This window comes from Euprymna scolopes, chromosome 18 (genome assembly GCF_053919585.1).
Source record: "Euprymna scolopes isolate OS-2025 chromosome 18, ASM5391958v1, whole genome shotgun sequence".
Classification (NCBI taxonomy): Eukaryota; Metazoa; Mollusca; class Cephalopoda; order Sepiida; family Sepiolidae; genus Euprymna; species Euprymna scolopes.
This window is the reverse complement of record NC_136499.1, coordinates 64,542,059-64,664,908: the sequence shown is the minus strand read 5'-3', so window position 1 is coordinate 64,664,908 and position 122,850 is coordinate 64,542,059. Positions and strand designations below refer to the sequence as shown.

General features: G+C 34.5%; 2 protein-coding genes across 9 annotated transcripts; both read left to right on the top strand.

The window, feature by feature from the left end:
• Nucleotides 1–5,073: 5,073 nt before the first annotated feature.
• LOC145297644 (uncharacterized) lies at nt 5,074–53,836 on the top strand. Of its 5 annotated transcripts, none has more exons than XM_080143758.1 (8): nt 5,074–5,218; nt 28,832–29,018; nt 35,999–36,048; nt 39,471–39,511; nt 45,123–45,362; nt 48,048–48,209; nt 50,661–50,751; nt 53,443–53,836. In XM_080143758.1, the coding sequence occupies exons 2-8, from the start codon at nt 28,846–28,848 to the stop codon at nt 53,817–53,819; spliced, it is 1,134 nt and encodes a 377-aa protein (XP_079999884.1). In that variant the 5' UTR covers nt 5,074–5,218; nt 28,832–28,845; the 3' UTR covers nt 53,820–53,836. The 5 variants fall into 5 exon arrangements, with proteins under 5 accessions (XP_079999884.1, XP_079999885.1, XP_079999882.1 ...); XM_080143756.1 differs by having other exon boundaries at nt 5,093–5,464; XM_080143755.1 differs by lacking the exon at nt 5,074–5,218 and adding an exon at nt 24,426–24,529.
• A 4,273-nt stretch (nt 53,837–58,109) lies between these two features.
• On the top strand, nt 58,110–97,474 carry LOC145297643 (uncharacterized). 4 transcript variants are annotated; one of them, XM_080143753.1, is made up of 5 exons: nt 58,110–58,317; nt 67,756–68,233; nt 76,724–76,825; nt 92,182–92,354; nt 96,993–97,474. In XM_080143753.1, exons 2-5 carry the CDS (start codon nt 67,806–67,808, stop codon nt 97,253–97,255), a joined length of 966 nt encoding a protein of 321 aa, XP_079999879.1. In that variant the 5' UTR covers nt 58,110–58,317; nt 67,756–67,805; the 3' UTR covers nt 97,256–97,474. The 4 variants fall into 4 exon arrangements, with proteins under 4 accessions (XP_079999879.1, XP_079999877.1, XP_079999880.1 ...); XM_080143751.1 differs by lacking the exon at nt 58,110–58,317 and adding an exon at nt 58,517–58,674; XM_080143754.1 differs by lacking the exons at nt 58,110–58,317; nt 76,724–76,825 and adding an exon at nt 58,517–58,674.
• The last annotated feature ends 25,376 nt before the right edge of the window (nt 97,475–122,850 follow it).

Genomic DNA, 122,850 nt, shown 5'->3' with positions numbered 1-122,850 from the left:
TTCCTACATACAGTTTTTTATACACATTATTACTAATGTTCTTTTTTTTACCTCGAGCTTGGATTCAATTCACTTGGCCTGTAACATTAGTGACAGTACACAGACACTTCGTTACCTGTTATATCAGTAACATTTATTTAACAAAACAGCGTTAATCAAAGATCACATACGTGTTTCCACTTCCGGTAGTGGATTATTTGTTTTGCTTGATAGTATTCTAATTATTATTGAATATTGAGTCTAATCTAAAATGAAACGTGCTCACGAATTCAGCGGATCCCAGAAAAGAAAGTTGAAAATACAGAGAGTTGCAAATGCTATTGAAAAGACTCACAAGATATCTGAATTTTTCTCTTCAAACATCTCGCAGTTACAGATACATAATAACACTGGCGTTGACACACAATCCGTTTCTGATTTTGAGTCTAAAAGTGGAATGCCAGATGAGCAATAGCCCACCCATTCAACGTTCGAGCATACTGATCCAAGTTATGTGCCTTGTCGTGTCTCTAATGATCCTGCTGATTGGAAAGAATTAAATGAAACACAGCGTATTAATTTGGTTTCGAAGGGTCCCGTCCAGCTGACAGATTATGATTTCCCATTAAACCAGGAAAACCCATCACGGAAGTTTTCCGAAAAGAACTATTATTTGACACTAAAAAATAATGAAACTGTTAGACGTTCTTGGATTGTTTACTCGAAGTCTACAGATCGAGTTTTCTGTTTTGACTGCCGTTTGTTCAGTAGTGAAAGCAAAAGTCGTGGGGGCCTGTCTTCGGCCCAAGGATTTGGTAACCTGTGGAGCCGTCTGTCAAAAACTCTGAAGACACATGAACAATCAACTCATCATAAGGAATGCATGATGTTGTGGCATGATAAACGGTCAGGCAACTCTATTGACTTACAATCCAGTAAACTGATTCAGGAAGAGCAGACATATTGGAGAGCAGTTTTATTTCGTTTACTCAATATAATTCAATTTTTGGCCTGGAAGTAAATAAAAAAGCTGCATACATGCCATGATGCGCCAGTCATCGACTTAATCTAGTAATTGCTGATGCTGCAAGGTCGTCAATTACATCCATTTCTTTCTTTGGCTATCTGCAACGTATCTATAATTTGTTTGCCGCGTCAACGAAGCGATGGGTTATTCTGAAGAAAAACGTGACCCACTTTACAGTTAAAAGCCTTCCTGACACAAGATGGGAAGCAAAGGTAGAAGCTGTAAAATCATTACGTTTTCAGACAACAGAAATTTTGGAAGCGATTGAAGAGTTAGAAAGAGTGTCTTTAGATAATCGAGATGGATTTATTAGCACGGAATGTCGAGCTTTAGCCATTGAAGTCAGGAGCTGGCGTTTCTTGGTTTGTTTGATTACATGGTATGACTTGCTTTTTCAAATAAACATAATAAGCAAAGCGCTACAGAGTCCTTCAATATGCATCAATGACCAAATTTCTCACATCGAGGCTGGCATGTCATTTGTTTCACAGTACAGACATGGAGGAGTGGCAATAGCTGAAGGGAAAGCAAAAGAATTAGCTGATGAACTTGAAGTAGATCGTGTCTATCCGGAACCAAGGAGAAGAAAAAAAATATGTCTTTTCAGCTATGAATCGTCAGATGAGTCAGATCATCAGACTGGTGAAGAAGTGTTTCGCCAAGAATTTTTCTATCCACTTGTAGATACAATTTCACAAAGTCTCCAGGAACGTTTTAAAAATATGAACGATTTCAAAACAAAGTAAGGGTTTTTGTGTAGCGCATGAAATCGGCAATAACATCAGACATGTTGCCGTCCAGTTGTGCTGCTTTGGCAAAAGGTATTGGAGAAGGTGATATTGATTGTGAGAAACTTGAGAGAGAAATTATCAATTTCGTCAATCTTATGGACAATAAAAAGTGCATTACATTTTCCGCCATTGAATGAATAAATTATATAATGAAACACACACTTGTCGATTTATATCCCAACCTAGCTGTTGCACTCAGAATTGTAACTATATTGCCAGTTACAGTGGCATCCTGTGAACGTAGTTTCTCTAAACTGAAACTAATTAAAAACTTTCTTCGGAACTCAATGTCTCAGGAAAGACTGGCTGGCTTATCTGTTATAAGCATTGCACATGAACTAAGCCGAGAAATTGACACAGAGAATTTAGTACAGCAGTTCGCCACAGTGAAAGCCAGAAAAGTGAAATTTTACACATAAAGATGGTAGGTAAATAAATTTTCTTCGATTCCATTTTCAATTTTGGTTAAAACAGTTTACTGTTAATTTTTTGGACACTGGCCAAAGTTTTCTTTCGATTTGAATCTGTTGCTTTAGTATGCACAAAAAGAAATGCTCAATGAGAAAATGAAAGAAATTTACTTGAGTAAATGAACCAATGAACATCTTTGGCACATACGTAGCCGGGAGCTCTTGTTCTTTAAAAAAATATGCATGTGTGAGTATGCACATTAGTCCCCCCGGAGAAAGAAAATAAACATCATGACACCTCATGTTTAACTTGATATTTACTACGTATAATTACGGCTTGGTAAGTAAATAATTACTACAGTCTCTCTTATTAGTGATTGATGTAACTATTTTAAAAAAATATCATTTATCGACGGTTATTCAAAATTATTAACTTTTCTCTGCTTGTTTACGAAAAAAAAATGCAAAATGGCGACAAATTTGAATTTGTAATATTTACGTTTGTAATTTAAATTTTAAAATACTTAATGGTGATTTGGGGGGGGGGCTTTTCTTTGTTTTAAAGTTTAATCTCTTTTCTTTAAATTGAATTGGTTATAAAGTAGTATTTTTCAATTTTAATATTTTTTTCTAAACGTTTAAACTTGAGGGGGGGGGGATAAAAATGCTATTTTTTGGACACGCCTAATGCAGCAATAGCGCATTTATTAATTATCTTTTAAGTGAAATACTTTAACCAGATAACACGCTAAAAGTATGAGATAAATTACCAACAACAAAATTAATGCATGTTTTAATAAGTTATTAAGTTTGTATCTATCTCGGGACTGGGGATGTAGAGGCTTTTTAGTGTTTAATGACTTTCTCCTAGATTGAGACATTTCAAAATGACTTGGTTACTTTTAATGTTGTTTTGATTTAATTCGCCCCCCCCTCCACCATACCAACACTTTTCGAAATAAACTCCTAAACTCTAATTTTGGACAGTATATCTAACTTTCTGTAGCAAAATAGTTTTGAAATTTGGGTTGACATTTTTTGAAAATCCCTTAAAAAAACTGGTAGGAGATTGAGAGCCCAAACGCCCCTAAATGACTATAAAAATAGCTGCGAACTACTAAAAAGTAACTAATGGTTTTAAAAAGGTTAGCTGCAAAACACCAATTCTTCGATTTCTTCGTTTTTTTTTCATGATTACGGAATATCTGCGTTCTTTCAAGAGCATGTTATTCTGTTTAAAGTACCATTCATTGTGGGTTCAGTACGTTGAAGGGGGGGGGCGGGTGCGAAAGATGAATTGTGTCGGTAGGGACGGTAGGGGCCACAGAGCGCATTTTGCGGGGGGGGGGGCGCAATGTTCCTAAGCACGGCAACGGCACTGCATACGAGCTACCCGAATTACCAGAAATTCGAGATACGAGATGGCTTCAGAGCAAAAATCCTCCCCTATATGCGAATGAAAATCTAAGTTACGAGTTTCCAGATGCAACCGCTAGGTGGTCGAGTGTGTCGTGTTTCACTACGTCTCCTTAATGGTGCCATTTTAATTCGAGATACGAGTTTCATCCGGGAACGAATTAATCTCGTATGTAGGAGGTCCACTGTATCTCATAATCTTATTCATACACGTAATTGCTACCGTTGGTAATACTTACTTAATTTTCTACCTTATCAGTTTTCGTAATTTTTGGATATACTGTGACGTGAAAATTAAGTGGATACCATTAGTTTTACTTTAAATTCAATATTTCGATTTTTGAATTTTGCTCTTATAGCAAAGAAGCGCCCCCCCCCCAAAAAAAGCCCGGTGCCTACAATCGACAGATATTTTTTAATTCGTGGTTTTAAGCAAAAACAACATGACCACGGATTACTGTCATGTCGAAAATAGTAATATATCCAAAATCTACGAAAATTCATCGAATGCTATTGTGTTTTTAGTAAAAAAAAAAAAATGGTCTATCGCTATGGTCTAAAACAGTACGTCAGCCATTACAGTGGTGAAAAGAGAGATAAATATGCCCCCTTGTATTCGCAATCTTCAAGGTGTTCACATCTAGGAAAAATGTCACTTCCTCCAATTTTCCGTAAAAATTATTTTTAATTGTAAACAATTTTCTACTGGATGAATTTTCGTATTTTTTGCAAGTATAAAATTCAGTTGGAAGGAGCCGTTTTTATTTCAAAAGATCCTTGATTGGTATTTCGGTGCTTAGAGTCGACAAATCGATTTTAATATGTTGATTTTTGCCAAAATCAACAGTACTTACTTGTCATGTCGAAAATAGTAATATACTATATTACTATTTTCGACATGACAAGTAAGTACTGTTGTTTTTGCTAAAAACAACATATTAAAATCGATTTGTCGACTCTAAGCACTGAAATACCAATCAGGGATCTTTTGAAATAAAAACGGCTCCTTCCAAATACTTCATCAACCGAAAAAACAAAGTCAGACAGAATGCTTGTTGTAATAAAAACCAAGAAAACATGAAATATGTATGAATTATTAATTGCAAAATATGGTTAATAGAACAATTAAAACATTTTCATATACGTAATTCAATCCCAGAACTAAAATATATTTTAACATATATTTTGAAAAAATCTTAAGAAAAAAAAAATAGGGAAACAAACTTTGATTAACTCACATAATTAACTCCAATAATAGATAAATAATCCGATAAAAGCGAAATATGTTTTGTTTAATGCAGCGTAAAGTTATATCACGAGTGCTGTTAATAATGTTATAGAAAAAGCCTAATTTCGCTTATCGAGTTGCCGAGCAGGTGGTAATTGGCGTCATAAATCTGTCTCGATCAGCCAATAATCGGCGCGTATAGGCGGCCCAAGAAAAGTAAGTACACACATAAATATTTGGCGACGCCATCTCCGTGACGACAAACACACCGGGTCTCCACGATCAACCTCGTCGCGTGTTTTCGTCAACAACAATATGGAGGAGACAGTCACGTTATGAGAAAAAGTTTCGACACAAGACAGTTACTGTAATACCTTTTTTTTTAAATTAATTTTAAAGGACACATTTAAAGCGGTGTTTCAAAAACAGTTTTATTTAATGGTGGTGGCCTTATAAGGTTCTTCTACAGAATTTGAACCGAACTGTTTTTTTTTTTTTTTAATCTTGTTCTCTAAACTGATCATAAGTTTAGTTCGGTAAAAGTCAGTCCAGTTAGGTTCAAATTCTGTAGAAGCATCCCTTTTCCAATCAACAAAATTTTTTAACGAGACAGGTAAGTTGGGTTCTGTTTTCTTTTTAAATTCCAACCAACATTTACAAATTTCACTTAACGGCAAAAGTAGAATATGTACTTCAGACGAAACTACAGCACATGAATACAAAACTGTGCCTCGTGTTCACTATTGTTGTATGGTATTTATTTGCTTCACTGCAAAAGCAAATTAGACACAAGATCGTTTTTAATGGGGGGGGAGCAGCTCCCCCAAAAAGGGGGCACTCTGGCAGTGTCCAAATAAATAGTAATTGCCTCGATATGAAGGATTTCACCTACATAGATCAAGAACCAATTACTTAAGTGAAGCACTAGAACAGACACTTTGATATATTAAATGTTTTATTCACAAGAAAAAAAAATACAAATGGGAAAAATGAACAAAACATTTAGACACACGTTGACATATTAAATGTTTTATTCAGGCTAAAAAGTTCAACATTAACAAAAAAAACTCAAAAGGGGGGAAAGTGTGGGTCGTTGGTCATCCTTGTCACTCCGGTATCCTCTTCCACCATAATACCGCATTCACTCTTTCGTACTGGGGGACGTCCTACTTAGCACCCAATTGTTTAAAACATTTTTTATTATCGTGTAAAAACAGAAAAGATAACAATAATGATACACTTTGAGATATTAAATCTTTTATTCACAGGAAAAAAAAAATACAATTGGGAAAATGAACAAAAATTTAGGCACAAGGCCAACTGAAAAAGAAGTGGGATGGTGAGGTTGGTCGATCCATCTCGTCTCTATTGGAAATTTTAAAAGATTTCTCTCTCGGCCAGCATGGTTACCCTTTTAAATTTGTATTTTGTGTGTGTGTGTGTGTGTGTGTGTGTGTGTGTGTGTGTGTGTGTGTGTGTGTGTGTGTGTGTGGTAGGAGGTGGGGGGGGGGGGCTATTTAAACCCAATTTTAAAACATTTTTTATGCCGGCCGGAAAGCCAAGATATGACCGGGGCTCAGAAATCCACTTTTATTGAACTTATGTTCAATAAGTTAAGTGTGACAGTTTACAAAAAACTTCATTGATTTGGTTGGTTGTTTTGTTTTACGGCATATCAACCCTTTTCCGGTTATTTAATGCCGAATCCAAAGATTTTGAAGAAAAATATTTTAATAGAATATATTTGTTGTTTTCAAGTCAGTTTCTATTTAACCCATAGTTGGGATCCGAGTGGATCTGGGAGCAACGACAATTAAAAGGTGGCTCCACACTCCCCAAAGCCTGCAAGCTGGGGCCTCACCATTGGATATAGTTTAAGGTCATATCCAGGACTCCAAAAAACTTCATTGAATATATACATTATATGTATATACTTTTTACAAGCGCGTGTGTATATATATATATATATATATATATATATATATATATATATATATATATATATATATATACTAGCAAAGATACCCGTGCTTCGCACGGAACTTTGTTGCGCACTCGGGTACCAAAATCTGTGGGCACCTTTCCAGTAAGTTGATGTTGTAAGAGCAACGATTGCATAAGGTGATTAACATTTTAACTACCTCTTGTAGTGACTGAAATTCAATCAGGAACTTCACAAAACATTTTCATCAAAAAGGAAGGTTACTTGATGTTACATAGTAAATTTTTCATTGAAGTCATTTTCAACTCTTGCTTAAATTTTATCTTGCACATTCAATACTAAAAACTTACCACAATCAGATCATGTCAGTTTTTCCTCATATCCATTTCTCGAACTTTTCACTAAAGAGCCTCAGGGTAAACTACATTTCTGCTGCTTTGATTTGGAGCCAGAATGTAGAGTTTTTCTGAACTTCCTGTCCGGCTGATGGAGACGTAGAACATACCGTGACTGAAGCAGTCTGATGTCAAGTCTACGCCAATGGTGTTAAATGTCTGACCTTGACTTTTGTTTATGCTCATTGCAAAACACACCTTCACAGGAAATTGGAGTCTCCGGAATTTAAATGGAAGTACTGAGTCCGATGGAACTAAGGGGATCCTTGGCAGTAGAACGGTTTCGCCTTTGTAGGGACCACAGGAAATGGTGGCCTCAAGTACATTGGTGTGCAATCTGGTGATAACACATCTGGTTCCGTTTGTTATTTTTGGCGGTTCCAAGGATCAAAGAATCATGATTGGCGATCCAATTTTGAGATTTAAAATGTGTGGAGGCATTCCAGATATCTCCAAAGAGTTTAAAAACTCCACAGGGTAGTGAACAGCTTCATATTCATTAGTAGCTGAATCAACTGACTTGTATTGCTTTGTGTCTCCTGGAAATTCATCCATTATTGAATTGTTCAAATGATTCACATTGCTGTTTAATGGCGAAATAATAGCCCTCTCAGCAAGCCAATCCGGTGATTTTCCATTGTTTTGCAGGTCTGGGTACACTTTGTCTTTCAGTTGCTTCTGATTACCGACACATTTACCAAGCGCAGTTGGAATCTTAATTGTGTCAGGTGAAGAAGGGATAGGAAACTGACCATTACCGATTTGGAGAAGCAATTTTGAGAAGTCTGCTGCAGCTGTGTTATCAGAGATATAGGCTCTCATATTAGTAGTCAGTCTCTTCACTATAACGTGCCTCCAGAGATAGGATTGTTTCAAACTTGCATTGACAATGTTAGCCCTTGTGCCATTTTTAACCACTGGGAGGATTTGACGGAAATCACTGCAAAATAAGGTTGGAATGCCACCCATGGGATTCTTGTTTCCTGTGATGTCTTGCAGTGTTCGGTCAATTGCTTCATAAGCACTCTTGTGCGTCATTGGGGCTTCGTCTACAATGATTGCAGAGGTGTCTCTAATTACATTTGCCAAGGCTGAGTTACCAGTAATTTTGCAAACTGGCTGATCCATTCGATGAGTATCCAAGGGTACTTTAAAAGTGCTGTGAAGAGTGCGGCCACCTTGTAGTAGAGTAGCAGCAATGCCACTGAATGCTGTTGCAAGCACAATCTTTCTCATGGATCTAATCTTTGCAAGGATCAAATTGATTACAAAAGTCTTGCCCGTACCACCTGGAGCATCAAGAAACATCATGTTTTTGTTCATTTCACCTTGTGCTTCCAACATTGCCATGAATGAATTGTAAACTTCTCTTTGAGAATCGGTCAGTTTTTCTTGCATATTTTCTGCTTGTAGGGAAGTTCTTCAAGATTATAAGTAACTTCACGTTGATACTCTCTCGCGAGTCTTTCATCTCTCCCTTGCATTGGTGCAGGTAATCCATAGCTTGCCAATGGTTGACCGCACATAAGGAGAACTTTTTCTTCAATTAGACAAAGAGTTTTATTGTAGATGTCCTCATTAAAATCTGCTTCTGAATTGTTAACTTCTTGCCTGTATCTGTGAAGAATGTCTTCAGATATTACATCACGAAAAGCCATCCAGATCTCAAGAGGATTTCTTGGCTCACAGGCTGTTAAAATTATCACAAATAGGCTTCGCAAATTTGAAGGTGATTGAGTGGCACTTGCCTCTCCTACTGCTTGATGCAAGTGATGGTCATTTTCTAGAAGGCCTCGAGCAAGGCACGCTGCTCTGTATGTTTCAAACACCTGACCATTGTATGCTCGCAAATTTTGAAATGAAGTTGGACCAGCAACCTCATTGAGCAACAGGCGTAAGAAATAACACTCCCCTGCTTTTGGACTAATCGTGTAGATTCTCCCAATGCATGGAGCCTTCCATACATCATCATTTTCAGTACCTTCAACTTGTACCCCACGCATTCTTCTCATCCATTTCTTTGTCGATTTGTTCCAAGTGTAAAACTCAGGGACTTCTACGTATTTGAGACCCCTTGCAAAGTCATCCTCATGGCAGAGTTGAAAAAATGCTGTCAAAGTTGTGGCAGGCGGTGGACCTTGGGCTCGTTCCAGAGCAGTATCAGCTGAGAACATGACACGCTGCCCATTTTCAAGATGAACAGAAAGTTGTACAATTGGGGGGAAATGTTCATGGATGGGATGTTCCAATATCCTCCAGGCTGCCTCTGAACTGCCGACATACCTTGCATTCTGGAACTGCTGGATCTCATCCACAATGTGACTTTGTACTTGGCCTTGTTGGTTAGCTGCTCCATCAGTTCTTTGTAGTTCAAACACTGCTTGATCACATCCTTTATTCACGTATTTGAGGACATATTTGATGCTTTGGATCGAGCTGCAAATTTCTACGTTAATGTGAGCGTTGAACTGCTGAAGGAGGACCTTGTTGTACGGAACAATCCACTGGTTTGTTATTTCTTGATTAACATACCGACCATTTCTCTTCATCCTTATTGTACCAGTCTGGCCTCCATCTTCTGGTTTTCTTCGCCTGTACTTGGGGTAAGAGTCTTGGCCTTGCTTGGTACACTGAAGAAATTCTTTTGGGTATTTTTTGGAACATTTGTTGTCAATCATACATGGACAATTTGGATTAAATGGTCCACAAGGTCCATGCCCCATATGTGCCATCACTTTAGCATGAAGATCAGGATCTTCCTCTTTGTCAGGGATCTCTGCAGATATGCAGAGATCCATTTTTTCTGGTAGAAGTTTGTCCTCTGGGGCCTGCCAGGTGAGGATGTGTGCATGCGGCAGCCCTCTTTTTTGATATTCAATACTGTACAGGAAAGCCCTCAACCTGCCAAATCCTCCCTTTTTAATAAATTCAAGTAACTTTTTTAGCTTCTGCCTGAAAACCCTGGCAACAATATCTGGACGATCCTGAGGGTCTTGCCCTTGAAGACAATTTTCTGTAATTTCTGTCCACTTTGGATTTGTTGTGAACGTGATGAAGAGGTCGGCTCGGCCCATTCGCCGAACATATGCCATGGCATCACTTTGACGCTCAAACATGTATCGAGGGCCTCCTGTATAAGTTGCCGGAAGTACAACTCGTTGACCAAACTGTTCTGGATTCCCATCCTCCCTAAGAATTGAATCTCTCAAGTTGCTATAATTGTCAGCTCTCAGGGTCTGTTGCTCACGCCTAAGGAACTGTAAACATTCTGTTTCAATCTTGCAGTACACATCCACCAGCCATTGTTGAAATAGCCTTCGGTACCAGAGAAAATAGTTTCCAGGCCGAGTCATTAAATGGTACGAATAAAATTGCTGTTGGGTAACTTTTCGCCCATTGGATGCCTTCATGTAGATGTTGTAAGATGGAGAACCATAGGGGTACATTAACGGGTACATTAAAGTATCATAGAGGGGATGTAGTTCGGAGATCCATTTTAATGTATCATTTCTAAAACGCAAGACAATATCCCGGTTAGCTGTTGGTTCATTCTCCATTAATATTCCAATCTCATACGTTGTTGTTGGAGCATTGAATCGCCGTGGATGCTCTTCTTGCGGCCTTTGGTCTTCCCTTATGACAACTTTATGTTCTACCAAGTGTTCTTCTTCAATCCTCTCCTTTGTTGTTTTCAGCTGACAAATAAAGCTGTTGTTCTCATGTAAAAATTCAGTCAGACTTTGGAGAATGTCTCTATTGAGTCTACTGTCACGTCCCCGATTATGTAGTTCCTCTTCCAGACTATCCAAGAAGTAGACTTGAATAAACTTTGCTGTTTCATCTTCAGGTGGTAAAAGACTCCCAATCTGGTGGCAAACCTGGCCTCGAATTCTAAAAGAAGGATTCCACCCAGCTACTGCCGCAATTTTGTGACCAAATGATGCCATTGCAAAACAATTGTTATAACAGCGTAGATTTTGCAGAAAATCTTTAGAGATGGGACCATTGCCGGAGAGCAAATCTTGAAGCAACTGAGGCAGTGGTGGAAAGCTATCAAGCACAACTTTGCCAGAAGAACAACAACAACCAGGGGTTTCTCCTTTAAATTTTACAGCTGAGCAATGTTGATATACTTTGTCCATTTTTCCTATATCAGCTGTAGTGAGAGAGTCATTTTTGTTGTAGAGCAATCCTTTTCTATTGCAGTGTTCTATTTCATGGTGTCTCAAAGCAGTCATTCGTTGTCTAGCTGCCTCGTTTTCTGTCAATTGCTGGGGCAAAGTCATACTCTCTCTCCATGCAGCCTCTCGTTGTTGCCCTTGGTATAGGCGAAAGCTTCGTTGGGTTTCCGATTCATTCTGATGTCGTTGAGCCACTCTCAACTGACCTTGTGTACGTCTACTTACCTCATATAATTCATTCGATCGTAATATTGCTTCTCTTTCCAGTGCATATCTTTGCCTTTCTTGAATTTCATCTTGTGATGAATTTAACCGCCTTACAGCATGTCTAGTTCTGTCAGCTTCACGTTGGGTTTCTCTTTCCAAATCTGACAGTCTTGCTCTCCTTTCTCTTTGACGTATCCTGTTAAGTTCTAGACGTCTTTCTCTATCTGAATTGTTTTCATTGGAGCGAATTGCAGCAACTCTTAGTCTATTAGCTTCCAATCTTTCCATTCTTTCTTCCTCACTTTCGTTTCTACTTCGTTTGGGTGGCATAATTTCGGTTTTAAACGGAATTGTTTAACGATATTAATGATTGTAAATTAATTAAGCGTAAAGGAAATGTATACTAACTGAAATGGACGAACTATAAATAATATTTCTGAATAGTACAATTATAAACAATTATATTGTACCTATTTACTATGCCTCCCCACGGGACAGAGTTAGACACCAGGGTCGTTTTTTAACGTGGAGAAAAGGTACAAAAATAAAAATTGTCTCAGTCGTGAAGGATTTCTCCTCCACCGAAAGAGAACAAGAAAATGAAGTGCAGCATCTGAAGAACAGATACTACACTTTGATCTTGACCAAAAGGAATGAATAAAAGCGACCTACGTGTGACTCATTACGGGTGTAAACGTCACAGTCTAAAAGTAATAATTAAAAAAAAAAGTAAATGTAAAATAAATGTAATACCAACTTAGGTTAACTAAGTAAACAGTACAATTAAAACAGTTCTATTAAAACAAATAATTACTAAGATCTAGGTAATTGTTAGTCTCATTGTTATGGTTTTAAAGAAAAAAATGTGTAAAAAAAAGTTCTGCTTTTGTGAGTACGTGTATTTCTTTTAAATTACACAACCTTTTTATTTTATTATTTATATCTCTTTTAAATTTATATATTTTGTTAGTAAACTGGAAGAAATTCAGTTGAATAAAACCTTGTTCGTGTTCTTTGCGTTAAACTCATATTTTTATAAAAGGTTCATCCGGTTTAAAGAAAGCACTAAGTTTAAATAAGACTGGAAATAACTAATTCAATATATAAATAGAAAAATGAAATAAATATAAGCTTTAAGTCTTAAGATAGTAATAATCAAAATGTAATAAATTATTTGTAGTTCAAATCTATGATAAACAGGCTTTCGAAATAGGTTCGACCAGAAAGATTAAATTGGAACGAAATTATAATCTCCGTGCCATTTTCAAAACAACCCCACAAAAGTAACGATATCCTGCAGTTGGTTAAATGACAATGGTTGTAAGAAAAATGTAAAAGAAAATGCGCTTATCTGTTTATTTTGACCTGTTTTATTTAATTAAAAAAACATTGGCTATAACTGGAAGAGAGCGTTATGTTTTGGGGGTTGTTTAAAAAATAGAATGGAAATAAAGTTAGTTCCGTTTTAATTGTGTTTAATTGCGGCAAGCGCTAACAAAATCGAAAAATCACTGTTTACATTCGAAATGTTAACTTTTATAGGTTTACAGGTTTGCTGACAAGGCTGGGGGTGTTTAATACAATTATTTTACTAAATTGATTTTTTTCATTTAAAAATAAAATTATTTATTTTTTAATAAAGTTTTATTTTAAAATATTTGTTTTTGTTTATTTATATAAAATTACGATAGTTGAAACGGAACGAAATTGAAATTTCCATTACATTTTCAATACAATCTCAAAACATAAAGCTTTGCTCGCCAATGAATTGTTTTGATAATATACGTAAAGTGAAATAAATCGAATATAAAATTAAATGAAAATATATTAAATAATTAAATGTTAAATAGATTTTGTAAATAGTACAGTTGAAATGATTAGAATATTTCCAATATGTAATAAGGTCGAGGTAATTAGTTAAAGAGATTTAATATAATGTGATATGCAAATGAGCATAAGTCATTCGATATGGGGGTGATTTGTAGACTAGTATATAAAGAAATTAGGCATAGATTCTTATGTCTCCTATAACAGAAACATCCTAAAATGGGTTCTAATGTTTCTCTACAAGGAGAGATCTACCCTCTTACCTCCTTTATATTTCGTTGATGATGGAGAGCTGTACACACAGACAGAAACACACGAACCCTATTACTTTATAAAAATAAAGATATATTAACTTTCTTGAAGTTATACATTTGGATTTTACCGTCACTGGATTATTTATCTTCCACCGACTATCCATTCACGTGTAATCACCTTTTTCTTCACCGTATTCCCTCTGCTTCACTTTTTTTGTTTTCAAGTAAGATCTTTGACTTACTTGTTGTTTCATCAAATACTTCTGCATGCAAAATCCGATCTCGCATTTTGCTAATTCCTACCCTCTGATAAGAAGGAAAGTATTTCTTCGAAACTCCGCGGATTAAGGACTATCCACTTATCTAGTGTTTCCTTTTCAGATTAAATATGTTTTTAACTCATTTCAAAGTGTTTTTAACATGTTTTATTAACTGTTTGCTCGTGTGTATATATATATATATATATATATATATATATATATATATATATATGTGTGTATATATATATATATATATATATATATATATATATATATACGAGCAAACAGTTAATAAAACATGTTAAAACACTTTGAAAAAGAGTTAAAAACATATTTCATCTGAAAAGGAAACACTTTTATTTTATATATATAGATATATATATGTGTGTGTGTGTGTGTGTGTGTGTGTGTGTGTGTGTGTGTGTGTGTGTGAGTTTATATATATATAATTTACAGAAGGTCAGCAAAACATCGATACCGTCGGTTTCAAATAAGATATAAAGTTTATGGTCGAAAATGTTGGATTCTATTCAGCCTCTGTTTATATCTGTTATTTCCAGGAATGAACAAATATAAACAGGCTGAAGAGAATCTAATATTCTTCGATCATAAACTGGCCCACCTTATATTGGACTTGAAACCGACGTTATCAATGTTTTTCTGACTTTCCGTGTTTTTTTTTTAAATAGTACGCTCTTATATCGAATTTTTTTCTTCATAATCGAGCACTTTGCTGTTATTCATAATTCATATATATAAATATATAATATATATATATATATATGTATATATAAATATATAATATATATAAATATATAATATATATATAATATATATACAATATATAATATAATATAATATAATATATATATATAATATATATATAATATATAATATATATATACAAATTAAAATATATAATATAATATAATATATATATATATATATATATATATATATATATATATATAATATAATATATAGATTTTGTTATTGTTGTTTTTTCATGCGATACATATGGTTAATATTGGCTCTGCCTCGAAGCTCATTTTTTTTTTATTATTTTACTTAGAAAGTCGCCCTTTTTAATTTGTTTGGACGTATATAACATTTTTATTTATTTATTATTTTTAAAACAGTAATCTACGTACACGCTTGTTTCGAGGTCGTTACCTCTCGTCAGCGTAGTTCATAGTTATATAATATGTGTGTATATATATATACAGTAGCGTCCAAAACTAAGGGACAAAATTTTAAAACCTAAATTTTGTTAGAAATAACAGCTGTGAAAAGCTGAAATTTTGACAACTGGTAGTCGTTATCATCCTAAAATTTGAATCATTTGTAAAGGATAGAAAAAAAATTATAACAATTATTTGTTTATTTTCAAAATAGGAACGTCCAAAAGTAAGGGACAAGATTAAGAAAAAAACAATGTAAATAGTATGTTATATTCAATTATTTTTATTATTTCCTCGAAAGAATAAGTCTTACTTAGTCATTTGTAAACGTTGCATCAACCGTCAAAAACTTGATTACTCTGTGAGACAAGCTATTGTGAAGCTAGACAAGGAAAAGCACACAATTAAAGAGATTTCAGAGAAATTGAAACGTTCCAAGAGTGCTGTTAAATCCTACAATGACACTGGCAAAATAGTTAGTGCTTTTAAAACCGGCAGACCCTGGAAAACTTCGGCAAGAGAAGATCGAATAATGCAGCGTATGTCATTAAACGACCGTTTTAAGTCTTGCACAAAAATTAAAAGGGTTATGAATAGCACCTCATGTGTTAATTTGTCAAGACAGGCTGTTTCTAGACGACTGCAAAAAATATGACTGTTTAATCGATTTCCAGGAAAGAAACCACTTGTTAGTTCGAAGAATAAGAAGAAAAGATTAGAGTTTGCAAGCAGGTATTTAATTTGGACATATGAAAATTGGGCAAAAGTATTTTTCAGTGATGAAAGCGAGTTTAATTTATTTGGAAATGATGGGAAAAAACCAATGTAAAGAGACCTATTGGTGAAAGATTAAGTGCAAAGTGTACAAGTTTGGGGGCAGAAGCATCATGGTATTTGGAATGTTTTCTAGCCAAAGTACAACGCCTCTTGTCCGGTTACAAACTCGTGTAAACGCGCAGATCTATAGAAACATTGTTCAAGATCATGTTGTGCCAATCATACAGAATTCAGGTTTCGATACGGCTACTTTATGCAAGATAATGCCCCATGTCACACAGCAAAGGTAGTAATGAGTTACCTTAGCGAACAAGATTTCGAAATTATAGATTGGCCATCGCAAAATCCTGACTTAAATTCAATAGAAAATCTTTGGAAGACCTTAGGAGTGAAAGTTATGGAAAGGAATCCTACTAACACGGAGGATTTGTGGGTGAAGCATCAAGAAGAATGGTCTAAAATAAGTATCGAGGATTGCCCAGAACTGATTCGTTTTTGTAATCGAAGATGTGCAGCTGTCAAGGGCTCATTTACTAAACATTGATTGTATTTTTATTGGGTTTTTTTTGGCTGTTTACATTGTTTTCCTCAATTTTGTCCCTTACTTTTGGACATTTCTATTAGAAAAATAAATGAATAATTGTTATAATTCTTTTTCTATCCTTTGCAAATTATTCAAATTTTAATATATTAATATGGATGATAACGTCTACCAGTTGTTAACATTTCAGCTTTTCACAGTTGTTATTTCTAACAGATATTAGGTTTTAAAATATTGTCCCTTAGTTTTGGACGCTACTTATAATCTCTAACTATATAAGAGCAAGGTACGTCCAAGTATGGAGTACTGTTGCCACATCTGGGCAGGAGCTGCTAGAAAGGACTGCATTGATAGAGTTCAAAATAGACTTTGTAGCCTAGTAGGGGATGCCTTTTTCTTTTCCCTGCAACCTCTTTCTTACAGAAGAGATGTTGTGAGTCTGTTTCCGCTTAATCGTTATTTTCATAGCAAGTCTGAGCTTAAATCTATGGTCCCCCCTCTCGCCAAACTTTCACGAGAAACACTTGTCTAACTGAAAATACTATCAATAATTTCCCTCACTCTTTATCTGTGCCTAAACCTAAACGTAGATTCCATGAACAAAGTTTCTTTCTTAGAACCACGCCTGTTGAACTGTCTTCCGTTTGCCTGCTTTCTAGCTGGCTACAATATGGTTGTTTTCAAGTCAAACGTAAACGAGTTATTTATGAGCCGTTCCACTAAAGTGAACAAATTTACTGAATTTCATTTACTGACGATTAATATATTGTCCAATTGACTACTGTACACTCTTTAACCCTTATCCTCGAGTGGTCTCTGGTTCTTGATAAGTGGTGATATATATATATATATATATATATATATATATATATATATATATATATATATATATATATCACCACTTATATATATATATATTGGATAATTTACCTTTCACCAGACTATCCATTCACGTGAAATCACCTTTTTTTCCACCATATTCCCTTTGCTTCACTTTTTGTTATCAAATAAGATCTTTGACTTACTTTGAGAAGAAAGTATTTCTTCGAAACTCAGTGGATTAAGGGTTATCCACTTATCAAGTGTTTCCTTTTCAGATTAAATATGTTTTTAACTCTTTTCAAAGTGTTTTTAACATGTTTTATTAACTATTTGCTCTTATATCTATAATATAAAGCTGAATGTGTGTGTGTGTGTGTGTGTGTGTGTGTGTGTGTGTGTGTGTGTGTGTGTGTGTGTGTGTGTGATCACGAATACGCTCCTATATGGTTGACTATTAACTGATTAAAAACTGATTACATATAATGATAGAAGATGTATCGAGACACAGGAATGGGCATGTTTGATCTGGCAGAATCGTGGTTCATTAAAATTGTGGGGTCTGCGTTCGCGCCTGGTCCACAAAGTATGGAAATAAAAAATTTAAAAATTAAAAAAAAAAAAACGTTTGCAAGTGTTTTTGATATAGATGTACATAAGAATACTTTGATAAGTATGTTTTAACTTAAATAGGGATGGTATAATAAAATTGTGCTGTTTGCATTCGCGCCTGGCCTCCATAGAATGGAAATAGGCACAAACTTTAATAAAGACTTTTCATATCTATCTGCGTAAGTATACTTTGATAATTATGTTTCAGTTTGAAGAAATATGCTATAATAAAATTATAGGGTGTTCGTTCGTGCCTGACCTCCATAGAATGGAAATATGTCACAAAGTTTAACAAGGTTTTTTATATATATTGTGATAAGTGTTTCAGTGTAAACAGGTATGATATAATAAATTATGGGGTTTATCTATTTTATTTTTACTTTTATCATATTTTGCTTTGGTTTTGATACCCCCAAATTCGAAGTTATCTCTTTACAACCCTTCCTTTTCATAACCTATCATACTTTAATAAAACAGAGTCCATTTTCTGTAGGCTGTTTTTGAACCCAGTCAACGACGGGTACTTTTGCTAGTATATATATATATACATACATATATATATATATATATATATATATATATATATATATATATATATATATATATATATATCGATTTTTTTGTCTTGCATCTACAGTTTCTATAGAAAAATAAAATCAAACACTTTCTAAATAAGTTTAATATTCACGAAACACAAAAAATACTTATCACAACATTTACATAAACACGCAAACGTTATGCTATACTTCATTTCAGGGAATAAAGTTTTAAAACGATTTAATTAAAAACATATTAGTTCCTACTTTTCAGTCAACAAATAACTAAACATATTTACAGCATAAAAACAATAAACACATTATTCAAAATTAAACAGTCTTACATTACGAAACCCTGGAATAAGTGAACCATTGAGGTGAAATGGGTTACTAATCGATATACCGCCATCTTCTTAAGTGCCTTTCTCCACAGTTTTATATGTCTATGACTATCAACAACTCATTAAACTAAAACAAACAGAAAAAATTTAATAACTTTTTGCTGATGTTTTCTTATCTTCCCGACTATTATGTAAATGGAACTTTATTTGTGCAGTGGAAGTGTGCTGGGCCCATAACCTGTTAAGTTTTGAGGCATTGTGTTGACCAAAGATGGTGGCGTAGTTGAGATCAGTAACCAAGATGGCGACCAAGAATCAAATGCGGTCCGTGGCGTAGTTAACCTCTTAAGTTCTGAGATATTATGTTGAACAAAGATGGCAGCGTAGTTCAGATCAGTAACCAAGATGGCGGCGAAGAATTAAATGCGGTCCGTGACGTAGCAAACAGCGAACTGATTGAATCCAAAATTCGACAATTTTTATAATAATTTTGCGACGTTTTCATTGGTTGTTTAGCACAGCCGTTGGTTATAAAAATGATTGGCGAATCCATTCGTCTCATACCCCCATCACAAGTCAAAAACTTTTTACAGTGTGACTTCGTTCCCTATGGATGCCAAAACGGTTGGGCCGATTTTTTTTTTTTTTTTAATTTTGCCCAAACGTGCTTTATATGCCTGGCAGTGTTCTTGGATAGGTTTTGTGTTGGAATAAGAATTCGACAAGAATCGATAATTGAAAAAAAAATCCAATGAAAAAAAAAGGAACAAGCGATTTTTACTAAAGTTAACACCTTATACAGCTTAACTTCATAAGTGCATTTTAGATGTTTTATTACCACACAAGCAGAAAGGCCCGGCATATAAAATCAACAATATGCTCTTTGATATGACAGGGAGCGTTCGAAATGAATGTTTCTGTTTAGGGCACAACTGAACCATGTTATTTGACTTTTGCAATTTAAACCTTTATTCAAGCAATTATCGCTGCACAAATAGAGAGACACGGCGTATAAAGTCATAAAATCAGCAGTAGGGTTTTTTTTATATGACGGAGGCACGTTCGAAATGAATGTTTCTGTTTAAAGCACAATTGAACCATGATACTTGACTTTTGCATTCTAAATTTTAATTCAAGCCATTATATATAAAAAAAGAATTTTATAAAATCAACAGTAGGTTCTCTACAATGCAGACTACAATGTATTAAGGACTAAGTCACTGTGAGAGGTATGTAAAACTTCCTCCCGGTGCATCGCGATGAGAGCCTAATTAGAGCAGGCAAGTAATCGATTTCATTGAAAAATGGGCGATTTCGATGACAATAAAATATGGGAAGGTGAAACCTTCGTTGATCCTCATTCAATCGCTGACAACATCGGGTCTCCCTGCTAGTCTCTTAATAAGTTTTAAAAACTTGTTATTAAACTACACTGCGTATCAAATTATTAACGAGTTTACATTTTTTTTTTAATATTTAAGGAACGAGTGCATAAAAATCCATGAAACTTTGGGAAAGTGCTTACGATACTATTCAGCTACTACAGTCCGAAAATAAAAATTGTTATAGTGAAACTATGGCAGAATATAGAAATATCTGTCGATTTCAGTGTGTCAAGTTATTAACGAGGTTGAGAAAAAAAAAACACAATATACCCATAACTTGTTTATTGAAATAATATTCAAACATTACATAAACTAGGAAAAATCCTTAGAACACAATAACTACATAGCAATTTCTACATTGACATAATTAGTAGGGCATATGCGATCCTTTTTATGAATGACTTATAAAAGATGTTGGTCTACAGAATTGGTCAAATTTGTGATTTCGTCAACAGTTATTCTTCGCGATACCTCTTGGAGAGTATCCCACAACTCATCTTTGCTCTTAAATTGGCGTCCACTTGCATAAAGACGTCGCTTCATGATACTCCAAAGCTTCTCAATTGGGTTAAAATCTGGTGAATTTGCAGGCCACTCCATCTTACGTCGCCCAGAGAACCCTAGTTGTTGCAAATACTCTTTGTTTTTGTTTGCTGCATACAAGGGAGCATTATCCTGCATACAAATAATGGTTCTTCTGAATGTAAACCTTGGCTTCTTCAGACATGGTTCCAAGTGCTCCTTCAGAAAAGCTATATAAGCATTTGACGTCATTTGTACGCCTTCTGAGACTCTCCATGGGCCAACTAAAGTACATCCAGTAATCGCAGACCAAATTATAATTTTGTTGGCGCCTTATACGCTGATGACGATGTCGTCCATCTAGAACTCATCCCTTGCTCCAGCCATCTGGGATATCAAGTGAGCAAAGCTTTGGAAAAATCCGTTTTCATGTTGTCCTCTGTCCATTTCAATCGGTTTTTATGTGATGTTGCTTTGATGGAGGCTTTGTCACAGGCTTAACAGACTTTGCCACTTCTTTCAGAAGGCGACATTGAGTACTTTTTTAGAGATTCTTCAATCCGACTTGGTCAAAGACTTCTCAACTTGTCTGCCCAGAGTTCTTAACAACTTTAATTTGGAGTAGAGAACGGCGGGAAACACCTCTAGATTTACCTTTATTAGCTCTCTTACGTACCTTTGTAGGGTGCTTGACAAAGTTCTTCAAAGTTCAATGGTATCTTCCTATCATTTTCGATATTTCGAAGGTAGTTTTACCTTTTGTTAGCTATTCTGTAATAGCACTCTTTTCAGAACTACTCAAACTACCTTTACGACCCACTTTATTGACGAAACAAACTGCCTTGTTAATAATTTGACACGTCAAATACTGTGGATTCAGCAATTACGATGTCAAGTTGTTTACATTACGCAGAACAGTACAAAAATTTCACAGTAGGCGCAGCTCAGCATTACCAACGTTTCCGAAGCTTTTGATACGAAAGTTCCGGTAAGTTTCTGAAACTGGTAAAAAAAATGTTATCTCGTTAATAATTTGACACGCGGTGAAAAGGCAGGAAAAAGTTCAGTACCTTTTTTACTTAAAAAAAAAAATTAAAACACGCACACACACACACACACACACACACACACACACACACACACACACACACACACACACACACACACACACACACACACACATACTAACTTGGTACTTCTTCAGTTTACGTCTGTTTGCTTTTCGTTGATTTAGTATATTATATGTGGAAAGTGCCCCATTAAAGAAGGATTGCTCATTAGTATTAGTAGCGCATTTCTTCTGAATTGTTATGATTTCAAATTTTCAGCGGTCAACATCATATGTTTTATTTACATACAAATACAAGGGGCCTTGCGAGAAACACCTTCTACTCTTAGGGTTTTCTCTTATCTATATATCTATAAAAGTGAGGATGTGTGTGTGTGTGTGTGTGTGTGTGTGTGTGTGTGTGTGTGTGTGTGTGTGTGTGAACACTTCTCAACCTATATACTCAACGATTTTTTTTTATCTAGAGACTTGAAATTTCGTACACAAATAATAAAAAAAAAGACTAGTAGAAATTTCAGACACGAATAAATAAAAGACTAGTAGAAATTGGAATCAAAGGGAAGAGTCAGACTCTGCAGCGAATGACAATGATAAAAACAACTGAAATTTTAAAGAAAATCCTCAAATGCGGCAGCCAACCCACATAAGCTATGAACACTAACCTGCCACAACAAAACTGCAACAGAAATAAAACGAGCAAAGAGAACTGAGACTGCAATTATAATCATTATATGAGTATTGTTGTGAGCAAGAAACTCGTAGTAATGTCAATATGAAGCGAAATCGGCGAAACATTAAATATAAAAGGACCATTCAAAAGAAACAGGGAAAAAACATTTCTGCCAGGTAATATTGTGACATATAGTTCAATACAAATAATAAAACCACGTTTTAAGAGACACTCTTTAACTTATTCTTTCAGTCCAGCATCGCTTTGCAGAAAATGTAATTTTATTATTTGTATTGAACTATGTAGCATAATATTACTTTCTGAGCATTTATTAGTACTTATTATTATTTTCATTTGTGTCAATTCTATATTTAAAATACAATGGACATTATTATATAGAAATGTTAATTAACTTATATTTGCTGCATCTTACTGTTTTTGCTTTTTCTGTTCAAAAAACTAAATTTTCCCGCTAGAAATATATCAACTTTATCAAAACATTATTTTTTTTATTTATTTATTGATTTATTTATTTACATTTTTAATCTTTTGAGATGAAGCTTCATCATTTGTGCATTTATTTATTTGCATTTTTAATCTTTTGAGATGAAGCTTCATCATTTGTGCATTTATTTATTTACATTTTTAATCTTTTGAGATGAAGCTTCATCATTTGTGCATTTATTTATTTACATTTTTAATCTTTTGAGATGAAGCTTCATCATTTGTGCATTTATTTATTTACATTTTTAATCTTTTGAGATGAAGCTTCATCATTTGTGCATTTATTTATTTACATTTTTAATCTTTTGAGATGAAGCTTCATCATTTGTGCATTTATTTATTTAACGGACTGTTATCATCATCTTCATAGTTGTTTCATCACATTTCGCCCGACTCTGACCTTCTTCAGAATAGAAATGTTGAATTTTGTAACTTATACCCAGTAATTTCTGCCTGCCATAGTTGCTGCCTAACCAATTTCTGGCCAACTAATTCTCTGGCCGGATTTGGGTAAGATTGAAACTGCTATCATCAGACAATGCTCATCTGGAACCATAGAGATTCAACGTCCCTATCCGCTGCCCCGCATTGAAGGTATTATTACCATAAATAGTAATATTCAGTACAGACCCAACAATGAAAGACCTGATAAGAACACAAAATTGGATTTATAAGACCATAAAATTCAACACTGATTGCCCTTCTGGGTTGTGGTGCAATGGATAAAGGCGTTGAATCTCCACATGAGCATTGTCTGAAGACAGCGGTGTCAATCCTACCCAAACAGACGAGAGGATTAGTTGGCCAAAAAATGGTAAAATAACAACTATGGAAGGTAGTAAATAATGGGTATGAGTTACAAGACCCAACATTCCTGTCCCGTCGTAATTAATCACCTTAAGAAGGCCAGAGGATGAGTTGGCCGAAACGTGGTGAAACAACAACAACTATGAAAATGAAGATAACAGTCTACAAAAAAAATGGATGTACAAATTATCAAAACATATTTGTTGATTAAATATTTTTATTTCATGGAATTTCCACCGGTCCGGTTAATCATAATAATAATAATAATAATAATAATAATAATAATGATAATAATAATAATGATAATGATAATAATGATGATGATGATGATGATGATGATGATGATGATGATGATGATAATAATAAAAGGCTTAAGGAAAATGAAAAATCAATAAGAGTGGTCATCAGACCATATTGTGATCCTCTTCATCACAACCACCTCCCTAAACAGTATCAAAATATATTAATAAATAAAAATGTCTTTTTCAAACAACAGATTTTGATTTGGTCTTAAATCCAAGTGAGTATTTTCACCTGTTCAAAGACATCCTAAAAAGTGTTTGTTTGCCTGTTCTGTGCTGTTCTAACAAGCAGTATTTACCTCAAAATGTACCTCTACTCTCATATGTAGCAATGGCAGCAGGTGCGTCCGTGTGTTTTTATTGTTGCAGATCGTATTATAAATTAATCAAAAGCAATGAATTAAAGATGCAAATGTTTGGCCCGAGCACATTAATCGATGAGTCATCGTTGTTCGCGGCCATTGTGATCTTGCCCATCTCTTTGTGAGATTGAACCACATCCTGTTCTGACGGAAGTTTTAGTTTTCTTCTCTCGCATCTGTTGTGGTAAGTAGATAATTCCTTAAAAAAAAAAAAAAATTAACGATTCTTAATATTTTCTGTATTTTATTCACTAGGAGTTTTCACATATATTATTATCAGTGATTGCTCACAAATAATAACAAGTGTTGTTTCCCTAGAGTCCGAGTGACAACAAGTCTCTTCAAATTTTCAGCATTCTTCACCCCTGCATATCATTCTGTATTAACACAACTAGCCGTTTACCATTTATATCTTGCAACATACGTTTTTCTCCTCTGGAATTTGAGTGAAAATAAGTTTTCCAAAGGTTCCAATATTCTCTGCACCATTTCAGTGGAGATCTACTTGGTACTCTCACTCCTCAGCCTTTCCATACATCATGACAATTATTATTATTATTATTATTATTATTATTATTACTATTATTATTATTATTATTATTATTACTATCATTATTATTATTATTATTATTATTACTATTACTATTATTATTATTATTATTATTATTATTGTTATTATTATTATTATTATATTATTATTATTATTATTATTATCATCATCTGAAGTTAGAGTGACTAAAAGCTAAATAGCTGGTTATAGTTGACGGCAACCTGAAGACTCCATTTTCATTAGTTGCTAGGGGAAGGACCCACTTCATTCCCAGGATTACTCCACTTGCCCTTGATCCTCTCATTATAAGTACCATTTTTTTAAGTCTTTGGTACAACTCAGTTGCGGATTGAACCCAAATCTCCTGACCCAAACAGCAAGCACTTTTCCCATTATGCCAACTCGTCAAGTTAACTAAATCTCGAATATTCTCCATTCCATTATTATTGTAACTTTTTGGTGTTTTCGCATCAGCCGTTTACCAATGGTTTTCAACTAATAAAGTCCAGTGATATTCCCTGGAAGTTGAATAAGAGTTAGTCTCCTAAAAAATCCTGTACTTTCTGTTATGTTGTTCAGTTGACGTCTATATAACGCTACCTGGGCTCACTCAGTCTTTCCATCTTTTCAAACATTGGATGGTCACTTCCTGTCGTACTAAGTAGTGTTGGTGCCACTACAGGACGTGGGGGTGGAGTTAGGTTATCATATTGATGTTATATATCTCGTCCTTACCAGAGTAGTATCAGCTCCATTGAAGTCCTCTTAATATGCTCCACCTCTCATCTTAGTTATGTTTGACTTCATTGGCATTTTAGTTACACTTTCTTGTGTTCAACCTATAGTATACAAAACAATTACCGTAACTAATAGGTATTGATTTGGTCCATCAACAGTTGATATACTGTAAAACAATCAAATCAATAAGTTTTCCTTAAGGAATGAGTAATGCAGCCATTTGTGGTTTGGATAGGATATAACCTTGTCACTCTCACTTCTCTTATTTTGTCCTTTAGTTCTCACATTCCATGAATAATGTTTCTGTTAAAGGAGGAAGAATTGCTGTTTTCACTTATAGTTGGCTAGTTTTTGACCTTGAAGTAATATGTTTTAGCTACCATCAAGTGGCTTCATACGTTGTCTGGAGTGATTTCCATAAAAAACATTTAAAAAATAATAAAAAAACAAAACAATAGTCTGATCTTCGTAATGTACCTACTAGCATTGGGACGATTAATCGGAATCGAAACTTTTTTATCTATCAGAATTGGAAAAATATGTGCTCATTTTCTGATGCCAAAAACGTTTTATTTTAAGGAAATGATAATTATTAATTGATTTAAAATTATTAATTGATTTAAAACTATTGATTGATTTAAAACTATTAATTGATTTAAAATTATTAATTGATTTAAAATTATAATTGATTTAAAACTATTAATTGATTTAAAATTATTAAGTGATTTAAAATTATTAATTGATTTATAATTATTAATTGATTTAAAATTATTAATTGATTTAAAATTATTAATTGATTTAAAACTATTAATTGATTTAAAACTATTAATTGATTTATAATTATTAATTGATTTAAAATTATTAATTTATTTAAAACTATCAGTACAACAAAAACTTATAGACCAATCTCCATAAGTGTATTTTTACGTTTGTGAAAAGATACGCCCATATTACATTACTTTTTACAGTAATCCGACCTTCAAAATTTCAAAAGAATCGGAATTGGCAATTTACTAGAGAATCAGTAATTGTATCGGAATCAGAAAAAATATTGGAATCGTCCTATCACTAGTACCTACACCCATACTGACAATTAAAAACATCACAATTAATGGTGAATGTGAAAAATGAACAAAAATTGCATGTTATGAATTAAAGGGAATAGGTCACCATTTAGCAAGTGCTAACTATGCCAAAGCAAACAGCACATGGTTAATGAATAAAAACGTATTTGTATATTTACAAATTTACAGCAATGTGAAAGATATTTTGAGTGATTAAATTGTTTATTAGAAAATTTCCAAAGTTCCTTTGTTTATTGAATGCTCACAGGGTGAAAGCAGGAACGAGTGTTATGTCCATACGTTTCTTTTCTATCAATGTGAACATGTGTGCGCAAATTCAGAAGATATTGTGCGTATACGACCTTTGTTAGTGTGTAGCACTCAAGGGCATAGCCAGCCATGCATTTAGTGCTTTTGGACTACCTCGCCCTTGGAGAAGTCAACCAAAATGTTTTCCCTAATTTAAAGCGCCAGTAGGGCAATCAGAGATAGACAGGCAAGCATTTGTCTTGTCATGAATAATTTGTCCTCTAATAGGGGAATTATTTACTGCTTGCTAATCGATATTTGCCTGCCATTTCACAATTACACCTCAAAGTGTACCTATTCATAGGGAAATTTTGCAAGATTGGATTTTTTTCATTTCGTTCCGTTTCATTCAAAATATTTACTAATTTATTTTCATTTTTTGTACGAAAATGAAACAAAATTTCGTTTTATTCATTTTTCGTTTTGCTTCATACATCTATAAATATTTAATTACAGCCAGAATATGGCTTAACAAAAAATATTAAACATGAAAAATTATAATTAGAGTAAACCAAAAATTGCATTTATTAATCAGGTTGAGTAATTTGACAAAGTAATTTGACAAATATAATTTGACAAAGTAATTTGACAAATATAATTTGACAAAGTAATTTGACAAATATAACAAAAATTTCATAAATCTATCAAAATATTTAAATTTCATGTTATAAGAACATTTAATGAGCATTAATTGCAATTTTAAGTTGCCCTAATTATAAGAAAAAAAAACGAAATGTAAATTTATTAAAACGAAATAAAACATATTTTGTAAAAATTTTACTATGGAAGTTTGGACCCCTACTATTAGTCCTTTCTAGCCATGCCCTTGTTAGCACAATAATAACAGCTATTTTGAAGCTACATTTAAAGTCTTATGCTAGACTTTTCTCTGTACTTACGGAAAAGTGAGTTAAATTTTTAAAAAAGGTGTTATTAAAATATGGTGAATTCAGATTTTGTCATTAATCAAATTTGATCCAAATATGGTTTAACAGATATTTTTAGAATTTAGTTTGATGGTTGCATTGCATGAGACAAAAGGTAAAACCTATTTGGCCGACATCAGGAATCTAAAAACAATTTTTAAAAAGTGGGAATTTTGATCTTGTTCGACACTGCCAAAAAGTCTAATCTATTTAGCCAACACCATGAATCTAAAAACAATATTTCTCTTTTTCTTGTTGATACATATTATGTCACTCTCTCTCTCTCTCTCTCTCTCTCGCTCTCTCTCTCTCTCTCATATATATATATATATATATATATATATATATATATATATATATATATATATATATATATATATATATATCACCATGAGAGATTTATTTTCACAGTTAGAATTCTGATCTTGTTTAACACTGTCCAAGAACTAGCTTATCTGATTTTCGAATTATGTGCTTCTTTGAACGCTAAAATATAAAAATAGAATTATACTTTTATAAAAAAAAAATTGTTTTGTTCGATCCTCTTTACAAGCAGCCCAGATAAATAATTCTCTGGAAAGAATTAATAACACTGAAAATTATGCCAGTTAATAATATCATAAAACTGTCAAACAATCGAAATATCCTAATAAAGCCACCAGTCAAAACTGAAGACAGAATCACCTCCTTGACTTAAGAGGATGTGTGCATTGTTTACAACAGGGGAACTGATGATGCTATGCCTATGAGGAAACAGCCCTTCAAGAAACGTCCTCATGTCACAGACAGACCAAGTTGAATTCCTTGGCAAATTATCAAGTCATAATTATATGAATATTAATGTGCCATGAAATAGATGCACCAGAACTAATTAATCATTTTGTCATTTGAATCTCCAGGTTAAAGATAATGAATGATGCAGACAGAAGACAGGACCAAAGAATCCCAAATACTTAATGGAGATACAGAGTCAGTGGACAATCTTTCCAAGACGGTCGACCAACTACAAAAGAAACTGAAGAAGAGTGAAGCCGAAAAGCAGCAAATATTTGAAAAACTAGAATGTCTATTGTTCCTCATAAAACGGTACGTTTTGTCTTTATATTAATAGCTCTGTTAGTTAGATTAGCTAATGCTTTAAAAGTAAGAGAAGAGTCGGAATTCAATTTTCTAAATTCACTTGTGAGTTGAATTTTCTATTTTTTTTTCAAAAGTAGAAGAATGCATTCTCCCATTGCTCAGTATGATTTAGGAAGTTCAAAGATACCTCTGCTAGGATTTTTATCTTCGACCTCCCCCCCCCACCACCACCAAATCAACAGAGATTAGAGAATTCCTGTAATGATTCGGACCCTGTTGATTTTTTGGAGGGAGTTTAGTTCTGTGCAGTTCCCAGACTTTGCCTTCTCTCTTTGAAAAGAGGTTAGTTTATTGCTAATCACCTGAAACGCCCTTATCGGGGAATGCCAACGCAGGTCAGATTTCCCCTCTTCAGGGACGCTGACTTCTCAGCCCCAGTTTCCAACCCTGGTCTCTAAGTTCTTGTAGTGGGAGAGAACTAAAAAGCCGTCCAAAGATACTTATATTGAAGAAAATAGAAAAATCTTTTTCTTTGGCAGTCGAGCTGAAAAGAGTTTAATGTCTATTTCAAAGCTCTGTTAAAAATCAGCACAAAAAAAAAGAAATAAAGAGACGTCACAATTCATTGAGCTGACTATCTACAACATGTCAGCAAAACTCCAACTGTTTCTGTTAATAATGTAACCGGTCACCTGTTTGGAATGGCCAAAAGAATCAATCAACTGTAACTTTACACCATTTCATGTAACCATAAATGTCAATACTATTCAATGATTCTGTTTAACACTCCTTTAAGTCATTCGATGCTTAAATGTTGCTTGTGGCTTACAAGACTGCACTGTGGAGACTAGGCTGTCTGAAACAGGTGGAAGCATTTACAGATAATTTGTATAGTCTTTAAAACACATTTTTTACCTTTTGAATTGTAAGCCATGTTTAATTTCAGAAGAGTTTCTGATGGTAACTATTCTGTTTCAAGTCCTGGAAATGAAGAATTTTCTGTGGGTAGCTGTTCTGTATATGTTTTGGATTTTAATATTTTGCAGGCAAAGAGCAAAAGATCTTTCTCATGTTGACATGGAAAAATTATGTGCCGGAATACGAAACAATTCAATATTTTATGGAGTAATTCTAGTTTCTGATTGGTTCCTAGCAGAACGTGGTTCCATTTAATTGGTCAGTTTCTATTGCGAGTGTCAATAAGTAGAACCTTCCAACTTTCAGTGATCATACTCTCTTATATCCAAAATATCGCAACAGGATTAGATTAGAATTAAAGTTATGTGTTAGGATATGACGTTATGGACAAGAAGTCCTAAGTGACACATAACGAAAAAGAAAGCAACATTTTTTTCTTTGGCTGGCGATCTGATTGGATTCAGACGTGATTTTGAAACCTTTATATCCATGCCTCTGAGGAGAAGCTTACAGAATGTATAACTGTCAATTATGTGTTGAAATCAAGCCACAAAAGAACACGATGCCATAGATTAAGAAAAAAAAAGTTGCTAGTGTTTCTTTTTAATTGTTAGTCTACTAAAGATTCAAAAGAAATACAAAGAAACTTCTACTACAACACTGCCACTGCTACTACTACTACTACAGAGAGACGTCACTATCCATTCAGGTTCGAAAAGCACATCCGAATCCATTCAGATCGCCAACCAAAGAGAAATATGTTGGTTTCTTCTTCAATAGGTGTCACTTTAGACTTCCTGTTCATGACGTCATATCCTGTAATGTGTACAATATGACTCCAGCTGTTTCTGTCAATAATACAGCGGTGGGCAATCTGGTGAGTTAAAAAAAAAAGGAACACTGATTGTTAATAGCAGCTTATTAATGCCACATAACATTACAACCTCCTTAAGTGCAACTTGTCAGCTTTAATACACAGAGAGTATAAATTTTGCCTCCATGCAACAAAAATACTACAATGTTGGTACTATGAAAATATTTAATGACATTAGAATGGAAATCATGTCTTTTTTATGGCAGTGGTTTTATATCTCAAAATCTAATACCTAGAAGTCCAATACACCAAACTGTTTTCTGGATTAAAAAAACATAATCAATTGAAGGTTGTTTACTTATGAAATACACACACATAAAAGAAATTCAGGCGAGTAAAAAATGAATCTTAGGTTTAAACTTTAACTTCCCATACTTATCCTTTAATCCTCATATTCCACGAGTGATGCTTCTGAAAAGGGGGAAAGAATTGCTGCTTTCTGAGTCGGAATCTATATATCAAAAACTTATTGTTGGCTAGTTTTGACCTTGAGGTATTTTTTATCTCCTTACATCAGGTGGTTTAATGCTTTATCTGGAGCAATTTCCATTATAAAAAAAAAAATTGATTTGTGAATATATACAAGACCAAATCTGTTAAATGTTTAAAATTATTATTGACGTCAACCTAAAAAGGTTGATATGCCATAAAACAAGATAAACAACAAACAACATACCTATTGGTAATACAGTCTCCAAGAGTTTTAGCGTGCATTTACCTCGATTAAGCAACAATGGAATCTACACAAAGGAAAGTCAATGAAAAAGATACTTGATCCAACATGGCTGATCTGAAAAGAACTCATAGATCTGAAAAAGATCTGCGATCATAAAATAGCAAATGTAGAAACAAAGAGTCTCCACCCACAATTAAGAGGTGCCAAAATAATCAGCAATTAATTGGCATACTCACATTAATGCACTGGTTTCTATTACATCACTAAAGTTAAGCAATGTTGAACGTGGCCACTACCAAATGGGTGACTATTTGGAAATATTAGGCGCTGTATATATTTAGGTATGCGAGTATGTGTAATACCTTAGGGAACTTACGCTCTGCCTTGTTCAAGATCACCTTTGCACGAGGTGTGACACCTGTTAGCCTCCTTTTGATATTCTGAAGGGTTACCATGCAGGGGGGTAGATGGATTTCCTCAATCGGGATGAAGACAATATATCTAGGAAGGAGGGGTACTCTGGTGAAAAAACTGGATAAAGTGAGTCCGTTGACGCTGTATTGGTAATCTTCTAGTGATGGTGGCACAAACAAAACCTCTCCTTCCAATTTGTCATGAGCCATCACGGAAGTAATAAGGTTCAGAAAACTGTCATAAAAATGCTCATATCAGTGCGCAATCTGATCTAACTGGAGATAGCGAAATGTATAAAAGAATAGCGGTCAATAAATATCAGCAAATAACGTAATTGCTGTTTTTTTTTTTGTTTTTTCTTTTTACTCTAATGGTTTAAGATTAACCCAAAGCAATGCAAAACAACATTTTTAGCTTTCAACTTTCTCGAGCAAATTTCTTGACAACTGATTGTTTTTGTTAGGTTACAAACGAACATAATTGAATTTAGAAAAGGTGTTTATTTCATATTAGCTTCTGGAAGCTTATACACATTTTTGAATAGTGATTATAAAAAAATGTTTTCGTCGTAGAATTAAAAAACAATTACATGCTTTAAATATATTATTATTAATCTTAAATACATTTAAAACATTGGTTAACAAATTTTTTGTAAAAAAAAAAGCCATGTCGTTTTACTGAATTAAATTATTTTTTTTTAATGAATAGAAATATTTTACTATTAACCTTGTTGTCTTTGACTTATCTCTTTAGATTATATCTAAGTTATCTCCCCTGAATTAACATGTAACATTTCAGATAGGTTTTTAAAGTTAAATTACACTTTTATGGTACCTTTTTTTTTTATTAAATTATTAGGTGAAACTAAACAGAATAGTTACCAAGCCCCCTCCCAATGTTAAGAATATCTTTCTAAATAATGTGATTATTTCAGCATAGTTCGTACATTGTACAGGTATCAAAAATTCTTACCTTTCCGAATTTGTGCGTTTTCTTTTATTTTTAATAAAGTACTAAGAATTTCAGACGTTGTTTTTCCTTTATTTACACAGGCATAAGAATTTTGGACGTTAACTCAAATATACAAATACATATCTATATATTTTCTTTATTCTTTAATCGATTAGATAAGGGCATATTCATTTCATACAAAAATTCTAACGTTTCCGAATGCGTGCAATTTATTTATTCATTTATTTATTTCATAAATAAGAATTTCGGGCATTACATTACATATACGAAAACACACATATGTGTGTGTGTGTGTGTGTGTGTGTGTGTGTGTGTGTGTGTGTGTGTGTGTGTGTGTGTGTGTTATTCATTTATCGATTAGATGAACAAAGATTAAATTCAAACAAAAAATGTAAATCTTTCCAATGCTTGCGTTTTTATTATTTTGTATTTATCTGATAAAATTTCCTTGCAAATTTTAGCATTCGCGTTCGTGATTCTGTTTTTTATTTATTTTTTTTTTTTTAGAAAATTTTCCTGAAACATTTACTGCGTTCAAATAATTATACGACAATTATAACTGATTAGACGTTCATTTTCATAAAAATAGAATTTTTCGTAACTAATCTATATAAATAAAATAGTAGACATATGTGTGTGTGTGTGTGTGTGTGTGTGTGTGTGTGTGTGTGTGTGTGTGTGTGTGTAAATATTTAACAGGCAAGCTCTTAAACTACTGGTCACATAGCACTGCAATTAATAGGAAATAGTACTTATGCACCAAGGATGGTTTATAACGCATAAAATCTTTGTTTGGATTGAGGAATAACGCGTACATATCGGCATGTTGAAATGCGGAATGTTCTACTGGCTGACATGCTTATAGTTCTTTCTGCGCATGCGCGCATAAATTAATTTCTTCAAGACTTCAACAGTTCTTCTTTGGATTTAATTATCTTTGTCTCGATACCAACATAGGTTGAGAACACAGCTGGAACGCAAAATGCTTTGGTTTCGATTCTAGCTGATGGTAGTAAGGCATTTTTTAAAACTTTTGTCATCATGTCTTTGTATTAATAAATGCAAATATCTGCATTGTTTTAAATATAATTCGACGTATTTGAGGACAGGTGGAATCAAAATATTTTTTTACAGGCTTAGAAAATAAAACTTTTCTTTTTTAATTTCTTACAGATATTTTTTGACAATTATTTTTTTGCCGGAAATCACGTACTTATCTATGAGGACAGAATATTCAACTATATCAAATACAACCTGGCAACGCCGGGTACTTCAGCTAGTTATGAATAAGAATATTCAAGACAAACGCCGGGTACTTCAAGATAGTTATGAATAAGAATATTCAAGACAAGACTCTAGAGTCTTGTCTTGAATATTCTTATTCATAATTAGCTGAAGTACCCGGCGTTGCCAGGTTATTAAGAGTTAATTATTAGTGCATTAATTACATCAAGTAAAGAAATCATTTTTCGTTTGTATTTGTTTTGTCGTTACTGGCTTATGTTTGGTGGAAAGTTGGCACCATAACCATAGTTTATTTAGTTATAGGCGTCTCTTATTTTAATCAATAATCCGATAGACTTTTAAATGTCCAACAAAATGCTGGGCAGAAGCTAATAAGCTGCAGTCCAAGCTGTTACCATTTTGGCACAAGCCCGGTTGCAGTTATCTTCATAGCCCTCTTTTTGGCTGCACACGTAGGCTCTCGGAACATTTCCAACAAAATGTAAGTTGCAATTATTTATACAATACAGATACATGTCTCACTTTATTTGTTAACCTTGGAACACGTCTATTTCGATTATATTGGAACATTAACGTAGTCTTACTTTTAATAATTGAAGGAAAGTAAGATTAAAAATAAAAAAAAAATAAAAATGAATAATAATATATATTCTTGCCAACTCCTGACTTCAATTTTAATCATCACCGTCCGTTCTCTCCTTAGCTGTCTCAGCTGCCCCCCCCCGCCAAAAAAACTCACCTGTTTTCCCATTTGTCCTTTTCAAAGTTGTCACTGTCCTTACGTGCAAATTAATACCATACAGTAGAACCACGGGATACAGTGGCCTTAGGATACGCTTTTTCAGGTTACGATATGGAATACGATGTTTTCCGGACCCTGGTTGCGGTATTTCCCCCGCCTTACGGTGTTATTAATGTTATTTGATTATGTACCTGTGTATTATATTCTGTACTTTATTCCGTTACTAATTTTTAGTGCCGTATCCCGGCGTTTTACTGTGTGTATTTTGATAAGCCGAACTTTTTTTTTTCCTTTTCCTTCTTTGATTACATGTGTGATTTTCACTCCCATTATCTATGATGTTTGTCTTCTATGTGACGAGGAGTCGACCCCTTGGGTTAATACCATCAACAAAATAGAAAAAATAAAAAATAACTAAGTTCTTTCCTCAGAATAAGTTGTTTTAACAAAAAATGATTTTAATCATTCGATATCGAATTATATAATATTATTTAGTTTTCTAAAGTTTCAAATTAAACTTGTGAAATAATCTTTTCAAAGATATAACAAAGTTTCTCGATTCAGTATTTGCACTGACCATGCAACCCACATTCATTCCGACTTTACAGCAATCATCAACAACATCGAATATATACCTTTCTCTCTCTCTCTACGAGGGGGGGTCAAATGCTTGGATTAATACCATTAACAAAATGAAAAAAAAAACACTAAGTCTTTTTCTATGAATGATTTTAAAGAAATGAATTTAATCATTTAATAAGAAAGTATATAACATAATTTGGTTTGCTAAATTGTCAAATCAAACTTGTGAAATGTTTTCAAAGATGTTACCCAGTTTCTCTACTCAAAGTATATGCATGTTAATCCAACTATTCCACTCCGCCCCTTTTATTGCGAGCTTTGTGTGTGCATATAACTAACAAAAAAAAGTTGCGACTCCTCGTGTTGGAGAAGATACCCCAACACGTGCGTCACTAAAAAAATATATTGTTCCATCTTCATCTCCGCTTTACATCCATAATTTATTCTTTTTTAAATTCCACATTCAGCTTTCGAACTAAATGCATCTTTTATTAGTGTTGACCTCCTTTGTAATCGCGTCTACTTCGTATATAATAGTTTTCTTCTTTTTTCTTTTTGTGAAGGTCTTGGAATGGAGATAGTTCTGCAACGGTTTATCTTGCCAGAATTTTGGGTAAGTTTTGTTTCCGGAACATACGCAGTTTACAATCCAATTCCAGGCAACCTTGCATTTGCATCTTCCGGCAGGTTATGTAAAAAGCAGCCAGAAGATGTCAAGGCAAAGACTGTCAGACGATTAATCCAAAATGCGACGTCCTTCCTCCTTCTACTTGTTAAGAATGGCTTTTTATTTAGAAAGAATTTAATGTTGACTTAGCTTGTTGAAAGTCCTTTTCTAGTTAAATTTTTTCCTAGTGGTTTATTGAATTTCATGCTTTCATTAAAACTTGTCTTCTGACAGCTGATTGAATAATCGCTTCGGCGACTTTCGGCTGCTTACATAACCTGAGACAAGACGTCTCTATCAACTGCGCGACGGGCCCTTTGAGCATTGTCTGACGATAGCGGTTTCAATCCTACCCAAAGCCGGTCAGAGGCTTACTTGGCCAAAACGTGGTGAGACGACAACAGGTACGGATGACAGTGATTGCTGAGAATACAGTTAGGAGATTCGAAGTTCCTATCCGTCACGGTTACCACCTGACGAAGGCCAGAGGAATAGTTGGCCGAAACGTTGTGATAACTAATAATTGTTGGGCGAAACGTCATGATTACTAATAAAGATGAGAATAATAGTCCGCAATAAATAAATTAATATAAATAATACTCATCTCAATAATGAATTCCAATTAAAATAATCTATATAGTTTGATTCATATCGTCTAGATTAGGTGTCTCTAAACTATGACTCGTGGGCCAGATCCAGCCTGCCTAATCTTTAATTCAGCACATGGAAAATATTCAGGAAAAAATTTTTTTCAATGGAAATGTGTGAAAATAATGTGGTAGTTTTTTGGGTTTTTTGTTTTTTTTTTGTTCAGAAAATGATTAAAAGAATGATTTTGAAGAACCAGTTTCACTAAAAAGCAAAACTGATTAACAAAACAGTATAAAACATATCAAGGTCAGTTTTTTTTTTTTTATTATTATTATTTTATTTTTATTATTATTATTTTATTTTTATTATTATTATTTTTATTATTATTTTATTTTTATTATTATTTTATTATTATTATTATTATTATTAATATTTTATTATTATTATTATTATTATTATTATTAATATTTTATTATTATTATTTTATTTTTATTTTTATTATTTTATTTTTATTATTATTATTTTATTTTTATTATTATTATTATTATTATTATTATTATTATTAATATTTTATTATTATTATTATTATTATTAATATTTTATTATTATTATTATTATTATTTTATTTTATTATTATTATTTATTATTATTTTATATTATTATTATTATTTTATTTTGGTCCGTGTAACTCTAAAATATTAGCAATACGGCCTTCCCATTTGAAAATTTTGGAAACTCCTGGTAGATGGATCGATTATGGATTTATTTTCTTAACTATGAGTTGCTTCTGGCTATCTCCAGAGTTGTCATGAACAGTCTAAAATACACTATCAAAAATTCATATGGTGCCCATTTTCTCTTCAGTTTTAAATAAATACTCTGTAACTTTAAATTCGTCTATGTGATTAAATTTAACAAATAAGATACCTACTTTCGTACATGTGGAACATATGAAGCTAAAGTAAAAACATTGACAATAAGTAACCGTATAAATTTTAGAAATTATATCTATACTAACCTCCGAAATCAGATTATTGCTAAGTGGTTTCTACTGAAGATTTAAGTTTGTATAAAACCAGAAGTATATTAATTCCATAAGCTGATCAGTTTTGGTCCACTTTTATGCCCCCTTACGAAGATCTAGATATAATAATCTTTATTCCAATTATAATCAAAAGCTATTACATGATTTTGATTCTGGAAAATGTCTAGAATTTAAGGCTTAAGCTTAAGGAGTCAAGAAATTGAAAGTCAGAGAACCTTGCTTAATTGATGTCTAATGAATATGGATAAAATTCAATGCAAATCTGACTTATTTGACTTTTAAAATGGCTGGTCCTGTTCATATTATGTTTTCTAAAATCCCTTTAAAATACCGTAAAGAAAGTCAAATTTGAGGAATATTTATTAATTAATGTATTTATTCCCAGTGTAAAAATTTCTCAAAATCAGAGATACTTGATTTTTTATGAAGGGCTTTTTACCCTTTTTGTATAAAACTAAATCAATCGAAAGATAGTTCACATTACGACCTCTTGTGCATAGTAACTATATTCCAAACTTTATAATGCTTGGTTGGTTAGTTTAGGAGTGAATCATGTACATTCAAATATGTGTACGGCATAATCACGTTGACACACTGATTCCAACCAGATCATCAAAGTTAAGCAACGTTGAATCTGGTCAGTATTAAAATGAGCGACTATTTTGGAATTTCAGATGCTATATGTGCTCTCTTCTTATCTTGGCACTGTTTCCAGTCGTCCTGAACTCCTTGCAACTGGAATCAAGCAGTGCCGATTCAGGCAATGTGTAGTTGGAGATTGCACAACCCTTTCCTCACAAATTCACGTACAGCTTCCCTTACAGGGGGTATCCTTTGTCTTTAGAAACTGAACAGAGGCTTCCTGCATATATGTATAAATATATTTGGAAACGAAAAATGTATGTAATTTTAAACTTTAAATTTAAATTTAGATTGAAAGATTTCAAAATAGCGCCATTTCCCGTTAACAGTGAGATTAAAACGTGTACTTCATCTTTAGACAATAAACAAAGAATAGATTTTGATATCTTGATTATGTATATATGTGATCGAAATTGTGTTGTCAACTAGATTACCAGAAAGGACATATCATTAATTAAATATCCGCTTCTATTGCTTTTAATTTCAATGATTGTTTTCATTTCACGTAGTTCTATTTAAAAATGTTTTTTGCACATCATGGAAAAGGCTGGAAAATTTTTTTTTTTTTGTAAAAATAATCTTTCAATTTATTTTACTTCTGGTGCAATCCACTTATAAATTGTAAATTAAACCCAAAGATCTCGCACGCATGCACGTATGCACGCACTGCGATGAAGCAAACAAGTCAGTAAGTATTCCCCACCCAAATTAACAAATAACTGGGAAGAAAAGTTTCTTGATTTCTTCAATTTTTCTGAGCAACGCTGGGACATGAGTAGCAAAAATACTTTATAAACTTCAGCTAAGAGTTAACATTTTAAAATGAGCTAGACCAGAATTGATCCAAAATAAACTCATAACGGTAAAATATAGAAAAATATAGAACAGCTTTTATTCTGTTAGGTACAATAATAGAAATCCGTGTCGGGTTTCAACAACCGATAAGTGAGTTAAAAAGTAAATCGCTAACTGTTCGCTTTCCAACTTGCAACTTCAACTGATTTAAATCAGTTTCTCTTTAAATGTACGTGAACCATCGTCATGTGGTCAAGCGACGTCACAACATTTACAAATATATCTTTTCGTTAAGGTCTGGATTTGGAAAAAGGGACGAATGGCGTTACAGAAAAGGTAAGCACAAACATTATTCACTTATATTTCTTTATAGAAAAACTTATTGGTGTATTCATTTTTTTGTGGACTGTTAATCTCATCTTCATAGTTGTTGTTTCACCACGTTTCCGCCAACGTATCCTCTGGTCTTCTTTAGATGATCAACCGCGACGGGATAGGAATACCAAGTCTTATAACCACCTTAAGAAGGCCAGAGTATTAGTTGGCCGAAACATGGTGAAACAACAACAACAACAACAACAACAACTATGAAGATGAGGAGAACAGTCTGCAAAAAAGTGAATACACTAATTAATAAGACTCATCTCAAAGGATTAATAAAAAAATAAAAAATAAAATAATATAAAAAAAGCGTATTATTGCATTATCTTCAATGTTCTAATCATGTTTGATTAGTCAAAATAAAAGAAATCGGTACTCCTGCAGTATTTTACCCACCGATTTCACGATCTTAGCCGAGCGTTGACGAACGCTTTCGGCGTTAACGCCGACGAAAGCCGAGAATTCGGAGCTACGGTGCAAGAACGCTAAAAGTATGTGAATAGCAACAACATTACAAGGAAAAGATATTACACACACACAACAAAATGGATAAAATTAATACAAAAAATTTGGATAAAATAAATCACAAACACTTACCGTAAGTTTTTTTAAAGTAGAATAAATTTATTTTGTTGAATATTTTTTTTTTTTTTGGTTCATTTTGTTTTCCGATAGCTTTTTTTGGGGGGGGGGGTAAGCAAAAGTAATAAACACTTCAATGTTTTTTTTTTTGTTTGTTTGTTTTTTACAAAACGTTATTAAACAGTAACAACAATGTTTTTTTGTTTTTTTTCAGTAATGTTTGTAGGGGGGGGACAACAATTACTGTTTATCTTTAGTTCCGACTGGAAGATTTTCTACTGACTGTAGAGGCAAAGTAGGGAGCAAAGGGTTTTCAGAGGATGTGGAAAGAAGCTCCTTCCCAAACCGGGTAGCCTTCCGCGATTTGATTTATTATGGAGACAAAAGGGTTGTGTCCAAATTTTTGTCTCCACATAAATTCGATACACTAAGGCTGACTGGGATAGCTTCCGTACATTTATAACTGATCTACCTCTGCATTCCATATTTAAAAAGGATGTGTCCTCTATAGTATTAGACCTGACGGAATGGTTAATTGTAGGTATTGATCATTTCATACCCTCGAAAAAGTTTCAGCAAAAACCTAACAGCCAGCCATGGTTCTCTCCTGAATGTGCTGCTGCCATTGCGCACAGAAATCACTTTTTCCACTGTTTCCAACGTAATAGATGTATGGAAACTAAAGCCGCTTTCAGGACTGCCAGCAACCATTGTAAGAAAGTAATAAAGAACGCAAGATGGTTGTATGCTCAATCTGTTAATTCCAAAGTAGCTGAGCAGCGGCTTAGTTCCCACCAGTTTTGGCAAATAGCAAACAGAATTCTGAACAGAAGTGTGCGCTCCATTCCAACTATCATCAATGGACCTGAGGTAATCTCGTCAGCATCAGACAAAGCCAAACTCTTTGTCAAGAATTTTGCAGCTAATTCTACCTTTTGCGATCAAGGCCGCCAACCCCCAATATTTCCTCCTGTATCTGAAAACACACTATGTGATATACGTATATCTGTACGTGATGTTGCCAAGCTAATCAAAAACCTTGATTCCAGTAAAGCAACTGGCCCTGACGGTATTCCAATTATAGTACTCAAAAAACTTCGACCTGAACTAGCGCCCATACTTACAAAACTATTTAAACGTTGTCTTAAGGAGAATAGTTTCCCATCTCCCTGGAAAATTTCATCTGTATGCCCTGTATTTAAGAATTCAGGTGATCGCTCATCCCCCTCTCAGTACAGGCCAATAAGTCTCCTGTGCGTCATGAGTAAGTTGCTGGAATCTGTGTTAAATACAGAAGTAATCAACCATCTCAACAAAAATAACCTTCTTAGTGACACTCAATATGGTTTCCGTTCTGCTAGATCTACAGCAGATGTGCTTACAGTTATATCTCATAGGATTAGCAAATCTCTCGACGGAGGCAACCTTTCTAGGGCAATTGCTCTTGACATATCTAAGGCCTTTGATAGGGTATGGCATAAAGGTTTACTTCATAAGATCTCTAGCTATGGTATAGCTGGAAATGTCTTCTCAATTATTAAATCATTTCTTTCTGATAGGTTCATAAGAGTAGTAGTTGAGGGGCAAAAATCAGAAGCCCACAGTATTAATGCCGGTGTCCCTCAGGGGTCCATCCTGGGCCCAACTCTTTTCCTGATCTACATTAATGATCTTCCAAATCACATCCTTACATCATTTGTAGACATTTATGCTGACGACACTACCATTTATGGTACCACATCTAAGACAGTAAACGACCAAGTTCTCTCCAATTCTCTCTCCTCTGATCTTGAGCATGTAGTACAATGGGGAAAGGAGTGGCTGGTTACTTTTAATGCATCTAAAACCAAGCTCCTCTCTTTACATCATCAACATTCTGATCCACATCTGGCATCAATTGAAATGAATGGCTCTCGTCTTCAGGAGGCCTCAAGTTTTGACAAGCTTCTGGGCTTGACCATTACTCCTGATCTTAAATGGAACACGTACATCAAATCTGTTGCCAAGGCCGCTGGAAAAATGGTGGGATCTTTCTATTGATCCAGTAGATATCTCACTGCTGATGCAATTCTCTATCTATATAAGAGCCAGGTACGTCCAAGGATGGAATACTGTTGCCACATCTGGGCAGGAGCTGCTAGAAAGGACTTGGCCTGCCTTGATAGAGTTCAAAATAGACTTCGTAGCCTCGTAGGAGATGTCCTTTTCTCTTCCTTGCAACCTCTATCTCACAGAAGAGATGTTGCGAGTTTGTCTCTGATGTATCGTTATTTTCATGGAAAGTGTTCGACTGAGCTTCGATCTATGGTCCCCCCTCGCAAAACTTTCACAAGAAACACTCGTCTAGCTGTAAACACTATCAATAATTTCCCCCACTCTTTATCTGTGCCTAAACCTAAACGTAGATTCCATGAACAAAGCTTTTTTATTAGAACTGCACGCCTGTGGAATTGTCTTCCGTTTTCCTGCTTTCCGGCTGACTACAATATGGTTGTCTTCAAGTCTAACGTAAATAAGTTCTTGATGAGCCGTTCCATATAAGTTATCAAATTTAACAAATTTTCATTACTAATGATTATTATATTGTCCAATTTCTACTGTACACTCTTTAACCCTTATCCTTGAGTTGCCTCTTTGACCTTGATAATGAGTTGATACCTATGAAAAAAAAAAAAAAAAGAAAAAGTCCAATGTGAACAAGTTCTAATTGAATCGTCCCCCTAAGTAATCCAAGTTTCAAAATTCCCACTGTTTACTATGCTAAAATCACAATGACTAATGTATACCTATTAACCCTTATCCTTGAGTGGCCTCTGGGCCTTGATAAGTGGTGACACCCTTGTAAAAAAAAAAAAAAAAAAAAAATTCGCATAAATATGTTTCCAACAACTCCCAGTTTTTTTTTTTTTATCGCTAAATTAAATAGCTGAAATGAAAGGCTGTGTATTTTTACTTTGAACAATAAAATAACTGAAATGAAACGCTATGTGTGTAATTTCAATGAAAATTATTCGTCTGCTGCGCGTTCGTTTGAAGCGCCCTGCTTGGCTGATAGAGTATCGTACCGCTCGCCATGTTCCGGCGTTTTCCGACGGATGTCGATCAACGCTCGGCTAAGATCGTGAAATCGGTGGGTAAAATACTGCAGGAGTACCAAGAAATCAATTCGTATTAAACATAATTTTCATTATTATCTTTTCATCAGCACCTTTTGGAACTTTACAAAATCTCTACAAAAAGCTTCCTAGTCATGAGTTTGAGGTTGGCCTCGATGTTTATCTTTAATCAATCAACATCTGAGATTCTTCCATATTGAATGTCTTTGAGTTCATTAAAAACATAGGAAGTAAATCCACAGAAAGTTTAGTAAGTCAATTTTGACATTTGTGGGAATAGAAAAACGGAAGTAAGAGACACGTTAATCATGTCATGTGATCAACCAACTTAGCATTTTTTTTTTTTAGCAGAACTCGTTAAGAGTAACACGTGGGGAAACCTTTGTAAAAATGTAACCACATAGGTAGCATACAGTGTGCGTCTCTCTCTCTCTCTCTCTCTCTCTCTCTCTCTCTCTCTCTCTCTCTCTCTCTCTCTCTCTGTATTCTAAAGATGTTCTCACGTTTCTAAATTTTTGAGATGAGGATTGGTTATTTATATTATTTGGATTCATCGGCCCACTGTTCTCATCTTGAGTGTGATTTTAACAACGCTTCGGTCGATATAACCTCCGTCCGACCTTCTTCAGGTGTATCTTGTCGAACTCGGGAATGTTTCTGTCGAACTTATGAATTTGGGCAGAATTTCGAGCGGAACTTCACGGGAGTAGCATGCTCTTGTTCCGTCAGTCATGACTGGATAGAGGTCCTAAGTAATTCCTCACACTGAGGATTGAACCTTGAACCTTCAGGAGAATATCACTTTTTACAATTGATTTTTCCAAGTACTCTAAAGACTGAGATTCAAGATGAGAACAGTAGTCCAATGAATCCAAATAATATGAAGATGATCACAGTTTAATTAACTGTAATTAATAACACCCACATTCGGTCTAGTTAAGAAGCATTCATTCGTCCATCTTCAAGAGGTTTCGGGAAGTACAGTTGGCATCATCACCAGCAGCAGCAACTGCAACAAAAGAATAGCACAAAGATTTGAGACCCCAAAGAATCAAGAGATTATGTTACATATTCATCTACTGATGAATATGTATAAGACATTAAGAACACCTATCCCGTCGTTGTGAATCCAGGTTCTTGTTTGTCCGTGGATTATAAGATCATTTTGGATTCATATAAAGATTCGATTAAAGAGTGAAGAACACTCACAGAAAATATCAGAGATAAATTACGTACGTACACATGATAAAGAGAAAGATACGTACATACATAGATGCATAGCTTGTATCGTTACACCCAGCTGCACTGTGCACGTGTGCTCTCCTCCATTGGGGACAGAACATCAGACACGTCTTTCCTACTTGAGCCTCGCCAACCAAAAAGACAGAAAATCTTTGCATGGAAACCCCCCGTCTTAATAAAAAGAACGGTGTAGTTTTTGTGCTTGGCTTAGCAGATGGAGAACATTTTAAGTAGCATAATAGGTTGGCAGAGGAAAGTCAATGAAAACCAAGGAACTGGTAAGGAATGGTTCGAGAAAAAGGATGGATATATAAAAACCTGACCAGAGATAGGTTAGTTTGAAGTTAAAATTTTAAAAGCCGTCCAAAACATGCCGGTATGTAAAACAAACATTGAATCACTGACGATGATGAAATTTTTAAAGATTTTAATAGTTATTTTCGCTATTGATTTTATTAAAGAAAAGCAATGTTTATCATAGTTGAGTTAATGCATAGAAGAGGATAATTTCATGATTACTTTATCTAGTAGTAATATAGATCGAATGTTACACTTGTATTGAGTTATACAATGTTCACTCGTTTTTTTTTTGTTTTTTTTTTAATACGTGATGGGGTCTGCCTCAGTCAAAAAGAGCTGTAGATAATTGGTTTCAGTTAACCACTAGTCTTTTGGACCGGCAACAGAAACAGGAAACGCTGAGACAGCATCAGAAACAAATATCTCACATCGAACAGCGTTACAGATACATGGAACACGTCCTGCATGAACACCACTGCCAAATGGCACAATTTACAGGACGGGTGGATGAAGAGCCTCATAACAGTTACCATGACAACGGGGATCAACTTCCGCAAAACAGCAAAGTAAGTTTTGCTGTTGTTGTTGCTGTTATTGTTTGTTTGTTTGTTTTCTTTTTTGTTTGATTATTGAGAATTATTTATGTTGACATTCGTTTCCTTCCTATCTTTATATTAAACATTTTTCTAGCAGTATATTGGGTACTTATGGGAGGGACCACATGAAGGTTGCCAACATCCCTAAGTGAAAATGTGTTGTTGTAGAGCACCTTTTGTTCATTTTTGTAGGAAGCAAGTGATTTTTGTTGGTATTCATTTCAGCAATATTTTCTAGTTAGAATTCTTTCGAGAAAGACATTGAGTATTTACGGGAGGGACCACATGAAGGTTGTAAAGTGAAAGTGCTTCTATGAAATGAACTGGATTCGAACTTGGTGTGCCCAAGTTGTCAGTCTGTGTCGTTAACCACTTAACCATCTTCATCTGTAGTGGTGGTGGTGGTAGTGGTGATGGAAACCCAGTAAATACTTTTACATTATTCTGTCTTTTGTCAGTCTCAGTTGTTCAGGTCTGTTTCTCATCAAGCCTATGAGATTTAAATAAAGGAAAATATGCACAATAAATTGGTCTATGTTGAAGCTAAAAATAGCTAACTCTTTTCACACTTTATGTTTGCGTGTGTATATATGTTTGTCAGATTTCCCCCTATTTTGTTGAATGGAATAGCTTTCACACCAAAAGGTAGATGAAACAATCTGTTAAATATTTTTCCATGTTCTGTAATGGAAAACAATATTTTCAATCGACTAACTGAATTTTAATATTTAATTTTTATTAGTCATGAACAGAGAAAGGACGGGATGTATTTATCCTTACAGTCATATCAACTACTTCTGCCATCCATAACATCGGAAAGAAATTGAATAAGATAACGTTTTTCCATATACACCATATTACAATATTAAGCAGATTGAGTACTAGTACTTTTATTTTTTTCTGTAACTGATATAATTTATTAGGACCTCAGGCTATGACGGTTAGCACGATTCAAACCTCTGTTCTGGGGTTCGAATTGTGCGATGGGTTCTGAACACTATCTTTACACTGACGATTCTGTAAGGGTGAAACGTATATGTATACAGATAAAAATTAAATATTTACTATATCTGGCTTATATTATTTCTCATTAAAGGGCTCGACGAAAAGGGCAACAAATAATTATTTAATAATGAATATTTAATTCCAAGTTGTCAACGCAAGTTCTTTTCTGCTGAACACTATGAGGACGGCTGAATAAAATTGCCTGGCTGAATAAAATTGCCTGGCTGAATAAAATTGCCTGGCTGAATAAAATTGCCCGGCTGAATAAAATTGCCCGCCTGCTGAACATGAAATAGGATTTATTTCTCATCTAGTCGTGTAACGGCTGGAATTGATCTCATTAGTTAGAACATCTTTTTTTTAATTTAATTTTCTTCCTTTGTAGATTGTAATGCTGGGTATGGGGCAGCCAAACCAGCTGCCAACATTGCCCTGCTTTTTATTGAAACCAACCGAGAGCTCTTTTTAGTATCCTCGCTATCCCCTTAAGTGCAATTGTCTGGATCTCTTTTGCACTTGGTACATCAGGAATATTAGTTAGGTAGGACTTCAGGTTCTTCTTCATAAGCCCTGTGGCACCTATGATAACTGGTATGATTGATATCTCCTTAAGATTCCAGTTTCTTTTCATATCATACATGAGACCTTGCTATTTGGTCTGTTTCTCCCTTTCAGCTCTGTTCAGACCGCCATCATTAGGAACACTCACTTAAATCAAGGTTGCAACTCTCTCTGACTGCCGGAATAGAGTTAAAGGTGACGTGTTTCGAATCATGTGACTGCTTTGAACAATTATTTCTACACTAATAATTCCGTAAACAGGTTAATTTTCTAGTACTTGTTAAAATAATAGGCACTTTTCAAAGAAGCATAACAAGTAAAACAAATGTTCGGATGTGCTTATCACCATATCGTATGAAATCGAAGATTCTATTGTTGCCATGAGATTCTCTGATATTTTTAATAGTCAGAATTCTTTCTGTAAAGATGTCGGGGATTACGGGAGGGACCACGTGAAGGTTGACAACATTCTATGAGAAAGTGATTTTTGTGGAACGAGCTGGATTCGAATTTGAGACACCCAGGTCGTCAGTCAATGTCGTTGACCATTAAACTACCGGCAACTCCTTCCAGACATGCTAACCAGTTTGTTTCAACTTGATCAATCTGTTTATTCATCTAAAGTCTTCTTGCCTATCAGATTCTGATCATATCTCCCTACTGTATTATGTCATCATCTAGTTACTCTGTTCTGTTGCTCATTACTTTCTCTCTATCTCTCTCTCCCTTACACACACACACACACACACACACACACACACACATGCTTTACTATAGAAATTATCGTATCAAAAATCCGTAAGTTAGAATGTTTTGGTCGCTATCAATTCTAGACTTAATTTAAAAAGAGGAATTAGCAATGAATCCAAAATCGAAACTAGTTCACAAACCAGAACATTTTTTAGTTAAAATTAATCGTTATTTAAAAAAAAAAGCAAACGAAAATGTCTGTCTGCTCAGCCGAACTCTCTCTATATATATTTCTCATCTTATTCTGTCTGTCTGTTAGTCTTGTCACTCTCAGTCCTACTCTAGCTAATATCTATCTCTCTATCCATCTGATCCCGTTAATATCTTTTTTTTTTCTAGGAGAAACGTGGACAAAGCCTGAGTACACAAAGAATCAAATCTGCCACTCCTCTAGCTACAAGAAAAGCATCTTATCCAATGGACGTGGATGTAAGCAAGTTGTGTTTTAAAGATTTACTTATTCAGCCGGCGCCGGCCGTTCCAAGGATTACACTGACGCCTGTAAGTCAAACACGTTTTTTATTATTGGCTCATTAATTGAATAAATTTGCGATTATGATGTCTTCTATTTTTATTATACATTATTGTTATAAGGGTCACATATATTAATACGCACGCAGACGCACGCACGAACACACATATATTTGTTGGCAGAACTCGAATATGAGTATACATTTTGCTCATTAGGATTGAGGCAGCCCAGCTACAAAGTGTTTTAGGTGATCCACGAGGTGCAACTTTGTGTCGCACTCACATTAAATGTCACCATTCGCTGTGGCAAACATGTGACATCTAATGTGGGTGCGGCACAGGTTCAGGAAGACATCTCGCAGCAAGTTGCCAGTACAACATTACATGGAGTACCGCCTTGTTGCCTACCCACCAAGCTTATTCGGGGGGGGTGCATCTCCCTTAGTAAATACCAACCTGCCATATCCCCAAGGAGTTTTTTGGATTTACCATTGAGTGAGTCTTCATGCACTCTGGGACGTCTCCTCCTGGTCAGTTTTTTTGTTTGTTTGTTTGTTTTTTTTTTTCATTTTCTCCCTATTTTAATTATTTTTAACTGACATGAACACATTTTTTTGCAATTTATGACTAATCATCATAAAATGCTGTTTTATTTTATGCCATAATCAGCAAATTTTAGCTCGACTATAATAATAATTTGCTAAAATCTTTCTTTCCTCTGAAGAGACGAACAGCATTATTTGAAATTCTGTGGAATAAGGAATTAAAAAGGTTTCTGTCGAACAATAAATCTACTTGTAAATTTTAATTTACAGTCCTAATTTCTTTCTTTTTTCTTTTTTTTTTGTCCTTATGACAAGCTTTACCCTCTATTGTGTTTGTATTGAGCTTTTTTATTTAGTTGGGATTAATATATCAATATATAAATATTAATATTTATATTAGGTTGAAGTTTGCACTTGCTTGTATCGGGTAAACATTTCACTCCCATTGCCTTGATATATATATATATATATATATATATATATATATATATATATATATATATATACTTATTTTATTCGAATTTTTTAATAAACTCTTTAGACCGTCGATCTTACCATCTACTGAATAAAACTAATCTAGTTTCCTCATGCCAGCTATCAATTATAAAATTAAGTACAACCATCAAAATCGCTTAAACATGCTACGATTGGTGCTTTTACGGTAATTAGGAGTAGGAGCCTAGCGTCCCCATCTCCAAGAAAAATTGTAAAAATCGACATCAAAAATTAAAAAAAAATGTTTAATACTGGGAGAGAGAACATAGCCGGATTTAAAACAAGAGGAGAAAGAACTTAACCTCCTTTCCACTAGTGTAAATGTCTATTTTAAAATATTGAGGGGAAACTTAGCCCTATAGAGGGATGAGAGCTTAGACTCACACTTCTTGAACGATTATACTTTTCTGTTTTCGAATGTTTATTTTTTCCTATTCATCCACGTTTTCCATTTTTACCTATTTATCGACTTTTGCCATTTTTATTGTTGCCATTATATATATATATATATATATATATATATATATAGAGAGAGAGAGAGAGAGAGACAGACAGACAGACAGACAGACAGACTAAACGACATTTTTACCCCGACATTTTATGAATATTATTTAAAACTAGTAAACGTGGAACGATTGCTTAGCCAATCAAATTGTATGAAGGCAAAAATCCGGGAGCAGTCATTGTCTGCATGTCTGTTGAGAATTAATAAAATCTAAATTAACCGGAATGAGAAAATGAAATAATCACGGTTGCGTTTATCAGTTAAACTATGAAATATTTGGCATCGGTGTTAACTGGAGTAGAAAGAGGAGATAACAATAAACGGGGAAGGATTATTGCTACCACCTCTAACTATTACTTGTTTGGGAGAGTGTTTCTTCTCGGATTTTTTTTAGGAATTTAGTATATTGAAGGAAGTCGGTAGATAACAGCTGGAAAACGCGCATCAGGCAGAGGCAGATAGCACGGCGATTTTAGATTAATGTGTGGCCCCAGTGTTCCCCTCCCCTCTATAGTGTCTTTTTCTAGATGGGAATAATCGTTTTCATTTTATTAATATAGATATAAAAACATAATATTTCAATAATTGCAACTTCTTTAATGATTTCTCTGGCAAACTGTTTCAATTAATACGACCTTCTACTGAGCGCAGTTTTAAATGGAGTGATTCAAATTCATGTTATTTCTTAGATAATCATTTTAATAAAGGTTTGCATTTATACTCTTTAGCATTCATTTATTTTTTTACTTCAATAGAAAAAACGCTGTCATAATTTTTCGTATGTTGGTGACGTCAAAACAATAATTTTAGTATAATTACCATACACTATTCAAAACTTAGTATTTTGGATAAAAAGGAATTAGCATTTTTTTTTTTAATTTAATTTTAACAATTTCTTTAACCCACCAATTTTTTTTTTTTTTTTTAACATTTCAGAAAAATCACAACAGTCACATTAAAAGGCCTGTGAGTGCATATAGCCACCAAAAGAAGTCGAGGAATAACACGAGTCGTCCAAAGACTGCAGGTACGAGTTATAGATCATATACATGAAGAGAGAGAAATAATAAAAAAAAAGGAACAAACCAAGTTATGTGTTCATCAACGTTTCGTCTTTATTTCGAGACTTCCTCTGGATGAATTAAATTCAGAAAACAAAACACTAGTACAAATATTTGAAAATATATTTTTGATGTAATGAAATGTTCCATTTTAGAAAGTCGTTGGAAATTAAAAAAAAAAAAAAATAAATAAATAAAAAAATAAGGCGTGGGGGGGGAGGAAGGGTGCATAGCGTTGTGAAAGAAAGTAAGACCTTTTTATTCAGCGACTTTTTCCGTTTCTAATGCTAATGTAATATTGAAATTTTTGGAATATTTATCAATTGATAATCTAATATTTGACGTTCAAATTGGTACAGATTTAAAATATTTAAATTTTCTAAGGGGTCTTAAAAATGTGTTTTCGTGTACCTTTTAGAGTATCTATTAAAATTGCCATCTTCTTTTAGACTCCTTTGCATTAAACTAACCATAACACACACTTAGTCGCCCTATACCTACAAATTATTTTTAAAGACTCATAACTGGTGCTACCAGATCAGGCTGTCTGAAGATACTGGTTTCCTAACTTAATGCACAAACTTATTGTTTTTTATTCGTTGCCTTTTGCAAAGCACAATTATGTTCCACAAAGCCCCCCCCCCAATTTTTTTTTTTTTTCGCCATAAAATAACCCAACCAAACCAAACATAATAAATTTGATTTGAGGATCTAAAGAACTTGAATCATAAAACCTTTTTCAAAATTACTGGATTCGGCATTAAATAATCCAAAAAGTTGATACGAAACAAAACAACCAAAATCCATAATGATCGGTTAATTAGTTTAGAAATTAATCCTGTGCATACAAATATATAAGCATATCTAATTTTATAAAGATAAAGATCAACCCCCCCCCCCCCCAGTATTTGTTATATAAATTGTCAAATATTAATGAAAACCTTCTGGAATTTTAAAATCATGCACATGTGTCAGTTTTTTTCCGTGTTTTTTTTTTTTTTACTTCATTTTATATGAAGGAATTTAACATTACGTTTAATACTGGGCAATGCCGAGTTATATATATATATATATATATATATATATATATATATATATATATATATATACTAGAAGATGTACCCGGCATTGCCCAGTATTAAACGTAATGTTAAATTCCTTCATATAAAATAAAGTAAAAAAAAAAAACACGGAAAAAACTGACACATGTGCATGATTTTAAAATTCCAGAAGGTTTTCATTAATATTTAATAGAAATATTGTTACGTCATTTTTCCATATATATATATATATATATATATATATATATATATATATATATATATATATATACATGGAAAAATGACGTAACAATATTTCTCATTAAATTTTCTAAAGGGCAAGAGATCTTTGGAAAAAATGAGATACATGGAATATCAGCTTTGTTACTTTCACGATGATTCGCAGAATGGCAAAGGAAGTGATGATCAGCTTCGAGGTGTTTGTGCTTGCGCTATCGAAAACACCAAAGCCAACAGATTCTACGCCATTGTTGAGATGGATGCTTCCTTGTTGGTTGAGGTATGACTTTGGTCCTCCGCAGTTCTCGGGGCAGTTCGGCTATTTTTTGCAAACCAGTGTGCTCTTCCTCTGCGCGTTGGCTTGTCAAATCCGACTTTCTGGCCCTTGTATCACATCATTCTGCTGTAGGAAGGGAGATAAATAGTGATCTTTCCATCTTCCAAATATCTATGCTCTCTTTTGACGTCATAATAGTACCATTTTCTTTTTCTTTCTTGATATCTTTCCACTCCGTCTGCTTCTGCTGCCTCTTATCCTTCTCCCTCCCTTACTCTCCCTCTCTCTCTCCACTTCTCTATTATTCTTTCTTTCTCTTTCTTTCTTCTCCCCCCTCTCTTGCTCTATTCCCTCACTCTATCCTTCCTCTCTATATCCTTCCCCCTCTCGCTTTCTTCTTTCTCTCTTTCTCCTTATTTTCCTAATTTTTTCTCCTCTTTCTCCTATATTTCTCTTTCAATTACTTATCTTATTCGTGTCCTCCAACTACCTCTCTTCATTTACATTATTTTCCTTTTCTCCCACCATCTATAACATTCTTATGCAGATGTAAAGTGTGCACGGTGACAAGCAAACAGTATTATCAGTTTTAGTAGTTTGTAGCTATAACCTCTAAATCTTATTATTATTTGGATTATTCGGACTACTATTTTCATCTTGAGTGTTATTCGTGCAATGTTTCAATCAATATAACCTCCAACCTTCTTCAGGTGTATCATGTCAAACTCTGGAATCTGCACCGAATTTCAAGCGGAATTCTTTATTTAACCTAAGAGGGTAGCATGCCTTTTTTTTCTGTCAACTATGACCAGATAGAAATCTTAAGTAATTTCCAATCGTATTCTACGTCAATAGACCACACTGAGGATTGAACCTTTAGCCTTTGGAAAAGTGTCACTTACAGCTGAATTTAAATTTAGTATTTTATTCGTTGTTGCAGTGCAATTCTAATTTGAATTTTAAGAGCCTTAAACCTATTCTGAATTTTAGATGACAACCTTACTACTTATTTCTGTGATGTTGAGATTTTACAAAAGCAACTTTCAAAATATATGTAATCCAAATATTCTAAAATAATTTTCTTTTTAATTTTTATTTAGCTTCAGTGGGTTTGAACCGAAGAACGAAAAGACAGAATGCTGCTTATCCTGTAACAAAAGAGAAACGGCATTCCATTTCGATGCCCCATTACTTGTCTGAGACTGAACAGAATGAATCCCAAAGACTAAGTGCTTCATGGCCGGACAACAATCAAGTGGCTGAAAGGACAGGCTACGTCAGCCACCCTCAGACGAGCTATGTCAGCCATCAACAAAAGGTTTTGGTCAAGAATCGAGTGACTTTTGCCCCCAAAACTGTGCAGCTTTACGAAATGGATGAATTAAAGAAACCATTGTCTGACAAGAACATCCAATTTAAGAAATCTAACTTGCAATTACAAATCCGGCTTGGAATTCCAGAGGAAAATCGAGTGTAATAAACAAATCCGTTGTTCTTTTTTGTTCGTTGGTTTCTTTCCTCTTTTTTTATATTCTACGTGTAATATATATATATATATATATATATATATTTTTCTTAATGCAAAAATACAATGGTGTACTGTTATTCACGTCCTCTGTTAGGAGAGAGAGAGAAAGAGAGAGAGAGAGAGAGAGAGAGAGAGAGAGAAAATACCTTGATCTCCTATGCTCTTTGAAGTGCTGCCATAGATATTTGTGTTGTCTTCATAGATGACTCTAGAACATGCAATCAATGACTCTAGAACATGCTTTGGAACATGATTTATGAATATCAGGAAGAAGGCTGAACCCAGAATGGGTCTGTGACTCACGCTGGCATTCATGCTGTAAACTTCAGATTTTTTTTCCTGCAAATGACTACTGTGCAAGCAAGTTAGGAGCCAAGGTTGAAAGTCCTGTACTGAAGGATAAAGCACTGAGGCCCCGACTAGTCATCGTCAAGGCTGACGGACTGCATGATGATGATGATGATGATGATGATGACTTTTAGAGACTTGTTGAAGAGAAAAGGTTGGTTGGTTGGTTGTTTTACGGCATATCAACCCTTTTCGGGTTATTTAATGCCGAATCCAAAGATTTTGAAAAAAAAAATTCTTAATAGAATATACTTGTTTTCAAGTCGGTTTCTATTTAACCCATTGTTGGAACCCTAACAGGTACTACCACTTCGGGTCAGAGTGGAGCTGGGAGCAATGGTAATTAAAGGGTGGCTCGACACTCCCCGAAGCCCACAAGCTGGGGCCTCACCACCGGATATAATTTAAGGTCATATCCAGGACCTCCATTGAGGGACTTTTACCCTCTGCAGGGGGGCAGTTGGTGTATTCTAATGCCCCACCGACAGGGCCGTGAAGAGAAAAGGAGTTGATTGTTGAAAAGATATTCATAGTTAAAAAGTTTGTAGAGCAAACCTTAATGCCAAATCGTATCGAAGATGTTTGCTATATTAAGAGCTACCATCCTAGTAAATATATTTTTTTTATCTTAGTACAAAATGAAATAAGATATGGTCACGGGTGTCTTGTGTTGGGAGAGACATAGTGTCAAAAAGACCTTGATCATTACCGCTTTTTAAAATATTGTGTAATCGGCATAGATATCTAAGAATGTGATTTGACAAATCACTTATAATGATCTGTGAGAAGAGTGGGTCCAGAATGAAACCCTAACTCTAACGCCGGCATTGATACTGTGTGCTTTTGACTTTTGCTTGTCAACAACTACTTTTATAGACCTATTTGAGAGAAAAAGATTTGATGATTGAGAAAATATTTCTAGATATTCCATAAGTAACAAGTTTGCACAGCAAACCTTTATGCCAAACCTGATCCTGTGCATCATCATAGTTAGCACGTCAGCTGTATATCTTGTAGGACGAAATCCATATTGCTTGTCACTAAGAATATTGTTTTAGCTGAGAGGCTCTCTGGTACGATAAAAAGTAATTTTGTTTGTAACAATAATTGTCATTGTCGGCTAAATAATTTTTAAATAAATAAAACGAATATGTTTATTCTAATAATTAAAGGATGCAATACAAATATTGGTAACTTTGAAAAGAGCACTTAAAAAACGAATTCCCTTTTGAGCTCTTATCTTATATATATATATGTATGTATATAATGTGTGTGTGTGTATTTTACAATAGAAAATGAGAGCATGGAAAGTAATATGGTTAAGCTTAAACATGGAAAAGTAAAGGACAAGATATTCCAGTAAAAAATATAATAAATTTAAACTTAAAACATTGCAGCATTTTTTTTTAATTCAATTTAACATTGCATAATCAATTCTCTTTCTGCAATATTTTAAGTTATAAATTTATTATATTTTTTTACTAGAATATCTTGTCCTTTTCTTTTTTATGTTTAAGCTTAACCATATTACTTTTCATGCTTGCATTTTTCTATTGTAATCCATAATTTGGTGAATTAGTAGCAACACTAGTCGCTGAAGCGACGTGGTTGCTATGGAAACCAGTCATAAAATCGTTGCTCACCTCCTTACGAATTTTTACGATTTTGAACACCAGTAAATTCATCATAACTTTTGTTTTACTGAACGAAAGTTGAAATTTTTTTTCACAATGTAGCTGAGAAGGTGATCTATAAACTGTAATAATTGTTTGAAATTTGGTCGAAAAAAGCAGTTCTAAATGACTAAAACTGCCACTTAACCATATATTCAAACACTACCGTGTTTGAATTATATATATATATATATATATATATATATATATATATATATATATATATATATATATATATATATAACTCAATGTTTCTGTGTGTGATATTTGGGTTTATAGAAAAAAGGTTACAGAAACTAGATAAAACATAAGTATATTCTTATGTAAAATTTACTTTGGAAGACAATGGAAGTGCTCCCGAAGATTTAAGTGCACCCCTAAATGGCGATATTGCGGCATAAGACCCTTAGAACTTTAAATATATTTTATTTTATAAAATTTAAATCATACATAAAACATTTGTGGTTCCAAATCTCAAAGTGGCATCCCACTAATCTAAAGAGTTAGGGGGAGGGCGAACCATCCTTAAAACTTCAAATATTAGGTTGGTGCAAAAATAATGTTCTTTATGTAAAAGTTGCAAAAATAATGTTCTTTATGTAAAAGTTGACTGTCAAAAAAATGACATTTTTGCACCAATCTAATATATCCTACTTTGATGAAATTCTTATACATATAGTATAAAATTTATCCTACTTTGATGAAATTTTATACATATAGTATAAAATTTTCTTGTAAGACAATAAAAGTGGTCCAAATCTCTAATTACTCTTTCCTCGCCTCTAAATGACCCTTAAAACTTCAAATACAAATATCATATTCAAATGAAATTTAAAAACCAAATGTGTGCCATTTATTCAGAGAGTTTTCGATACTTATGCAGAATACAGACCGTGAAATTTGACAGGATTTCCAACTTAAATTCAATTTTTAGAATATTTTTGTTTCTAAAATTGTTAGGTGAATGTATAGAATAGCTACAAAACGTTCTCCCACTATTAAGAATGGGTTTTAAATAATAACTATTTCAGTACGGTCCGTATCGTGTATAAGTACCGAGTTCTCCAACATTTAAGCTTCTGATTATATAAAAGGATGAAACGGAAGAATGGGGACAGTAAAAAAACAAAAACGTAATATAAGGTTATGAGTACAAGTATATAGTAGTAATTCTCATTCAATCCCGAGCAATGTCGGATCTTCCCACTAGTATTGTTTTATAAATACAAGTTATCAAAGCGATTTTCGATAATGACGATTTTGCTGGATTTAAGCTTTGGACAGATTGATGTAGCACTTAAAAAAAATCAAATATTTTCGTATTCCAATAAGTGACTGTAGAAAATATTTTCTCACAAGGAAAGGATCACAAAATAAAACCCGGAACAGATAAAACGTCCTGCTAAACGGAAGTATATAACCCCGGTTCTGGCTGGAAGTATTAATTGAATACAGACGACCAATCGGTTCGACGAGACATTTTAATATTACTGAAACCTATTATCATTAAGGCTGTTATTTACTTCTTTTCAACCATCGGAAGATGTGGCACAAGGTTGGAAGGTGGAGGAGAGTCAAGCCAGCGTTCCTAAAAGAGGAGCACTCTGACCTATTAAAAATTGCCTGGGCAGCCCTGTCCGCATTCCTCGATAGGGTGCGCTCCAGGTAGTAAGAAATAAGAATGGCTTAGACCAGTGATGTTCAACGGGGTCCATATGAAACACCGGGTGCCCACAGCTTGATTTAGTTATAAAATATATATATATCTTTAATTTTAAACATGTTAAGTCCAATACAAAATATCATTTTATGTGTATATATATATATATATATATATATATATATATATATATATATATATATATATATTGAAGAATTTTCCTTGTTTAAGATTTTATTTCATAACTTTTATAAAATTTTATAACTTAATTGTGCAATTTTGATTTTAAAAAATGACATTTGTAAACAACTTTTATACAATTTTTGTGTAAAATTAAAAAAAAACTGATTTGATCACAGTTAATAAATAAACGATTTTGTAAAATGTATTTTGCAGTAATTTAATGAAGTGGTCCACAGAACATTCCCCTTGGATCTGTAGTCCATGGGATAAAAAGGTTGGACATCACTGGTCTAGACTGTTGATTTTGGTACCGGAGTTTTAAAAAAAGCCGTTATGCTCTTATTTACTTCCTTCTCACCGCAGGAAGATATGACACAAGGTCGACATTCCCCGGTAGAAGAGCAGACAGTAAGCAAATAAATTTACCTCCACCCCCACTCGAAAGACGGAAGGCAAAGGCCAGGAAAAGTGGACCTTCTAGGACTGACATAAGATGTCGCAGTCTTAACATCAACCAACAAGGAAAAGGTCATTTCAAAAACGGTGTATGCCTTGTTGGCTTTGGAGCCCAAGTAAAACCGCGGTGCGTTAACTCGTTTATTATCTTCTTGTTTTTGTTTTTGTTTTTTTTGTTTTTTTTCTCAGTAAATTTTATGCAAATCAATTCGTTTTACAAATATGTTATCCAATGAAATGGTATTTTGTTCGTATGTAAATTATACCCACCCAAAACGCTTCATCGGGGCAGATCATTTGTAATGGGAAGAGGAAGGGCTAAACAAACCAAATAAATAAATTTAAAATAAAATAAGCCTTCATATTAGTTTGTATGAACCCAGTTCTCGAATTACCTGTAATCTGCCTCGTCTTACCATTTCTTGTGGTTGGTCTCTAGACATTTCATCGCCCACTTGTGTTCGAGTAACGGGTTCAAATCCAAGTAAGTGCTAACTTTTCTTACTTAAATTATTCTAAGCATTAAAAAAAACAGTTAATTGCCCCACCATCACAATCTTATTTAAGTGTATTTTGACTTCATTGACAAACGACACAAGATTTCTCATTGCATTTAATTAAATAAAACTTATATATATAATATATATATATATATATATATTGCTATGGTTTCCTAAATATTAATCCAATGAAACTCCGACACTTCTAAAATAGTGCTCAATAACAAGTAGAGCTGTATCATAGTATATCTTTCTTTATTCATACAAATATTATTGGCTACATATGTGCATACATATTCAAGCTTTGATTTCTTTAGAAGTCCAACACTAGTTTCGACTGTTTTTTTTAATGCGAATATACAATTTTTCTTTTTCCATATTTCAAAAATATTTGTAAATGAAAACTAGGAGAAGTAATAGGGGGTATGGGGGGGGGGAATCCTATTTACTAGGCACCGCCAAAAATGGCCGCAAAATCAAGTTGTTGTTGTTTTTTAAAACTAAATTACATTTATTAAAATCCATTATTTCTGAGTAACTTTTTTTTTCCAGAAAGATAAAACCCTGAATTTTATCATATAGAAAACAGAATAATGTAAAACTTTTTCTACTATTTTTAATTCAATTTTAAATGTTAAATTTTCCCAAAAAGTTAACAATTGTTATTTTTTGTCTTGCACAAAAAACGTACTTAAATATTTAAAAAAAAGGGTTTTTGAAATAATTTATTTATTCATTTATTGTCTAACTAAGATTTAGGATGATTTTCTAAGAGAATATGCAAAAATATTATAATATAAGTACCTGAATTTCAAATAATTCCACTTATTCATATATGTAACCAGATATTTCGCGTCGCCGAAGAGTTCAGATCGACTCTGTTTACGTTTTCTTTCGATGAGACGAAAACTATGGAAGACTAAACAGGCCAAAAAAACTTATTTTTCAGTGACGAAAATTTCAATGTATTATTAAGCTGAGGCTGGCCAGTACCAGATGGGTGACCATTTGTATGAGTTTGGTTTTTAATGTGTATGTGTGTGGGGGCCAGGCTCCCCACAATGGGGGGAGGGGGCAATTTAAAGCAGAATAAAAAGAAATTATTTCAGCGCGTTTGGTCCACCGTAGTCGAAAGGCGGCAAACGTTTTCAAACGAGATCGAAAAAAATGATGCTATTTTTAACACAAAGGGCACAATATTTATCGAATTTTTTTTTTTTGTATCGATTATTCAAAGCATGCTCTGTTTAATAATGGTCATGCATTATTCGGCTCGCTAAAAAAAAATTGTTAATTTATTTATCAAAAATTTTAAAATGGCTTTTTTCGTATAAATATAAAAAAAAAATTTTTTTTTGTTTTGCTTAACTTAAATTAATTATTTTACTTAACATATTCACCGAATCTCACACTTCAAAACTCAAAAGCGGGATAATTAAACACAATCGAAGTTCTGATATTCAGACGTCAAAATAAGGTATGCAAACAATTTTTTTTTTTTTTTTTTTTTTTAATCTATAATTCTGTCCCTTACAACAACACAATATGTTTTGTTCAGTTTCAGATGATTATTTTAAGCATATTTGTTCCCACTTCAAAACAAGGGGGGGTTTTGTAAGCAAAAAAATATATATATATAAATATCGTTTATGAAAAATAAGTACACTGTTATAAAGTTCATTCTTCTCCTAATAATCGCTGAAAATTTCGTATTGATCGGATAATTACCTGATTTTTGGTAGATTTTTAAAAAGACGGTCCGTCAAAAAGTACTGACCTGCCCCCCCAGTTTTGGCGGTGCCTACTATTTACTCATACACATCATGCTATCCTATTCATAACAATCATAATATAATAATACAAAATTTGTATAAATGAAGAAAATTATACAATTAGTTCAACATCGGTTCAAATAGGAATCATTTTGCAAATGGAATGACAGAGTTCAACATTTAGGATCTTAAAATCGGCCCCAAATAAATCAAATACTGAATTAAAAAATGTATTCCATATTTATTCAAATAATGTTATTGAATATTATGTAATAATAGTTTCGGAACAAGCGTTTTTGTTTTTGTGTTTACACGTTTCTAGAGGAACTGAAATGCGTAAAAGAGATGTAGATAAGCATTTACACTGCACCTCGCAAAAAAAAAAGAAAAAGAAAGAAAAATATACGTAGTAAAAACTCCTTTGTTTACATTCATTAAAAGAAAAAAATGGTATGATTTTTTAAGTGTGTGCTACAATGCTACACGAATGTACTCTTCCACATACTATCCCTGTATCAGATTTTCAATGTGGGGAAACCTGCTTGAGATTGAGATTGAGACTGTCGGTTTTTTTTTTTTTAACATTCCGAACTTCTAACCATTGCGTTATCTTTTCTATTATCATTTAAATTAAAAAAAAATATATATCCACAGCCAAAAGTGCTCGATTCGTGTATAAGAGTTTTGCAGATTAAACTTTCACATTTTTTTTCCAATATATATATATTATTTACTATAATAATCATTAAATACCTACAGGCACTAGTGTTCATCCTTTCGGGAATCATCAGTGCAGTGCAGGGTGTCACGATTAATGCCAGTCGAGAGATTCGAACCCCGCCAAGAAAAATCATGTCTAGCTTCATTAGCAACGACCCGAACCACTAGGCTACCGTAAACCACGAGGAAAACAGTTGAAATAAGACATTTATTCTTTTTAAATGATTTTAGCGTCAGTCAGAGTGATCTTATTATATGACGATCTGCGCGTATTAGCTAATTTGACCGACTTTATTACAACTGAAAGTGCTCAACAATAAGAAACAGGTTTCTTAAAGGGACTGATATTATTTTTTTTACTAGAATAATTATAAAATACCTACAGACACTAGTGTTTGATCTTTTCGGCAATCATCAGTGCGAGGTGTCACAATTAACGCCAGTCGAAAGAGTCGAAGCCGGCAACAGAAGTCATGTCTGGCTTCATTAGCAACGACCCGAACCACTGGAGAAACAGCTAAAATTATACATTTATTCTTATTAGATGCTTATATATATATATATATATATATATCGGAAGTAAACATACAAAACCAAAGATGCATTTATATCACAATCATGTTATTTTATTAGTAGTATAATTCGTCTTACACGTGTTTCATTGGATGGCGGAAATTCATAAAACACTGATCAGAGACAGATATATGTTCGGAAAAAAGACACAGTTGAAGATTTTTCCCTATATATATAGAGAGAGAGAGAGATAGCAGTAGTAGGCACTAGAGCAACAACACCAACAGCCGCATAATCTATATATCTATAAAAGTGAAATTGTCTGTGTGTACATTTCCCTACCAAACTACTCTGTCAATTTCCAGTCTACAGACTCGACATTTGGCATAAGGGGTATTGAGATTTGGGAAAATCTTTTTAATCAGTTTTCAGACAGAAACTCCTCTGCCAATTTTGTGTTTAAACACTTAAAATTGTAGATGTAGGTTACTTGGACATGGATCAAACTTTTTAATTTGATTTGAGCCAAAACAATAAATGTTAAGGGGTCAAAATTGGGGTCAAAGTTTTAAAAAAATTGACCTCTGCCGTCTCTACGAAATTACTCCGCCAATTTTTGGTCTAAATATTTAAGATTTTACATAAAATGTATTCAGACATAGGGCAAACTTTTTAATCGGTTTTTGGACGAAAATAAGGCTGCCAAGAGGTCAATGTTGAAAGAGTTGACCATTTCAGACTTTACCAAACTCCTTCGCCAATTTTGGGTATAATCACTTGGAATTTTAGATATAGGTTACCTGGACATGAGTCAAACTTTTTAATATATATATATACACACATGTGTGTGTGTGTGTGTGTGTGTGTGTGTGTGTGTGTGCACATAAAGTTATGAACAATATATAGGGCTCGAGCAAAGCCGGGCTGCACTGCTAGTAACTTTTATTTAAAAAATATGGCGATACTTCGTCACAAACTTATTCAAGAGATAATTATACACACCCTCAGAAACATTCTAAATAGTAGTATTAGTAATAATAATATAAACTCTGCCAGTCTCACGAACTAATACTACATGGATACGTACATTATCTTAGTCCATACACATGGACTCCATATAACATTATACAGCGATTTCATGAAAACAGTAGAAACTCAACCCGCAGGTTTAAAGATACAGAATACAACCGACTCTTCAAACACATATTCAATATACCGATTCTTCAGTGAACAAACACACACACACGTGTATATGTATGTATGTATGTGTATATATGTGCATATATATACAATAATAAAATAAGTTATATAGTAATAAAATAAGTTATAGTTGATTAAAGAAATAGGTTATATCTGTCTATCTATCTACTATTACATAAAAGGAACTTTGTGTCTCTCTGTGTGTTTTCTATGGACTCTGAAACGGCTGAGCCGATTTAAAAAAAAAAAATTACACAAATGTGCTTTATGCGCCTGTCAGTGTTCTTAGGTATTGTATCGGTATGTCTTCGATAATATTGATAATCGAAAAATACGATGAAAGAAGGAACGCGCGATTTTCATCAAAGTGTATTTGAGAAGTTTTATTACCACACAAGCAGAAAAGCCCGACATATAAAATCAACAGTAAGTTTGGCTTAACTATCAGCATTAAAGAGACAAAAGTGATGTTCAGTAGTGCGCTACACATTGAATCAAATATCTATGTGAGTGAAAGTAGGTTGGATGTTGTGGACACATTTGTGTACTTAGGTAACACAATCTCCAGAGATGGCTCTCTGGATGCTGAGATACTTCTTGGCATCCAGAAAACCAGTACGGCATTTGGAACACTAGAAAAGCGGCTGTGGTGTGATCGTGGCATCTCTGTCAAAACCAAGATCAGTATTTACTCGACCTGTGAACTTTCAGTTTTAATTTACTCATCTGAATGTTGGACAACACAACGTCGGCACTTGAAGCAACTCGAAAGATTCCATCAGAAATGCCGCGGGGAATTCTAAATGTGAAATGGCAGTCACTGACACCTGACACGGATAGTCTTGGGTAGGCTGAGTGTTTGAGCATCGAAACAATGGTGATAAGGAACTGGTTGCGCTGAGTAGGTCATGTTCGAATGGAGGATGTAAGGCTGCCTAAGCAGTTGTTTTGTGGCGAGTTTAAAACTGGGAAACGTCCTCAACATCGACCAAAAAAGCGCTTGAAAGATTGCATGAAAGACGATTTTAAAGCTTTCAAAATTCATGTTCATAACTGGGAGACCCTGGCAAAATGGCGGTATGAATGGAGGAAGCCAGTTAAAGGGGGATCTGAAATTTTTGCGAGGAAAAGAATCGATCATGCTGAACTCAAGAGAAACCTTCGGAAAAGCAATATGTTCGTTTTGCCCATTGAATTAAACAGTTGGAAACCTGAGGCTTGTAATGAAAAGCGGTTTACATTAACCACAGAAAGCACATGCCATGAGCAGAGGGAGAAAGAAAGAAAAAAAAAATGGACGCAGAAATGAAACAAATTTCAACACACAACTTTGTCTGCCATATGTGTGACCGACTGTGCAAGTTAAACGTTGGCCTGAAAAGTCATCTTCGGGCCCACGTAGTTTGGGTGTCGCCGACGATTAACCTGAAAACTATGATGAGGGTGGTGGGGAGCATTGGAAATGACTAACGCATGTAAAGACGAAGCAAATGCCATATATGCAAATATGGTTATTTATAATCATACACACACACACACACACACACACACACACATATATAACTCATTTGTTTAATCAACCATAACTTATTTTAAATTTTCTATTGGCGACACTATTTAAAACAAACATCAGTAACTGGTATGCAGGCTTGTCTCAATATCCATAAATCCAATTCAATTAAATTATCTACTTTTAAAGAAAGGTTGGCTAGTTGAAGGGCAATTAAAAAATAAAATAAGTTAAACTTGCTCAGCTAGGTAAAAATCGAACACTTAGAAAAATCGATTTTATTTTTTATTTTTTAAACAACAGCAAACAAGTAAAAATAGACAGACATTTCATTACAACAAAGATATATTTTCAAATATTGTACTGGTATTTTATTTTCTTAATTTCATTCATCCAGAAGAAGACTTATAATAAAGACGAAACGTTGATGAATACATAGCTTAGTTTGTTACTTTTTTGTCTCTATATCTCGTCGGAATAGTATTTCTATTATTCTCATCATATATATATCGTTTCGGAGTCCATACGGAACGAACTCGTGCACGCAATGTTCCTTTTATATAATAGTATATATATATATATATATATATATATATATATATATATATATATATATATCCTGCCTTGATAGAGTTCAAAATAGACTTCGTAGCTTCGTAGGGGATGTCCTTTTCTCTTTCCTGTAACCTCTATCTCACAGAAGAGATGTTGCGAGTTTGTCTCTGCTTTATTGTTATTTTTATGCGAAGTGTTCGACTGAGCTACAAACTATGCCCCCCCCTCGCTAAACTTTCACAAGAAACACTCGTCTAGCTGAAAACACTATCAATAATCCCCCACTCTTTATCTGTGCCTAAACCTAAGCGTAGATTCCATGAACAAAGTTTCTTCCTTAGAACTGCACGCCTGTGGAGCTGTCTTCCGTTTTCCTGCTTTCCAGCTGACTACAATATGGTTGTCTTCAAGTCCAACGTAAACAAGTTCTTGATGAGCCGTTCGACTTAAGTCAACAAATTTACCGATTTTCCATTACTAACGATTAATATATTGTCCAATTTTACTACTGTACACTCTTTAACCCTTATCCTCGAGTAACCTCTTGGCCTTGATAAGTGGTAATGTCTGTGTGTATGTATATATATATATATATATATATATATATATATAAAATCGAATGCTAATCACCTGAATAAGAAAAATCGAATAAAATCGACATAAGCATCTAACAGATAATATTTTTAAAATTAATTTCTTTGTTTTTTTTTTTTTTTGTTTTTACTGAATTTAATATTTTCAACAGCGTTTATAATTAACGCCTTTTTTTAAATTTAAAACCAAATTTTTATGCATATATCAATTGTGTGGTTTTGTTTTTTGGGGGGTTTTTTTGTTTGTTTTTTAATCGTTTTTCTTTTCCATTGAAAGAGAAAATAGATTTATGAACGGATAAATGAATTCACCAAATACAACAGTTTGGTACCAATTTTATGAAGTTTTAAATAAAAAATAGTGCCATTAAACCTTATGTCCAGAATTCTTGTTCTAATTTGGAAAATTTAAGGGTGAAGCTAGGGGATCTTCCGAAGAAATTTAAATCAAAAGAATTTACATTAATTTATGTCTAATGACCATAGATCATATTTAATGCAAATTTGAAATGTCTAGAATTTCCCCTATTATAAAAAAAAAATTATGAAAAATGTTATCTTTATGATTTATGCATTCGTGAACGGAAGAAAATATCCTATTAAAAAAATGATTCTTAAATAAATAAAATTAATTTTTTTAACCAAACGAAGAGCGACGATATCGTTACGCCATCATGAAAACAAGGAAAATAACTCCAAATAATTTAAACTTGCGAGATTTTAGAAAGCCATTTTTAATATGCTGACATCTGAAAAGCTCAAGTTCATTTAATTTTTTTTTTAATTTATTTAAATAAGATAAAACTAGATCAATTTACGTGATTTTTTTTTGGGGGGGGGATACGATATTTTTGTTTCATCTCTGGTACATGCATCATATAAATGGTTCTTTATTTTCGTTTTGTAATATTGGGACTTTTGAATAAGCATCGCGAATCTTGCAAAACTTAACTAACTTTATACCCCTTTATTTCCTATCAGTGCCTAAAACTAAACGAACATTTCATTAAATTTTTTCCTAAAACTGTCGCGATGCTGTTTCCCAACTGACTCTAACATGATTGCTTTCAAACTTAACGTAATTAAGTTCTTGTTGAGCTGCTCTTTTAAATACTCAAATCCTACCCAAGTTCCGCTATTATCGCTCATCGGGTTGTTGTTTCAGTCTACCCAAAACTCATTGATCCTTATCCTCTAATGGCTTTTCAGGATTAATAAACGGTGCGCGGTGCTCCCCTCCCAGTAAAAACAATAAATCTCGAATATTTACGCAATAAATAAACAAAACACCTGTTAGGAAATGATCCTTCCCCGAATTGCTAAAATGTGGCACCCAAACAAATTTTTCAGACAAAAAAAAAAAAGAAAAATGGTGCATTGTTTTTATCAGACAACAAACCGAAAACGTAGTCTATAAAAATATACAACGAATAAATGTTACCAAAGTCAAGATAAATTACTTTTCTACCTACCTGGATAAGTTTTAGGTGTTTTAACTTATTTTTAGCTTAAAACGCAAGTAATGCCGAGTACTTAAGTTAAAACGAGCACAAAATGGCAAACATGAAGCTGGCACCTTTTGGAGTCTTGGTATAATCAATCAAAACTTGAAAATAAATAAAATAGTATCAGTCCAGCCACTAAATATCACCGTGACATTTACTGGGTGAATTTCTATCAGTATTTTGTTTGGATTTTCGAGTTTTGAGAGATTATTGAGACTCTTAAAATCATAACGTCATGTCCACCATCTTGATTTAATTTAAGTTCTCAGCACAACTTTTGTGTCAAACTTAATAAACGCTTTAAAATAAGTTAAAACACCAAAAACTAATCCAGGGAGATTAAAGAGTAACTTATCTTGTCTTTGATAACATTTATTTGTTTTGCGCCACTTTTTCGGTCTGTTTGTTTTTGTTTTAGGCAAAAAAAAAAAAAAAAAAACTAAAATGCCCGGAAAAGGCTCGAGTTCAAAAGTTATTCAAAAATTCGTTAGTGAAACGAATAATATTTTCTTCGCACGTACTCACGCGAAACCGAAATGAAACATTTCGAATTTTATTAGCGTCAGTTTTGAATTTAAACGAGGAAAAAAAAAAAAAAAAAAAAAGTGTATACATAAATAAATACCGAGTCTCGTGTCAATAATTATTTTTGAATTTAGCTAAATACTGATGCATGCCGTGTATTTATCTTTTTCAGAGATATAGTTCAGGCCGCAGTGGACCCGCCAACATTTCAATTTCTTGACCATGACGGAAAATAATGACAATGATAAAATCGAAAGTAAAGAAAACAATAATCGTTTCTCCTTGACAAGCAAAAAAACGAAAACAAAAGAATTGATCGAACAGAATAGCAATGTCTGTCCGAAAATCGTCGAACCCATCGGAGATTTGTTGAATGTGGATCAATCAGCCGTTTTGAAACGGAGTCGCCGAATAAAGGATCGCCGGGACGCCGCCAAGACGATAATGAACATTGACAGTGATGAGGATAATTGTTTTCGATCTCAGTATTACAATAGCAAGAATTCTTTCGTTTCGCCGGAGGCGGATAGTGGCAGTGACCAGTTTTCCACTCCTAATGAAGATTCCGATGTTTCGGACTTCAATCTGACTCCGACTCCAGGTTGCAGAGCCGTCGATAGTAACTCGTACTCCCAGGATAAACAGAAACGGTAACCACCTTCTTCATCCTAAATATTCTTAAAATTATTTTATTTCATACTTATGTAGAATACCAACTGTGCTATTTTTTTAAAAAATGATTTTCAAGTTAAATTCAATTGTGCAATATCTTTTTGTTAGGTGAAAGTAAGAATAGTTTTTTTTTTGTTTTAAGAGCCCTCCCTCCTCTCCGTATATCAAATATGGGTTTATGATAGCATCATTTAAGCACTGTCCGTATTCTGCATAAGTATCACAATTTGATACTTGACAAAAAATTCCGAGTCAATTTCGGAAATGACCGAAGACGTTTATGATTTAAAAACAATTTTGTTATTTTTGTTTTAAAGCATCTTTTATACAGAGAGTAAATTCTTAAAAACTCTAACCTAGGTCTTTGTATGCTTAGTGTCGTTTGCCTTTTCACATTTTTCACGCTTCTCAAATCGTCACTTCGGTCATTTCCGAAACTGGCTAGGGATTTTCCCCAAAGTACTGAAATCCTCTGGAAACCTATTTGTTACAAATGTTTCATAGCAAGTGCTCAGCTCGACTGAAATCCAATCTATGCCCCCCCCCTTGCCAAACTTTCACAAAAAAAAACACTCGACTAGCTACAACCACTGTGCCTAAATCTAAACGCAAATTTCATGAACAATGCTTCTTTCACAGAATTGCCTGCCCGTGGAACACTGTTCTGCTGGTCTGCTTCCCGGTTGAATACAACATGCTAGCCTTCAAATATAATGTAAACAAGTTCTTGTTGAGCCGTCCCCTTAAATAATCAAATTCTACCCAATTTACATAATTAACGCCATCTTGCATTCATTAACTCTTATCCTCGAGTTGCATTCAGGCCCTGATAAGCAGCAACTCTCCACAAAATATATATTATCTTCATTTCTGATTTTATTTTTCGTAAAATAGATATTTATTTGTGACTGCTACAGTTTTGTTTTTCTGTTTTTACTGTCGAACCCTTTATGACGCCTTTCCCTGACTTTCGAACTTGGTCAAAGAAGAGAAATTTTTTCTTGACTGGAGCAATTTTATTTTTGTCCCATCTAGAGTATTTCTTCCCTTTTTGGGGGTGGGGGATGCTGAATTGGCCACCATGTAAAATGATCCTGTGTCTAATATTGCCCTTGTGGGGAGGCAAGTAAATAGAGATCTCTTTTCGTGTCATTTAATGCTGAAACTATAGCGCACGAATGCCCCCCCCCCCCAAAAAAAAAGTATACACATAACAGTTGGTTGCGTGTGTGAAAACATAATAAAGTTGATAACACCATGCATTTATTTAATAAAACATTGCTCTTATTTTGTGTTGCTTTTTTATATGTACAACAAAAGGATTTTGTTTCTCGAAAAAAAAAAAATGCGTTCCCTCCCTTTCTTTTAAATTATTATTAATTTAACGGTAGACGCAACCATTTTTTTTTTTTTTTCACTTTAAAACCAACGCCGCAAAATGAATAAATAAATAAATAAATAAAATAAACAAAAGATACAATAACACAACGAACGAGTCGATGAAGAATTAGACGCGTGTGTCGTTTGTTCAAAATCTGATTATGAGTTTTTTTATTTCATAGAGTTGCCTTTGTGAAAAATTGGATTGTCTACTACGTTCACAATTAGTTTATCTTAAGTAAAGGTCATTTTAAGTTTATTTCTCTGGAGTTTCTTTTTATATTTATTTATAATCGTGCAAAATACATGCTAAAATATCCTGTTTCAGGATTGGTTGAAAAAAGAACTTCCATCTTAATTGGCCGTAATTTGCAATTAACTCAAATTTATGTCTATCATTTTCACTCTCTCGCTGTATATCGTTTGACCTCCCTTTGCTCTTTTTTATACAACTCTCTCTCTCTCTCTCTCTCTCTCTCTCTCTCTCTCTCTCTCTCTCTCTCTCTCTCTCTCTCTGGCAGTTTATCTCCTTGTCTGCTTATTTTCAATCAAATGCACCTGCTTTTTTTTTAATCTCTACTTCTTCCTCCCATCGTTATAACCTCATCCCCTTCACCCCCTCCAAAAATACTGAGCATTATTTTTGTTTATAAAGGTAATATTTTAATTTGAAGAAATGGATATGTTTTAATGTCCATAGGCCTTCGAAATTTCAATACATTATTAAAATCTATAGACCTAAAAATATTAATTTCTTCGGGTATGTTTTACTGTTCACGGTTAGCAGTATCAGAATTTTTGTAGGAATTTTTGACACCCCTAACACGAAACTGCGAATACAATATAAAAATCTCGTAATTTCTCTGTTAAAAGTGGGTTATTTATTTTCTTTATGGATTATACTTCCAAAATAAACTATTACAGTTGTTTTAAAAGTAATAAAAATATTTTTATTTTTTTTTTAAAACAGTAATGAATTTTCCGAACTCAATATTTTTCAATTTTTAAACTCAATATTTTTAAATTTTTAAATTTTAAAAATCTATCAAAATTTTTCTATTGATTCTATTTTTACGATATTTTCAGGGTCAATGTGAAATTTTATGTTCTTTCCAATAAACCGAATATAATATTTTAGACAAACGTTTTTTTTAAATTCACGCCCCCCCCATTTTCACGCCCCCCCCATTTTCACGCCCCCCCCATTTTGAAATGTCTATTAAAAAGTAAATAATTAATTTATGTTTAATAGGTTTATATATCACAAATTGAAGAGAAAAGGTCAATAAATAATATATTCAAATTTAAAACAAAAAAAAAAATCAGTTTTTTAGAAATTTACCTGTAAATCCGAAGTTTAAAACCTTATTTTATAAGAACACATTTTTTCTTTTTGTCTTTTTTTTTTTTTTTAATGAAACCTTGGTCCTTGCTCTTTAATTGAAAAAAAAATTAGGGCTTGAATTACATTTTTCGAGGAGTTATAAGCTTAGAAAGATAGGGGGTCGAATAATTTACGCCTCTCATTTTGAAATGTCTATTAAAAAGTAAATAATTAATTTATGTTTAATAGGTTTATATATCACAAATTGAAGAGAAAAGGTCAATAAATAATATATTCAAATTTAAAACAAAAAAAAAAATCAGTTTTTTAGAAATTTACCTGTAAAGTCCGAAGTTTAAAACCTTTTTTAAAAAAAAAAAACACATTGTTTTGTTTTGTTTTTTTTTTAAATAAAACCTTGGTCCTTACTCCTTTAATTGAAAAAAAAATTAGGGCTTGAATTACATTTTTCGAGGAGTTATAAGCTTGGAAAGATGGGGTGGAATTATTCACTATTTTCACGAAATTTCTGACACTGCTAGTTCACGGTCCTTCGAAAAGAGTGGCGAAAAAAAAAATCAAATATATAATAAATAAATGTTACCAAAGGCAAGATAAGTTACTCTTCTACCTAACTTGGTAGGTTTTTAGTGTTTTACTTAATGTAAAATGTTGTTCGGCTCAAAACAAGCGTTTTCAAATGGTACGCGACCACAAGAAAAAGTGACCACAATGTATTTGTTACGCGGCCATTTTTTTCTTGTGGTCACGTACCCTTTGAAAACGTTTTTTTTGTTGTTTGTTTGTTTTTTAGCGGAATAAATAGTAAATAGTTTGCATTAAAGACACTAAAAAAAATATTCAGTTAGGTAGAAGAGTAACTTATTTTGCCTTTGGTAACATTTAATTTCTTTTTTTCTTTTTTTTTTTTTTTGCAACTTTTTCGAAGGACTGTGGACAGTAAAACATATTCATTTCTTCAAATTAAAATATTAACTGTATAAACAAAAATAACGCTCAGTATTTTTTTGGGGGGGGGTGAAGGGGTCGAGGTCAGTAGAAACAGAATTAGTTGGAAGTAGGTCGGTGTGTGCGATGGATAGATTCTGACTCAGAAAACAGCAATTCTTCCCTCTTTGTCAGAAATATAGTTCATGGAATCTAAGAAGTAAAGGGGTATAAAGGGAAGCGAGAGCTACGAGGTTGTCGAAACCCAAGGGCTACTTTCTACTCTCCTCAACGTTGCTTTTCACTGCAGTAAAATGTAGTGCCATTCCAAAGATAGGGGAAATCATCTATACTTCTTCCATTCAGCTTGCCGACATATTGCTATTACTTTTGCGCACGCGCAAGTTCATTCATAGCTTGAAGTAGTTTAATTTTAAATCTTATCTATTTGTCGATAGCTCACATGGTAGGAAACGCTAAATGTTTTGGTTTCGATTCTAGCTGATGGCATGCAAGTCATTTTTTTCTTTTAACTTTTGAATTCAGTACTATATATAATAGTCAATAGAGAATGGGCTCTGTTGTAATAATCAATACGAAACCTGCATGGATTAAAATATATTTAAGCATATTTTAGGATTGAACAAAGTATAACCGTGTGACCCCCAGGTGTAGTCCTAGGTGTCAACACTGCTGGCTACAAGTATGACAGGCAACTTGTCGCGATCACAAGTATAACCAAGTAACCCATAGTTAACAAGGCACACGACATGTAGTCCTAGGTGTTTCGGTTCGAACATTCAGTAAGGCCCTGTGATGCAGTTCTAGTCGCTTTCATGAAGACAATGTTGATATGACGTTGGATGCAACAGTTGATGATCTCTTCTTTTTCCGCTGAAAAGAAAGATCATTCAACTTGGTTGTCTCTTTTTCTTGAGTTCACTTGAAAGTAATAACAACAACAAAACGACTCTGGTTGTAGTTTTCGTATGGAATTAATTATTTGCAAAAGAGGGAAAAAAACATAAGTATGTACAGTTTTTCACAGGAGAATAAAACTTAAAAGAAATAAAATATCGACTTCAAGTTTCTTTTTCTGATAGTTACAATAGTCAATGGACGGGGACTTTGTCTAGTTTTCAACAACTGATTTCTTGCTTTCAATCGGTCAAAGGACGAGTGCTTACTCGAACGGCTGAGGTGTGGGGGCGGTGGACAGTTTTGCCCAAGTCAACCCACTCTAGACTTGCTTCAGAACTCCCTGCAAAACTGATCCTTTTTGCTCTGCAACGACTTATGCACGCAGGTTTGGTGTGAGTCGGAGCATACCTGGGTGCTCCAGCTAACCTATCATCGTCTAATCCGTCATATCTTGGTTCGTCCTGATTGGATAATAAGCTACCTTTCCCCCACATCCCAATCGGGCAACTTTCTGCAGAACAAGTGTTCTCATTGACAATTTCCTCATACACCGGGGAGCCCATCCTTGAACCCTGGGTAAAAACTCTAATCTAAACAATCCGCTAGATATCTCCAAATAATCCCCGTTACAGTTTGTTTCATAAATTTTTGACTGTTTTTTCTGTTACAAGAAAAATGCATTTCACATCGGCGACTACCCTTTCTAACTGAAAGGGTTATCTGCTGTTTTCCTGGACCTGTCATTAAAATAGAAAGGCTCCGATTCCTCTTTTGCTGGCTCCCTTTTGGTGCAATTTTCAACCATAACTCTAATTCGCTCTTTGTAACTCCTCCTTTTGGGGTAATCTCTTTCCGTCGTGGCAGGTTGGATAACAAAATCCGTGCGCTATCCTTCTGCTAATCAAAAATAAATACCTAAGATCTACTAAACGTCATAAATTAAACATTTTGTGCAAAATAGGCCTTTAAAGTATTTCAACACTAGCTGATATTTCAGTTTTGATGTATTTAGCAACCAAAATACTTGAAGAAAAGAACAAACTTAATGTGCGTTTTTTTTCCAAACAATTTGTATATTTTGATTGTTGAGGAGAGGGCGATGCTTTTTTTTTTTTTACTTGTTTTGTGGACGGAAGGAAGACTGTAAATAGAGGTGTGATTGATAAATTGTAATTTTTTATCTTTTAAAAATTATTATTTTTTTTTTTTTTTTTTTTAGGTAAGAGGGTGATCTGCTGCCACCTATACTTACGGTTAGCGTAATTTTTAGCATAGGGTTATACTTAGAATAAAATTATTTCCGTTTTCATAACAGAAACGTATGCAACATTCCATGGAAGGTGAAATAGTAAGAATTAACTCGTTTGTTCATTTCGTTCATCACTTTTAGGTGCTTGTTCAGAACTGTCTTTTTTGTAACGGCCTTATTTTTATTTCGTATAGACGAATGTATCGTTTGCATATCTCAGACAAGTTCGAAATTTGTAGTCAAACTGTAAAACTCTTTGAGGTCTATTCTGTTCAAGTACCTAAAAATAAACCCTCTTTTGATTTTCTTAATATTACAACTAATAGATGAGAAATCATTCAAACGTTGTCAAATTCGTATTAATGTCATTGGAAGCGGAATTTGCATATAGTGGGGCAGATTGCCGAAACAATCTTTCACTTGGTGATACAAGCACCAAAATTAAAATTTGTCAGGTTTGCTTCTGCAGCCATCTTGAAAACTGGCAGCCATTTTCAATTTTCTGATGGCTAACGTTCTTTTCTTAAAATGTATGTTCTGAACGCCATTTGTGCCAATTTTGGTGCTTGTATCACCAAATGAAAGATTGTTTCACGTATTGCTATTACTTTTGCGCACGCGCAAGTTCATTCATAGCTTGAAGTAGTTTAATTTTAAATCTTTCTTATCTATTTGTCGATAGCTCACATGGTAGGAAACGCCAAATGTTTTGGTTTCGATTCTAGCTGATGGCATGCAAGTCAATTTTTTCTTTTAACTTTGAATTCAGTACTATATATAATAGTCAATAGAGATTGGGCTCTTTAATAATCAGTACGAAACCTGCATGGATTAAAATATATTTAAGCGTATTTTAGGATTGAACAACAAAGTATAACCGTGTGACCCTCAGGTGTAGTTCTAGGTGTCAACACTGTCGCGGCCACAAATATAACCAAGTAACCCATAGTTAACAAGGCACACGACGTGTAGTCCTAGGTGTTTCGGCTCGAACATTCAGTAAGGCCCTGCGATTTGCAAATTCCGCTTCCGATGACATTATTTGGAAAGACTCTTATGGAATATTGAGATAACCTGCCCCACTAAGGTAAGAAAATGGTTTTATTGTCCAGAATGTTTTTAAAAGATTTAATAGTGACATCTCGATATCATTCTGTCAAACTAGGTCTCCATTCTTACTGGCTACTAGTAACGACTATCAAACCAGTGAAAAAGATTTTGCCGAGTAAAATTTCGCCTTGTAAAAATAATTTTTTTTTTCTTTTGTTTTTATTAAATCTTTATTCATAACGGTAACGACATTTGCTTTCTAGAACTTGATTCCATCTGACAAGGAGCTTGTAAATGCCTCGTTTTATAAAGTTCTCTATGTTTGGATGTGAAATATGAATCTAACTCGTGTTCTCCTCATGATGCTAACCTAAGACCATCTAAATGGTTTTGTAATCTTGAAATAAGTGATAATCTGAGGTCAGAAGAATATACAGAAAGGGACAAGATTTCACAATTCTATTTTCATACATTTTTAGTCAATAGTGCTGTGTGAGGACAAGCATTATCTTGATGGAAGCTGATTTCATTTTGTTGACAAAAGAAAGTCACTTTCGGGTCAGTATGGGTGAGATTATTGCAGAAAACATGAATGATGCTTTAATAATCTGAAAGAAAAAAGTTTAAAATTAATCATGGTTTAAAATGCCTCTGTTACAAACCGACAAAAATTTTTGCACCAACCTTATACTAGTAAACCTATAGTGGATACATTGGCAACTAAACTGGTACCCCTGAGCCTTGAATTTTCTGGTGGGGTTGATTAAGGTTCATATCTAGTAACACTACCAAAGAAAATCTGACAAAGGTGGATGAGTTCCGTGGGGGGGGGGGGCAACGACCATTGATGGAGCGTAAAAATTGAACCTCTAGTTTAATTTCAGCAGCATCGAATTTTTCATTTGTTCCCTAGTTTGGCTTTTAGTTCTTGTTTTCCATGAACATCTAAAATCCGACAGGAGAAGAAATTATATGTTTGATTCCAAGTGCCTTAAAAAGATCCGAGCGATCGAATTACCAATCAAGAAAGTCATAAATTGCATTAACCAGTAGGTATAGTCAGTAATCTGCAAACGACGTCTAGAATGGCTCGGACGTACCCTAAGATTGACCCCCAGAAAGAACCGTTTCGATGGATCCCCTGAAAAAGAGGAAGACCAGAAATGCACTGGAAACAACGGAAAAAGAAACTGGGGAACGCGGTGAATCTGGTTGCAGATCGAAAACGATGGCATATTTTTCTTGCCTCATGCATGGCAAAACGCAGCGGTTCCTACGTTTAAGTTTATGTCAGCGTTTTCTCTGACAAATGGAGAATCGCTATCGTTTCGAGTTGATGGTACGGGGATATTTTCAATCTTGTCATAATATTCGTCACCATTCAACTGTCTATCGTATTATGCTTTATTCTTGAGTGCTAATTTATTAGTAAAACAAAAACTTTACTGTCTTTTTGGCATTCCTGATGATCGGTTCTTCACATTGTTTTCAAGTTTTTTTGTTTTTTTTGTGAAGCGTTTTTGTCCTTGTTTATTTCGACGGAAATAGCTGAAGGACATGGAGTCCTAAACTGTAGTTATATTTTTTAAAATCCAGAATAAAAAGTATCAGCCCAAGATGCAGTGGGAAGAAACATGTCCGAAAACTGGATTTTTCAATTGAAATTCTAAATAGACACGCTTTTCTCTTATGGTTCAGGTGAGTAGGTTTTTCTTTCTATTTTTTTTTTCTTTTTCTATTTTTTTCCATTCCCTTCCTTTTTCTTTCTTTTCTATTTTCTTTTTCTTTCTTTTCTATTTTCTTTTTCTTTCTTTTCTATTTTCTTTCTTTTCTATTTTCTTTCTTTTCTATTTCTTTCTTTTCTATTTTCTTTTTCTTTCTTTTCTATTTTCTTTTTCTTTTCTATTTTCTTTTCTATTTTCTTTTCTATTTTCTTTTCTATTTTCTTTTCTATTTTCTTTTTCTTTTCTATTTTCTTTTCTATTTTCTTTTTCTTTTCTATTTTCTTTTTCTTTTCTATTTTCTTTTTCTTTTCTATTTTCTTTTTCTTTTCTATTTTCTTTTCTATTTTCTTTTTCTTTTCTATTTTCTTTTTCTTTTCTATTTTCTTTTTCTTTTCTATTTTCTTTTTCTTTTCTATTTTCTTTTTCTTTTCTATTTTCTTTTCTATTTTCTTTTCTATTTTCTTTTCTATTTTCTTTTCTATTTTCTTTTCTATTTTCTTTTCTATTTTCTTTTCTATTTTCTTTTCTATTTTCTTTTCTATTTTCTTTTCTATTTTCTTTTCTTTTCTATTTTCTTTTCTATTTTCTTTTCTTTTCTATTTTCTTTTCTATTTTCTATTTTCTTTTTCTTTTCTTTTTCTTTTTCTTTTCTATTTTCTTTTTCTTTTCTATTTTCTTTTTCTTTCTTTTTCTAATTTTCTCTTTTTATTTTTCATTACGTTCTATCTTTTTTCTACGGTCTCTTTCTTTACTTTTTATTATCTAGAATAAACAAATTTTTTCCGTGAATCTTTCGCGCGATGTTTTTTTGGTTGGTTTTGCATCATTCATTCGCTTTCGTATAAAATAGATGGTTGCTTCCCCGATATCATTCAAATTAGAATTATTTCTAGAAAGACATCGGGGGGGGGGGGCAACATTGCTAAGTGAAAATGTTTCTGTTGAACTAAATGGATTCGAACTTGACACGCCCCGATTATGAGTCTGTGTCTTTAAGAACTTCGCCACTGTCACCTCCCGGTATTGTGTTCTCAGCAGATTTCATTCTATCATCTTATTTGGATTCATCTTTTCGATGTCTTCTCATTCATGAAAAATAGGTTTATGTTGGAAGGGGTAAAGTTTTATTCCTCCGTGTTCATGAACAGTGGAAATGTGAAGTCCGGGTAACAGACTTTTTTTTCGGAAAGGTGGCATGCAGTAGTTCAAAAAATTATATATTAAAGATTAATATGCTGAATGTATTGAAGTTAAAAAATCAAGTTAGCATTACCAATGGAATAGTAAAAAAAAAAATTTTAATTAGTAAATGTACTAGTATTATCGACTTATTTAAAAAATGTCGACATGTCACTAAAAACGAGAAAAAAATTGATTTGTTTATCAAATTCCCTCTCTGGGTAATAATAATGGGATAAAGGAAAAGAACAATGCAACAATACAAAAAAGGAGTAAATAAAATCTAAACTCTAGAAAGCAAATGAAGTCCAAATTTTATCTGTACTTCCGTAAATTTTTTTTGTATTCATATTAAAAACTCTTTTCTATTTATTTAGGTATTTGTTTCCCCACGAAAGCAAATGTGATACAAGGTAGTTTTTGCTGTGGGGGAAAACCAGTTCCCCTAATACAAGGGCAAAAAGAGGGCACTCTGGCAGCATCCAAAAATAGTAATTGTCTCAGTATGAAGGGTTTCTCCTATATTAACCAAGGACCAATTAATTTGACTCGAGTGTAGCATCAGAACATATACTACACTTTGATCTATTAAATCTTTTATTCACAAGAAAAAAACACAATTGGGGAAAATGGACAAAAAAAATTAGGCACAAGGCTAACTCAAAAAGAAGGGAGGATGGTGAGGTTAGTTGGTCCATCTCGTCTCTGTTAGAAATTTTAAAGAATTTCTCTCTCGGCCAGCATCTTTTATCATAGTTTCCCTTTTAAATTTGTATTTGGGTGTGTGTGTGTGGGGGGGGGGTCATACTAAAACCCAAATTTAAAACATTTTTATTTATATCAAAAAATACAAAAAAAAGATTTCTGTCGAGGGACATGGGGGGACCCTAGTTAGTAAGGCCCTCCCAACCCCGTCTGAAATGCTAGACTACCCGTTCCACTCTCGTTTGTAAAGGAACCAGAGTTTCGCGGGCAGCCTCTAAATAGAGGGGAGGGTTGTGTCCTGGATAGTGGAGAAAAGAAAAAAATGGTGGTGAGAGGGGGGGGTGTTAGTGTTAGACTTGATCTCCTCCAAGCTGGGTTGAGTTTTGAGAGGGGGAGGGGCAAAAGAAAAAAATGTTGTTTCTGGGGGTTTGGAGGCTTTCTAATAAGGGAAACAAGATTTATTTGGCTGGGTGAGAGGCTGAAGAAAATAAAATTGGAAAGGGCGGGGGTCTAACGGAAACCCTGAAACCGCGCGCGCTCCACACCTAGCCGGGGAACACATATTCAAATTTGGCCTCTCTTCGTACAGACTTGCTACATGTATCCATCTTCTTTCAAAAACCACGCGATGCAGCCTTCTTCTGTCGCATCTGACCATAGGTGGTGTTTAAAGAAAGCGATCAGATCCTGATCAGAAAAAGGCTGCCCCTACCCTCGGCTATCTGCACTTTTTTCTATTTATTTAAAAAGAAAATACAACTCTGTTATGTACGGGTTGTGGAATTACATTCATCTGCAAAAGATCTAACTAATTTGCATATTATTTTTTTTTTTAATTACATTTTCACCCCAAACAAGGCACATTACCACTTTGGTGTAGGGGCTACTATCAGGGGCAACAACTTCTGGGGCATTATGTAGGGATTTGGGCAGCAAGATGTCTGTTCACAATGCACTTGAACTTCTTTACGTCATTACAGTTGGGGAAGCAGTGACCTGGAATGGAATTCCAAAGTCTAGCGGTTCTGGGGAAGAAACTACTGGAGTAGAAAGATCTTTTACATCTAGGGATCTCTACAGTGTGGGAGTGGGATTTTGCAGCCTGTCTGGTCTGTCGAGGGTGTTCCCGTCGTGGGGGCACAAGTGCTTGCAGTCCGTTAGAGCATTCACCATTAAAATACTTGTAGAACAGGCAGAGAGATGCAACGTTTCTTCGATGGGACAGAGGCTGAAGCTTAGATGCCAGTCCAGGGCCTATCAGATTTGCGACTGTCTTTTGAACCTTGTCAAGGAGCGAGAGACTAGTAGCCGATGCACCCGCCCAAATATGACAGCAATACTCCATACATGGGCGAATGGTTGCCTTATAGAGGTACAGGATAATTTCGGGTGTTAGTAGTTCTCTAGCATGGTGGAGAGAGTCCACCTTCCTTGCAGCGGCCCTGGCAATGTCCTCGATGTAATTGTTCCAACTCATGCTTCCTGTGAACGTTAGGCCAAGGAGCTTGAAAGACGTACTCTCAGATAAAGAGTCGTTGGCAATTGCTATTGGTGGTAGAGAAGGTTTCTTGTAATTATTGAATGAAACTAGTTTAGTCTTGGCGGCATTGAACATGACCATCCATTTTTGTCCCCATTCCACTACAGATTGGAGGTCATCCTCTAGTGTTTCTGCTATTTCTTTGAATATGTGTTCATTTGTTTTCCTGTCGTGCCTGTTATAGAGTGTGGTGTCATCAGCATATATACCCATCTCAGAGGCAATTTTGTCGGAGAGGTCATTTATGAATATCGGGAACAGTAGAGGTCCAAGGATAGACCCCTGGGGCACTCCCGCATTTATATCATATTGTTTAGATGTACGACCGTCGAGGACAACCTGGATTTTTCTCTTATCTAAGAAGGATTTAATTATGTTAAGTATTCTACCAGTGATACCGTATGATCTAATTTTCCTGAGGAGACCCTCATGCCATACCCTGTCAAAAGCCTTAGATATATCTAGAGCTACCGCTCTGCCCTCCCCCGCTCCCTGTTAGATTTTTCGATTTTCTTATGGGACAATCCTCAGTAAACTACTAGTAGTTCAGCTCGGCTTTGCTCGGGCCCTATGTAATATTCATAACTTTATGTATGTATGTATTAAAAAGTTTAACTCCTGTTCAGGTAACCTACATCTAAAATTTCAAGTGTTTAGACCCAAAACTGGCGGGAGAGTTTAGTAAAGTCTGCAAAGGTCAACTCTTTCAACTTTGACCTCCTGACAGCCAAATTTCGTCCAAAAACGGATTAAAAAAGCTTACTGCATGTCTGAATATCCTTTATGTAAAATTTCAAATGTTTAAACCCAAAATTGGCTGAATAGTTTGCTAGAGACTGCAAAGGTCAAATCTTTGGAACTTTGACCCCTTGGCAGTCAAATTTTCGGCCATAGACCGATTAAAAAGCTTACGCTATGTCTGAATACATTTTATGTAAAATTTCAAATGTTTAGACCAAAAATTGGCTGAGTAATTTGGTAGAGACCACAGAGGTCAAATTGTTTCAAAATTTTGACCCCAATTTTCACTCCCCCCCCCCTTTTGGGCTCAAATCAAGGTAAAAGTTTTGATCCATGTCCAAGTAACCTACATCTAAGATTCCAAGTGTTTAGACCCAAAATTGGCGGAGGTGTTTGGTAGATTTTTCAAAGGTGAAATCGCTGAACTTTGACAGCCAAATTTTCTGGCCGAAAACCGATTAAAAAGATTTTCCCAAATCTACATTACTCCTTATGCCAAATTTCGAGTCTGTACACTGAAAATTCAGAGTAGTTTGGTAAGGAAATGTACACACACACACACACACTTTCACTTTTATAGATATATAGATTATGTGTAATTATATTCATGCAGATATCGTGATTTATATATATTTATGTACGCGTATATATATTTGTTGAAAATGCTTTGCCTACCAAACTCCTGTCAATTTTGGTTTACACATGAAACTTAATATATAGGGTATTCGAACCCACGCGAAGCTTTATATTTGGCTTTTAGCCGGTGCAAAACAGTGAAAATTTAAAAAAATGAAATTTGCCAGGTGAAAGTCGAACGACGGCATTACGAATATGCATGCGTAACGTAATAGCTATTTGTTCATCTTTTAATTTTTTTTTTTTTTTTTTTTTTTACATAGGCATCACCACATTATCAAGGCCAAGAGGCCACTCAAGGATAAGGGTTAAAGAGTGTACATTAGAAATTGGACAATATAGTAATCATTAGTAATGAAAATTTGGTAAATTTGATAACTTATATGGAACGGCTCATCAAGAGCTTATTTACGTTAGACTTAAAGACAACCATATTGTAGTCAGCCGGAAAGCAGGAAAACGGAAGACAATTCCACAGGCGTGCAGTTCTAAGAAAGAAGCTCTTGCAGCAAACATGTCTTCATAGCTCAGGCAAAGGAAAAAGTAAATCGTAAGCTAAATGTTTTGGTTTTGATTCTTGGTGGCGGTGGACGAATCATGTCTTTTTTAACTTTTTAAACCATTACTATATATTGGATCCAATATAATATAATAATAAATACGAAATCTGCATTAATCAAAATATAATGTTTAAGCGTATTTTACGACCGGGCAATGCCGGACGGCCTGTTAGTTAAAGGAACAACAAAAAAAAAAAGCATTGGTTTTGTTTCTCAAAATAAATGTTAGTATTAATAACAATTACAAAAGAATATAAAAAAAACATACATAAATAGGGGAATTTCTAATTAAGAGACGATTGTAGATTTAGCTATAGCATTGAGCGGCACTAACAACAATGGAGAAAACCAATAACAGGAAGAAAAGAAAGGAAAAAAAACGATATATATCTTACTTGAAGATGAAAAATGTACAATACAAATTATATACGAAGTCTTTTTAAATGCTTTTTCGAAGTCTCGGTACTTGTATAGTTAAATCAAGACATTAAAAAATGAAAATATCGAAAAAAAAAAAAAAAAAGGTTATAATGTACGTATCCGTTTTGAACTGAAGATCTCCGAAAAAACATGGTAAATTTTTAGTTTACCGACCCCTCGGCATTCACCTTAAGTTGTCGACTTTTAGCAGTTTTAGGGTACGCTGAGAACGAATATCACATTTATTTTTTGCGCAGTTATCCCTATTTGAAGATCTTCAGTATCCAATGTAATCCCTATCATTTTTAATGGCGACCATCTTGTTTTCCAATAATGTAAAACTAAAAAAAAGGGCTAAATATGCTACATGTAACTGGAATCCCCCTCCCCACCACCGGCGTTGACGAAAAAAAAAAGTAAGGTTTATTGGAGAGGGGGGGGCAAATTCCAATAAATCTTGAGCGAAAGGAAAGAACGTAAAGATAAGACCACAAATTAAAAACAGTATTTAGAGTATGCCCTGTATTTAAGAATTCAGGCGATCGCTCATCCCCCTCTCAGTACAGGCCAATAAGTCTCCTGTGCGTCATGAGTAAGTTGCTAGAATCTGTGTTAAATACAGAAGTAATCAACCATCTCAACAAAATAACCTTCTTAGTGACACTCAATATGGTTTCCGTTCTGCTAGATCTACAGCAGATGTGCTTACAGTTATATCGCATAGGATTAGCAAATCTCTCGACGATGGCAATCTTTCTAGGGCAATTGCTCTTGACATATCAAAGGCCTTTGATAGGGTATGGCATAAAGGTTTACTTCATAAGATCGCTAGCTATGGTATAGCTGGAAATGTCTTCTCAATTATTAAATCATTTCTTTTTGATAGGTTCATAAGAGTAGTAGTTGAGGGGCAAAAATCAGAAGCTCACAGTATTAATGCCGGTGTCCCTCAGGGGTCCATCCTGGGCCCAACTCTTTTCCTGATCTACATTAATGATCTTCCAAATCACATCCTTACATCATTTGTAGACATTTATGCTGACGACACTACCATTTATGGTAGCACATCTAAGACAGTAAACGACCAAGTTCTCTCCAATTCTCTCTCCTCTGATCTTGAGCATGTAGTACAATGGGGAAAGGTGTGGCTGGTTACTTTTAATGCATCTAAAACCAAGCTTCTCTCTTTACATCATCAACATTCTGATCCCCATCTGGCATCAATTGAAATGAATGGCTCTCGTCTTCAGGAGGCCTCAAGTTTTGACAAGCTTCTGGGCTTGACCATTACTCCTGATCTTAAATGGAACACGTACATCAAATCTATTGCCAAGGCCGCTGGAAAAATGGTGGGATCTTTCTATCAATCCGGTAAATATCTCACTGCTGATGCTATTCTCTATCTATATAAGAGCCAGGTACGTCCAAGGATGGAATACTGTTGCCACATCTGGGCAGGAGCTGCTAGAAAGGACTTGTCCTGCCTTGAAAGAGTTCAAAATAGACTTCGTAGCCTCGTAGGAGATGTCCTTTTCTCCTCCTTGCAACCTCTATCTCACAGAAGAGATGTTGCGAGTTTGTCTCTGATGTATCGTTATTTTCATGGAAAGTGTTCGACTGAGCTTCAATCTATGGTCCCCCTCACCAAACTTTCACAAGAAACACTCGTCTAGCTGTAAACACTATCAATAATTCCCCCCACTCTTTATCTGTGCCTAAACCTAATCGTAGATTCATGAACAAAGCTTCTTTCTTAGAACTGCACGCCTGTGGAATTGTCTTCCGTTTTCCTGCTTTCCGGCTGACTACAATATGGTTGTGTTCAAGCTTAAAGTAAATAAGTTCTTGATGAGCCGTTCCATATAAGTTATCAAATTTACCAAATTTTCATTACTAATGATTACTATATTGTCCAATTTCTACTGTACACTCTTTAACCCTTATCCTTGAGTGGCATCTGGGCCTTGATAATGTGGTGATGCCTATGTAAAAAAAAAAAAAGAATAATATTTATTAAAATAAATTTAAAAAGTAAATATTACTTTTTGCTACAACAGAACACCGACTACTAATTTTTTTTTTTTTTTTTTTTTTTTTTTTTTTTTTTATGGATATTCGATGTTGCTGGCCATAAATCTGATAATCAAATCTGTCAGAAATTTACGGTTTGCATGGTATTAACCCCTTTTAATTGATCTAAAAAATTAAGTTTTTACGAGCGGTTTACAAAAGCACAGGAATTCTGTTTACATTTTGGGGAGAAAGTGAAAAAAATGAATATAATTAAGAAAGTGAAAAAACGATTGTCTGTTTCCATATCGGGAAGTGGAAAAATATCCGGAAGGGTAGGGGGGAGGTCATTTCGGCCTTGAAGCCGAAAAATGTTTTGGGGGCCATGTTTTGGGCGTTTTTTTCCTAAATGGGAAACAAGATGGCCGCCAGCAAAAACAATAGTGATTACATTCGATACTGAATGTCTTTAAATATGGATAACTGCTTGTTTACACAAAAATAAATGCGATATTCGTTCTCAGCGTACCCGAAAACCTTTAAAAGTCGACAAATTAAAGGTGAATGCCGAGCGGTTGGTAAACTAAAAAAATATAAAAAATTTCACTTAATTTGATCGAGTAGTTTATTTACAGCATTAATTTTTTAATTGTTGTTTGGATTTTTAGAACACGCCACGGGGAGATAATTCAATTTAAAGCGCTTACCTTCCCTTCCCCATCTTTAATACTAATTTTTCTTCCTAAAAATCGAACCTTCTGCTCAATATAACATTGTTTTTTCGCTGTAAAAAACTATTTGATTTTTTTTTTTTTTTCGGAGAACTTCATTCCATAACGGATACGTACAATATAAACTTTTTTTTCGATATTTTCATTTTTTAATGTCTCCTTTCAGTCCTTTTTTTCTTCGTATTTTTCTTTCAAATAAGTCTTTCCTAGAACTAATTATCTTCCAGGTTTTATGCTCTTTTTTATCTTCCTGGAAAGGTATTTTTTTTTCTGTTCTTTAAAATGCGATTCCTTTTTGAAACTCTCTCCCTCCCTCCCCTAGGAATTTCTAGTCTTGGTTAATAAAACTTGTTGATTCAATGAAGAAAGAATTTTCCCTCAATTCTCTTCAAAAGGAAAGTCTCTTTCCAAAATGCCGGAGCCAAAAATATTATGTTATATTTATTTTTTGGAATCCTTTTGAGATGAAATTTCATAATTTGTGTATTCATTTTTGCGGTTAAACAACTATGAAAATGAGGATAACAGTCCGCAAAAAATAAATAAAAATTTAATAGCCAAAAACCTTTTTGTTTTCTTTTTCTTCTAGCCGGACCGGTCGACAGTTTAAACGTCTATATTTATTACAGACGTTTGTCAGGTTGAAATATCTGGAACAAATAATTTCCAACTTTTTTATTAGGGCCTATTCACCTTTTAATTAAAGGGGATGAAACAAAATTATATTGAATTTCAATGAGGAGGCACCAAAAGACTTATCCTGGCTCTTAAGGAAATCTTCCGGAACTTTTAACGGCTATATTTTTTTTATAGATGGAGACTTGGAAAACGCAGCCCGTTTCTTCGGTGCTAATTCTAGATCTAATTAAAACGAGCGCGAGCAGGGCAGCACAAAGGAATTTCTTCCTCGAACCCACCTTCTCTTCCTCTTGCACTCTATAGAGGCGAAATGATGGTCCATGAGTAACAAGTTATCTCCATGGAAAAAAAGTGCTGCCCCCCCTATTACCGCTCTGCACGATTTAATGGCTGACAATTAAAATTCCCAAACTAGGTACAATGAAAAGTAATGTATTTTAGTAACTTATAGATGATTTATTTAAAACAATTAAAAGTTTATAACATGTGTTTCAAATCTAGTATCTAATAAGTATTTTATTTATTCAAACTCAATCAACGCTTCTATCAGGAACACAACCTTCTCACTCACTCACTCATTCTCACACACATACACAGATATATGGAATGAATAAATGACAAGTCTATATTCCAAATTTCATGATGTTGACCATCTTACAATTTATTCCTTTAATTCAGTTGACATTTACAATTCGTGATAGCACCGTAGTTCCGTAGCACAAAATCATTCACTTAATTATTATATCAGTCAGTGAATCTATTTTACCCTTAACTCATCAGAAGAAATAGCAACAATTAATCTACCAAGATGAAAATAAAAAGCGTTTGGACATGATTAAAAAATCTGAAAATTGGAAGAGAAACTGCAAATACCTTATAGTTTGCTTACATTACGCCATTTTGAACTTGATTTCTTAATCATGTCCAAACGCATTCTTTTTTTTTTTCCTTTTGGTGGATTGTCAACATCATGAAATGTGGAATATAGACTTCTGTCATTTATTCAGTATATGCTCGGTAATTACATTGAGCTTCTTAAATAAGGATCGGTATATATAAAAAGGAAATATAAGTGAATAAAAAATATTTCCACACATATATATATATATATGTATGTATGTGTGTATATATATATATATATATATATGTATATGAACAAATGATTAATAAAACATGTTAAAAGACATTTTGAAAAAGAGTTAAAAACATTTAATTTTAAAAAAGGAAGCACAAGATAAGTCGATAGTCCTTAATCCGCGGAGTTTCGAAGAAATACTCTCCTTCTCATCAGAGGGCAGGAATTAGCAAAATGCGGGATCGGATTTTGAATATAAAAGTATTTAATGAAACTACAAGTAAGTCACAGATCTTACTTGGTTAAAAAAAAAGGTGAGGTAAAGGGAATAGGAGGTAAAAGAAAAATGATAAAAAGATTTCACATGAATGGATAGTCCGGTGAAGGGTAAAAAATCCAAGAATGGTAAAATCCAAAACGCTCGAATTTAAAATTTCCAATCCTATGGGTAAATTCCAAATGGTCCAAAATGATCCAAAAGGCAGAGTTCCTTGGAAAAAATCGCAAATGGAATGAATTCCAAATCATTAAAAGAAAAAGCACTGGAGAGAATATTTAAAACACGTCTGTCAAGGCTGGAGGAATCAAGTAAATTCATATTATAAGCTCTATTTCCTTTTCGGTTTTATTGAGCTTTCACATCTGGTTGAGATTACTTTACTTGTAAATATTAACTCTTTAATATTTATAATATATTTTAAGTTTACCATTTTGATTACCTTGGTAAACTTATTGTAATTTTTATTTTATTTATTTATATATATATATATATATATATATCATTCGAAGTTCACATTTACCCAGGCGTAGAGTGAGATGATCTATCTGGATATTTTTGTATATAAATCCCATTCTTAAGCGGGTTGGACAATTCGGAAAGTGCCAGCATCTTCACTGAAGCTTACACAACGGATAATTTTTTTTTATTTTTCCTAGTCACGTGTGACGTCACAAATACACGTTAGCTTTCTTCTCATTAATATGTAATATGGCCACATTTTGGAGGGAGGCAAAGTTACTTTAAAGGAACAAAGTCTGTTGTTTAATCCGTTATTTCCAGCATTTTCTGGTGATCTAAACGTGGGGGTATTTGCAAATGTAACAGAGAAAGGGAGATAGTAGGTAGGCATTGATTTTTAACTTTTTAATGCTTTCAGATATGGACTTGAAAACTTATTGCCTTTAACTTTCTTTTACAGTATACAATCCATTCCCCCACTGATTTGTTCCCGTTTGCTGTTGAATTACCTTAAACGAAAGAATACAATAGAAGCCAGTTGCGAGGCCATCGAGTGATCGTAAATATTGTCCTCCGCACATACTTAGGCATCGTAATGCACTACCCTATTAAATACGCGTTACCTTTCATTGTAAATATCAGCGTTTTCAAATTTCAAAGCGTTTTCAAATCTAGCAATGTACGGCCCATTCAGCTTTGATAGACTCATGATGCCCACTATAAGAGTGCGTGAGTGTGTAATGGTGAAAGCAAGGGTTGCGCTATCTACAACTATTCATCTCCTGAGTCGACAGTGCTTGATTCTAATGACATGGACAAATCTAGTACGAAACAACGTAGGGATAAACGGAGGGCACATACAGTACTTAGTATTCCGAAACGGTCACCTATTTAGTACTAACAAGCTATAACGTCGCTTAAATTCAGTGATCTAACACAAACCTGTGTGTCAAAATTTATAGCCTATTGACTTACAATGTGTGCTTTATGTTAAACTAGCGGGGGTTCCGACATTGCCCGGGTGTGTGTAGGTGGTGTAGTAAGGAACCCCGGGGTGTAAAAAAAGTGGTAGTAGCAGGGGAGGGATCAAAACAACAGTAGGCAGCTCGGGGGAGGGAGGTGTTAAAAAAAAAGTGGTAGTAAGCAAGCAGGCTCAAACCCGTACAGCGAAAGAGGAAAAAAGGTTAAAAAGAAAAAAAAAAACGTAAAATCTTAGCCGATACCTCCATGACGTAAGCGGAAGTAGAGCGTTGAAATTAAGCGCAGTCGATCCAACAAAGACGATGATTTGCGAAAATGTCAACGCAAAAACCGACCCCTTGTTGTAAAAAAAACTGCCCAATTATGGGTGAAGGAATGAATGTTTTTGGCCAATCTTTCGATATTTGTCGTTCGAAGGATCGAGCTTCAAAACGATAGCGATCTTGTGAGGATCCGTCGCGTGTGTCGAAAGTTTTTGCGAAAGACACACACACACACACTGTGCCCTGCGTGTGCGGTCCACCATTTCTCTTTCATCTGTCGTAGTGTCCTCTGCACTTTCCCTTTGCAGGTTTTGTATGCCAATCTTTTTTCAGTAGAGTTTTGGTCGTCAATCCATGCTTTGTGAGCTTGATGCATTTTCTGAATTTGATCCTGGGCTTCTATATCCTGGTCATCAAACCAATCCTGGTGCTTCCGTATGGGTAAGCCCAGCACTTCCAGGGCAGTGGAATGGGTGATATTTCGTAGCGCTTCCCAGGACGCTTCTATGTTGTCAGTTATTTCTACACCATCTAAATTTTCATCCAACTTGTCAGAAAGTATTGTTCGAGTTTCAGTATTCTTAAGCGACAATACCTGAAGTATGTTAACAAGTTTACATACTTGGGAAGTGTGGTTGATTCAAGTGCATCTCTTGACCATGAAGTTATCAACCATATCTCCCGAGTAAGCAGCGCCTTTGGCAAGCTGCACACAAGATTATGGAATGTTCGGGGTTTAAGCCTGAAGACAAAAATTCATGTATATAAGGCTGTGGTACTGTCCATACTTTTGTATGCCTCGGAGACGTGGACCCCGTACCGAAAACAAATTTCGCAACTTGACGTCTTCCATAAGAGATGTCTACATGCCATTTGCGGTTTTACTTTGAAAGACAAAATATCAAATGCGAAATTATTCACACTTTGTAAAATCAGCAACATCGAAAGCTTCTTAATCCAGTCGCAGCTTCGATGGGCGGGTCATGTGATGCGAATGGATGATGATAGGATACCGAAGCAACTCCTGTATGGCCAATTAGACAGAGGCCGTCGAAACGTGGGACGACCATGGTTGCGTTACAAAGACAAAATAAAGTCTAATTTGCAGGTTCTAAATATTGAATATAACAACATTGAGCTAACTGCAAAAGCCAGAAGGAAGTGGATAGAAATGTGTGACAGAAAAATCAAGGAGTTCTCGGCGTTTTGCATCGAAAAACTAAAAGAAGCGAGAGTCAAGTCAAAAATAATACGGAGCAATGTGGAGCTAAATTCTCGCATTTATATGTCTATCACCACTGCGGTCGCCATTGCAAGTCTCTAGCAGGACTAAAGTGCCACATACGTCTAAGTGAATGTCGACACGCTGAGTTCTAGACCTTCAGGTCAATTGTCGGAGTCTCATACGTCGAAAATCGGCGGAGAGTCCATCATATATATGATTGGTGGTTAAATGTATGCTCATTTTTGCATTAAATACTAATCTTTGTTAATTCTATAAATAACTGGGCCTCAGATACCATAATACTTAGTTCGCTAGACCTTAGTACTAAACAAAATTTCAGATAGTTCAGGCCAGAAGTTTTCGTGAAAAAGTGGAACGGACGGACAGAAAGACATATATATGTGTGTCCGTTCGGGTATTTTTGTATACAGAGATCATTCTTAATCGGGTTAACTCAGCAAGTGTCAGCATTTCCTGTTTACTTTTACCAGAGCTTAAACAACGATTTTTTTTTCTTATTCACGTGTGACGTTATGAACATACGTGTTATCTTTCTTTTGATTAATATGGAATACGGCCACATTTTGGTGATGCGGATATGAGAGAAAAAAAAACATAACACAAAGTTGGTTTATAGAAATAAAGTTTGTTGTTTATTCTCTTGATTAAAAAAAAACATATATATATATATATATTTAAAATGTAAGAAATATAATAATTTTCAGTCAAACAACGTCGCATCTCACGAGAGCCATGGCGGCCAACAAACCGGAAGTTCAAGACTCTAGTTTCGCTCTTAATTGGGTTCATCCGTAAGACTCATCCGAAGCCCGAGTCTCTTGCATACGAGGCTTTTGTGAGCTGCGATGTTGTTTGGCTGTGGAAATAATTATATAATCTCTCACATTATGAAAATTCTATTACTAATTGCAGGCTAGGTTAGCATGTTGGATATCCTAGCGAGTGTAAAATGCAACTTGTGAGATATCGGCTTGGGTTATCGTTAGTTAGATGACCACAGCCCTTCGACTTGTACGTTCATTCTATAGAGGGATTTCGTCGCGGTTTGCTTGATCTGTGTTAGTTAATAGACTTTTTTGTGTGTGGCACGGTTGCTCAAGTGGCAAATTACTCGAGTTTCGAATCTGGAGTTCGAATGTGTCTAACTAATTAGCCCAAATGAAGGCGAAACTCTAGACTTGAACTTCCGGTTTGTTGGCTGCCATGGCTCTCGTGGGCTGCGACGTTGGTTGACTGTGGAAATTATTATATTATCTCTCACATTCGGAGATATATATATATATCAATGGATACATTGACGATGATACTTACAGGCTTTAAAAAGCGGGCGAATAAAAGATATATCTGCCTTACTTAAAAAATGCTAGTTTTATTATTTGTATCTTTAAACCCCCACGCACTCTTTTTGCTGATGAAGAGACTTTGTTTTATAAAATAAAATGATAAATTATTGTCCAAGAATTATTGTCTGTCTCAATAAAAACATCGTTTCCGAAACGATCGTACAATTTATTGATTTTGTTTGTTCTTCCTTGTGAAACCGATTTTTAATTTTAATTATAAATTATCATTCATTTTACTCCATATTAAAATAGCTCTATCGAACTTATTATACATCTACATTACAACGAGCACTGTTTTCTTTTAATTGTATTAATGCATTTACTAATATATGAAATAAACTCTGCTCTTAGACTGTTGTTCTAATCCCCCTTTTACAAATATATATATATATATATATATATATATATATATATATATATATATATATATATATATATATATATATATATATAATCTCGCAGTGTAACCAACGGCATTCCTCTACTTCCAACTCTGGCCACATTTTTTTCTTTCTTTTTCAGTGAACAATATCACGCATACAGTCGGCAATACCCGAACGAAACTGTGGACGAACTTCAGAATCGGAGAAAATCCTATTGGGATCAGCTAGATTATCGCAAAAAAGCGCCTTTCTTTCAACGAGCCCGTGACGCATCCTGTATGCAGCATCGACATTTTGTCGACCCTGAGACACGTGAGTTAATTTAAACATTAATTATCTCTCTTTCATTATGAAGTCGTTTAACGGATTTTAATTGAAGAATTTTTGTCGGACTTCAAGAGACTCAAAATGATGACCCTTCATGCAAAGTCGCATAACGCCAGGAAAATTATGGAACCAGCTTGAAGAAATGGACGATATGACTCTTTCTAGAAGCTTTGTGTAGAGGTCAGATTTTTCTGCTGGTCACGAGAGTTTAGGTCACTGTTAAGGTGGCTTGTTCTCTCTTGACTGCACTATGATTCTGTACAACTCTAGGGGGTCAGTCCTCCCAAGCTTTACCCTCCTATCTTTAAGAAGGGTAATTTATTGCTAAATCGCTCGTGGAATGCTGATGGGGCTGCCCAGGCATTTCATGTATGCCAGAGAGCTCGTCCACTGGGGTGCTGGCTTTATAAAAACCTCACTATCCCGACCTTGTATCACATCCCCCCTACCCAGTATGAGGAAGATAAAAGCCAGATTGCCAATTTTAGTTTTTTTGATGAAATTAAAGTAACTTATTTATTTCAAAGTCCATTTCTGAAAGCTCACAGCTCGTCGACTTTTGTGGATTATGAGGGGTTTTATTTTTGAAGGATAGTTTTTTTTTTTTTCTAAATAAATTCTTACATTATAAATGATTACAAGACCCCCCCCCTCCCCTCATGAAAAAAAAAAAAAAAAAAGAAAATGTCGGACACCAAAACTCACGTAAATTGATCAAGTAGTTTTATTTTTAAATAAGAAAATAAATTTTTATGCCATCTTGAAAAATATATTGAAGAAACAAGGGAGATAACCCCAAATCGAGATGTTTAGAAAGCCATTCATGGGATTGGAAAAACTCAAATTGGCTTAAAAATTATTTTCTTTATAAAAATAAAACTACTGGATCAATGTATGGGAATTTTGCTATACAATATATTCTTTCTGTAACCATACATATTTCTCTTTATTTTTTATTTATTCATAGGGAAGCATTTTGAACAAGGGTCGATTATTTTAATACTGCATAATAACTATTGCTTCCACCCAGCTCAGTAATATTTTCAAATTTTACGAATGCTTCTACTTCGTCCATTTAAGTTGTATTATGTTAGCCCTTGTTCTACTCTCCACGTTAAAAAACGACCCTGGTGTCTAACTCTGTCCCGTGGGGAGGCATTGTAAATAGGTACTATACAATAGAATAGATACGGTTTTTCAGGTTACGACGTGGAATACGATGTTTTTTTTCCGGACCCTCGTTACGGTATTTGTCCCGCCTTACGGTGTTATTTATAATATACATACATGCGTATTATATACTGTACTGTATTTTGTTACTAATTTTTAATGTCGTATCCCGGGTTCCTACTGTACATAAAAAAATGTGTGTTTTGGAGAAGTTGTCCCCAACATAATTGATTATAAAGGTTGATATGCCGTTAAAAATAATCCGACCATTTTATATTATAGATGTACCTGTAACACGTTGGGGCACGACCATCACTATTTATTCTACTTTGAATTTATTTTAAAAATTCATAAACTTAATGTTCTTTCATCCTCGCATTCCATGAGCGATGTTTCTAATAAAGGAAGAATTGCCGTTGTCTAGATAGGAAACTACCCATCTAACATTTAACGTTGGATAGCTTTTGACATTGAAGTAGTATTTATTTATTTATTTTACTCCAGTGGCTTCGTGCCTTCTTTGGGGCGATGTTTATAATTACTGGTTCTATATAGTATAGAATTCAATACGATATGGGAACCAGTAATTATAAACAATAGATAATATATACAAGTAATAAGTATAGAGATAGATATACATTAATCTATCACACAGACACTTTCACATATATACAATATATTAAAGTGTCTGTGTACATTTCCCTACGCAATAACTCTGTCAATTTGTACTCTACAGGCTCGAAATTTGATATACAGGGTACTGAGATTTGGGAAAATCGATGTGATCAGGTTTGGGCCAGAAATTTGGCTGTTAAGGGGTCAAAGTTCAACGATTAGACCTTTGAGAACTCTACCAAACTCCTCCGACAATTTTGGGTTTACGCACTTGAAATTTTAGATATAGATTCCTTGGACATGTATCTAACTTAACAACTTGATCTAACTGAATTACTTGATTTGAGCCCAAAACACTAAATTTTAAGGGGTCATAATAGGAGTCAACGTTTAAAAAAATTGACCTCTGCAGTCTCTTCCAAATTACTCAGACAATTTCTGGTCTAAATATTTGAAATTTTACATAAAGGGTATTCAGAGATAGGGAAAGCTTTTTCATCAGTTTGGGTCGAAAATTTTTAGTTACCAATATATAAATGTATGTATGTCTGTTTACATGTCTGCCTTAAACTTTCAGTAGAGGCGACTGATTTTACAAAGATCAATATCGTTTTAAAGTTCGACCGTTCATACGACAAATATCGAAAAATTGGCTAAAAACATTAATATCTTCCCCTTCAACTAGGCACTTTTCTACATGGGGAGGGGTCACTTTTTTCGCCGATATTTTTGAAAGTTATCCTCTCCTTTAGATTGTCTAGCCTTAATTCTAAAAAATGTCGCTTCCAGTTTGGCGGTGGTCGTAACAGCATAAACGCTAGGTTTTATTCTGTTCTTTTCTTCCTTTGCGGTATGGGTTCGAGCCTGTCTTCCTACTACCACCGTTTTTTTTTTTTTTGCTCAACATACACATCCAAACACCCGGGCAATTCCGGGCTGAAATGCTAGTATATAAAAATTAGTAATAAATGATATTTACAACTAGAAATAAAAAGTAGGTTTAAGGTTCCTAAAATTTATGCCAGAAATGTCCGCAAGGGCCCGTGGCACAGTGGTTAGAGTACTGGGAAAAATCAATTGTAAAAGTGACCCTCTCTTATATTTATAAATTTGGCATTCCATAGTCAAGGTACCTCGGACAATAAGCAATAAACTTGCTCCAACCCAAAAAGGGGGCAGAAAAGGCCTGTGAGAGTTGACTTTGTAAGATACCCATGACTCATGGATAAAACCGAAATGGCCTAGTTTCCATTGAGAACGGATTGTCGACTAGTACCAGGGTGTTTCCAAACGTGAAACCTCCAGTTTTTGTTAACTCAAAATGTTGAACTACAAAGACGGGAGTGATACCATTAAAACGAGCGACCTTTTGTGCCCCAGAAATTTATTCACCACCATTTTCAATACACTTTTGCCAGTAATTCAATAATACATTTGCTTCTGATAAACATCCATGAAAAGGGTTGCTTACTTAGTCTCACACCGTCAATATCTGCAACAGAGATTAAACTTTCAGATTATGAATCTGACAATGCAATGTGCAACCCCCCTTTTGATATACTCAGGCGGAACAAAAATAGAAGACATTACTTTCGGAACGCCTCTCGTATGTTGTGAATCCTTGTCAGGTATGTTGAGGTCAAAGCAACTTAAGCTGCGGTCGCACTGATCGGGGACAGAAACAATATAGCATCAGAACAGATACTATACTTTGTTCCTAGCCAAAAAGCCAAGATGTTGAGGTTGTCACCATACAGTCTGTTCAAAACAGTGGAGGGTTTCATGCACTTTCCTTCCACTGCTTCCTGTTTTCCGTGGCTTTTGTTGACAAAACTTTTATGCTTATCCAGTTTAATTTACAGGAGGTGACGGTAGTCAAGTGGTTAACAACACGAGGTGACGACTTGGGTGTCGTAGTTTGAATCCAGTTTCTTCCACAAAAATCACTCTCACTTAGGATATTAGCAAGCTTCATATGGGGCCTCCCATAATCCTTGATGTCTTTTGAGAAAGAATTCTGACTAGAAAAATATCGGAGGAACCCAATGCCAACGATATAATTCTCGGATTGATACGATGATAATGACTTAAATATAAAAAAAAAATTATTATTGTATAAAACTGTATGTACGTGTAAAAAAAAAAAAAAAAAAAAAAAAAAAAAAAAATCTATGCACTAAAATTTACTCGAAATTGTTTAATATTTTTGTTTTTATAAAATAAAATAAAATTTGATCGGTAAACGATTTCTAGTTGGTATTATGATGACTGTTGGAATTATGTCCCTTAATGTAAGAAAAAAATGGCAGATGAGATATTTCATTATTAAGATGTGTTTTTTTTTTTGTTTTTTGTTTTTTTTTACTTAAAATACCTATTGAATTATAGATATAGGTTCCTTAGACATGGATCTAACTTAATAACTTGATTTGAGCCCAAAACAATAAATGTTAAGGGGTAATAATAGGGGTTAAAGTTTAAAAAACGGTTTGGCGGTGGTCGTAACAGCAAAGACGTTACGTTTTTCCCCGTTCTTTCCTCCTCGCGGTACGAGTTCGAGCCTGCCTTCCTACTACCACTTTTTTTTTTTTTTGCTCAACACACACCTCTAAACACCCGAGTAATGCCGGGCACCCATGCTAGTATTGGAATAAAACTGAATAAGGACCAAAACTTTTTGCGGATAATTTGACTGCCGGTAATCGAAGGTTTCTTAATCTGGATTGTAATTACTTTGAAGCCAGATTTGAATAATGAAAATTAAAGAAATATATATATATATATATATATATATATATAATATTGATGATGCTAATGATTGTCTTTTTTCTATTACAGCCAAAATTCCTACCGCGGTGAGGGTTGAATCCCAACCTTGGAGAAAACAAAAATATGAAACTCCAATGGAGTCGCCCGTCGGAAGAGACATTTGGAAACAGTTTAATGTTACTTATGAATTCGATCAGCTGGTGAAGGATTTGATTTGGGAGCGACCTGTGCACTTTGAAAACAACGTTAAGTCAGAGAGGCTTAGTCAAATATTCAGAGATTTGGCAGAGTTGGAAAAGTCAGGAAAATTGACATGTTCTATTATTAGGTAAAGAGAAGAAAACTGAAAGAATTTTTATAAAGGCAAGGCGTCATATTTATGATACTTCCGTCTTTATTGTAAAATCTCTTAACTTATGCAAGCTGTTGTTGTTATTACGGCTACAGTATTGTATAGCAACGATAATGGTTGTTATTATCGTGTGATTTAACTACATCCATGTGTATATATGTGTAAAATAAATATTGAATAAAGAATTATATTTGAGAAAGGTGTCCGTTTGTTTGATTAAATCTGCTTGAATGGAAAAACGTTGCCACACACGTCACAACGGATGATCATTGAACTTTTTTCTCTTTTTTTTTTTTTTTCTTTTATGATTGGTATAAACTAACTGAATAAATATTACATTAGGAAATTATAAGGCAATTTGTATTTTTTGCAACTGCCAGAGTGCCTCTTTTAGGGGAGCTGGGTTTCCCCACACATCAAAAATAACTTCGTATCACATTTTGCTTTCGCGGGGGAGCAAATAAATACTATATAGTGTTGGGACGATAAATCAGAATCGGGACTCGGAAAAATCGGAACTTTTGGGAGTATCGTTATCGGAATCAGAAAAATTATAATCTAATTTCTGATTCTAAACCGATTCTTTAAAATTTTTAAATAAAAAATGAAACAAGCACTTTCTTTTTTTTTTTTTTTTCTTTTTTTTATTACTAGCATTTCAGCCCGGCGTTGCCCGGGGGTTTGGATGTGTATGTTGAGCAAAAAAAAAAAAGTGGTAGTAGGAAGGCAGGCTCGAACCCGTACCGCAAAGGAGGAAAAGAACGGAGTAAAACCTAGCGTTTATGCTGTTACGACCACCGCCAAACCGCAAGCGACATTTTTTTTAAATTAAGGCTAGACAATCTAAAGGAGAGGATAACTTTAAAAAATATTGGCAGAAAAAGTGACCCCCCCTGTAGAAAAGTGCCTAGTTGAAGGGGAAGATATTAATGTTTTTAGCCAATTTTTCGATATTTGTCGTATGAACGGTCGAACTTTAAAACGATACTGATCTTGGTAAAATCCGTCGCCTCTATTGAAAGTTTAAGGCAGACATGCAAACAGACATACATACATTTATATATTGGTAACTAAAAATTTTCGACCCAAACTAATGAAAAAGCTTGCCCTATCTCTAAATACCCATTATGTAAAATTTCAAATATTTAGACCAGAAATTGTCTGAGTAATTTGGAAGAGACCGCAGAGGTCAATTTTTTTAAACTTTGACCCCTATTATGACCCCTTAAAATTTATTGTTTTGGGCTCAAATCAAGTAATTCAGTTAGATCCATGTTCAAGGAGTCTATATCTAAAATTTCAAGTGCATAGCCCCAAAATTGTCGGAGGAGTTTGGTAGAGTTCTCAAAGGTCAAATCGTTGAACTTTGACCCCTTAATCGTCAAATTTCTGGCCAAAAACCGATCACATCGATTTTCCCAAATCTCAGTAACCTGAACATCAAATTTCGAGTCTGTAGACTAAAAATTGACAATTATTGCGTAGGGAAATGTACAGACACACAGACACTTTCACTTTTATAGATATATAGATAGATTAGTTGTTTCTTTACAACATAAGATTGAGAAGGGCCACATAATGAGTTATAAATCTCATTTACAGATTTAACATTGATTAGCAGAGTTTAATTTATTTTATTTATTGATCATTTATAACTTGCCCATTGCCTTTGTAATCGTTTCGTATCTATTAGCTAAAATGTCTATGTGCCCTCATCCGAGTGGGTTCATATGATTATTAACAAGTTTTAAATTCTCTTAGATTTCTATGGCGCCAGCTGTACATTGAGGTGGCTGTCATCAGCTTCTTCTGAAACAATTAAAGTTTTATGGCACCTTTTTGGACACAAGGAAATCATCAGACTCTCCAAACCTAATTTAATTTGTTTTTATTAGTTTTTATTTGAAGCCAAGTAAATATTCTGGAGTTCTCTTCAATATCAGATTTTAAAAATCTTTTCGCGCCTATTTAATGAGAAAGCGTTGAATGAGTCGGAAGAGTTTAAAGAGACGAAAGAATGCTCGAAAGGCTAAGAGACTAAAGAGATAGATTTTGTGTTTGTGCATGTTTATATATGATTTGATCGGCTCGAAACGAGCTCTAGAAAATCAGTTTTAAAATATGTCCTAGGGGGAATTCCATTGGTCGGAAGACATCACATGGAGTGCTTTCAACTACGTACGCACCTTTGGTATATAAAGGTCACGCCGGAATTTGCGTGGGTGTCATTTTTCATTTTTTTAACGCGCCGAAACAATCAATTGCACTGCGTGCCTAAATTGTATTTAACGATTTTAAATTTGAATATTAAACTGTGCCAACTGGCACAAGTTACAAAAATATCAGAACGCCTCTATTTATGCCATGAATACCAACATCAATATATTACATATGAATGAGTCCCCTGTGGAATTTCCACAGGTCACGCTAGTTGTTATTATTTGCATCTCGTTTTTGTTCTTTGTTTTTTTTTTTTTTTTTTTTTTTTTTTACAGCAAAGCAAATCAATTTAATAACTCACCAAATTTATATAATTAAAATAAAATTTAAGCATTCATAGAAGGAAGGCGCATAACAGTTAATGAATCCCAACGCCCTTCCCATGTTAAAAATGGTTTTCTAAATAGTAACATTATTATTTAGAAATTCGTTCGTAACAAGGGAGGGGGCGTTGTCGACTATTTTCAACTGTTTATGGAAACTTTCCAGTAGCATGTTGTATATTAACGACGAACTGATACAATTTGGCTTTGTTTAAAATCAAAATAAACCTTTTGTTGTCTTTCAATTTGCAATACATTACAAGGAAAACATTTGAGAAAAAATATACCCGGGGATTTATGTAATAATTTGAAATTTGATGAAAAAAACAAATAAAAAAAAAAAAACGAATATCTGATTTAATATTTATAAATATTAAAAGAATCAGAAATTTAGAACAGAATCGGTAATTGGATTGGAATCGGGAGAAAAATGTTGGAATCGTCCCACCACTAATATATATATATTATAATAAAACAAATGCGAGCATGAAAAGTAATATGCTTATTAAGCTTAAACATGGAAAAGTAAAGGACTAGTTGTTAAAACTGGAAAAGAAAAGGATAAGATATTCTAGTGAAAAATATAATAAATTTATAACTGAAAATATTGCAGCATTAAGATTTTTTAAATTCAATTTATAACATTATATAATCAATTCTTAATGCTGCAATATTTTAAGCTATAAATTTATATTTTTTACTAGTATCTTGTCCTTTTCTTTTCCAGTTTTAACAACTAGTCCTTTACTTTTCCATGTTTAAGCTTAACCATATTACTTTTCATGCCCGCATTTTTCTATTGTAATCCATGATTTTTCCATGCTTCCAATACATTCACTTGTCCTTTGTTTAATTTCAGTCTTATTTTTTCACCCATAAACATAACATACACATATGTAATAACAATGTACAGCAACCGTCTGCTTTTAATAAACCTCCCCAATTATCTCCCTTTCCTTCTTTCATTCTCTGTTTCACTTGCTACTGCCTTTTGCAAGAGCGGTGAATTGGTAGCAACAGTATTCGCTGAAGCGATGTGGTCGCTATGGAAACCAGTCATAAAAACGTTGCTCATGTCCTTAAGTTTTTTTTTTGTTCTTTTTTGTTTTTTTTTGTTTTTTGTTTTACGATTTTGAACTTTAGTAAATTCATCATAACATTTGTTTTACTGAACGCAAATTGAAAAAAAATTTTTTCACAGTAAAGCTGAGAAGGTGATCTATAAACTAAAATTGTTTGAAATAATTGTTTGGTTGGTTGAAAAGTGAGTGAGCGGTGAAGCTTTAAAGCAGTTCTAAATGATAAAACTGCCACTTAACCATATATTCAAACACAGTAGTGTTTGAATGAGATATATATATAGTGGAAATGGTAATATATATATAGTATGATTAATTTCATATTGTTAGTTTCATTTAATGCATTAACCTGAAAAATTTATTGCATATTTTTCAAACCTCTTCCCTCTGATGATAAGCAATAAGCATTGCATTTTTCGAAACTCCATGGAATAAGGCTTTTTTTATTTATTTGAACTCCTTGTCGGATAATTAAAATTATATATACCTCCCTGACAGGTTTATAATGTTTTTGTTTTTTGTTTTTAAATTTGAATAAATTTTCAATAAGATTTTTAATTCATATATATGTTCCACGGGGTTAAGATACATTTATTTGTAGGAAAAACGTTAAAATATGTTAAAACACAACTTTTCCATCGAGGTAGAAAAGTAATTTATGCTTTTGGTTATAGTTATTTGTTGTATATTTATGAGTAAATCAGTCTTTTTAACTCGACAGGGTTAAACTACAAACGGGTATTAAATTATATAAGATAACAAATTGGTGACCTTGTGTATGATTTGATTAGCAGCAGTGACTTTTAATGTTCAACTTAAGACAGGACGGTCATGAAATAGGTGAGCAGATGATTTTTAAAAAAATTTTTTTTTTTTTAAACCGGAAATCAAAAATTGAATGGGCGGTTTCAACGCACAAGCAAGCTGATTAGTTTTCTATTTACATAGATATATTTCAAAACCAAAAAAATGATACAATTTTAAAATGGAAAAATATTTATATTTTAATATGCTGAGATTTTCGATGTACAAAAATCTTTCTTTTTCTTTTTTTCCCCCTGATTTTTTTGGTATTAAACTCTGCGGAGGGGGCAGCCTCTTTTTGAGATAGAAAATGTCCGGCAGAACAGAAGAGCAAATGCAACAAATAAACGGTGTGAATATATGTCAGTCTGACTGCCAAGTTTGCATGCCTCACGCATAATTTGTGAACAATGCTAAGATGCATATTCTCCTGGCTTTTATAATAGGTGGAAGAGTTCATTATTATCCAAAAGGTAGGCACACTAGAACAAAATAAAAAAAATTGAAAATATAACATAAAATAGCTTTAATTAGAGACAAACCAAATCGCTATTATAATATTCCATAATCTATAAATATTCTTGATAGCCTAAATCAAGTTAGTTACATATTTTCTTCACAATAGGCTCTTTTTTTGTATTTTATTTCCCTTTCTTCCATTGACCTTGTTGCTTTCTTTTTTGTTCAATATTTATTATGAACCTACACTACCCCTCCTGAAATGAGCATTGAAAGATATATTAGTCTGAAACAGTAAATTGAACTATGCATTAAAGGATAGTAAAACAATAGTAGATGTTTATCTACTGATGCAATTCTCTATCTCTATAAAAGCCAAGTACGTCCAAAGATGGAGTACTGCTGCCACATCTGGGCTGGAGCTTCAAAAAACAGCCTATCCTGCCTTGACAAAGTACAAAATAGACTTCGTGGCTTAGTGGGGATGCTCTCTTCTCTTCCCTGCAACCGCTCTCTCACAGAAGAGACGTTGCGAGTATGTCTTTGTTTTATTGTTATTTCCATGGCAAGTGCTCGTCCGAGCTCCAATCTCTGGTCCCCCCTCGCCAATCCTTCATGATAAACACCCGTCTAACTAAAACCACTGTCAGTAATTTCCCCCACTCTTTATCTGTGCCTAAATCAAAACGTAGATTCCATGAACATAGCTTTTTTCTGAGAAGTGCACGCCTGTGGAATTCTCTTCCGTTTGCCTGTTTCCCACCTGACTACAACTTGGATGTCTTCAAGTCCAACATAAACAAATTCCTGATTAATCGCCCCCTTAAGTAAGACGCTTTATCAAATCTCCAATACCAACTATTACTACGATATTATCCCATCGATTATTGTGCACAAAATAACCCTCATCCCTGAGTGGCTTACGGGCCTTGATAAGTGGTGATCCCCATGAAAAAAAAAAAAAAAAAAATCTGGGCGATGTGTTGTACTTGGCGGCACTTGTTTGAATCAGGAAATATTCACATCTCAGGAAGCATTATATATGCATGCACATTCGAGATGCAATTGGTTACAAGTGAATTACAACGACTAAATTCATATTATACTTCATTGATCATCTTTGTTCAACAAGGTGTTAGTAATAAAGATGTTAAATGTGCATGTTTTGACGTGGAAAGTTGATACTGAAATTCATTCAGTCAAGACAAAGAAAATGTTAATATAAATCCATAAAAAAATCCTCTTTTCTTGTATGTATAAAGTTAATCGAGCAGGTGACCGAGTGTGTGCGGTTGTATACATATTTAAAATACACGGTTCGTAAACAAGACAAATAACTTAACGAGGTACAATTCTTTAAATGTTTTGAATAACATCTTTTTTGTGGCGCACATCAGACAAAAGGGAAACATACCTTCTCGATAGTTCTTTGTCGTTGTTCCGCTGAAATGAATACTTCTTCCTCCAAAGGAAAACGCTATAATGCAAATTTATATTTTCAAATATCTCTATTCGATGTCACTAACTTCCCTCAGAGATTGCACGCATTTCTCTTTGTTTCTACATCTCTCTAGTTAGTCACGATTGACAAACTCTAACTCCAACCTCCTCTGGCGAATTACTCCTGACTAATTCACTGCCCTGTGATTCATGAATATATGATAACTCTTTCATTGTTAGTTATCTGATGTCACAACCAGGTCAGCTACATTGTTTTTGTTTAACTGCATTTTATTATTTAAAACTAAAATTCTAATCTTCCATTATAAATATTTAACTGCAACTAACATTCCAACCTGTTTGTTTATTTTTCTGAGCTAAATTTTAACTGTTATGTTTTACTTTGTAATAATTTTCTCTATTGAAATATTTAATAACATTTGAATATTTCACAGTGCCACCCTTTGCCTTCTTGCTCAATCAGGTCATCCAACGCTATCCAAGAGTCCATTATCCAATATATAGGAATAAGTTAGCTTGTAAAGCTTGCAGTATCAAAATCTTAGGAAAGTAAGTCTATATCAATAGCCAAAGGTTAAAGGCCAGTTTTGTTTGTGAGCCATGAAAGAAGTTTGGTCGTTGTTCCAAGTTATATGCTTTTATTGGGTAACTTGGCCTTCTTGCCAGCCAGTTTATTACAAATATACATCTTTATATAACAATTTATATAACAATTTTATATAACAACTTTATATATCCTTTATATAACAATTTTATATAACAACTTTATATATAACAATCTGTTATATAAAGTTGTTTTATAAAATCTCCAGGATAGATCATTTTTAATTGGTTAAATCCTGCCAAATTAAGTATTTGGTCTAGTCATTATCAGGCATCTAAATCAGCAAATATCAAATGGTTTTAGACATCATTATTCTACAGTTGTTGTTGTTGTTGCTGCTGTATTGTTGTCATTGTAATAAATATTACTCTTACATGCATATCTATATCGAACTGAAGCATAATGTTGTAGTATATGTTAATATTATTATAGCATTAGCAGGACCCACAGAAATTCAACGGAACAAGAAATATAATTAACAAATATTTTTTCATGATAGCACAAAAAAATTAGTTTTTTGGACAAAAAAATTAATAAAATGCAGCAAATATGAGTTTATGAAGATAGTGTCCATTGTATTTTAACTGATCCAAATTAATAAGTACTAATGAACACTCAGAAAATAATATTGTGTTACTGTAATAACAAAATCACATTGTAAGAGACAATCTTTAATTTACCTCTTTAGTTTCAAACCTCTTGGTAGACAATGTTCTTTTTTGCTTATTTCTTTCGAATGTTTCCTTATTTACGCAATGTTTCACTGACTTCATTCTTCAGTGAAAAACTGCTGCATACTGAAATTATTAGGAGCTCCATCTCCTAACCCTAACCCTAACCCATCTCACACCATTACAACAATGGTTTATATATTAATACGATAGTGTGTGTCATTTTCTGTGTCATGCCTACTGTGGCGTGACCCGAGTCTAGCCTAGGGGTTAGGAATTGCGCAAGAATTCTACGCCCAAGTACACGTCGTAAGAAAAAGTAAAAGTGTGGAATTTTGCCGGTCGTAATAATATCACAACCGCATGGCATCTCCCAAGTTTTGAATCAGTGGAATCGTCATGGACTACCCGATAACATTCACGTTTAATGGCAGGGAATGAAAAAGGTCGGACACCAAATGAATAATGTTAAAATATATAAATTTATTATTTAAACAAAAAACAAATGAAGAAAATAAAATAATAGAACAGTCATAATGAGAGTCCAGTCACAGACAACATCAGATCAGGATGGGGGGGGGGTCATTGGTGGAGATATATTATTTTCTCTCTTCCTTTTCTCCCATTTTCTTTCTTTTCTTTTTTTGATAACACACAGAGTCACAGTTAAAACAAAATATTAGAATATTCAAAATGAAACTCGGGTCACAGACTTTGGCAAAACATAAAAACACAGACAAAACAAAATATTAGGATAATCAAAATGAAAGTCGGGTCGCAGACAATATCAGGTTGGGATGGGGTTGTGATTTCTCTTTTCTTTTGATAATGCATAAAGTCACAGTTGAAACAAACATTAGAACAATCAAAGTTAAAGTTAGGTAACAATGTTCTTTCTCTCCTTATCTTTCTTTTCTTTTTCCAATTCTTTCATCTTTATGCTTGGTGTGGGAAGAAATTATCTCACGGAAAGAACTCGACTGTCACTGAGTGGGCTGAGGGGGGGGGGGGAAATATGAGAGAATTGATATCAAACGATACTTAGCTTTTTTGGTGGGAATTTCTCTCCTGACGCGCGCATTTCGATGACGTGATAATGTCCTTAGTTTTTCTTTATCACTTCTTTTTCTTTCTTCGTCATCTTCGATATGCGGTTTGTCCTGACAAAGTTCTCGGGTAGAATGGCTCTCGTTAAATTATGTTGACCAAGGTAATTCCATGTTGGAGTAAATGTCCCTTTTTGGTCTTATGGCCGTCCGCCAAGTTGAGTTGAGTTGAGTTGATCATTTGTCGGTCACCATGCGTCATCCACGCAGGTGCATATTCCTGCTTTTTGGGGAGCAGAAAATATTGTTGTCGTTTCCCAACGGCTGTCAACTCGAAAACTAAACTTTTTTGCGCGCTTTCTTTCGGCGCTTACGTCACGATCACCTGATGTCGGTTGTCATGGTTACCTATGTTTGCGTGAGTGTTTGACTGCTGCTTATAGTTGATCAGTAAGGGAGGGAGGGGTTGTGTCGTTCGATTGTTCACTGTTCAACTTAGGAAGGGGAGGTCTGCTATTTGACTTGGAAAGAGGGGAAGGGGAGGTCTGTCTGGCTTGACTTGGAAGGGGAGGGAAGGAAGGTCTGTCTGGCTCATATCTATATATCCATTATGATATAAGGAGGGGGGTATATATGTTTCTCCTAAAACCCTCTTCCATAAAAGAAAAAAAAAGTAAAAACGAGGAGGTTCTACGTAAGCTACTATCTTCCTTTCTTCTCGTTTTCTCACCTTTCTATATCTAACTTGTTGTTTTCCTTCGTTTTCTTCTTTTTCCTTTTTTTTTAATAAATTTTATTTATCTCTTATTCTGATTCATATTTTCTTGACAAGGCGTCTGCTATCGTATTATCTATTCCTTTGATGTGTCTAATATCTATATCAAATTCTTGTAGTATTAAGCTCCATGACAATAATCTTCGGTTTTTATTTTTCATTCTATTAATGTAAACCAACGGGTCATGATCGGTATACACAACTGTTGGGCCGTGTATCGAGGAAACGTATATCTCGAAATGTGATAACCTCATCACTAACGCTAATGCCTCTTTTTCTATTGTGGAGTATGACTTTTGGAATTTGTCAAGTTTTTTTTAGTAAAAACTGACTGGGTGCAGCTGATCGTCTTCTCCCACTTGGAGTAATACTGCTCCAATTCCACTATTGCTAGCATCCACTGCTATGCTTAAGGGTTTGTCAAACGATGGGGCTTTTAGTACTGGTTCGCTACTTAGCATCTGCTTGATCTTTTCAAGCACGTATTGACACTCAGGCGTCCATTGAAACTTCTTGTGCTTCCTTAACAATTCTGTAAATGGTGCAATAAGCGATGCAAAGTTTTTTGCAAAATCGGCGATAATATCCTGCCATGCCTAGGAATCTCCTTAGGCTCTTAACGTTCTTTGGGGTCAGGTAATTTTCTATTTCTCGTACCTTGGCTTCCACTGGGGTGATTTTCCCCTGGCCTATTACATGTCCTAGGTACATTACTTCAGCTTGGCAGAACTCTGTTTTAGCTAAGTTGATCGTCAAGTTAGCTGCTCTTAACCTCTGAAGTACCTTTTTGATTATCTCTATGTGTTCGGACCACGTATCGTTGTATATGACTATGTCGTCGACATACGTATCCACATTCGCGATTCCAGAAAGGCATGCGCTCATTAGTCTCACAAACGTTGCTTGGGAATTTCTCATTCCGAATGGCATCACGCGATACTGATACGCTCCCTCTGGGGTTACGAATGCCGACATTTGTTTCGCCCTTTCAGTTAGGGGTACTGCCCAATATCCCTTCAGAAGGTCACATTTCGTGATATACTTGGCTCGGCCTATTTTGTCTATGCAATCATCCATTCGAGGCATAGGGTACGTATCTGCTTTGGTTACTGCATTTAATTTGCGGTAATCTGTGCAGAATCTCACTGTTCCATCTGGTTTATCAGCCAGTACGCACGGCGATGCCCATTCGCTTTGGCTTGGCTCTATTATTCCATGCTTCAACATGTAATCTATTTCTGCCTTCATTATCTTCGCTTTTTTCGGGCTCAAGCGATACGGGTGTTGTCTAATCAGTTTGGTTTTGCTTAGATCAACGTCGTGCCTTATTCTCTTCGTGCGCGTCAGCGCATCGGCGAATAGGTCCCTATATTCTATAAGAAGTTCTCGTAACCTCCACCCTTCTTCTAGTGGTAAATGTGCAAGTTTGCACCCTAAATTTCCAAGTATCTCGGAGTTTTTCAACTTAATAGGCGGGTCCTTTTCTACGTGAAGGTTCCATTCCGGATGCCCTTCGTCTGCGGTTTTGTTGTGGCCTAACGCTGCCAATACCGTTTTTTTCTCCTGCTCTCCTGGCATACTTCTTTATCATGTTAATGTGACATATTTGCGACTTGTTCCTACGCCCTGGGGTAGATATTCTGTAGTTTAGGGGACTTAATTTTTCGGAGATCGAGTATGGTCCTTGGTACTTTGCCTTGAACGGTTGACCATTTATGGGTAGGAGGATCAACACTTCTTCCCCTTTCTCGAATTCTGTTTACTGCCTTTCTATTATATATGTGGCCTTCCTGACCCTCTGGCTATTCTCTAATTGACTTCTGGCTAACCTCCGTGTTTCAGCTAAGATCTGTTGGATTTTAGCAACGTATTCTACCATATTGTTTGGCGTGGCTTCACTACTGATCCATTGCTCTTTGATCATTTTTAACGGTCATCGCACTTGGTGACCGAAGACTAATTCGAATGGGCTGAATCTCAGTGACTCTTGGACTGCTTCTCGATCTGCAACGAGCACAAACGGAATTCACTGGTCCCATTCGGCATTGTGTTACATGCAATATCCTCTTAACAGTTTTCAGGGTGGTGTGGAAGCGTTCTAGCGCTCCCTGTGACTGAGGGTGATAAGCGCTGGATGTTATATGGGTGATTCCCAAGAGTTCTGTGACTTGTTTAAATAGCCTCGATGTGAAGTTGGATCCCTGGTCGGTTTGTATAACTCGGGGTAGTCCCATTTTGGTGAAAAAGTTTATCAGTGCGTCTGTTATCTTCTTCGTTGAAATATTGCGTAACGGGATTGCCTCGGGAAACCTTGTAGACGCACACATTATCGTTAATAAGAACTTGTGGCCTGCCTTGGTTTTGGGTAACGGTCCCACACAGTCTACGATTATCCTACTGAATGGTTCCTCCACTGCCGGTATGGGTTGGAGTCGGGCTGGGGGAATGTTTTGGTTGGGTTTTCCCGTTCTCTGGCATGTTTCGCAAGTTTTACAAAACTTCTTTATATCCCCCACGATTCCTAGCCAGTAAAAGTGTCTGGTCAGCTTGTCTAAGGTCTTGTTAATTCCTAAGTGACCTGCTAATGGTATTTCATGTGCCACTTTCATAATATCCTTCCGATATATGTTAGGCACCATTATCTGTTCTCTCACAGCCTCTTCCGTTGTCCTGGGAGATTTCCACTTCCTCATTAACACACCGTTGTTGAGGAAGTAACGGCTTTTCAAGTTATGAGAGTACTCTACTCCAACTCGATCGAATAGGGGTTTAAGATCGCTATCATTCCGTTGCTCTTTAATCAGCATCTGCCATGGCACGGATAGCTCAGGTTTGGGTGCTACACCATGTTTTGGGTGTTCTCCTTCCGACGGCTTGTCGTCTTTGTTTCCCTTCCCCTCTACTCTACTTCTCGTGGTTATACCTATGGGTGTATCACTTTGATGTTTAGCGATATCATTTCCCAATATCATGGCAATTTGTCAATTACCCCTACTGTAGCTTCTCCCGAATACCAGTCTGATATTATGTGGACCTTAAATAACGAGACTGTCAATTTTTTTTTATTTCCTATGCCCTTTAATGTGATTGATCTACTTGTCGCTCTCGTTGCTCCCTTGGGCATCTGTGTTCTCTTCACTAGGGATTGGGATGCACCCGTGTCCCTGAGGATATCGATGGGTTCCCTTCTACTCTCGCTATCCCTGGCTATGTGTCCTCTAGACATGAAGGGTTTATATGTTTTATCTACTCCCTGGAATATCGCCCCTTGTGGTTTGCTTGGAATGTTTAGATTCATTTCATTGAATCGCTTTACCTGGCATTGTATAGCTACATGACCCGGCTTTCCACATTTAAAGCATCTTATGGGTCTCGCTTCTCGTCCTAGTACCGGTCGGTTGGTTGGGTAGGGAGGGTTCCTAATGGGGTTCCTTGGATTGTCGTTGCTCGTACAACGCTCCCTGGTCTGTAAATGCGTAAGTCCCTGGAGTTTCACGCGGCTCCTCTTGTGAATTAATACATACTCATCAGCTGACATGGCTATATCGAGCGCTGTTCAGCCTTTTTTTCGGCTAGGTGCATCCTCATGTCCTTGGGTATGCAGTTCTGAAATTCCTCAATTAATATGAGTTGTTTCAGTCTGTCAAAGTTACCCTCTATGTTTTTGGCGTTGCACCACCGATCGAGATAATTCTCCTTTAGCTTAGTGAATTCTACATATGTTTGTCCCTCGCTTTTTCTTAAGTTTCTAAACTTCTGTTGATAAGCTTGTGGGACCAGCTCATATCCTTTTAATATGGCTGCTTTTACTATTTCATAGTCGGCGCAGTCTTCTGCTGGAAGTGCTGCATATGTCTGTAAAAGCATTGCCCAGCATTTTCTCGGCCAGTTCATGTTTAGGGTGGTCCTCTCAAAGTGTGCGAAGTAATCATCGACTTCTTTCTCTACAAATTTTGGGACTAGGCGCACCTGTTTTGTCATGTCAAACTTATTTCTATCTCCTCGTGGCTGATGAGCTATATTTAGTTCGCTCATTCTCAGCTCCTGCTCGATTCGAGCTTTTTCTATCTCCATCTTCGCCATTATCCTTGTTTTCTCTAACTCGACTTCGTCAGGTGTCATGGTCATCTTCTCCGCTGGTAATTCTTCCAACATTTCTTCTTCAAAGATGTCGTTATCCACCATGTGTTCAGCTATCACTCTTATCAAGTGGTTTTTCCTCATAACCCCTCTAACCTCTAGGTCTAGATTTTTCCCTATTATAATCAGCTCATCCTTCTTAAACCTATGTAACTTATCTGGGGATGGGTTTTCTATGAATTCATGGATGTCCGTCATCCTGCCTTTTTTTTTTTTTTTTTCGTGTATATGTCTGGGAGTTCCAATGAGGATAATTATTCAAGCAAGGGTGGTGGGTTACACTTATTCCTTGTGTAACTAACCTTACAGTGGTCCCCTATGCGCTTGGTAAGTACTGATTCATCGGCGAGCCCCCATGTGATGTGACCCGAGTCTAGCCTAGGGGTTAGGAATTTCGCAAGAATTCTATACCCAAGTACACGTCGTAAGAAAAAGTAAAAGTGTGGAATTTTGCCGGTTGTAATACTACATCCGGGTCGTTTAATTGTTATGTACTTCCATTTCTTGTAATAAATAATTTTACCATCTTCATAAGTTTTGGTTTCTGTTTCGATTATAGCTGATGGCACCCAAGAAAATTTAATTTTTTTATAAATAATTTTACTAAGAATTCTTTATAATTTTGGTTTCAATTATAGCCGATGGCACTTAAGTCCTCTATGTTTTATAAATAATTTCACTAAAAATTCCTCATAAGTTTTGGTTTCGGTTTCGATTATAGCTGGTGGCACCTTAGTAATCTATTTTTTTATAAATAATTTTATCAAGAATTCTTCATAAGTTTTGGTTTCAGTTTCGATTATAGCTGAAGGAACTAAAGTTATATATATATATATTCGTAAGTTTGGGATTCGATTTCGATTCAAGCAAATATAAGTCATATAGATATATTTTTATTTTTAAAATCACAACTTTATAATATATAAAATCGATAGAACATTAATTCTATAATAAATATATACAAAATCTGCAAGAATTAAAATATTATATTTAAGCTGGCTACACCGAGCGTCCCTGCATAAAGAAAGGGAAGATGACACTTCATAATGGCATTTCTTTTGGTTGTCGTTCAATTCGTGAGGTACCCATTTATCAAGTGTTTTTATCTTTCCAATCTCTCTCTCAAGTGGTTGAAAATCGTTGTATATGCTACGTCTAATTCAGAAGCAAGTTCTCAAACAGTTGCGTAATTGATTATTATTAACATCTGATCGTTGATCGTTACACTTATCTTCAAGACTCTCATCGCTACCACAAAATTTCTTAAATCACCATTGTGCTATGCGTTCAGTAGTGGTTCCTGGGTCAAACACTTCCTTGATATCACGAGCTGTTTCAGCAGCTTTTCGGCCTAGCTTGAACTAAAATGAGAAAATTGTTTGAATTTGTTTTTTTTTCCATCTTGTATTTAACGTTCTAAAAATATATATATATATATATATATATATATATATATATATATATATAAATTGTCTGTATAATACTGGAAAAGGCTTGTTAAACCGAAAAATTTGTAATTTAAATGAATGTTTTCATTTATTTGAAAAATCTATCACCTCGTGTTATCTGACTTCTGATTTTCATATTTTCAATGTCACTGATGTTTGGGTTCAACATGCGAATCAATTGCGACCCTTTTATCTCCCCCCCCCCCAAAATAAGCACATGTATGGCACACGAGATGACACTTTAGGATATATTTGATTTATCTTAACACACTCCAGTCAGGTGAAAGGAACAACTTAGTATTCAACTAAGAAGGACGGTTCAAACCCAAAATGGTGCAAATTGTTCAAATCCAATGCAATGCGTTGGATTTACATAATGAAAAAAATAAATAGATAAATAAAAAAATTAAAAAACAAAACAAAACAAATAACATACAGCTGATATGAGAGGTGTTAGATAGAAACAGATTTTTCATATGGAAAATATATTTAAGAAAGAATTTATTGCCCAAGTGTTATCTCCCTTGCATCCAAAGATTTGGATAGTGCATTACATCCCTTGCATGTTCTAGACAATATACATCTTGGATTAGAACGTGTTGAAGACTTCTAATCTAAGAAGTAATTCTATCTTCAATTGTAAATGGAAAATACATTTTAATTGTTAATCAACACAGAAGGAAGGGTTTCATTCAATTCTTTATATCCATCCCTTATCCCACAGATATCAGTCACCACATAAACTATACATGAAAGATAAAAAATACACATTGGTAGCTAATATTTGTATGTTAATGTAGTTATATGAGATCTGTTGTTATTTTTTTAACGATATATGAGTATTTTTTTTAATCGTTGCTTATTTTTGTTTTAATTTTTGTTTTCTGAAACAGTGAAGAGAGAAGTTATCTCCCTTTTATTTTCGTTTTTTACGTCATCCTATATATATATATATATATAGGTACTGAAGCAATTCATGCAAAATTATATTTATATTAAAAATCTTAACATATTATTCTTAGTAGTATGATATTAATATCATTACCTACTTATTATGTTCAAATGGGGGATGCCCTTTTCTCTTCCCTGCAACCTCTCTCTCACAGAAGAGACGTTCCAAGCCTATCTTTGTTTTATCGTTATTTCCATGGCAGGTGCTCGTCTGAACTCCAATCTCTGGTCCCCCCCTCACCAATCTTTTACAAAAAACACCCGTCTAGCTGAATCCACTGTCACAAACTTTCCCCACTCTTTATCTATGCCTAAATCAAAACTGTGGGAGCCTTTTCTAGTCTCACACAAAAACACGCGTTCACATCTCAAGCTATATTACTTGTCATATACATGCGCGCACACAAACATACGCGCGCACGTCCACACACGTACATATATTCACGTTCGCGTACATACACACGCTAACGTACACACAGATGGACAACGTCACTTCCCCTTTCAAAGGAAATCCACACATGCGCAAAAGACCACCGGAAACAAGTATAAAAGCAAGAGCAATAAGCAGCATCTTCCTTTTTGCGGACCAGCTCTTGAGCTGAGAGGTTCAGCTAACCAGCCGCCTCCCTTTCGGGAGGCGCGCGCGTCACATCCCCTGCGACTATGTATGGGGCACGAGTTAACAGACAGAAAACGTATAAAGTGTACATACTGTCTCCATGGTCTGGATTGACTTTTTCTCATTCTCTCTCTATACTACAATACACTTCCCTCCTCACCAGCCAACAGCGAGAGACGCACATCAAACTGGATTGACTTTCTTTCTCTCTCTACAGCAATAGACTTTCTCCTTCTCACCAGTAAACAGTGAGAGACGAACGCGGACATGAACACGTGTTGTACCCTTTTCTTTCACTTGTTTCTTCACGAAATAAATCCTAGTTCGTTTAAATCAAGTAAACGCGTTGTTCGTTCCTCCCTCAAAGCAATTAATTTTTCGTTTCTCAATTCAAATCATTTCTCCTATTTTGTACGACTGGTGAATGTATAATATATCCACCAGTCCACTACAATTTGGTGACTGCGACGTGATGATGAACATGCATTTCCTTCTATACCCTAGACCGCTACAAAACGTAGATTCCATGAACAAAGCTTCTTTCTTAGAACTGCACGCCTGTGGAACTGTTCCGTCTGCCTGCTTCCCTCCTGACTACAACTTGGATGTCTTCAAATCCAATGTAAACAAATTCCTGATAAACCGCCCCCCTAAGTAGACACTTTAAATATCCACACTAACGTACTGTACTTACAATAACCCTTATCCCTGAGTGGCTTCCGGGCCTTGATAAGTGGTGACCACCTTGTGAAAAAAAAAAAAAAAAAAATTATTGTGCGAGAAATTCTACAATTATAAGCAAGCCCCTTATTAGCTGATTTGGCCACCCAATCTTTGTTTAGACCAATCAAATTGGTTAATGTTTTAACCACCAGTGATGAACTTGGCGGGCTTTGAATGCCTTTTCTATTTACAGGCAGTTCCAGACATGTAGCCGTAGAAGAAGGAAAATGGAACTCAACTCTCTCTGGATATGAGGCATTTGGACGCCTCTAACTTTTTTTTTTTTTTTTTTTTTTTTTTTTAAAGACTTTATTTTAAAGCCTAAATGATTAAGCTAAGTTATTATTATATATGTCTCCCAGAGATGTTTTTAAGGTCAGAATTATCGACCTGTCATTAATGACTTTTTACCCAAATGAACATTAATTATGAACTTCTGTAAAAATGTAGATTCAAGTGGAGAATTGAACCCTTTCATATGGAGGCATCACACCGACCCCTCCAATGGCTGTAATTAATCTGGTCTTTGAACAGTGCTGTACCCGGATAGTAGTTCCTGATGAACATAAAAGAACTATTACCTTTCGAGGTTGTTACAAGCTCTATTCAGAAGCAAATCAGGCATTTCCTTTTTTGCAATGAAGAAATAAAATTTATATCGAATTTTGGAGGTATGCTTTGTTGTAATTGTTATGTTAATTTTTTTGCCATTGTCTTGGAACAAACACAGGTGAAAAAAAAATATCTTACAATTGAACTTAAATTGGGGGATCGATCACTTTCTGAATTCATAATGATGACGAGAGAATAGGTTGAAACTCCTTTCCCTAACAAGAGGAAAAAAATCAGTAAATAGCAACGACTCGGGAACCATTATACACATTTAAAATAATTTTTATTTAACGAGAAAGGGTTGATTTTTTGTGTGAGATATGCGCAAGTCAGAGCCCTTCTTGAATGTGCGATATCTTTCCATATGTGTGAAATTAAAAAGATTGGGGTCCATTAATAATGCGGTGAGATGTGTATTTTAATAAGAGGAAAGTTCAGGAACATCATTAAAGTGGAAAAAACTTGTAAAGGTAGTAGTGGAAGATTTTAATGACTGAAGAAATCCTCTGAGACTGAGGAAGTTATTAATGACAGTGTAATTTTGTGACGGAACCCCTGCGAATGCGAAATACTAGGATGGAGACAATTTATGAGCATAAACTATTCATTCATTGTTTGAATAAGCTTCATTAGTAACGGATCGAGTATTTTGTCCGATTAGTTTTTTTCACACTTTTACTAGTGCAGATTTTTATATAGGTAGAAGTCCATGTGGTGATAATTTCGAGCAGCGGCTATTCAGCCTGTGAAAAGCTGTCTGGAGACTGGAGATCATGGAATCATTGCTAAGACTTTTTTTTATTACATTGGCTTTGATAAGTGATTATGCCTGAGACCACTCGGGGATAAGGATTAAGCGTGTACAGTAGTCATTTGGACAATATAATAATCGTTAGTAATGGAAATTAGGTAAATTTGTTAACTTAAGTGGAACGGCTCATATTTAATGTCCTTTAGATGGAGTCTGATGTAAACAACAATCACGGGCGGCAACAATGATAACTTGCAGAAACACTGTCAAGACTGATTTTATTTGTGTCACGCTGGGCCTTTTATATGGACTTTCTAGAACGTTCCAACCTGTTTACTGTCTACTTGTGTATGTAGACAAAAATGGATTTGTGTGTTAAAGTGATGCATTACAGCTGTGCCTCCCTGCACTAACAGGTTTGCATGGGCGACCAGTGACAAAATCAAATTGTTCTTGAAATTAATAAATTCCAGACGTATAGAGTCTTCTGTTTACGTGACGAGCGACTGGATTTAGCTGGTCACTAGTCATATTTAAACTTTTTTTGTGCAAGAAATAACTTGAGAAATTTTATTCAAGTTAAAATTTGTTTTCATAATACCTAAGGCTTAAACCACTCAAAGACGACAGCCTGGTTCATATGAATTAGCCTTTTTTTAAAGATTGATTATTCCACAAGATATATTTGTTTAGTTTTAGTGCTCCATATAAAAACCATCTATTCTTCGTTATGATAAGTCATCAATAGAAATTGGTGATGGTAGCTTCAACAATCCATCTCAACTGCCTTTAGCAACTTGTTCAATATATGATCATATATTGAACATGTTAAAAAGTACAGCCAAGATTATTATTCCTTTTTCCAGTTGGTGCTATTCTGAAGCAGCAGATCTTGAAAGTACTCTAAACTGGAAAATTTCATAGTAAGCGATAAGGTTGCTTATTACTGTAGCCTTGTGGTGCCATTTTAGGACATCTATCAGTTTATGAAGTATGTACACATAGATATTGATGTCATCCACCCATAAGATTATTGCAACACCTACACTATGATTATAAGCTACTTGAATTTTTTCCAAATTAATGTTCATATCACATAGTAAATTTCATAATCAGTCAGATTATTTTATGTCCATAGATTAACAGTTGATATTGGGTGGTCTTTCTCTGGTGTGGTCATCGAGATATATATATATATATATATATATATATATATAGAAGCGAAAATGTGTGTTTATATATCTCACAAAAACTTTGGACACAAGCCACAAATTTTCGCCAAATAGGTATCATTTTCAAGCTCGAACCTTTGCCCGACAAATATCGAAAAATTGGCCCAAAACATTAATTCCTTTACCCTAAACTGGCCATTTTTGTACAGGGAGGGGGTAGCAAAAAACTGTCCTCTCATGACAAAATGGCTTCTACGTATGCGCAAATGACGTCAGAAATGATTTAGTTTAAATATTTAAAAAAAAAAAAAAAAAACGACCCAATTTCGTCAACATACTCTTAGCTCCATTGATTAGAGCGCGGCGTCATTATCTAAAGGTTGTGAGTTCGAATTGTGGTGTGAGATGTCTTTTTTCTTTTCAATTTTTAAAGTTTTAATATTGAAACAGGGTTATTTAAGCCATTTTTCACGTTTTTTTTTTTTGTTTTTATTTTTCAGATTTTTTAAAGTTCGCTTTTTTTTTGGGGGGGGGGGGGGTTCCATCACATTCACGTTTTCATTTTCCGATTTTAAGAAATTTTAACATTGTTCGTTTGCCTTATGTTAGTTTTTTTTTTTTTTTTTTTCGAATTTAAGTTTTAACATTTTTTTTATAATATTTAAACAGGGTGATTACTTCGCTTATTCTTTTGTTTTGATTTGCCTCAACCCCCCCCCCCCCCGGCCAAGCACACACATCTCTAAATACCCAGGCAACGCCAGGTACCCCCGCTAGTCTATAATATAAATCTCACCTGTCTGTTTAAATGTATGTATGTATGAATGCATGTATGTATGTCTGCCTAAAACTTTTGACAGAGGCGACAGATTTTCACGAGATCGGTATCATTTTGAAGCTCAACCCTTCAGACGACAAATATAGGAAAATTGGCGAAAAACATTAATTCCTTCACCCTCAACTGGGCACTTTTCTATGGGGAGGAGTCGCTTTTTTCGCTGACATTTTTTACAAGTCATTCAACCCTCATGTTCACAATGTCGTTTAAAAGCATTATTTCGACCACTCGTGATGCACATAGGCACATCCACAGTAGGCACATAGGTAAGACGGGTTTTTTTTTTGTTTTCTTACCCCTTTCTCCTCTGGCGCATTCTAGGTTTGAGCCTGCTTGCAATTTTCCTTTTTTCTTTTGCTCAACAAACACCCTTACACACGCCTCCACTTTCTTTTCCATCTTCACATAACGTTTTCGAGCCTGCCTGACGACTACAATTTTTTTTTTTTTTTGTTCAACACCCGGGTTAGCATATTTTTTATATATATATATATATATATATATATATATGTTGTTCAGTATCAGTAGAATAAAAACGAGTAACATCTCACAAAATAAAGCATTGCCACTCTTTTCTTTTTAAATTAAAATTGTGGTTTTGTTTGGAAGCAGAATCATTTTGTTATAGGCATGACAGAGATCACATAATCATCATTGCATTAGTGTCAGAATAGAGTATCACATTTGGACAAGTACGATGAGAAGACAATCATGACTTGTGCAGTGAACGCACACTCACATCACTCCTTGATCAATTTTTTTGATCACTTATGCAGATTTGGAATCAAATTATAACATTTTCCTCAGTCCATTGCTTTTGTCCTTAAGCAACATCCTTGCAAAACTGAACGCATTTGATCAGAAATTCATCAGCTTTCCCTCTCTTTATCCACCTCCAATGCTGTTCCGATGGAAATTATAAAAAAAATGTTAAATGTTTTGCTTCTTTTTTCCTTGATACTGAACAGGTAAACTCACATCTGTTGCAGTAAAACATCTACAAATCCTCCTTGTTGCTAGGGGTGCTGATTTAAAAAAAAAAATTTTTTTATTAATCTTTTGAATTCCATGTAAATAACAGGGTGGAAGGGGGAAGGGGGCATGTGCTGGGAGAGGCTTGTATGATTCCTGTATCTGTTGAATATCCAGGCCGGGTATACTGAGAGTGTCATTTGGTAGAAGTTGGGCACTCTTGACAAATGTGCACCTGGCCAGAAGAAACAAAGCACAATTATCAAAAATAAAATAATTGTTGAATAATTTGAAACCACCTGGCTGAAAGAAACTAGGTATGATCATCAAAAGTAAAATCATTGATTTGAGGCCATATTCGAAGGTTACCCCTTATCCAAAGATTAGCTGTAAACAGGAATGTCGTCTCACTAAATAGACGTCCTATGGGCGTTGCTACATTGACAGTGAAGGCAAAAATCACATAATGAGCATTTGCAGGTGAATGCATGGGTGTCACAAATTGTTATATTATATCAACTCAGAGTTGAGATCGACGGTTGATTAACCCACATTCAAGAAAACCACTTCAACTCCTTCACTGACTATCAATAAAGCATATTTATACAGTTTACGACTTAATTTCAAGCGACTTTGCATTTGCATCTCCCAGTAGATTATGTAAGCAGCCAGAGGATGCTGAAGCAATTAGCCAATCAGCTGTTAAAAAATGACAAAGTTCAATGACAAAATTCAATGAAAAAGTTCCAATCAAGAAAAATTTTTGAAACTGAAAAATAAATTTCAAGACACTATGTCAACGTGAAATACCACCTTTTCTCCAGGTTAAGAATGGCTTTCTAAATAGAAAGCCATTCTTAATCATCTAGTGGTCTTTGTTTTGGCATCTTCTGGCTACTTAAATAACCAGCCAGAAGATGCTAATACAAAGTTACGGGAGATTGGTTGTAAAATGTACAAGTGCCCAATAAAGATCTAGCATGTTTTTATACATGCATTGTTATTCTTTTAAGTACAGTATAAATAAAACACACCTGCATCTACACAATCTTATCAAAGTTATTCATGCAGGTTGCTCTTGATTTCTCCACCTTACACACTTCATCCAGCTCTGATTGATCTTTGTGTGTATGTGAGAAGGGGGGGGGGGGCAGGAACAAGAGCTTCAAAAAAGATGTCTGAATCCAATCAGCCTGCCAGTCAAAGAAAAAGATTTTACTTCTGATTTCCTGTCTATGACATAATGTTCTAACATGTTAACTAATTCTAATATTAGATAATGTAAGGATGTAAAGTTGCACTAGAAATCTAACTTTACATGTAAAACTGCTCAACGTATAAGGGAATTTCTCCAGTGATATTAATATAAAGATTGTAATAAAAGGTTAAGGGACTAATCTTGAAAAACACATTCAGCTCTATTTTTTGTGTTGATTCTCTCTCTCCTGGATGATGTGGTTGAGAGCTAGATGTAGTTGGTGGGTGAGAGAGCTGGTGAATACCATGAGCGAGGCAGAATTTCATAAACCAATTTGTTAATCCTCTACAAATACGCAAGATGTAGGGTGGAACATTGTCGTGCTGCAGGATAGTCTTCTTTCTGTTGAGTGATGTCTTCATCCACAGTTTCTGATGTAGTAGGTCAATTTACTACACAATATTTCTCTGTATTAATCTTTCATTAGACATTCTGGAGGCTGCAGTGGGTTAATCTCAATCCAAGGCCGGTCTTCAAGCCAATTTGATAGATGGTTCACATTAGGTCCCTCCACACACTAATAATTTTTTTTAATGTGCCCTGCCCCTGCACTTCCTCATGCAAGTGCTCTGTCATATGCATTATCAAACCAAACAGTCCACATTCCGTCTTTTGAGGATGTGGTTGTAAGTGGATTCCACTGAAAGAGATCAGTAATTGGTGCAAAAAATTACTTGAAGTTTACAAAGAATAAAAACAAATCACAAAAGTCTTATTTTTTGAGCATACAAATTTTACTGGTTTCAGGAAATTATACATTTCAGCATGATAGAGTTAACATTTTAGTGAATGTTCTTTTTTTTTTTTTTTTTTTATTCTTTAATTTTTTTTTGTACAATTCACAAAGAAATGAAGATGGGGGGAGGGGACAAACGAAACTAACAGAGGGACAAAAATAATCTAAAATTGAAAATATTCCAGGATTTCATTTTTTTTTTTTTTTTTTTTTAATTCTTAGATGAACTGGCATGTTCTTTTATATAAATTATTTTATTGGTTTTATTTTGACAGAAAAAGAAAACAAAAATACATGCTATAAAATACAGCCATTTCTCCTAATTGTTTTAGTTTAAGTATTAGATTATTTCAAAAAATAATGAAAATGTAAGAAATCTCAGCTGGTTCTTGTCCATTAAAAGAACAAGTCTTATTTTTAAGAAAAAATGTTATTGATGATGATGAAACAAATATAAGACATAGTTTATATTAGATTTATGAGCAAGAAAATTGTTCCTATTTACAATGCCTCCCCACGGGACAGAGTTAGACACCAGGGTCGTTTTTTAACGTGGAAAAAAGGAACAAAAATTAAAAACTGTCTCAGTCGTGAAGGACCTCTCCTCCACTGACAGAACAAGAAATTGAAGTGCAACATTTGAAGAACAGACACTACACTGTGATCTCGAATGAACAAACACTTTTCAATTTCCTTTTTACATTACATTGTATTTATTGATTCTACAAAAAAATCGCTTGTACTTAAAAAAAAAAAAAAAAAAAAAAAAAAAATTACTATTTCTAAAATAATCTTGGTAAATTATGACAAATGCTATTTGTGTTTAATCATTTCATGCATTATGCAATCTTCTGAGATGAATGAAAATTCTTTTCCTATCATAAGATTCCACATGAAACGGTTAACAAGCATTAACATGACTTTATCGGCTATAACAGTAGATTTTTGAAAAACTAATGTCTTGTAGTGATGTTAGTGAGAAGTCAAATTCTTCATTTTGCTTGTTTTAGGAAACAAACATTGCTATTGCAGAAATATTTAAAATTATTTTAAGAAAAAAAAAATGTCTGCTTCAACCCTACACACATTCAGCAGGGACTGCCTAAAAGAGTATATAGTGTAAAAGATACTACACTCTGATCTGAAGCAGTTCACATGCACCTATGATATATCTATGCAAAATTAGATTAATTTCTATAACAATTGTCATCTTGTAGACTAAAATTTAAATTGGCCAAACAACTGCCAACAATCCCTTAGAAAGATTTTGATGTCATTTTTTGTTTGAATTTATTAAAGAAATTTTTTGTTTAAGATTATCGTTAAAAAGGTTTTATTTTTTGTAGTTCGTTTGATGGGGGGGGGGATGTGTTGGATAAATTTGGGGTAATTAGTAAACAAAGTATCATCATCATCATCAATAATAGAAATAGCTGTCAGCTGAGAAACTGCCAAAATATTTTGGGAGTAAAGGATTAAGGGGGAGGGGGCAGTTGATTGTCTTTAGAGACCATATGTCAATCATGAGCAGGACAAGAGAAAGCCACTATATTTGCGGAAAGTGTAAAAAGAAAAAGGAACAGAAACTAAATAAAAGTGTAACTTAGAATAATAAGGATCAGTTGATAAAATAAATAAAAAAGGAAAAGTGAATGAAATAGATGAAAGAAGGGTAAATGTCCTCTAAAAAATGAGGGTTGGGAAATGCAATAGAGAAGCAAATCTAAAAAAAAAAAAAAAAAACAAAAAAAAAACAAAAACAAAAAAAAAAAAAACCCAAAAGACTGTGTGTCTAATCAAATCCATTTAAAAAAAAAGCGGGGCTACATTCTAATATTTCTAAAAAAAAAAAAAAAGCTGTAGAATCTATAGAAAATGGATGTAAAAAAAAAAACAAACAAAGCAAGGTTAAG

What these genes read in the sequence shown, in the direction of transcription:
- LOC145297644 (XM_080143758.1), top strand. Translation starts at nt 28,846, where the DNA reads ATGATGCAGACAGAAGACAGGACCAAAGAATCCCAAATACTTAATGGA. An exon ending in TTATCTTGCCAGAATTTTGG is followed by an intron (nt 36,049 to 39,470) that starts GTAAGTTTTGTT and finishes CTTTTCGTTAAG; the next exon opens with GTCTGGATTTGGAAAAAGGG. An exon ending in AACTTCCGCAAAACAGCAAA is followed by an intron (nt 45,363 to 48,047) that starts GTAAGTTTTGCT and finishes TTTTTTTTCTAG; the next exon opens with GAGAAACGTGGACAAAGCCT.
- LOC145297643 (XM_080143753.1), top strand. Translation starts at nt 67,806, where the DNA reads ATGACGGAAAATAATGACAATGATAAAATCGAAAGTAAAGAAAACAAT. An exon ending in TCCCAGGATAAACAGAAACG is followed by an intron (nt 68,234 to 76,723) that starts GTAACCACCTTC and finishes TTTAAAATCCAG; the next exon opens with AATAAAAAGTATCAGCCCAA. An exon ending in GCTTTTCTCTTATGGTTCAG is followed by an intron (nt 76,826 to 92,181) that starts GTGAGTAGGTTT and finishes TTTCTTTTTCAG; the next exon opens with TGAACAATATCACGCATACA.